Consider the following 144,179-nt stretch of genomic DNA (forward strand, 5'->3'; position numbering starts at 1 on the left):
TCATGTCGACTTCGACTTACCGGAGTTTTTGTTTAATGTACACTGGTCCAGCATATGATGGACTCTTTATCCGGTGATTCGGTCCGAGTGTATTACCTACAGACGTCATAATTAAAGTACAACCCATATATATATATAAACAAATCAATCAAATTAGTTTGTGCTCATTGAAATGAATATGATGAATTTGCAAAAAAAGGCCGAGATATACGTAACAGTCACTTAAGTCGATAGAGACAGCTCTATATCAGGAACGGCATGCGCCGCTGGATAATGATAAAAGTCATCAGTCAAACAGGCCTCCAGATCCCTCTAATTGCTGGTATCTGAATTCGATAGGGACATGATTAGTTCGTTATTGATGTCCATGCATTGTCGTTAGTTAAGCTGGTATTGACATGTCTTTTCGGATCGTAAAATTGAAGAATAATTAAAGTAGATAGACTTTCAAATTTCGTGTCTTTTATCAAAATACGAAACTAAACTATGTTTGCCTGAATGATGAAGTAGTCAGCGACCGCAAAGAATCGTTTAATAAATTGTCTGCATCTCTCGTGGAATACCCCCTTTACAGGCAGCCAGCCAGCTCATCTGTCACGTGCTGCAGAGCCTGTCCTAACGCTTGTCAATTTCACGAGCCTTGTTACGTTTTCAGGGGACGTCGGGCGAAGATAAATGATAGAACCGAAACCCGGAAAAAAAATCCGAATGATCTATAGCTGTTGAATAACCAGAATTTTCAAATACATTTGTCATGGTGTTAAACTCCATTTTGTCTTTTTAGGATTGTCATTGGATTCAGAGATGCGTAACCAGTTTAGTTTGATTTGCAAATGCATAGCGAGAAAAAACAACGACATATCTAAATAAATCAACACAATAATCTATACCTGGTTCTGACGTTGAAGGTACCAATATTCTAACGAAAATAACATTGATTTGTTAGAGACTTTTTTTATTCGTTTGATTGATAGTTTACGCCTTGAATTCGACCCAATACAAATCTATTGAAAATTGAGCGCTTCGTTAAAAACAGGACCGATAAGTATAGGCTGTCATTGAGAAACCCGACCAGGTGTAGATTTAAAGTCTTACCTCACATCTATAGTTATAGGTGTGATGTGACACACAGACAGACCATCAATCTTACTGCTACTCCATACGTAAGTGTCGTGCTTGATGCGATCTTGCTTCCCTGTTTGTATTGTAACTCCCCGGAATGGACCAATTCCGGGAGATTTGAGTCCCGACTATTTATAGCTATGGATATGGCCTTGAATCCTTACCCGTATTATTTAAATGTGTCTCTCGAAAGAACAAGTAAGGCCAGCTAAACCAATTCAGACGGTGAAGTATCAGATTTTTATCAGCAACTATCACACTTGTGTTATATGGTATATAAAGTGGTATGGTATCTTAATTCAGTAAATATCACACTCGTGTTAGGTGGTAGATAAAGTGGTGTAGTATCTTAATTCAGTAAATATCACACTCGTGTTAGGTGGTAGATAAAGTGGTGTGGTATCTTAATTCAGTAAATAACACACTCGTGTTAGGTGGTAGATAAAGTGGTGTAGTATCTTAATTCAGTAAATATCACACTCGTGTTAGGTGGTAGATAAAGTGGTGTGGTATCTTAATTCAGTAAATATCACACTCGTGTTAGGTGGTAGATAAAGTGGTGTAGTATCTTAATTCAGTAAATATCACACTCGTGTTAGGTGGTAGATAAAGTGGTGTACTATCTTAATTCAGTAAATATCACACTCGTGTTTGGTGGTAGATAAAGTGTATAGTATCTTAATTCAGTAAATATCACACTTGTGTTAGGTGGTAGATAAAGTGTAGTATCTTAATTCAGTAAATATCACACTCGTGTTAGGTGGTAGATAAAGTGGTGTAGTGTCTTAATTCAGTAAATATCACACTCGTGTTAGGTGGTAGATAAAGTGTTGTAGTATCTTAATTCAGTAAATATCACACTCGTGTTTGGTGGTAGATAAAGTGTATAGTATCTTAATTCAGTAAATATCACACTTGTGTTAGGTGGTAGATAAAGTGTAGTATCTTAATTCAGTAAATATCACACTCGTGTTAGGTGGTAGATAAAGTGGTGTAGTGTCTTAATTCAGTAAATATCACACTCGTGTTAGGTGGTAGATAAAGTGTTGTAGTATCTTAATTCAGTTAATATCACACTCGTGTTTGGTGGTAGATAAAGTGGTGTGGTATCTTAATTCAGTAAATATCACACTCATGTCTGGTGGTAGATAAAGTGTTGTAGTATCTTAATTCAGTAAATATCACACTCGTGTTTGGTGGTAGATAAAGTGGTATAGTATCTTAATTCAGTAAATATCACACTCGTGTTAGGTGGTAGATAAAGTGGTGTGGTATCTTAATTCAGTAAATATCACACTCGTGTTAGGTGGTAGATAAAGTGGTATAGTATCTTAATTCAGTAAATATCACACTCGTGTTTGGTGGTAGATAAAGTGGTATAGTATCTTAATTCAGTAAATATCACACTTGTGTTAGGTGGTAGATAAAGTGTATAGTATCTTAATTCAGCAAATATCACACTCGTGTTAGGTGGTAGATAAAGTGATGTAGTATCTTAATTCAGTAAATATCACACTCGTGTTAGGTGATAGATATAGTAGTGTGGTATCTTAATTCAGTAAATATCACACTCGTGTTAGGTGGTAGATAAAGTGGTGTGGTATCTTAATTCAGTAAATATCACACTTGTGTTAGGTGGTAGATAAAGTGTAGTATCTTAATTCAGTAAATATCACACTCGTGTTAGGTGGTAGATAAAGTGGTGTAGTATCTTAATTCAGTAAATATCACACTCGTGTTAGGTGGTAGATAAGTGGTGTAGTATCTTAATTCAGTAAATATCACACTTGTGTTAGGTGGTAGATAAAGTGTAGTATCTTAATTCAGTAAATATCACACTCGTGTTAGGTGGTAGATAAAGTGGTGTAGTATCTTAATTCAGTAAATATCACACTTGTGTTAGGTGGTAGATAAAGTGTAGTATCTTAATTCAGTAAATATCACACTCGTGTTAGGTGGTAGATAAAGTGGTGTGGTATCTTAATTCAGTAAATATCACACTCGTGTTAGGTGGTAGATAAAGTGATGTAGTATCTTAATTCAGTAAATATCACACTCGTGTTAGGTGGTAGATAAAGTGGTGTAGTATCTTAATTCAGTAAATATCACACTCGTGTTAGGTGGTAGATAAAGTGATGTAGTATCTTAATTCAGTAAATATCACACTCGTGTTAGGTGGTAGATAAAGTGGTGTAGTATCTTAATTCAGTAAATATCACACTCGTGTTAGGTGGTAGATAAAGTGGTGTAGTATCTTAATTCAGTAAATATCACACTCGTGTTAGGTGGTAGATAAAGTGGTGTAGTATCTTAATTCAGTAAATATCACACTCGTGTTAGGTGGTAGATAAAGTGGTGTAGTATCTTAATTCAGTAAATATCACACTCGTGTTAGGTGGTAGATAAAGTGGTGTAGTATCTTAATTCAGTAAATATCACACTCGTGTTAGGTGGTAGATAAAGTGGTGTAGTATCTTAATTCAGTAAATATCACACTCGTGTTAGGTGGTAGATAAAGTGGTGATAGTATCTTAATTCAGTAAATATCACACTCGTGTTAGGTGGTAGATAAAGTGTATAGTATCTTAATTCAGTAAATATCACACTCGTGTTAGGTGGTAGATAAAGTGGTGTAGTATCTTAATTCAGTAAATATCACACTCGTGTTAGGTGGTAGATAAAGTGGTGTAGTATCTTAATTCAGTAAATATCACACTCGTGTTAGGTGGTAGATAAAGTGTAGTATCTTAATTCAGTAAATATCACACTCGTGTTAGGCGGTAGATAAAGTGGTGTAGTATCTTAATTCAGTAAATATCACACTCGTGTTAGGTGGTAGATAAAGTGGTGTAGTATCTTAATTCAGTAAATATCACACTCGTGTTAGGTGGTAGATAAAGTGGTGTAGTATCTTAATTCAGTAAATATCACACTCGTGTTAGGTGGTAGATAAAGTGGTGTAGTATCTTAATTCAGTAAATATCACACTCGTGTTAGGTGGTAGATAAGTGGTGTAGTATCTTAATTCAGTAAATATCACACTCGTGTTAGGTGGTAGATAAAGTGTATAGTATCTTAATTCAGTAAATATCACACTCGTGTTAGGTGGTAGATAAAGTGGTGTAGTATCTTAATTCAGTAAATATCACACTCGTGTTAGGTGGTAGATAAAGTGGTGTATTGTATCTTAATTCAGTAAATATCACACTCGTGTTAGGTGGTAGATAAAGTGGTGTGGTATCTTAATTCAGTAAATATCACACTCGTGTTTGGTGGTAGATAAAATGTAGTATCTTAATTCAGTAAATATCACACTCGTGTTAGGCGGTAGATAAAGTGGTGTAGTATCTTAATTCAGTAAATATCACACTTGTGTTAGGTGGTAGATAAAGTGGTGTGGTATCTTAATTCAGTAAATATCACACTCGTGTTAGGTGGTAGATAAAGTGGTGTAGTATCTTAATTCAGTAAATATCACACTCGTGTTTCGTGGTAGATAAAGTGGTGTAGTATCTTAATTCAGTAATATCACACTCGTGTTAGGTGGTAGATAAAGTGTATAGTATCTTAATTCAGTAACTATCACACTCGTGTTAGGTGGTAGATAAATTGGTGTGGTATCTTAATTCAGTAAATATCACACTCGTGTTAGGTGGTAGATAAAGTGGTGTATTGTATCTTAATTCAGTAAATATCACACTCGTGTTAGGTGGTAGATAAAGTGGTGTGATATCTTAATTCAGTAAATATCACACTCGTGTTAGGTGGTAGATAAAGTGGTGTGATATCTTAATTTAGTAAATATCACACTCGTGTTAGGTGGTAGATAAAGTGGTGTGATATCTTAATTCAGTAAATATCACACTCGTGTTAGGTGGTAGATAAAGTGGTGTGATATCTTAATTCAGTAAATATCACACTCGTGTTAGGTGGTAGATAAAGTGGTGTGATATCTTAATTTAGTAAATATCACACTCGTGTTAGGTGGTAGATAAAGTGGTGTAGTATCTTAATTCAGTAACTATCACACTCGTGTTAGGTGGTAGATAAATTGGTGTGGTATCTTAATTCAGTAAATATCACACTCGTGTTAGGTGGTAGATAAATTGGTGTGGTATCTTAATTCAGTAAATATCACACTCGTGTTAGGTGGTAGATAAAGTGGTGTATTGTATCTTAATTCAGTAAATATCTCACTCGTGTTAGGTGGTAGATAAAGTGGTGTGATATCTTAATTCAGTACATATCACACTCGTGTTAGGTGGTAGATAAAGTGGTGTGATATCTTAATTTAGTAAATATCACACTCGTGTTAGGTGGTAGATAAAGTGGTGTGATATCTTAATTCAGTAAATATCACACTCGTGTTAGGTGGTAGATAAAGTGGTGTGATATCTTAATTCAGTAAATATCACACTCGTGTTAGGTGGTAGATAAAGTGGTGTGATATCTTAATTTAGTAAATATCACACTCGTGTTAGGTGGTAGATAAAGTGGTGTAGTATCTTAATTCAGTAAATATCACACTCGTGTTAGGTGGTAGATAAAGTGTATAGTATCTTAATTCAGTAAATATCACACTCGTGTTTGGCGGTAGATAAAATGGTGAAGTATCTTAATTCAGTAAATATCACACTCGTGTTAGGTGGTAGATAAAGTGATGTAGTATCTTAATTCAGTAAATATCACACTCGTGTTAGGTGGTAGATAAAGTGGTGAAGTATCTTAATTCAGTAAATATCATACTCGTGTTTGTTGGTAGATAAAGTGGTTAGTATCTTAATTCAGTAAATATCACACTCGTGTTAGGTGGTAGATAAAGTGGTGTGGTATCTTAATTCAGTAAATATCACACTCGTGTTAAGTGGTAGATAAAGTGATGTAGTGTCTTAATTCAGTAAATATCACACTCGTGTTAGATGGTAGATAAAGTGTATAGTATCTTAATTCAGTAAATATCACACTCGTGTTAGGTGGTAGATAAAGTGGTGTTGTATCTTAATTCAGTAAATATCACACTCGTGTTAGGTGGTAGATAAAGTGTTGTAGTATCTTAATTCAGTAAATATCACACTCGTGTTAGGTGGTAGATAAAGTGTTGTAGTATCTTAATTCAGTAAATATCACACTGGTGTTAGGTGGTAGATAAAGTGTATTGTATCTTAATTCAGTAAATATCACACTCGTGTTAGGTGGTAGATAAAGTGGTGTTGTATCTTAATTCAGTAAATATCACACCTGTGTTAGGTGGTAGATAAAGTGTGTAGTATCTTAATTCAGTAAATATCACACCCGTCTGTTTGTCTGTCACACTCGTGTTAGGTGGTAGATAAAGTGATGTGGTATCTTAATTCAGTAAATATCACGGTCGTGTTAGGTGGTAGATAAAGTGGTGTGGTATTTTAATTCAGTAAATATCACACTTGTGTTAGGTGGTAAATAAAGTGTTGTAGTATCTTAATTCAGTAAATATCACAGCCGTGTTAGGTGGTAGATGAAGTGATGTAGTATCTTAATTCGGTAAATATCACACCCGTGTTAGGTGGTAGATAAAGTGTATAGTATCTTAATTCAGTAAATATCACACTCGTGTTTGGTGGTAGATAAAGTGGTGTAGTATCTTAATTCAGTAAATATCACACTTGTGTTAGGTGGTAGATAAAGTGGTGTAGTATCTTAATTCAGTAAATATCACACTCGTGTTAGGTGGTAGATAAAGTGGCGTAGTATCTTAATTCAGTAAATATCACACTCGTGTTAGGTGGTAGATAAAGTGTATTGTATGTTAATTCAGTAAATATCACACTCGTGTTTGGTGGTAGATAAAGTGGTGTAGTATCTTAATTCAGTAAATATCACATTCGTGTTAGGTGGTAGATAAAGTGATGTACTATCTTAATTCAGTAAATATCACACTCGTGTTAGGTGGTAGATAAAGTGTATAGTATCTTAATTCAGTAAATATCACACTCGTGTTAGGTGGTAGATAAAGTGGTGTGGTATCTTAATTCAGTAAATATCACACTCGTGTTTGGTGGTAGATAAAGTGATGTAGTATCTTAATTCAGTAAATATCACACTCGTGTTAGGTGGTAGATAAAGTGGTGAAGTATCTTAATTCAGTAAATATCACACTCGTGTTAGGTGGTAGATAAAGTGGTGTGGTATCTTAATTCAGTAAATATCACACTCGTGTTTGGTGGTAGATAAAGTGGTGTGGTATCTTAATTCAGTAAATATCACACTCGTGTTAGGTGGTAGATAAAATGTAGTATCTTAATTCAGTAAATATCACACTCGTGTTTGGCGGTAGATAAAATGGTGTAGTATCTTAATTCAGTAAATATCACACTTGTGTTAGGTGGTAGATAAAGTGGTGTGGTATCTTAATTCAGTAAATATCACACTCGTGTTAGGTGGTAGATAAAGTGATGTAGTATCTTAATTCAGTAAATATCACACTCGTGTTAGGTGGTAGATAAAGTGGTGTGGTATCTTAATTCAGTAAATATCACACTCGTGTTAGGTGGTAGATAAAGTGGTGTGGTATCTTAATTCAGTAAATATCACACTCGTGTTAGGTGGTAGATAAAGTGGTGTAGTATCTTAATTCAGTAAATATCACACTCGTGTTTCGTGGTAGATAAAGTGGTGTAGTATCTTAATTCAGTAATATCACACTCGTGTTAGGTGGTAGATAAAGTGTATAGTATCTTAATTCAGTAACTATCACACTCGTGTTAGGTGGTAGATAAATTGGTGTGGTATCTTAATTCAGTAAATATCACACTCGTGTTAGGTGGTAGATAAAGTGGTGTATTGTATCTTAATTCAGTAAATATCACACTCGTGTTAGGTGGTAGATAAAGTGGTGTGATATCTTAATTCAGTAAATATCACACTCGTGTTAGGTGGTAGATAAAGTGGTGTGATATCTTAATTTAGTAAATATCACACTCGTGTTAGGTGGTAGATAAAGTGGTGTGATATCTTTATTCAGTAAATATCACACTCGTGTTAGGTGGTAGATAAAGTGGTGTGATATCTTAATTCAGTAAATATCACACTCGTGTTAGGTGGTAGATAAAGTGGTGTGATATCTTAATTTAGTAAATATCACACTCGTGTTAGGTGGTAGATAAAGTGGTGTAGTATCTTAATTCAGTAACTATCACACTCGTGTTAGGTGGTAGATAAAGTGGTGTTGTATCTTAATTCAGTAAATATCACACTCGTGTTAGGTGGTAGATAAAGTGTTGTAGTATCTTAATTCAGTAAATATCACACTCGTGTTAGGTGGTAGATAAAGTGGTGTAGTATCTTAATTCAGTAAATATCACACTGGTGTTAGGTGGTAGATAAAGTGTATTGTATCTTAATTCAGTAAATATCACACTCGTGTTAGGTGGTAGATAAAGTGGTGTTGTATCTTAATTCAGTAAATATCACACCTGTGTTAGGTGGTAGATAAAGTGTGTAGTATCTTAATTCAGTAAATATCACACCCGTCTGTTTGTCTGTCACACTCGTGTTAGGTGGTAGATAAAGTGATGTGGTATCTTAATTCAGTAAATATCACGGTCGTGTTAGGTGGTAGATAAAGTGGTGTGGTATCTTAATTCAGTAAATATCACACTTGTGTTAGGTGGTAGATAAAGTGTTGTAGTATCTTAATTCAGTAAATATCACAGCCGTGTTAGGTGGTAGATGAAGTGATGTAGTATCTTAATTCAGTAAATATCACACCCGTGTTAGGTGGTAGATAAAGTGTATAGTATCTTAATTCAGTAAATATCACACTCGTGTTTGGTGGTAGATAAAGTGGTGTAGTATCTTAATTCAGTAAATATCACACTTGTGTTAGGTGGTAGATAAAGTGGTGTAGTATCTTAATTCAGTAAATATCACACTCGTGTTAGGTGGTAGATAAAGTGGCGTAGTATCTTAATTCAGTAAATATCACACTCGTGTTAGGTGGTAGATAAAGTGTATTGTATGTTAATTCAGTAAATATCACACTTGTGTTAGGTGGTAGATAAAGTGGTGTAGTATCTTAATTCAGTAAATATCACACTCGTGTTAGGTGGTAGATAAAGTGATGTACTATCTTAATTCAGTAAATATCACACTCGTGTTAGGTGGTAGATAAAGTGGTGTGGTATCTTAATTCAGTAAATATCACACTCGTGTTAGGTGGTAGATAAAGTGGTGTGGTATCTTAATTCAGTAAATATCACACTCGTGTTTGGTGGTAGGTAAAGTGATGTAGTATCTTAATTCAGTAAATATCACACTCGTGTTAGGTGGTAGATAAAGTGGTGAAGTATCTTAATTCAGTAAATATCACACTCGTGTTAGGTGGTAGATAAAGTGGTGTGGTATCTTAATTCAGTAAATATCACACTCGTGTTAGGTGGTAGATAAAGTGGTGTGGTATATTAATTCAGCAAATACACACTCGTGTTAGGTGGTAGATAAAGTGATGTAGTATCTTAATTCAGTAAATATCACACTCGTGTTAAGTGGTAGATAAAGTGATGTAGTGTCTTAATTCAGTAAATATCACACTCGTGTTAGATGGTAGATAAAGTGTATAGTATCTTAATTCAGTAAATATCACACTCGTGTTAGGTGGTAGATAAAGTGGTGTTGTATCTTAATTTAGTAAATATCACACTCGTGTTAGGTGGTAGATAAAGTGGTGTAGTATCTTAATTCAGTAACTATCACACTCGTGTTAGGTGGTAGATAAAGTGGTGTTGTATCTTAATTCAGTAAATATCACACTCGTGTTAGGTGGTAGATAAAGTGTTGTAGTATCTTAATTCAGTAAATATCACACTCGTGTTAGGTGGTAGATAAAGTGGTGTAGTATCTTAATTCAGTAAATATCACACTCGTGTTAGGTGGTAGATAAAGTGTATTGTATCTTAATTCAGTAAATATCACACTCGTGTTAGGTGGTAGATAAAGTGGTGTTGTATCTTAATTCAGTAAATATCACACCTGTGTTAGGTGGTAGATAAAGTGTGTAGTATCTTAATTCAGTAAATATCACACCCGTCTGTTTGTCTGTCACACTCGTGTTAGGTGGTAGATAAAGTGATGTGGTATCTTAATTCAGTAAATATCACGGTCGTGTTAGGTGGTAGATAAAGTGGTGTGGTATCTTAATTCAGTAAATATCACACTTGTGTTAGGTGGTAGATAAAGTGTTGTAGTATCTTAATTCAGTAAATATCACAGCCGTGTTAGGTGGTAGATGAAGTGATGTAGTATCTTAATTCAGTAAATATCACACCCGTGTTAGGTGGTAGATAAAGTGTATAGTATCTTAATTCAGTAAATATCACACTCGTGTTAGGTGGTAGATAAAGTGGTGTAGTATCTTAATTCAGTAAATATCACACTTGTGTTAGGTGGTAGATAAAGTGGTGTAGTATCTTAATTCAGTAAATATCACACTCGTGTTAGGTGGTAGATAAAGTGGCGTAGTATCTTAATTCAGTAAATATCACACTCGTGTTAGGTGGTAGATAAAGTGTATTGTATGTTAATTCAGTAAATATCACACTTGTGTTAGTTGGTAGATAAAGTGGTGTAGTATCTTAATTCAGTAAATATCACACTCGTGTTAGGTGGTAGATAAAGTGATGTACTATCTTAATTCAGTAAATATCACACTCGTGTTAGGTGGTAGATAAAGTGGTGTGGTATCTTAATTCAGTAAATATCACACTCGTGTTAGGTGGTAGATAAAGTGGTGTGGTATCTTAATTCAGTAAATATCACACTCGTGTTTGGTGGTAGATAAAGTGATGTAGTATCTTAATTCAGTAAATATCACACTCGTGTTAGGTGGTAGATAAAGTGGTGAAGTATCTTAATTCAGTAAATATCACACTCGTGTTAGGTGGTAGATAAAGTGGTGTGGTATCTTAATTCAGTAAATATCACACTCGTGTTAGGTGGTAGATAAAGTGGTGTGGTATATTAATTCAGCAAATACACACTCGTGTTAGGTGGTAGATAAAGTGATGTAGTATCTTAATTCAGTAAATATCACACTCGTGTTAAGTGGTAGATAAAGTGATGTAGTGTCTTAATTCAGTAAATATCACACTCGTGTTAGATGGTAGATAAAGTGTATAGTATCTTAATTCAGTAAATATCACACTCGTGTTAGGTGGTAGATAAAGTGGTGTTGTATCTTAATTCAGTAAATATCACACTCGTGTTAGGTGGTAGATAAAGTGTTGTAGTATCTTAATTCAGTAAATATCACACTCGTGTTAGGTGGTAGATAAAGTGGTGTAGTATCTTAATTCAGTAAATATCACACTCGTGTTAGGTGGTAGATAAAGTGTATAGTATCTTAATTCAGTAAATATCACACTCGTGTTAGGTGGTAGATAAAGTGGTGTTGTATCTTAATTCAGTAAATATCACACCTGTGTTAGGTGGTAGATAAAGTGTGTAGTATCTTAATTCAGTAAATATCACACCCGTCTGTTTGTCTGTCACACTCGTGTTAGGTGGTAGATAAAGTGATGTGGTATCTTAATTCAGTAAATATCACGGTCGTGTTAGGTGGTAGATAAAGTGGTGTGGTATCTTAATTCAGTAAATATCACACTTGTGTTAGGTGGTAGATAAAGTGTTGTAGTATCTTAATTCAGTAAATATCACAGCCGTGTTAGGTGGTAGATGAAGTGATGTAGTATCTTAATTCAGTAAATATCACACCCGTGTTAGGTGGTAGATAAAGTGTATAGTATCTTAATTCAGTAAATATCACACTCGTGTTTGGTGGTAGATAAAGTGGTGTAGTATCTTAATTGAGTAAATATCACACTTGTGTTAGGTGGTAGATAAAGTGGTGTAGTATCTTAATTCAGTAAATATCACACTCGTGTTAGGTGGTAGATAAAGTGGCGTAGTATCTTAATTCAGTAAATATCACACTCGTGTTAGTTGGTAGATAAAGTGTATTGTATGTTAATTCAGTAAATATCACACTTGTGTTTGGTGGTAGATAAAGTGGTGTAGTATCTTAATTCAGTAAATATCACACTCGTGTTAGGTGGTAGATAAAGTGATGTACTATCTTAATTCAGTAAATATCACACTCGTGTTAGGTGGTAGATAAAGTGGTGTGGTATCTTAATTCAGTAAATATCACACTCGTGTTAGGTGGTAGATAAAGTGTATAGTATCTTAATTCAGTAAATATCACACTCGTGTTAGGTGGTAGATAAAGTGGTGAAGTATCTTAATTCAGTAAATAACACACTCGTGTTAGGTGGTAGATAAAGTGGTGTGGTATCTTAATTCAGTAAATATCACACTCGTGTTTGGTGGTAGATAAAGTGGTGTGGTATCTTAATTCAGTAAATATCACACTCGTGTTAGGTGGTAGATAAAATGTAGTATCTTAATTCAGTAAATATCACACTCGTGTTTGGCGGTAGATAAAATGGTGTAGTATCTTAATTCAGTAAATATCACACTTGTGTTAGGTGGTAGATAAAGTGGTGTGGTATCTTAATTCAGTAAATATCACACTCGTGTTAGGTGGTATATAAAGTGGTGTAGTATCTTAATTCAGTAAATATCACACTCGTGTTTGGTGGTAGATAAAGTGGTGTAGTATCTTAATTCAGTAAATATCACACTCGTGTTAGGTGGTAGATAAAGTGTATAGTATCTTAATTCGGTAACTATCACACTCGTGTTAGGTGGTAGATAAATTGGTGTGGTATCTTAATTCAGTAAATATCACACTCGTGTTAGGTGGTAGATAAAGTGGTGTATTGTATCTTAATTCAGTAAATATCACACTCGTGTTAGGTGGTAGATAAAGTGGTGTGATATCTTAATTCAGTAAATATCACACTCGTGTTAGGTGGTAGATAAAGTGGTGTGATATCTTAATTTAGTAAATATCACACTCGTGTTAGGTGGTAGATAAAGTGGTGTGATATCTTAATTCAGTAAATATCACACTCGTGTTAGGTGGTAGATAAAGTGGTGTGATATCTTAATTCAGTAAATATCACACTCGTGTTAGGTGGTAGATAAAGTGGTGTGATATCTTAATTTAGTAAATATCACACTCGTGTTAGGTGGTAGATAAAGTGGTGTAGTATCTTAATTCAGTAACTATCACACTCGTGTTAGGTGGTAGATAAATTGGTGTGGTATCTTAATTCAGTAAATATCACACTCGTGTTAGGTGGTAGATAAAGTGGTGTATTGTATCTTAATTCAGTAAATATCACACTCGTGTTAGGTGGTAGATAAAGTGATGTAGTATCTTAATTCAGTAAATATCACACCCGTGTTAGGTGGTAGATAAAGTGTATAGTATCTTAATTCAGTAAATATCACACTCGTGTTTGGTGGTAGATAAAGTGGTGTAGTATCTTAATTCAGTAAATATCACACTTGTGTTAGGTGGTAGATAAAGTGGTGTAGTATCTTAATTCAGTAAATATCACACTCGTGTTAGGTGGTAGATAAAGTGGTGTAGTATCTTAATTCAGTAAATATCACACTCGTGTTAGGTGGTAGATAAAGTGTATTGTATGTTAATTCAGTAAATATCACACTCGTGTTTGGTGGTAGATAAAGTGGTGTAGTATCTTAATTCAGTAAATATCACACTCGTGTTAGGTGGTAGATAAAGTGATGTACTATCTTAATTCAGTAAATATCACACTCGTTTTAGGTGGTAGATAAAGTGGTGTGGTATCTTAATTCAGTAAATATCACACTCGTGTTAGGTGGTAGATAAAGTGTTGTGGTATCTTAATTCAGTAAATATCACACTCGTGTTAGGTGGTAGATAAAGTGGTGTGGTATCTTAATTCAGTAAATATCACACTCGTGTTAGGTGGTAGATAAAGTGGTGTGGTATCTTAATTCAGTAAATATCACACTCGTGTTAGGTGGTAGATAAAGTGATGTACTATCTTAATTCAGTAAATATCACACTCGTGTTAGGTGGTAGATAAAGTGGTGTGGTATCTTAATTCAGTAAATATCACACTCGTGTTAGGTGGTAGATAAAGTGGTGTGGTATCTTAATTCAGTAAATATCACACTCGTGTTAGGTGGTAGATAAAGTGATGTAGTGTCTTAATTCAGTAAATATCACACTCGTGTTAGGTGGTAGATAAAGTGGTGTGGTATCTTAATTCAGTAAATATCACACTCGTGTTAGGTGGTAGATTAAGTGTAGTATCTTAATTCAGTAAATATCACACTTGTGTTAGGTGGTAGATAAAGTGGTGTGGTATCTTAATTCAGTAAATATCACACCCGTGTTAGGTGGTAGATAAAGTGTATTGTATCTTAATTCAGTAAATATTACACTCGTGTTAGGTGGTAGATAAAGTGGTTAGTATCTTAATTCAGTAAATATTACACTCGTGTTAGGTGGTAGATAAAGTGGTTAGTATCTTAATTCAGTAAATATCACACTCGTGTTAGGCGGTAGATAAAGTGGTGTAGTATCTTAATTCAGTAAATATCACACTCGTGTTAGGTGGTAGATAAAGTGGTGTGGTATCTTAATTCAGTAAATATCACACTCGTGTTAGGTGGTAGATAAAGTGATGTAGTATCTTAATTCAGTAAATATCACACTCGTGTTAGGTGGTAGATAAAGTGTTGTAGTATCTTAATTCAGTAAATATCACACTTGTGTTAGGTGGTAGATAAAGTGTATTGTATGTTAATTCAGTAAATATCACACTCGTGTGAGGTGGTAGATAAAGTGTAGTATCTTAATTCAGTAAATATCACACTCGTGTTAGGTAGTAGATAAAGTGGTGTAGTATCTTAATTCAGTAAATATCACACTCGGGGTAGATAAAGTGATGTAGTATCTTAATTCAGTAAATATCACACTCGTGTTAGGTGGTAGATAAAGTGTTGTAGTATCTTAATTCAGTAAATATCACACTTGTGTTAGGTGGTAGATAAAGTGTATTGTATGTTAATTCAGTAAATATCACACTCGTGTGAGGTGGTAGATAAAGTGTAGTATCTTAATTCAGTAAATATCACACTCGTGTTAGGTAGTAGATAAAGTGGTGTAGTATCTTAATTCAGTAAATATCACACCCGTCTGTCTGTCTGTCTGTCTGTCACACTCGTGTTAGGTGGTAGATAAAGTTAATAGTAACTTGATTCAGTATAATTTGTAACCTTTTAAAGTGTTTTCTCTTCTTTTTTTCTGCCGGGTGATACGAGGAATATTATATACATAACACATTAAGAAGAACAAGAGGAAACACTCACCACAAGGCTACCTTGGTCACTGCACTGGTAATTTTTATTCCCTGATGGGGGGGGGGGGGGGGACAATCTTTAGATAGCCTGGTAACCGCTCGATACTTAGAGTATCGTTCTCCTAAGAACTTACCGTATGATTTACATCAAATTTTATTGTCTGCAGACAATTGATCTTTACCACCAAATATGATTGCAGACATATAATTAGGTTATAATGGATATAAAACGTATACCTTACAACAGGCAAGCTATTTCTTAATGTTGTCTGGGGATTAAGGAAACCTATATATAGTATCGGTTATGATAATATATTCCCATAATTAACATAGTTCGACAAATAGTGCGCTTAAAATCCTCGATGTCGAAACAGCAGTGACAGGAAGATCTAGAGTGGTCACAGGACTTCAGATTTCCTTACACCAATCCTAATTCGTCATTTTGTTCATTTTTATCTTTGAAATGTAACGGTGACATGCTTTTCTTCTGTCTATCATTAAGATATGTGTTGGTAAATCTTGTGTGGCATACGTGTCTTAAAGTCAATGAATTTTTACGGGAAGTGAGTACACATGAATTGTCTGATACAGACACAAGGGATGACGCGGCGATATCACTATCTACTTTAATAGCCCCCGGTATAAGTATTCCGGTCAAACCGACCACAATCTCGACTCCAGCATTCTGACAAGTTGTCTGCTTATGAACATGCTATTCACTCTATATCGTTATGGACATGTAACATTTTGGGCGCCTGTGGTTATTGTTGAAGGTCTGTCAGACTGACGTTGAAGGTCTATCAGACTTGTGTTGAAGGTCTATCAGACTTACGTTGAAGGTCTATCGGACTTGTGTTGAAGGTCTATCAGACTTGTGTTGAAGGTCTACCAGACTTACGTTGAAGGTCTATCAGACTTGTGTTGAAGGTCTATCAGACTTACATTGAAGGTCTATCAGACTTACATTGAAGGTCTATCAGACTTGTGTTGAAGGTATATCAGACTTACATTGAAGGTCTATCAGACTTACATTGAAAGTCTATCAGACTTACATTGAAGGTCTATCAGACTTACGTTGAAGGTCTATCAGACTTACATTGAAGGTCTATCAGACTTACATTGAAGGTCTATCAGACTTACATTGAAGGTCTATCAGACTTGTGTTGAAGGTATATCAGACTTACGTTGAAGGTCTATCAGACTTACGTTGAAGGTCTATCAGACTTGTGTTGAAGGTCTACCAGACTTACGTTGAAGGTCTATCAGACTTGTGTTGAAGGTCTATCAGAATTACGTTGAAGGTCTATCAGACTTACGTTGAAGGTCTATCAGACTTACATTGAAGGTCTATCGGACTTACATTGAAGGTCTATCAGACTTACATTGAAGGTCTACCAGACTTACGTTGAAGGTCTATCAGACTTACATTGAAGGTCTATCAGACTTGTGTTGAAGGTCTATCGGACTTACATTGAAGGTCTATCAGACTTACATTGAAGGTCTGTCAGACTTACGTTGAAGGTCTATCAGACTTACATTGAAGGTCTATCAGACTTACATTGAAGGTCTATCAGACTTACATTGAAGGTCTATCAGACTTACATTGAAGGTCTATCAGACTTACATAGAAGGTCTATCAGACTTACATTGAAGGTCTATTAGACTTGTGTTGAAGGTCTATAAGACTTACATTGAAGGTCTATCAGACTTGTGTTGAAGGTCTATCAGACTTACATTGAAGGTCTATCAGACTTACATTGAAGGTCTATCAGACTTACGTTGAAGGTCTATTAGACTTGTGTTGAAGGTCTATAAGACTTACATTGAAGGTCTATCAGACTGACGTTGAAGGTCTATCAGACTTACGTTGAAGGTCTATCAGACTTACGTTGAAGGTCTATCAGACTTACATAGAAGGTCTATCAGACTTAAGTTGAAGGTCTATTAGACTTGTGTTGAAGGTCTATCAGACTTACGTTGAAGGTCTATCAGACTTGTGTTGAAGGTCTATCAGACTTGTGTTGAAGGTCTATCAGACTTGTGTTGAAGGTCTATCAGACTTACGTTGAAGGTCTATCAGACTTACGTTGAAGGTCTATCAGACTTGTGTTGAAGGTCTATCAGACTTGTGTTGAAGGTCTATCAGACTTACGTTGAAGGTCTATCAGACTTGTGTTGAAGGTCTATAAGACTTACGTTGAAGGTCTATCAGACTTACATTGAAGGTCTATCAGACTTGTGTTGAAGGTCTATCAGACTGACGTTGAAGGTCTATCAGACTTACATTGAAGGTCTGTCAGACTTACGTTGAAGGTCTATCAGACTTGTGTTGAAGGTATATCAGACTTACGTTGAAGGTCTATCAGACTTACGTTGAAGGTCTATCAGACTTGTGTTGAAGGTCTACCAGACTTACGTTGAAGGTCTATCAGACTTGTGTTGAAGGTCTATCAGACTTACGTTGAAGGTCTATCAGACTTACGTTGAAGGTCTATCAGACTTACATTGAAGGTCTATCGGACTTACATTGAAGGTCTATCAGACTTACATTGAAGGTCTACCAGACTTACGTTGAAGGTCTATCAGACTTACATTGAAGGTCTATCAGACTTGTGTTGAAGGTCTATCGGACTTACATTGAAGGTCTATCAGACGTACATTGAAGGTCTGTCAGACTTACGTTGAAGGTCTATCAGACTTACATTGAAGGTCTATCAGACTTACATTGAAGGTCTGTCAGACTTACGTTGAAGGTCTATCAGACTTACATTGAAGGTCTATCAGACTTACAATGAAGGTCTGTCAGACTTACGTTGAAGGTATATCAGACTTACGTTGAAGGTCTATCAGACTTACATTGAAGGTCTGTCAGACTTACGTTGAACGTCTATCAGACTTGTGTTGAAGGTCTATCAGACTTAGAATGTGTTTTTTTTTATCATTTTTCGTTGTATCGGGTTTTACGTCCTGATAAGAACATATGGTCTCTAAACGACGGATTATAGGGCTACCACACAGGAATGTCACATCTGGTTACGACAGCAACTAAATTAATTGCATATGTCTAATCGATTTGCTTTGAAATATTCCATGGTATCGGAAGAAGAACACGTGAATATTCGATATTTTTCAAGCATTCATATTGTACAGTTCATTTCTTACTTTACCTTTTTTTCTGTAAAACAATGAAATCGTACTAATTATTGTAATATGTCATGTTTTCAATGAAGATGACAACCAAAAATGAAAATAGCGACGATGAAGACTTATTTTCATAAGTAATCATCAGAAATAAAAGCATGCTATTGAGAATGTGACAGAAATTACTTCTCACGAAGAGAACCCACAACTTACCTCTTTACGTATATATAATACTCGTTCATTTAGAAAGAATCAAAAGTAAAACGGTGCCTCATTCATATCGTACCTCCCCGTCCAGATGTTCACATTTTTAACTTCTCCTTGTTGTTTACCTTTTAGGCACTTCCATAGTCTACGACCGCCATCTGTGATGCTATGTCAAATCCGTTTTCGATACTGTACGCACAATGTAGTTACCGGAGGAAGGGAGATAACTCCTATCGGTAGGTATCGTTGTATCATAGAGAACACAAAAACGGGCGAAACTGCTCCGAAATGCATTGAGTATTCAGTGCAAAATGTACAGAGTACAGGTCATCTTACCTCAGTGTAATAGTGTAAAGTATAGGTCATCTTACCTCAGTGTAATAGTGTAAAGTATAGGTCACCTTACTTCAGTGTAAAAGTGGAGAGTATAGGTCACCTTACTTCAGTGTAATAGTGTACAGTATAGGTCACCTTACTTCAGTGTAATAGTGTAAAGTATAGGTCATCTTACTTCAGTGTAAAAGTGGAGAGTATAGGTCACCTTACTTCAGTGTAATAGTGTACAGTATAGGTCACCTTACTTCAGTGTAATAGTGTAAAGTATAGGTCACCTTACTTCAGTGTAATAGTGGAGAGTATAGGTCACCTTACTTCAGTGTAATAGTGTACAGTATAGGTCACCTTACTTCAGTGTAATAGTGTAAAGTATAGGTCACCTTACTTCAGTGTAAAAGTGGAGAGTATAGGTCACCTTACTTCAGTGTTAAGTCGAGAGTATAGGTCACCTTACTTCAGTGTAAAGTGGAGAGTATAGGTCACCTTACTTCAGTGTAATAGTGTAAAGTATAGGTCACCTTACTTCAGTGTAATAGTGTAAAGTATAGGTCACCTTACTTCAGTGTAATAGTGTAAAGTATAGGTCACCTTACTTCGGTGTAATAGTGTACAGTATAGGTCACCTTCCTTCAGTGTAATAGTGTAAAGTATAGGTCACCTTACTTCAGTATAAAGTGGAGAGTAAAGGTCACCTTACTTCAGTAAAAGTGGAGAGTAAAGGTCACCTTACTTCAGTGTAAAGTGGAGAGTATAGGTCACCTTACTTCAGTGTAATAGTGTAAAGTATAGGTCACCTTACTTCAGTGTAATAGTGTAAAGTATAGGTCATCTTACTTCTTACTTCAGTGTAGATAGTGGAGAATATAGGTCACCTTACTTCAGTGTAAAGAGGAGAGTATAGGTCACCTTACTTCAGTGTAGATAGTGGAGAGTATAGGTCACCTTACTTCAGTGTAAAGTGGAGAGTATATGTCACCTTACTTCAGTGTAATAGTGTAAAGTATAGGTCACCTTACTTCAGTGTAAAGTAAAGGTCACATTACTTCAGTGTTAAGTCGAGAGTATAGGTCACCTTACTTCAGTGTAAAGTGGAGAGTATAGGTCACCTTACTTCGGTGTAAATTCGAGAGTATAGGTCACCTTACTTCAGTGTAAAGTCGTGAGTATAGGTCACCTTACTTCAGTGTAAAGTCGAGAGTACAGGTCACTTTACTTCAGTGTAAACGTGGAGAGTATAGGTCACCTTACTTCAGTGTAAACGTGGAGAGTATAGGTCACCTTACTTCAGTGTAAAGTGGAGAGTATAGGTCACCTTACTTCAGTGTAAAGTGGAGAGTATAGGTCACCTTACTTCAGTGTAAACGTGGAGAGTAAAGGTCACCTTACTTCGGTGTAAACGTGGAGAGTATAGGTCACCTTACTTCAGTGTAAACGTGGAGAGTATAGGTCACCTTACTTCAGTGTAAAGTGGAGAGTATAGGTCACCTTACTTCAGTGTAAAGTCGAGAGTATAGGTCACCTTACTTCAGTATAAAGTGGAGAGTATAGGTCACCTTACTTCGGTGTAAAGTCGAGAGTATAGGTCACCCTACTTCAGTGTAAAGTCGAGAGTATAGGTCACCTTACTTCAGTATAAAGTGGAGAGTATAGGTCACCTTACTTCAGTATAAAGTGGAGAGTATAGGTCACCTTACTTCAGTATAAAGTGGAGAGTATAGGTCACCCTACGTCAGTGTAAAGTGGAGAGTATAGGTCACCTTACTTCGGTGTAAAGTGGAGAGTATAGGTCACCTTACTTCAGTATAAAGTGGAGAGTATAGGTCACCTTACTTCAGTATAAAGTGGAGAGTATAGGTCACCTTACTTCAGTATAAAGTGGAGAGTATAGGTCACCTTACTTCAGTATAAAGTGGAGAGTATAGGTCACCTTACTTCAGTGTAAAGTCGAGAGTATAGGTCACCTTACTTCAGTGTAAAGTCGAGAGTATAGAGTATAAGTAATCTTTCTGGTGTTGGTCATGATAAGTTGTCCACTGAGAGAGCCAGAGGTCACTAGTTCGAGTCCCAGTGTGGACAGGATATGTTTTCTTTACTCAATATTGAGCCCTCCAGGATAATAAGAAGAGAACCGACTGCTAAAGTTATAAAAGGTCTATAGTACGATGTATCATCCCAATAGATGAATATGTTACTGCTCCATACAGCTGTTTCGTTGTTCTACAGCCCTTCAATAATGATGGGGGCGAAAACTGTTAAAATCCAGAAGAGAAATAACGGAAATTAAAATGGGCCGGAACAATCCCAACTGGTGCCAGTATTCATATAATTTAAAACGTGGCATCCTGGTAAGCGGCAAACATCTGAGACTTAAAGTTCACCAGCAGCGCTAACTACCAAGCGGCGATTTTTTTTTTCTTTCTCTCAAAAATACAAAAGGCTAGACGGAAGGAAGAATTATGACGTACGGACGAGCAAAAAAAACCACTTTTTTTCAGAAACACTGAATTAAAAGTCTAGACGAAGAAAGAACTAGGAAGAAGGACGAGGAGGGATAGACACGCACAATATTTTAGGATTATGTTTGAAACGCGTGTGTAACATGAACAGCAGTCTGACGGTAATGTTAACGTTGAGATATACTATAAGGAGATTAAATGATGAACCAATAGGTGGCTGTAATGACATCCGAGGCCGTCTCGTCACATCGGGACCAGGGGATTATATCACCCCACGGTGCGGCGCGGATTATCTTCGTACCCGAAACGTTTCATAATGTCAATCCAAATGTGGCGGTAAGAAATATTTAACAGATGAGTTTTAAAAGAGAAAAAAAAAAGTAAAGGCAAGGAAATGAGAATGAATTATACCGCTGACGGAATCATTTTTAGAGCACGTTTCAATGTGACAGCGATATCTAAGTTGTGATAGCCCGAGTTTCTTCTGGCCTTGACACCAGAGTTGGACTATCCAGAACTTCCATACACCAGACATCCATCTGTTAGATAACTCGGGCTAAGGCATTGGTAGCTGAATACAGAAGCTTTATGGAAGTCGAATGTACATTCTATTGACGACTTTACGTATACATAATGTGGTTTTTATTGAGGGGTAGCTGAGAAAAGGCATATAATTTTTGGGACTAAGTCCCCTTAAAGTGGCAAGGTGAACGGAGTATTGGAGCACGCACGTCAAGTTTACGTTTTAACCTAAAAGTGCGCGCGACATGATTAGATTTATAACTGGGATTTGGCTACACGATATGCTAAATACATTTTCTTTACTATAAATCAAATCTCCGGAGAACGTACCTGGTCCTGGTTTAGATGTAGTTCTATCAATGTCGACTATAATTCGTCTCGAGGAGTCCCCGCTATGGAATGGTTCGTCAATCATCCTTATAACATTGATCTATGGTACCGAATTCAGATACGACAGTGAAGAAATACTTAAAAATAGGTTAAAGATGTTGTATGTTTTTCTTAAAGTGACAATTTAGTCAAGTTTGTTTATTTTTTCATCATTTCACAAATTATTTCATGAAAGTATACTTTAATACTCCTTATGAACTATCCTTGGCCATATATTGATACAAGGTTCAATGCGTGTGTTAATTAATTTTAAGGGGGATCTTAATAGTATAACCATAGGATTATTATTTGTCTGATAATTGATGTGTCCTCACCATTATGACAGCTGGCTTGCTACACTCCATTGTAATAACTCTAGGTGAAAACAGACTTTAATTCCTGTTCATCAGATCACTAGCGCGTATTTTTAAAGTTTGACTTCCTCATACATGTAACAACAATTGTTTATTTTAGCAGACTACTGATGACTAAAAACCGTTTTTTGACTAAAATAAACTACAGTGTGGTGTCACCATTGTAGATAGCTTGGTATTAAACTTGCTGAATTGATTTTCAACAGCACCATCACATAATTCATCTCTCAATATAATAGTCTTTGGATATTTTGAGTATATCTTGAAACAAAAATAAATAACAATAAAGAAAAGCGCCCACCTGTGGTTTTCTCTTCACGACTATGAGTATTGAAGTATGGAGCTAAATTTAATGAATATTTGCTAACTTTTATTTCCTCTACTGAATATTTACTTATTTTTATATTTGTATTGTATAGTTTGGCTGTATAAGATACTGAGTGACTATTGTACTTATATAACAAAATATTACAATACACATTATTTATATTAGGATACTATGGTGATCTAAAGGGCTTCAAACTGCTTTTGTTTCACAAGTGTGACCTTGGACCCTTTAACCTTGAACATGACCACACAAACTTACATAAACATGTTGTTTATGATGTAATAAAAGTGGCCTTGAGCCTAGGCGATCCTATTGTACATCTACATAGAGTTATCCTAATCCAAAATCGTCATGTAATGTAAAATTAAAACAATAAAGACAATATATCATAAATTTATTCATTCATAAAAAATCAAATCTGTAATGTTACTAATGTACAGTGATAACGATAATGAGGTGATGTTTTGTAGAGGGAGACCTCACCGAGTCTTGTGATAGGAGACGTTGTGTAGAGGGAGACCTCACCGAGTCTTGTGATAGGAGACGTTTTGTAGAGGGAGACCTCACCGAGTCTTGTGATAGGAGACACGACAATTTAATGACTTTCGTGGTGAGACACTCCAGTGACAAATCTACTGAGACGCACGAAGTAAGACAGTCACATCTTATTTATAGAGAATGGAGTCAAGAAAATAACAAATTCTAGTCACTATAGATAAAATAGTTATGTTTTCATACTATGTGGAAAAATATACTGGAATCCAACTTATTTTCGAGTGCGATTAAATTGTGTAATTGCCGCAAAAAACTGTTTTGCATGAAAACGCTAAATCATGTTGCCGCCAAAATAAATTGGTTTACAGTAGCTCACGATTCAAAACGGGACAATTGTACTGTAAATGTACAGATTTTAGCAGTAATCTTATTTTAGGGGTTTTAGTGCTGAAAGCATTGTGCTATATTATTCATTATTGTGTTACAAGTTGTTACAGTTTCTGTTTATCGTTTTTACAGAAAGTACTGTGAACACAAGTCATTATCACGTTAATCTACATAAATCCATTAATGCACTGAATTTTTAGTATGATTAAGAAATAAATAACTCGCCTAGAATGAAATTCCTTGATTATCTTTAGAATGGAACACCTTGATTATTTTTTGAATGGAATTCCTTGATTATCTTTAGAATGGAACACCTTGATTATTTTAAGAATGTAATTCCATGATTATTTAAGAATGAAATTCCTTGGTTATTTTTAGAATGGAATTCCTTGATCGTCTTTCCAAATGTTTTCTTACCCAGGTACAACACTCCGCTTGATAATACACACATTACATTATATAATTTTAAAAAATTGTCATGAATTAATATTTTCCAATACTTTGTTATATGACTAAACTGGAGATTCAATCATGTTCAGGGCCCAGACGGATATCAAGATCAGTTATTCTTTTGACCAGATATTCTGTTACTAAAAATCACAAATAAACTAACAATAGGGTCACTGGCATATCATTTTGTCTCGGGGTCAATAGTCATCAATACTTATATAAAAATTGTAAATATATTATTTTAGATATGTGCTTTGTCACAAACATTTTTCAAATGTTTGAATATAAATTAATTGGTCAACATAATTACAGTGTCTTAAAAACAAAATTGTATCGACCGAACAATTCAAAGTAGTTCTGCTTCAACAAATATCCGGAATTCATCAAATCAGAATTTCACAGAAAAACTTTTTTCAATTTGAGCAAATCACTTATAAATATCTTCCAAATGTAGACTACAATGTACAAACTTTCCACAACCAGAGAAACTGTAACAAACTCTTCATTAGTAATACTGTTATGTCCACCAACTGGCCGTATCAATTTCACGATTTTTCCTCGGTGACGAGAGAAATCAATCAGGTAATGCTCGTTTGAAGTAGATTTACAACTTGTGATTATATCACTTTGCAACAACAAAACAAAAAGAACACATAAAAGAGGAATTCCATGATCCTGAGATTGTTTTGTAGTGTGTCCCTGTCAGTTGTCTGAGGAACACCAGGTGATGATGACATGTGTCTCTGTCAGTCGTCTGAGGAACACCAGGTGATGATGACACGTGTCACTGTCGGTCGTCTGAGGAACACCAGGTAATGATGACACGTGTCTGCCTGTCGGTCGTCTGAGGAACACCAGGTGATGATGACACGTGTCCCTGTCGGCCGTCTGAGGAACACCAGGTGATGATGACATGTGTCCCTGTCAGTTGTCTGAGGAACACCAGGTGATGATGACACGTGTCCCTGTCAGTCGTCTGAGGAACACCAGGTGATGATGACATGTGTCCCTGTCAGTTGTCTGAGGAACACCAGGTAATGATGACACGTGTCTGCCTGTCGGTCGTCTGAGGAACACCAGGTGATGATGACACGTGTCACTGTCGGTCGTCTGAGGAATAACGGGTGATGATGACACATGTCTTTGTCGGTCGTCTGAGGAAAAACGGGTGATGATGACATGTGTCCCTGTCAGTCATCTGAGGAACACCAGGTAATGATGACACGTGTCTGCCTGTCGGTCGTCTGAGGAACACCAGGTGATGATGACACGTGTCACTGTAAGTCGTCTGAGGAACACCAGGTGACAATGACACACGTGTCTTTGTCGGTCGTCTGAGGAACACGAGGTGATGATGACACGTGTCACTGTCGGTCGTCTGAGGAACACCAGGTGATGATGACACGTGTCACTGTCGGTCGTCTGAGGAACACCAGGTGATGATGACACGTGTCTCTGTCAGTTGTCTGAGGAACACCAGGTGATGATGACATGTGTCTCTGTCAGTTGTCTGAGGAACACCAGGTGATGATGACACGTGTCACTGTCGGTCGTCTGAGGAACACCAGGTGATGATGACACGTGTCACTGTCGGTCGTCTGAGGAACACCAGGTGATGATGACATGTCTCTGTCAGTTGTCTGAGGAACACCAGGTGATGATGACACATGTCCCTGTCAGTCGTCTGAGGAACACCAGGTGATGATGACACGTGTCCCTGTCGGTCATCTGAGGAACACCAGGTAATGATGACACGTGTCATTGTCGGTCGTCTGAGGAACACCAGGTGATGATGACACGTGTCACTGTAGGTCGTCTGAGGAACACCAGGTGATGATGACACGTGTCTTTGTCAGTCGTCTGAGGAACACTGGATGATGATGACACGTGTCTCTGTCGGTCGTCTGAGGAACACCAGGTGTTGATGACATGTCTCTGTCGGTCGTCTGAGGAACACCAGGTGATGATGACACATGTCACTGTCCGTCGTCTGAGGAACACCAGGTAATGATGACACATGTCCCTGTCGGTCGTCTGAGGAACACCAGGTAATGATGACACGTGTCCCTGTCGGTTGTCTGAGGAACACCAGGTAATGATGACACATGTCACTGTCCGTCGTCTGAGGAACACCAGGTAATGATGACACATGTCCCTGTCGGTCGTCTGAGGAACACCAGGTAATGATGACACGTGTCCCTGTCGGTTGTCTGAGGAACACCAGGTGATGATGACACGTGTCTTTGTCGGTCGTCTGAGGAACACCAGGTAATGATGACACGTGTCTGTCGGTCGTCTGAGGAACACCAGGTGTTGATGTGTATATGAAGAAGAGAAACATCAGGTGACGGAACAGAAGGACGACAGACATATTTACTTGAGATGTTTCATACAAGTGTGAAGGATATCAACACCATGGAGCTCTCGTAACCTTGATAAGTGTCTGAAATGAGAAGAAACAAGGTTTTGATTAATGCATTTAGAGGGATTTTTTCAAAATTTATAAATATCATCATCATCATCATCATCATCATCCATTGATAATTAAGTCCCTTACGGTACTTCCATTCAGGCCAACACGAGTGATGGATATATCAATCATACTGTAGACTGGATGTACCTACTTTTGAATACTTCAATTATTAGCACATTAACAAATGTTAAAAGGGAATAGAGCAATTGCCTTTTGACACATCCACAACGCTTGCTATGACACTTTAATTAGTGTTTTTATATTTTAGCAAAACACAAGAAATATAATAATCGCTGACGTATGTAAGTTTACTGTAAACCCGTTTCATCATTGTTGTAAAATGGAAGAAGTTTTTTAAAAACTGAAATATATTTAATATTGTGGCATTACCTGGAATCTCCCTGAGCCAGCTTGGCGATGAGAATGGCACAGTTCTGTTGTACTGCTGGACGTTTGCCGTCTCTCGCTAACACTAATAAGTCCTTGATAATGTCTGTTTTAGCTAATGCTGCACACACCTTGGGCACCTGGGTACAGTGACCAAGACTTAATGCTGAGTTTCCGATCAGAATTTCATCGTCTGCCTTCAGTAGTCGTATCAGCGTCCCAAGGCCTACAACAGTCACCAATCATCAGGGCGAATTTAAAATGGGGCGAATATATTTTGTGCTGCTCAAGGGCGAAAATAACCTGGGGCAAAAAATACAAGGTATACAGTATGTATGTACATTGACACATTGAAAGATGACCTATATAATTCATATTTTTATTCAATGGTTATTGGTGAGGGGATATGTCAGTTGATCCATAGGTACTCATGCCAGTAGCCTAGGTAGCAATAAGATTTTCCTGTAGCATTATATGTATCTTAACACTTCCCAACAGGACACTGGGCTTTACCTTTATGATCTACCACAAATATCCGCGCGAGTTCGTTGATCTGGGTACAGGCTGTCAGGCCCTTTAATGCATGTTTTCTGTTCTCTGCATCTTCCTCACTCTGAAATAAACAACAATCAGTAAATGATTATCTATTTATTCAGATATTTGTAATCCAGTACATCGTTATAATGTATCTGTAGTATGTTCTATTTCAGGATTTTTAAACTTGTATCCTCTCCCTCATCTGTGATCTATTTTACCTCATGCCCGTTACTTTGAAGTCATAATATCTGCCCTTACATGACATGAAACCTTTACTCCACCCTCTTAAGGTTTAACTCAACAAAACAACTCCTCTACCAACCCTTACAAGTTGAAACCTTACTGTGATGACCTCTGCCTCGCCCCCTTACATTGTCAGGACATTAGCCCTGCCCCTCTAACCCCTCTACATAACATCTCCCATCCCCCCCACCTATGTCAAGTTGAAACCCTACTGTGATGACCTCTGCCTCGCCCCCTTACCTTCACATGATACATGAGGATTTCGGCACCATTCTCCGTACACAGCCAGTCGACGGACGGTATAGATTTAGGCAGGACATGACTGAGCACGCCCAGACTGCGTGATACGATAAGTTTGTAGTGTTTAAACTTTTTACAGAACTCTAGGCACTGTTTACAGATATTGAGGGCATGTTCCTTGTGTTGTGGGGACACCGTGAATGTCAAGTTAGACAGCAGGCCGAGTAACGACTCGACAAGCTCCACACTGATTGGCTGCTCCAGACACTCTTTGTGTTGTGCCTACAAAACATAAAGATACCAAATGATGAATACCTATACTGAAAAAAGCTTTTTATTATGATTATTTTTTTTTGTAATTTCACAAAAACATTGAAACAAAACGAAGTTATAGTAACAAACAAAAATTCAATACAGACTATAGGCCTGTCTATCAACATTGTATTTTCGTTAAAATTTTACTTTATCCTCGAACAGAGCCAAACACAGTTGAGGGAGGAACTTTTTCATGAACTTCACAGCTACTGTTACATGATTGTTTTAGCAGGCTAACGATACCAGCTATAAGGTTTCCATGTAAAATCAGTCGGAAGTTCTTTATGAATTGAGTGAGGTATTTTAGTGCTTCTCTGAAAATGAATCTCAGTTAAAAGACAAAGACTGAAGATTGTATGGACATCATCATCATGTCGATTAAATGTTCCTGGACAAACGTTGTGGAGCAGGGGCAGGTGACTTGTACAATACGGTAAGATAGTTTGATGAGGGTGCTCTCTGTAATGTCAATACTATACCATAAGATCCATCACAGCCTTCCACAGGTCCTGACGTTCACACAACTTGTCTCGTATAATTGTGTCTGTTGCCAGGTTCATCATGGTCGTCACGCATGTCGGGAGAACACAGGCTTGGCCAGAACAACCGTCTTTCTGTAAATTAGAAAATCCCAGAATTTTATTATCGACATTCTACCCATACATCTAACAAACAAACATTAAAAACTTATTGGCTTTATTATTTCATCAAATGTTTTCACAAATGTGTTATTACTTTTCAAAGTAACAATTTAGACATCACTTCTTCTTCTGATGTGACTCCAGGGTCCAGTACAAAGGTATCAACAAATACAGGTATATAAATCTATCAGATAGTATCCACTTAAATCTCTTGTTTTTACCTGGTAAGGACAGACAGTTTTAAAATGTTTAGCCATTATATCTTAACCTACAACTACAATGTATTTCATCTTGAATGCCGGTGAATTCATTAGTTTAAACCATTATTATTCTCTTTGGCCAGGTGATACTCTGAAACAAGTTTGGTCACAGTACTTTCAGCAATTCTAGTTAAGTAGCCATTTAAACTTTGGATGCCACTGACATTTGGGCCAACAAGATTGATTAACATAAGTTGATACAACTTGTTTCACAATTGTAAAAGTAAATAAAGTTTATATTCAGTCAGAGGTCAGAGGTCAAGGAAAGGTGAACATTGTATGCTGTCTGTAAATATATCTCCTGATCATATAGAGGTCAGATAAAGGTGAAGCTCAAGGAAAGGTGAAGGAAACAGTATTTATTTATAGACTTACCAATAAGGATTCAAACGCAGGCAGTACATCTACATCAATCTTGTCTCTTAATTTGGATTTAAACCTTCAAAATAATATAAAAAGGATACACAGTAAATAAATACTCTTGATAATCTAAACAATTTTTAATTTTATACACCGCAATTAGTTACTCATCACATAATGAAAGAAAATCAGTTGTAGTCCAATGATTTAAAATAATTTTCATTTCTTACTAATAAGTATCTAAATATTGTTGATCTTTGTTTATTAATTCACACTTACCTAACAGTCATTTATCTAAATATAATTATAATTCATTACTAAGTTAAACTTATTATAAATATATATATGTGTGTGTAACATTATGTAAGAGAAATGAAACACATGTACCGGTATATCAATAAATTTATATACATAACAATATCTAAACATCAGAACATATTTACAGCATTTCTTTGTGGGTAATTCCTTTGGAAAAGATTTTACAGTTTGGTAGGTGTACACCAAGAGATGTTGAACAGAGAGACAAAGGTAATCAAATTGTCAGGTACTCAGTACTTCCTTTATTAGTAATATTACACTGATTACATCATACTTACATTTTATCAGGTACTCAGTACTTCCTTTATTAGTAATATTACACTGATTACATCATACTTACATTTTATCAGGTACTCAGTACTTCCTTTATTAGTAATACTAGACACTGATTACATCATACTTACATTTTATCTAGTGCCAGGTTATTAAGTACACTGCCCGCAGTAATGGCTATAGTGACATTGGTTCTTATCAGCTCAAACAGTACCGTAATTAATCTACAATAAAACAGTACCGTAATTAATCTACAATAAAACAGTACCATAATTAATCTACAATAAACAGTTCTGTAATTAATCTACAATAAACAGTACCGTAATTAATCTACAATAAACAGTTCTGTAATTAATCTACAATAAACAGTACCGTAATTAATCTACAATAAACAGTTCTGTAATTAATCTACAATAAAACAGTACCATAATTAATCTACAATAAACAGTTCTGTAATTAATCTACAATAAACAGTACCGTAATTAATCTACAATAAACAGTTCTGTAATTAATCTACAATAAACAGTACCATAATTAATCTACAATAAACAGTACCGTAATTAATCTACAATAAAACAGTACCATAATTAATCTACAATAAACAGTTCTGTAATTAATCTACAATAAACAGTAGAGTAATTAATCTACAATAAACAGTACCGTAATTAATCTACAATAAAACAGTACCATAATTAATCTACAATAAACAGTATCGTAATTAATCTACAATAAACAGTACCGTAATTAATCTACAATAAACAGTTCTGTAATTAATCTACAATAAACAGTTCTGTAATTAATCTACAATAAACAGTACCATAATTAATCTACAATAAACAGTACCGTAATTAATCTACAATAAACTGTACCGCAATTAATCTACAATAAACAGTACCGTAATTAATCTACAATAAACAGTACCATACTTAATCTACAATAAAACAGTACCATAATTAATCTACAATAAACAGTATCACAATTAATCTACAATAAACAGTACCGTAATTAATCTACAATAAACTGTACCGTAATTAATCTACAATAAAACAGTACCGTAATTAATCTACAATAAAACAGTACCGTAATTAATCTACAATAAACAGTTCTGTAATTAATCTTCAATAAACAGTAGAGTAATTAATCTACAATAAACAGTTCTGTAATTAATCTACAATAAACTGTACCATAATTAATCTACAATAAACAGTACCGTAATTAATCTACAATAAACAATTAATCTACAAGAAACAGTATCGCAAGAAATCTACAATAAACAGTACCGTAATTAATCTACAATAAAACAGTAACCACAACAAATATCTCACTACAAGCCCTGGTTGATGACTATGATGACAACTCATCTCGATAACCATTCAATGTTTGCCTTACCTTGTCAGATTGAACACACGAATCACTGTTGATCTCCCTAATTCAGACAAAGTCAGTCGATGTAATAATGTTACACAGGCAGATTTCATCAGACGACCTTGACCTTTGATTTTCACTTCCATAAATTGGAGAATGTTTTCAGAGAAATTGTTGATTCCTAATAACTGTTGCTGATTTGATTCTGAAAAATAAGAGCGATGCATAAAACAACTTCTCTTGCAATAATATCTCCAATTTTTTAGGGTATTTTCAATAGAAAATGTTCAGTATTACAGACACTGTATGAAGAATACTAATCAGTATGAAATTCCTATACTATGTCTAATTTTCTGTGAGAATGAGGTAGATGTTTGTCTACTTGATATAAAAGTATATATTAACAGCAGACTTATGTGACTAGGATCTCCCCTTTAATGTAATTTTCGCTGGAATATAATTTTGCTCTAATGTAAACTTTTGCTTTTTCATTCTAATGTAACTTTATATCTCTCCCTGACTCATGACTCTCCCTACAATATGACTCCCTCTAATGTGACTCCCTTCAATGTGACTCCCCACGATGTGACTCCCTACAGTTTGACTCCCTACGATGTGACTCCCTATGATGTGACTCCCTATAATGTTACTCCCCACGATGTGACTCCCCACGATGTGACTCCCTACGATGTGACTCCCCACGATGTGACTCCCTACGATGTGACTACCTACGATGTGACTCCCTACGATGTGACTACCTACGATGTGACTACCTACGATGTGACTACCTACGATGTGACTCCCTACGATGTGACTACCTACGATGTGACTCCCTACGATGTGACTCCCTACGGTGTGACTCCCTACGATGTGACTCCCTACGACGTGACTCCCTACGATGTGACTCCCTACGATGTGACTCCCTACGATGTGACTCCCTACGATGTGACTCCCTACGATGTGACTCCCTACGACGTGACTCCCTACGATGTGACACCCTATAATGTGACTCCCTACGATGTGACTCCCTACGATGTGACTCCCTACGATGTGACTCCCTACGACGTGACTCCCTACGATGTGACTCCCTACGATGTGACTCCTGACAATGTGACCTCACCGTTTTCTGTACATGCCATAGCCAACATCTCGATGCCTGCTGTCAGCATGGTGAGTTGTTCCTGGGACAGACTCCTAGGTTGGGAGGCTATACACCTGTAACACAATAGTACTGTTATAGGTCCAACACAATGGGCCATCAAATCAAGCAATGACATTTTGGAGTCAGAATCTTAAACTCCTTAATTTCACTCTATGTGTGTACAGTTCTATGCTTAAAGTATCAGTTTACAAACAGTTTCTGAAAATGTAAAAACTATAATCTCATAGTAATCCAAGTAAAGGCTATTCCAGTAAAATACATCTTGCGAGAGGACTCCAGAAACAAAAAAGAAAGTCTATGCATGGTGGTGCTGGAGAACTTCTATCAGTGGTCCCAGTAGGACAAACCTGGAGTCCACTTGTTGTTAATTTATTAGAATAACCCCAAGATGAAATCACCAATTATATAGTCTTAATGAATTAGAAAAGGCACACACATAATCTGATTTGACAGATTCCACACTTACCGCGAGAAACATGGATGACTAGAGAACAGATCAATGCCGCCATTTGTTCGGAATAAAGTCTTATCTTCCACTGTAAAATAAAACCGTATTTTGTATCAGACATGAACCAGGTCTGGATGTACATGCATAATATTGTAAACTTGTTAGGGAAAATGATATCATTTAATAAATGTATCTGGTCTGGATGTACATGTATAATACTGTAAACTTATTAATGAAAATGATATCATTTATAAAAGTAACTAGACAAGTGGTAACTTTCATGTAGCTTACTGAGTGTTACAGAAAAAAACATTTGTTTGTTGGTTTATCTCCCAGGATTCACATTACATTTCTCTTCCCAGGATTCACATTACATTTCTCTTCTCATGATTAACTTAATACAAATAAGAGTGAACCCCCCCCCCACTATAGAATAGAATACAAACCTGTCTGGAGTCGGCTACATATCAGAGTGAACCCCCCACTATAGAATACAAACCTGTCTGGAGTCGGCTACAGATCAGAGTGAATCCCCCGCTATAGAATACAAACCTGTTTGGAGTCGGCTACAGATCAGAGTGAACCCCCCGCTATAGAATACAAACCTGTTTGGAGTCGGCTACAGATCAGAGTGAACCCCCCGCTATAGAATACAAACCTGTCTGGAGTCGGCTACAGATCAGAGTGAACCCCCCGGCTATAGAATACAAACCTGTCTGGAGTCGGCTACAGATCAGAGTGAACCCCCCGCTATAGAATACAAACCTGTCTGGAGTCGGCTACATATCAGAGTGAACCCCCCACTATAGAATACAAACCTGTCTGGAGTCGGCTACAGATCAGAGTGAACCCCCCGGCTATAGAATACAAACCTGTCTGGAGTCGGCTACAGATCAGAGTGAACCCCCCGCTATAGAATACAAACCTGTCTGGAGTCGGCTACAGATCAGAGTGAACCCCCCGGCTATAGAATACAAACCTGTCTGGAGTCGGCTACAGATCAGAGTGAACCCCCCGCTATAGAATACAAACCTGTCTGGAGTCGGCTACAGATCAGAGTGAACCCCCCGCTATAGAATACAAACCTGTCTGGAGTCGGCTACAGATCAGAGTGAATCCCCCGCTATAGAATACAAACCTGTCTGGAGTCGGCTACAGATCAGAGTGAACCCCCCGGCTATAGAATACAAACCTGTCTGGAGTCGGCTACAGATCAGAGTGAACCCCCCGCTATAGAATACAAACCTGTCTGGAGTCGGCTACAGATCAGAGTGAATCCCCCGCTATAGAATACAAACCTGTCTGGAGTCGGCTACAGATCAGAGTGAACCCCCCGCTATAGAATACAAACCTGTCTGGAGTCGGCTACAGATCAGAGTGAACCCCCCGCTATAGAATACAAACTTGTCTGGAGTCGGCTACAGATCAGAGTGAATCCCCCGCTATAGAATACAAACCTGTCTGGAGTCGGCTACAGATCAGAGTGAACCCCCCGGCTATAGAATACAAACCTGTCTGGAGTCGGCTACAGATCAGAGTGAACCCCCCGCTATAGAATACAAACCTGTCTGGAGTCGGCTACAGATCAGAGTGAATCCCCCGCTATAGAATACAAACCTGTCTGGAGTCGGCTACAGATCAGAGTGAACCCCCCGCTATAGAATACAAACCTGTCTGGAGTCGGCTACAGATCAGAGTGAATCCCCCGCTATAGAATACAAACCTGTCTGGAGTCTGCTACAGATCAGAGTGAACCCCCCGGCTATAGAATACAAACCTGTCTGGAGTCGGCTACAGATCAGAGTGAACCCCCCGCTATAGAATACAAACCTGTTTGGAGTCGGCTACAGATCAGAGTGAACCCCCCGCTATAGAATACAAACCTGTCTGGAGTCGGCTACAGATCAGAGTGAACCCCCCGGCTATAGAATACAAACCTGTCTGGAGTCGGCTACAGATCAGAGTGAACCCCCCGGCTATAGAATACAAACCTGTCTGGAGTCGGCTACAGATCAGAGTGAACCCCCCGCTATAGAATACAAACCTGTCTGGAGTCGGCTACAGATCAGAGTGAATCCCCCGCTATAGAATACAAACCTGTCTGGAGTCGGCTACAGATCAGAGTGAATCCCCCGCTATAGAATACAAACCTGTCTGGAGTCGGCTACAGATCAGAGTGAATCCCCCGCTATAGAATACTAACCTGTCTGGAGTCGGCTACAGATCAGAGTGAATCCCCCGCTATAGAATACAAACCTGTTTGGAGTCGGCTACAGATCAGAGTGAACCCCCCGCTATAGAATACAAACCTGTTTGGAGTCGGCTACAGATCAGAGTGAACCCCCCGCTATAGAATACAAACCTGTTTGGAGTCGGCTACAGATCAGAGTGAACCCCCCGCTATAGAATACAAACCTGTTTGGAGTCGGCTACAGATCAGAGTGAATCCCCCGCTATAGAATACAAACCTGTTTGGAGTCGGCTACAGATCAGAGTGAACCCCCCGCTATAGAATACAAACCTGTTTGGAGTCGGCTACAGATCAGAGTGAACCCCCCGCTATAGAATACAAACCTGTCTGGAGTCGGCTACAGATCAGAGTGAACCCCCCGCTATAGAATACAAACCTGTCTGGAGTCGGCTACAGATCAGAGTGAACCCCCCGCTATAGAATACAAACCTGTCTGGAGTCGGCTACAGATCAGAGTGAACCCCCCAATATAGAATACAAACCTGTCTGGAGTCGGCTACAGATCAGAGTGAATCCCCCGCTATAGAATACAAACCTGTCTGGAGTCGACTACAGATCAGAGTGAACCCCTCACTATAGAATACAAACCTGTCTGGAGTCGGCTACAGATCAGAGTGAACCCCTCGCTATAGAATACAAACCTGTCTGGAGTCGCCTACAGATCAGAGTGAACCCCCCGCTATAGAATACAAACCTGTCTGGAGTCGGCTACAGATCAGAGTGAACCCCCCGCTGTAGAATACAAACCTGTCTGGAGTCGGCTACAGATCAGAGTGAACCCTCCACTGTAGAACAGAGGAAGCTGTTCTGGTTTACACACTTTCTCCAGTAACTGTACCACTGTCTGTGCACTTTCGTCTCCCGAGTCAAACAACTGCTTGGCCTGAGCTTCCTGCGTCTCCTTTTGTTCCAGACGGTCAACCTCTGACAGGTATTCTGAGGAGATTAATATGTACTGTTTAGTAATTAGTGTTACTGGTGGTGTATTAATTACCGTGTACACTGTAATCAATTTAAACTACAATTTCAGTTGAAAACAATTTTAACAGTTTAATCAAAAGACAAAATACTTCCCAGTGTAGCCTAAATGGAATTGAAATTAAATACATACTGCCATGTTGCTATGAATATTTGTATCAGATATCCTTCCCAATATAATTCATACACATTCTTTCAACAAACTTTCTTTTGTGTGTTTTTATACTGCTCTATGGTTCAATGTAGTTGACTAATGACACATTGTGATGTGTGAGTACCTTTAATCGCTGTCTCTCGTTTCGGGTCACACTCCTGAGCTTTATGGAGACACTCTCTGGCTTTCTCGTACTGACCCAGGCCCATGTGTGCCCGACCCATGTGGATATGGGCCTTTATACAGTTGGGGAATACCTACACAGAAAAAGGCAAAAGTCAAACACACACACAAGGTCATACAGAAAAGGGTCAAGGCCAACACACACAAGGTCATACAGAAATAGGTCAAGGTCAAACACACACAAGGTCATACAGAAATAGGTCAAGGTCAAACACACACAAGGTCATACAGAAATAGGTTAAGGCCAAACACACACAAGGTCATAAAAGAAAGGCCATGGTCAACAAGTATCCAAGGATTGACATAAAGGTGGTCATGCAGAAAAAGATCAAAGTCAAAAACATGCTCAAGGTCATACAGAAAAAGTTTTAAAAAAAACAACAACAGCAAATGTTATACCGAACTGGTCAAATTTGTACAGAAATATGTCAATATCAAACACAATCAAGGTTTTACATTGAATAAAATTCAATGCAACGTCACATATTATGGTAGTTTAGATAAGAAATGACAGACACTCACCCTGAGGGCCCAGTCACAGTCTGTGAGAGCCTCCTCGTACTTGTGAAGTTTGATGAGGGTCTGGGCTCTGTTTGTATATAACACTGTGTTGTCTTTAACTTTTTGTAAAGCCTGAAATTAAATATAGCTGTGATTGTAAAGGTTGAAAATTCGTGAATTCAGAAGGAAAACATTGCCTGTTTCATAAAATTGTCTATTTCATAGTGAGACACATGCATGTATACAGACAATTATATACAGAAACTTAATTACAGAATAAATATGAAGCAATTTATATTAAGTTATAAAATATCAATTATAATAAAGGATGCAGAGGTTCGTATTGTTGCAATACTGATTGGAAATATTAAAATCTGATAAATGAATCATGCTTGGTCATCTTGTGTTCAACCCAGTCTCAACCCTTAACCATGTACCCATATCCACTGTATATACATGTATACTGTAACAGAGTCCCAGAGAAACATATCTTTCCTTCGACATATCTGAGTGATGTCATCATATCTATGATACTGATAAATTGTCTTTTTTAACCGAGAAGCTGGATGCTTATTTTTGTTAAGAGACAAATGTTTTGTTATATTAACGTCCATATTACCTCTGAATAGTACTCTAATGCTTTTTCGTAGTTCCCCTGTCTAAATTCTTCATTTCCTTTCTCTTTTATTACGTTCGCTTCCTTCTGTCTTTTTTTCCGTCGTTCAGCTCTTTCATTTGCGTCAGCTTCCATTGCAGCCATGAAGGAATCTGCAAACAAAAATAAACATTGTGATGGCTTCTTCTTTTTATCTCAACAAGAAACACAAAGCTACTTAATTGTTGATTGATAATTGGCAAGACAATATATTCCTGTCATCTATGATGAAATATGAGTAAGATGACAATTCTGTTACGGTAGTGTTTTCTACCGACAACAAAAAATGACTGCATATAGTATTGACCATGTCTTGCAATTGTTGACTGTTCACTGTCCAAATAAGGAACATCACTAAATGACCTCCCTGTACAATTCATACCTTGGTTTGTACTGTCAAACTGGGGAACATTACTACCCGGCCTCTCTGTACAATCCTTACCTTGGTTTGTACTGTCAAACTGGGGAACATCAGTACCTGGCCTCTCTATACAATCCTTACCTTGGTTTGTACTGTCAAACTGGGAACATCACCACCCAGCCTCTCTATACAATCCTTACCTTGGTTTGTACTGTCAAACTGGGAACATTACTACCCAGCCTCTCTGTACAATCCTTACCTTGGTTTGTACTGTCAAACTAGGGAACATCACTACCCAGCCTCTCTGTACAGTCCTTACCTTGGTTTGTACTGTCAAACTGGGGAACATCACTACCCAGCCTCTCTATACAATCCTTACCTTGGTTTGTACTGTCAAACTGTGAACATCAGTACCTGGCCTCTCTGTACAATCTTACCTTGGTTTGTACTGTCAAACTGGGGAACATCACCACCCAGCCTCTCTGTACAATCCTTACCTTGGTTTGTACTGTCAAACTGGGGAACATCACCACCCAGCCTCTCTGTACAATTCATACCTTGGTTTGTACTGTCAAACTGGGAACATCACTACCCAGCCTCTCTATACAATCCTTACCTTGGTTTGTACTGTCAAACTGGGGAACATCACTACCCAGCCTCTCTGTACAATTCATACCTTGGTTTGTACTGTCAAACTGGGAACATTACTACCCGGCCTCTCTGTACAATCCTTACCTTGGTTTGTACTGTCAAACTGGGGAACATCACTACCCAGCATCTCTGTACAATCCTTACCTTGGTTTGTACTGTCAAACTGGGGAACATCACTACCCAGCATCTCTGTACAATTCTTACCTTGGTTTGTACTGTCAAACTGGGGAACATCACCACCCAGCCTCTCTATACAATCCTTACCTTGGTTTGTACTGTCAAACTGGGAACATCACTACCCAGCCTCTCTGTACAATCCTTACCTTGGTTTGTACTGTCAAACTGGGAACATTACTACCCAGCCTCTCTGTACAGTCCTTACCTTGGTTTGTACTGTCAAACTGGGGAACATCAGTACCTGGCCTCTCTGTACAATCCTTACCTTGGTTTGTACTGTCAAACTGGGAACATTACTATCAAGCCTCTCTGTACAATCCTTACCTTGGTTTGTACTGTCAAACTGGGGAACATCACTACCCAGCCTCTCTGTACAATCCTTACCTTGGTTTGTACTGTCAAACTGGGGAACATCACTACCCAGCCTCTCGGTACAATTCATACCTTGGTTTGTACTGTCAAACTGGGAACATTACTACCCAGCCACTCTGTACAATCCTTACCTTGGTTTGTACTGTCAAACTGGGGAACATCAGTACCTGGCCTCTCTGTACAATCCTTACCTTGGTTTGTACTGTCAAACTGGGAACATTACTACCCAGCCACTCTGTACAATCCTTACCTTGGTTTGTATTGTCAAACTGGGGAACATCACCACCCAGCATCTCTGTACAATCCTTACCTTGGTTTGTACTGTCAAACTGGGAACATTACTACCCAGCCTCTCTGTTGTACAATCCTTACCTTGGTTTGTACTGTCAAACTGGGGAACATTACCACCCAGCCTCTCTGTACAATCCTTACCTTGGTTTGTACTGTCAAACTGGGGAACATCACTACCCAGCCTCTCTGTACAATCCTTACCTTGGTTTGTACTGTCAAACTGGGAACATCACCACCCAGACTCTCTGTACAATCCTTACCTTGGTTTGTACTGTCAAACTGGGAACATCACCACCCAGACTCTCTGTACAATCCTTACCTTGGTTTGTACTGTCAAACTGGGGAACATCACTACCCAGCCTCTTTGTACAATCCTTACCTTGGTTTGTACTGTCAAACTGGGGAACATTACTACCCAGCCTCTCTGTACAATCCTTACCTTGGTTTGTACTGTCAAACTGGGGAACATCACTACCCAGCCTCTCTGTACAATCCTTACCTTGGTTTGTACTGTCAAACTGGGGACCATCACTACCCAGACTCCTGTACAATCCTTACCTTGGTTTGTACTGTCAAACTGGGAACATTACTACCCAGCATCTCTGTACAATCCTTACCTTGATTTGTACTGTCAAACTGGGGAACATCACTACCCAGCCTCTCTGTACAATCCTTACCTTGGTTTGTACTGTCAAACTGGGGAACATTACTACCCAGCCTCTCTGTACAATCTTACCTTGGTTTGTACTGTCAAACTGGGGAACATCACCACCCAGCCTCTCTGTACAATCCTTACCTTGGTTTGTACTGTCAAACTAGGGAACATCACTACCCAGCCTCTCTGTTGTACAATCCTTACCTTGGTTTGTACTGTCAAACTGGGGAACATCACTACCCAGCCTCTATGTACAATCCATACCTTGGTTTGTACTGTCAAACTGGGAACATCACTACCCATCCTCTCTGTACAATTCCTACCTTGGTTTGTACTGTCAAACTGGGGAACATCAGTACCTGGCCTCCCATTACAATTCATACCTTGGTTTGTACTGTCAAACTGGGGAACATCACCACCCAGCCTCTCTGTACAATCCTTACCTTGGTTTGTACTGTCAAACTGGGGAACATCACCACCCAGCCTCTCTGTACAGTCCTTACCTTGGTTTGTACTGTCAAACTGGGGAACATCAGTACCTGGCCTCTCTGTACAATTCATACCTTGGTTTGTACTGTCAAACTGGGGAACATTACTACCCAGCCTCTCTGTACAATCCTTACCTTGGTTTGTACTGTCAAACTGGGGCACATTACTACCCAGCCTCTCTGTACAGTCCTTACCTTGGTATGTACTGTCAAACTGGGTAACATCACCACCCAGCCTCTCTGTACAATCCTTACCTTGGTTTGTACTGTCAAACTGGGGAACATTACTACCCAGCCTCTCTGTACAATCCTTACCTTGGTTTGTACTGTCAAACTGGGGAACATTACCACCCAGACTCTCTGTACAATCCTTACCTTGGTTTGTACTGTCAAACTGGGGAACATCACCACCCAGACTCTCTATACAATTCATACCTTGGTTTGTACTGTCAAACTGGGGAACATCACTACCCAGCCTCTCTGTACAATCCTTACCTTGGTTTGTACTGTCAAACTGGGGAACATCACCACCCAGCCTCTCTGTACAGTCCCTACCTTGGTTTGTACTGTCAAACTAGGGAACATCACCACCCAGCCTCTCTGTTGTACAATCCTTACCTTGGTTTGTACTGTCAAACTGGGGAACATCACTACCCAGCCTCTCTGTACAATCATTACCTTGGTTTGTACTGTCAAACTGGGGAACATCAGTACCTGGCCTCTCTGTACAATTCATACCTTGGTTTGTACTGTCAAACTGGGGAACATCACCATCCAGCCTCTCTGTACAGTCCTTACCTAGGTTTGTACTGTCAAACTGGGGAACATCAGTACCTGGCCTCTCTGTACAATTCATACCTTGGTTTGTACTGTCAAACTGGGGAACATCACTACCCAGCCTCTCTGTACAATCCTTACCTTGGTTTGTACTGTCAAACTGGGGCACATTACTACCCAGCCTCTCTGTACAATTCATACCTTGATTTGTACTGTCAAACTGGGGCACATTACTACCCAGCCTCTCTATACAATCCTTACCTTGGTTTGTACTGTCAAACTGGGGAACATTACTACCCAGCCTCTCTGTACAATTCATACCTTGATTTGTACTGTCAAACTGGGGAACATCACTACCCAGCCTCTCTGTACAATCCTTACCTTGGTTTGTACTGTCAAACTGGGGAACATCACTACCCAGACTCTCTGTTCAATCCTTACCTTGGTTTGTTCTGTCAAACTGGGAACATTACTACCCAGCATCTCTGTACAATCCTTACCTTGGCTTGTACTGTCAAACTGGGGAACATCAGTACCTGGCCTCTCTGTACAATCATTACCTTGGTTTGTACTGTCAAACTGGGGAACATCAGTACCTGGCCTCTCTGTACAATTCATACCTTGGTTTGTACTGTCAAACTGGGAACATCACCACCCAGACTCTCTATACAATCCATACCTTGGTTTGTACTGTCAAACTGGGGAACATCACTACCCAGACTCTCTGTTCAATCCTTACCTTGGTTTGTACTGTCAAACTGGGGAACATTACTACCCAGCCTCTCTGTAAAATTCTTACCTTGGTTTGCACTGTCAAACTGGGGAACATCACCACCCAGCCTCTCTGTACAATTCATACCTTGGTTTGTACTGTCAAACTGGGGAACATCACTACCCAGCCTTTCTGTACAATCCTTACCTTGGTTTGCACTGTCAAACTGGGGAACATCAGTACCCAGCATCTCTGTACAATCCTTACCTTGGTTTGCACTGTCAAACTGGGGAACATCAGTACCTGGCCTCTCTGGATTGGAAGTTGTAGTTGGGGCTGAGTTGATCATAGTTTTACTGAAGCCTTTAAAGAAAAATGAACTAATCTTTAAGGAAAAATGAACTAATTTTAAAACAGAGTAAAATTTTGATATATAATTTTTTTTTTTTTTTTTTAAATCTTTTACTAATGTGAAATAGCCCTAAATCCCATAATGTGTGTGAAAATTAAAACCCAACTAGATAGGAACTTGTGAAAGTTTTTGGATATAACTTGATGGAACAAACTGGGTCTTGTTAGATGTAGATGTACAGTGTATACATTCTGTTATACATAAATCAGTACATATCTTTCTGTCATATATGTAATTCAGGAATCCTTTTCTGTTACTAAGGTTATACAATAGAAGAAATCTTGACTTAAACTTCCTTTCCTAAAATGGAAGAAATCAAATTTAAAGTAGAAACAAAAAGATATTGTTGATTGGGTTAGTGGAATACATACGTAAACATATACAACATTTTAGATATGAAGGCTTGGTGTAACTGACCAGTCTTTGTTTTGGGCAGATCCTCATCCCCTGGTTCCACTGGCCCCAGATCCTCAGGGAAATGACCCTTGTGGGTTTTGGCATGTGCCAGCATGGTATCTGCTTCCTGCATCGCCGTCTTGACCTGTGTGTCATCTCCATACTTAAGGGTCTTTACAATGGATTCTAGTATAAAACAAAAGCAACAGATTATATGTTTGGAAATCAGTCAGGACTGAAATAGATGATAGCAAATTAAAACCAAACTGTACTTGTCAAGAAAAAGAAAACAATCATTTTTTTTTGGTCCTTAGGCAAGACATTTTACCCTGGACCAGTTGGTGCTATTGTGGCTGTGCAAGACATTTTACCCTAATTGTACAAGATGGCATGTGATGGGCCGCCTCCTGTATGTTATTCAGTGATGCAGTCACCAACTATTACAAGGAGACTCCGCCTGAAAATGACACAGGCTGTTCAATGGGTGATAAAGCCAGCAAAAAAGTAAATAAGCACTGTGCTGCATGGATTAGCCAGTATACATGTATACAGCCCAGACCTCTGTTAATGTTATATTTGTATTGTGGTTTTGAGTGTCCCCTGGCAAACAGAACAACCCTGTTTATGATCTTTTATTGTATAACTGTACCAGGGAAATCATCTGTAAATAATATTAATTCCATTTTTATTTTTATTTAGAAAGCATGCGTGCAACTAGGCAAGTGTGTTTAAGTTATCAACAGACAGGGCATATCGGGATTCCCAAGATACATATGGGACAAACTAAAATGCATATCTTGTTGTTTTCTGATGTTTCATTAAAAATTTCATCATAACAATATATACATCTACTGACCCTATATGTATTCTCCACGCCTCTGCGTGCCACCCCCCGAAGACGAATGGATTCTGGTGATAGTTTAACGCCAACGGTCATGTGAAAACATTATGATAATGTCAACATCATGATCATGAGTAAACATGTTCTTTGCTCTTTACAGTTCATGTCATATTCTTTATCCCCGATCATGTTGGACAAAATGGGCAACCTTGTATCGTTTCACTACAATATCGAAAACATTATTTATCGTTCTGTTGAAAATCTCAAAATTCGTGCGGTATTAGCACTTAATTCTTACCAATCTGATCAACTTTGCTTAAAAAATCATCCAAATCTGGATCCGCTTTGCCTTTGGACGCCATGTTGCTTGTTGATGGCAACCTCAGAATGAGGCTACTAGAAAATTCGTCTGCAACCAGCAAATCAGTGCGCTTCTTAGTGGTAAGTGTATTCGTTATTTTCTATTATACAATCACTGGAATGTTATATAAACATATATCATAGTCTTCAACAACGACTCCATTTCATTTCTAGTTTTTTTAATGGAAAATTGTTTATAACGGAAGTCCAATGTGCTCGAATGACAGCGCCTGCGTTAAGAATCGAATCAATCGACATCGTTTAAACGTTTTGTAGTCTCGGACTTGAGAATGATTTGTACAAGCGTAGGACCACGTTGATGACATTCTTTCTAGACGAAAACCAAGACAAACTGAACTTGTGACAGCAGGTAAATAGCATCGATAGCAGTGTTGTTATGGTACCGATCATTATATTGTGACAATTTTACACATATAGTAGCAGTATCCCACAGTAGTTGTTTAATACCTACCACTTCATTAAGATAAAATACATTTAAAATTGCCAAGTACCAGTGTAGGACAGTTAATCAGAAGAAACGATTTGGTAGGATTTACACTGTAGTCGGTAGTGTAATGTAGTACTAACCGGTTTCAATCAGTGGCGGATCCAGAGGCTTAGCTGGGGGGGGGGGGGGGGGGGGGGGGGGGTCCAATTTTTTTGGAAAATGATCTATATCAGCCAACGCGAAGCCAGTAATGGAGAAATACTAGCATAAAAGACTACAAATCCAACTGACAACCTTATGTGACGTTTACAGGGTCCGTATCAGTCACTACTGATGATCCATATTGTCTAACATATAATTAGTTTTACTCGAGTCCTCAGTGCAAAAATATACAGAAATATACAGCTGACCTGGCTGTGTTTATGTAATATACATCAAGTACCAACTAGCTATACAGTTGAAATATAACACAATGATTGCTCAGTTCCTCTGAGTAATCCTACAGTAGAAATACAAATATACCTAAACAGAGAGCTATTTATATTAACAGAACGGAATAATATACTACATGAAATAATGAGTGCTCCCTGACCAAAATGAATCTTCCCTATCTGGGGTTTATTCCGGGCAATATCACATTATACAACTATGATTACTTTATATATGAGGGTAAGAGAGTTTCAACACTCATTGACCGAGTGAGCACTCACTTTGACTGAGTGCTCACTTTTACCGAGCGCTCACTTCACTGAGTACTCACTGCTACCGAGCACTCACTTCTACCGAGCACTCACTGAGTACTCACTTCTTACTGAGCACTCCCTAGCATATATTTAACGTTAGGCATGTACGTACAGTACAACACTTGGGGCTCTCAGACACTTTCTTATAAACCACGAGCAGACCCAAGGCTATTGATATTAATACACTTACAACGTATGTGATGTACCGATCACATAGACTAACTAGAGTCCCCACGGAGAAGGGAAGCCTTACTCAGGCACATCTGCCTCCGTACTCTACCGTAAGTTATTACATACACAATAAGTACTTTGATATAGGGAAGCCTTGTTCAGGCACGTCTATATCTTAACTAATACCTTTTTGTCCGGCCTTATCTCGTTCGTGTCAGACGAAGAAGTGAACAATATCTAGTTTCGACCGCCGCCTTTTATACTCTCGCGAAAGGGAAACTAGCGCCACCTATTATAAAATCAGGATCTTTAGAACGCTTCTAAACCTCCTAGGTGTATGTTACTTACAAACGTCTACCTGACGTCGAGACTAATAAACAAAGTAGAAGACGGACAGTCCGGAACGACAGGTAACATAACACACAACAGTGGTTCACCACACTTAAATGACCAAAGCTGTTGATAGCAAAACTCCTTTCTTTCTAAGTAATATGAAGTATGTATTGATGTAATAACTAGATGTACCAAAATCACATGAAGCATTCACTGTATAAGAAAGTTCATAAAAGTAAAATCTGAAAGATACATGATAATGTATTATAAAGATATAGACATATTTATATGTTATTCAACTGATGTGAAAATATCAGTTTTACTATACTCTCTGATGATGGTTTTGTATATTACATATATCATACAGAAATAATGCTTCAAGTTATTTGTGGCTTATTTAAAATATTGTGATACAAGGAATGCAGAGGCAAAAACAAAATATATGTGTATTGACTACCTAGATTTTCACTTTTATCTAAAACATTGCATTGGAAATTTCATAATATGCTATATCAATATGTATAATATCAAAAAAAAAACCATTTCCCACAAAATAAAAATCTGTCATTTCATGTAATAGGAAACAAACATATACTTTGTTTTGGCCAGATAGAATCTCAAAATTAAATCAATAAAATTAAAGACAATGTATGTTCATTTAGAATGACATCTCATCGGAGTAGTTCAACAAAATAAAGCTGATACTGTAATTATATACATGATAATCTAGGCATTAATAGGCATCCCATTTGGAAATTCAACATGCCAACATACATTTGAATATGGTATCTTCAGGATGAAGATATCTGCAAATCACTGTACTGTATAATAGAAAATGAGTTATCTATGGATATACTAGCGACAATTTCATAGAGATTTAACAGGAAACTTTCCCAAATGTGTTCCTTACCAGAGATATTAGGATGATAATATATAATCAGTGTTCATTTTAGATTTGTGAAAGGGGTGGGGTTGGGGGGGGGGGGGATGGGGGGGGGGGGGGGGGGGGGGGGGGGGGGGGGCATTGGGCCCCCTTGGGTTGAAAAACTGGGGTCATTGTCCAAAAAAGTAGGGCCAAGGTAAAAATAACATAAAAATAAGTATCCTGACCACTGTTATAAATTGTTTTGTTTTTCTTCTTCTAAATCTTCACGTGCACATCAAAAATTCAAACGTCGGGCAATATCACATCAAGAAACATTTAATAAAAGTAATTTAGCATTACCAGTATAATTTTTATTTTCTTAATCTTCAAATTCACATAAAAATTCACACTTTGTCAGTCAATTTCACATCTAGGAACAATGAACTTATCAAAAAGAGAAAGCCATTTGCTCTGAAACACTCAGCCCGATGTCGATGATTCCGTTTGGTCCACCAGCTTAGATTCAGTAACTTCAATGTCGGATTGCTCCGTATTTTTCGCTGAAGCACCGCCCGATTGCTTTGTGGAATCATTGATCATTCCGTCATTGTTAATATCTGACTGTTGACTCGCCGAAAAATTGGAGCCTAGTGTAATACGGTTTGTTTTTTACTTTTCACGGACCCGTCACACAGAGTTTTTCTTTTTCCCGAAGACATTTTTGTTATGTTTACTTCTGAAACGATCCGAACCAATCAAAATCATCGTTAGGGTACATGTCTCTATCGACCAATCAAATACATCATTGTATCACTCGAGGTGCGTTCGGCATGAAAACCAAGAAAACAACCGTGGAGATCGGTTATACGGCAGATATTTTTTACTATCGCTTAGGAATGGTCCATATTTTTTGTTGCGTCCAAGGACCCGGTGAAACATCATTTTATGTGCCTAGTGATAAAAAATAGCGCCAATAGCGTGATGGCGCGGCCTAAAATGAACACTGTATAATTAACTCTGTTATATTGGCACCCATATATAAACTTGGGAGGTATTGACAAAAACACTTGGCCATGCTCCGCAAGCATTGTTGATACCCCTGCTGGGATGAGTTATTTCCTGGATACAGTATAGACTAGATATATATAGCTTGGTATACATAGCTACTTGATACTGAGCTGACTCAACTAGGCAAAATTTCTCTAGAGGAGAGTCGCGCGTCTATATATATAAAGCTAGTAATCCGGGGATTCCTGGTTCAATCCATAGCAGAGCCATTTGACACTTTTTACCTCTGTTACAGAGAGGATTAGGTTTGTCTCTGGAGGACACTTTGAAAAAGCATATTATTATCAATTCCATATTTTGCATATATATGTTAATTCACTTTATAGTTGTCGGTTTGGTTTCAACACACTATACACTGAATCATTAAAAGGTTAGACAACAGACAGTGCCTATATAAGTCTTTTTCTGCAGTAAGTTCTTTCTCAGAATATTTTCCCAAGATAGAACCAGCTGGCAAAAAAAGTCTGCTACATCTTTGATGGAAAGACCATTTTGCTGTTGTTTTGTCTATGTACATGCTAGGTGCTTTATTTTTACAGGGCTAGTTCCTGCTACTGCAGACAGACAAGATGTCGGAGGACAAACGCCGAGGTGAAGACGTAGAAGATGGCGGACCAGGTCTTGTCTATATGCCATTTGTCATCATGGAAGAATTTCTAGACAAGCTGAGATTATTGGATTATGAAAAGGAATTTTCACGTACACTTAATATGAAACCAATATCAAGGTAAAGCAAGTTAAAAATATGAAATTCCATGTGACATTGGCAGTATCGTAGATCAAATCACCTTCTCCCTAAAATATGTCCAAATGAATATGTCTCTTCAAATCCAGAGTGTTGAAATTCATTTTAGGGAGTCAAAAACAGATATTTTTGCATGTTTTGCTGATAAGATTAACATATACACAATTGTATATGGTTGTACAGGTCCATTAGCCTGACATCTCAAGCTAAGACATTATATTTCATGTTTGAAAGTTTTCATATTCAGCATGTATCATTTACTGTGGCTAGAATTTTTTCAAAACCATTCTGACTGCTAATATGAAAGTGTACATACAGATATCACTAACTCTCGTGTCTCTCCATCATATTGAATTTTAAAGATGCGAAATCATAAAAGCTGATCATTAATATTAAATCATTATTGCATTAATTGATTCTTTTTATTCAAAGAGGTGTTAATGTTTGGTTTCAGACATTACTTTGCTATACCAACAAATCCAGGAGAGCAATTTTTCATGTTTACATCACTATCAGCTTGGTTGCTTAGAAAAGCAGGCAAGAACTTTGAGCAACCACAGGAGGTAGGTTCAGGCTACCAATGTAGTATCTCTCATTCTCATTTAAAGCATGATTTCTAAATATTCTTAAGACAATTAAATTAAAACATGATCTGAATAAAGGCCAGTCTTCTCAGCATTGTTAAGTATCATTAGAGAGTTGATGTAGATTTTATATAGTAATTATAATCAGTGTATAGCATCGACAGACTGAACAAGACCTGGGTACCTTAGGGTGTAACTTAGGTGTGGAATGTATTTAACAGTTATAAATATATTAAAAAGCCAGATTTATTGGAAAGGACCAGTATAGGCTTAGCCTGTTGTCTAATCCATTTATTTATATATATTTATGTAATTCATACATGTATTACTTGATAATAAAATATTTTGAAATGAAATATTAAAAAAGCACACAATGTCTATCATATAGTTGACATTTCTTTTTTCAGTTCCTAAATGTTTTACAAATATTTTTGATTATGAGTTTTACAATATGCTCCTAATCAGGAAAGAATATGACATTTGATAACAGATTCTAATTATGGATGAAATCTCAAGTTTACCAATGTGTTTACACAGTATGATGATCCTAATGCCACAATATCCAGCATTTTAGAAGAAGTCAGAAAACTCGTAAGTATATTAATGTAATACTGACTTGGTTCCAATTTGCAAAGTACAGAAGACTGTACATGTAGTATCTTAAAGGGTGCCATAATAAAAATAGAAAACCTCTAACTTTTAAATGGTATTGAAATAAATTCACTATTATTAAGTAACCATGATTTTGTATCATTCCATATCTTATTAGATATGTTAATAAGGAGTTAAAATATTAACCTGTAATAATCCACATCTGTCTTCAAATTGTTATCAACAAGTTTAGTGTCCACTATTATCACCTTAAAGACCTTTCAGTGGAGGAGTGTCTTCAAATAACCGTGGCAGAGTTTTGAATCATTTTGGATTAAATCCAGATCATGCCCTACCTTGCTGCAGGTCTGTCACTAGTTACAATACCCAACGATTAATTGGATTGTTATTGTTATCATTAACATACATGACATTTCTACAGGGACACCAAATTGACTTCCCTCCGTCCAAGTTGAAGCAGGGTTGTGGAGAACATGCGATATATGTCCTTACACGACTGGCAGACGAGGCTCTTAAATCTACGAATTTCAACTGGGAAAAGTGAGCTGGTCATGTTATTATCTGCTGAATGTGAACAACATGTGTGCATTATATAGCATTGAATTAAGTCTTAGAATCTAAAATAAAACAAAGAAATGTTTAACAGAAGAATGGTCAGACCAGCTCCTGAATTTAAAACCATAGTGGTCTGGTCATACTTTTTGACCAGTGGAGTGGAGCCACTGGCATTCAGCTCAACCCACCTCCAATATTTTCTTTCCTTGTTTTGTTCCAAGTCTTTGCCAGAATTGCTTTACACTTACAGTAATGAAATCAGCATTTCTTCATAAACTGGAATATTTAATAAAAAAATCTATTTGTAGACCCGAATACCCTACAGAAGAAACAGAGGAAGAAACTGTGATAGAAGATGATGCTGAGTTGACACTAGGAGAGGTGGAGAAAAACTTCTTCCAGGTAGATAAATAGTCTATGGACAATACAAAGATGCAAGCAATGTTTCCTCCGTATCTTGACCATCACCGAATGTATTGTTTTGTTATCTAGATGTTGCTAACGTCTGATTTAATTATTTGTCATTACGTTATATTGTTTACTCAGTTGTTTATTACTAACGGTTATAAAAAAATTGTCCGTAATGTACCAAATCTGTTGTATGTCCAAAAACCATTAAATGAGTAGCTATAGTCTGATCTGATGATCAGCTGTTAGATATCTCGGTCAGATGTTACTTTTGTTCGACCATCAATAATTTGTTGTTATTTAACACATCGTTACAGTACATGCAGCAATCGGTGGGTATTTAATCACAGTCTACTGTTATCCTTCCTCTAGATTTATTTATTAACCATTAAAAACATTTTTCAAGTCAAAAGTTTACAAACTGTTTACTATTTGGTGAAAACCCTAAAAAAAAGGAAAATTGTACTATTGTTTAGATTTTGTACAATATTTCCATAATTTTAATACTGATTATTTTATAGAAAAACTGTGACATTTGGAGAAGATATTAATGTTTTGAAATACTTGAGAGAGAAAGCTTTATTAGGACTTAATAGGTTTATAGGTTTATAGTTACCTCATGATATCAACCATTTTGTAGTTTAATTTTAGAATCCGATCTTACCTCAAGGAATCACAGCATTAAGAACAGACCACAATACTCCCATCCATGAGTTACAATTTTATTCTCCTTTTGTCAGGACATAATCTGATAAAATGGTTAGTCTTAACTCGTGCAGAGAAAAAAAAAGTACAAAAAAATAAAAAAAATTAGTGTATATAGATTAGTCTAGATTAAATACATTGTATGTCCTTTTATGTAAATTGAGTACAGAGTCGTATTTCAATCCAATGGTCTCATAAAAGTACTTTGATTTAAATATTACTGTCTCATAAAAATGAAAAGTTATGTTGTTGTTTTTTTCTTATTAAGAAAGTTTATCAACTATCAGTTTAATTTTTTGTTGGATCTTTATTGTATTTGAGGGTCATAATATGAAGTAAAATTCTCTTTGATAATTGAGTAGCATCAGAAATAAATGTCAGATTTATTTTTCAAGGGTTACCAAGATATCAAATATAAAATCTAGCAACCACACACCTTAACATACTAGTATCATTTACTGTGGGAGAAAAAAAACTAAAAATAGACTGTACAGCAGGTGGAAATAAATGATAAAAAACGAAAGTGTTTAAAACTAAAATAAAAAGTAGATTGATATCATGAGGTAACATGTAACATTGTGATTGAGAATCCAGTGGATATATACGTGAGAAGGGAGGGATGGTAGTTAGCCTGTAGTATATATAATATAGAGAATCCAGTGGATATATACGTGAGAAGGGAGGGATGGTAGTTAGCCTGTAGTATATATAATATAGAGAATCCAGTGGATATATACGTGAGAAGGGAGGGATGGTAGTTAGTCTGATCTGTAGTATATATAATATAGAGAATCCAGTGGATATATACATGAGAAGGGAGGGATGGTAGTTAGCCTGTAGTATATATAATTTAGAGAATCCAGTGGATATATACGTGAGAAGGGAGGGATGGTAGTTAGCCTGTAGTATATATAATATACAGAATCCAGTGGATATATACGTGAGAAGGGAGGGGTGGTAGTTAGCCTGATCTGTAGTATATATAATATACAGAATCCAGTGGATATATACGTGAGAAGGGAGGGATGGTAGTTAGCCTGTAGTATATATAATATAGAGAATCCAGTGGATATATACGTGAGAAGGGAGGGATGGTAGTTAGCCTGTAGTATATATAATATACAGAATCCAGTGGATATATACGTGAGAAGGGAGGGGTGGTAGTTAGCCTGATCTGTAGTATATATAATATACAGAATCCAGTGGATATATACGTGAGAAGGGAGGGATGGTAGTTAGCCTGATCTGTAGTATATATAATATACAGAATCCAGTGGATATATACGTGAGAAGGGAGGGATGGTAGTTAGCCTGACCTGTAGTATATATAATATACAGAATCCAGTGGATATATACGTGAGAAGGGAGGGGTGGTAGTTAGCCTGATCTGTAGTATATATAATATAGATACATTGTATTAACATCAGAATCCAGTGGATATATACGTGAGAAGGGAGGGATGGTAGTTAGCCTGATCTGTAGTATATATAATATAGATACATTGTATTAACATCAGAATCCAGTGGATATATACGTGAGAAGGGAGGGATGGTAGTTAGCCTGATCTGTAGTATATATAATATACAGAATCCAGTGGATATATACGTGAGAAGGGAGGGGTGGTAGTTAGCCTGATCTGTAGTATATATAATATACAGAATCCAGTGGATATATACGTGAGAAGGGAGGGATGGTAGTTAGCCTGATCTGTAGTATATATAATATACAGAATCCAGTGGATATATACGTGAGAAGGGAGGGATGGTAGTTAGCCTGATCTGTAGTATATATAATATACAGAATCCAGTGGATATATATGTGAGAAGGGAGGGATGGTAGTTAGCCTGTAGTATATATAATATACAGAATCCAGTGGATATATACGTGAGAAGGGAGGGATGGTAGTTAGCCTGATCTGTAGTATATATAATATACAGAATCCAGTGGATATATACGTGAGAAGGGAGGGATGGTAGTTAGCCTGATCTGTAGTATATATAATATACAGAATCCAGTGGATATATACGTGAGAAGGGAGGGATGGTAGTTAGCCTGTAGTATATATAATATACAGAATCCAGTGGATATATACGTGAGAAGGGAGGGATGGTAGTTAGCCTGATCTGTAGTATATATAATATACAGAATCCAGTAGATATATACGTGAGAAGGGAGGGATGGTAGTTAGCCTGATCTGTAGTATATATAATATACAGAATCCAGTGGATATATACGTGAGAAGGGAGGGATGGTAGTTAGCCTGATCTGTGGTATATATAATATACAGAATCCAGTGGATATATACGTGAGAAGGGAGGGATGGTAGTTAGTCTGATCTGTAGTATATATAATATACAGAATCCAGTGGATATATACTTGAGAAGGGAGGGATGGTAGTTAGCCTGATCTGTAGTATATATAATATACAGAATCCAGTGGATATATACATGAGAAGGGAGGGATGGTAGTTAGCCTGATCTGTAGTATATATAATATACAGAATCCAGTGGATATATACGTGAGAAGGGAGGGATGGTAGTTAGCCTGATCTGTAGTATATATAATATACAGAATCCAGTGGATATATACGTGAGAAGGGAGGGATGGTAGTTAGCCTGATCTGTAGTATATATAATATACAGAATCCAGTGGATATATACATGAGAAGGGAGGGATGGTAGTTAGCCTGTAGTATATATAATATACAGAATCCAGTGGATATATACGTGAGAAGGGAGGGATGGTAGTTAGCCTGATCTGTAGTATATATAATATACAGAATCCAGTGGATATATACGTGAGAAGGGAGGGATGGTAGTTAGCCTGATCTGTAGTATATATAATATACAGAATCCAGTGGATATATACGTGAGAAGGGAGGGATGGTAGTTAGCCTGATCTGTAGTATATATAATATACAGAATCCAGTGGATATATATGTGAGAAGGGAGGGATGGTAGTTAGCCTGTAGTATATATAATATACAGAATCCAGTGGATATATACGTGAGAAGGGAGGGATGGTAGTTAGCCTGATCTGTAGTATATATAATATACAGAATCCAGTGGATATATACGTGAGAAGGGAGGGATGGTAGTTAGCCTGATCTGTAGTATATATAATATACAGAATCCAGTGGATATATACGTGAGAAGGGAGGGATGGTAGTTAGCCTGTAGTATATATAATATACAGAATCCAGTGGATATATACGTGAGAAGGGAGGGATGGTAGTTAGCCTGATCTGTAGTATATATAATATACAGAATCCAGTAGATATATACGTGAGAAGGGAGGGATGGTAGTTAGCCTGATCTGTAGTATATATAATATACAGAATCCAGTGGATATATACGTGAGAAGGGAGGGATGGTAGTTAGTCTGATCTGTAGTATATATAATATACAGAATCCAGTGGATATATACGTGAGAAGGGAGGGATGGTAGTTAGCCTGATCTGTAGTATATATAATATACAGAATCCAGTGGATATATACATGAGAAGGGAGGGATGGTAGTTAGCCTGATCTGTAGTATATATAATATACAGAATCCAGTGGATATATACGTGAGAAGGGAGGGATGGTAGTTAGCCTGATCTGTAGTATATATAATATACAGAATCCAGTGGATATATACGTGAGAAGGGAGGGATGGTAGTTAGCCTGATCTGTAGTATATATAATATACAGAATCCAGTGGATATATACATGAGAAGGGAGGGATGGTAGTTAGCCTGTAGTATATATAATATACAGAATCCAGTGGATATATACGTGAGAAGGGAGGGATGGTAGTTAGCCTGATCTGTAGTATATATAATATACAGAATCCAGTGGATATATACGTGAGAAGGGAGGGATGGTAGTTAGCCTGATCTGTAGTATATATAATATACAGAATCCAGTGGATATATATGTGAGAAGGGAGGGATGGTAGTTAGCCTGTAGTATATATAATATACAGAATCCAGTGGATATATACGTGAGAAGGGAGGGATGGTAGTTAGCCTGATCTGTAGTATATATAATATACAGAATCCAGTGGATATATACGTGAGAAGGGAGGGATGGTAGTTAGTCTGATCTGTAGTATATATAATATACAGAATCCAGTGGATATATACATGAGAAGGGAGGGATGGTAGTAAGCCTGATATGTAGTATATATAATATAGATACATTGTATTAACATGAACTTTGTTCACCATTCTGTCCTATCTATATCTTTTCTTATTCCTTTTCTTTTTTTTTACAAGTTTGAGATATCAGCATTATAAATGGACTAATATTTCCCTCCAATCATACTGATCACCTGTACTTGTTTATATTTCCCAATGTATGATTATTAGCTGAATTACATACCTGTTTAGTGTTTGTGTTGTATATATATATATTGGTGTTTTTGTAATAGGTGTTATCTGGTAATGTTAAATTGGTAAAAACATATCTTTTCATTAAATACCAAAAAAATTGTGGCTTCTTTATTTGTATCAGTCCCTACAAACATTTCAGAGCACTCTTCAACCGATGGTGAATGTTGCACAAAGATATAGAACTTTTTTTTTTACGTATTAAGAAGTTTAAAGTAAAAGTAGCCTTTTTATACCAAATATATCTGTCAATCCATCTGATCAGTTAACTGATTGTGGGACATGTTTGTCTGAAAACCTTCAGTTTATACAAAACCTGTGTAACATTGTTAAGTCCCTTTATTGCATCAGTTCTTTTCAGATTGAAATAGGATAGCATGAATTAAATTAAAAATTAAAAATATTAGAATCAAAATAATTGTTTCTGTTGGCATGAATTAAATTAAAAATTAAAAATATTAGAATCAAAATAATTGTTTCTGTTAGGGACAAAATGATAGATTATAAATGTAAAATGTATTTTTCCTTGAAATCCAATAAAATGTATCCTGCATCTTTTACTATTGTCACATTAACATGTTTCTGTTGTAGTAGATAAATAATGGTAGGTTTTAGTGAAACAAGCTAACATTGTTACCAGTAATGATTAATAGTGTTCACATAGCAATGCTTTAGCAAGCTTACCATATACATTTTATAGATTTTCTCATTTTGTTTCTTTTTGATTTTTTGTTTTGTCTTTTTTATTGGTATATTTCCTCAGATTTTTCAGCACCCTAGCCGACAAAGCATCATATATCTCACCATTTTAATCAGCTATAATTTCATTTACAGATATGTTTTCTGTTAAAAAAGACCTTGGATACATAACTGGCCATATGATGCTTCAATGGAATATCAAATTATTTCTTTTTAAATATAAACAGCAGTGTTTTATTTTTCTCTAGTTTGTAAGTTAGTTAGAGCCCTATTACAGACATGGACTTGGATTACATTTTAATATTGAAATTGTACAATATTTAAATTCACAGTTTATTCATTCAGATATAAATAAGATCACATTTTAATAATAATATTATAAAATATTTAAATTAGCTGTAAATTTGTTCAGACATGAAATAAGATCACATTTTAATAATAATATTATAAAATATTTAAATTAGCTGTTAATTTGTTCAGACATGAAATAAGATCACATTTTAATAATGATATTATAAAATATTTAAATTAGCTGTTAATTTATTCATGTAGTCCATCAGTGTTTTTACCTGTACTGAGGTTTATGAACTGATGCAGTAGTAGTTCCATGGTCAGTTATCATTATAATGTTATTTATTCAGATTATGTAAATTTATATGTACTTTTCAAAACAGTTTAAGTTTTTACTGATATAGTGAATTCAGTCAAACTTTATTATCTGGAAATCTGAAATACTCGGATAAACTTGGAAGTTGATATTAAGTCCCAACAGTTCTAAATAAAATATTGTTTATATTGTAGCAACATGGTGATGATGAGGATGAGTTTGAGGAAGAAGAACAGATTATGGATTTAGAGGGTCTGAAACGTCTCGGCCAGAGTAAGGTAGAGATATATATTCACCTTCATCTTATCTGACCAATCTGTTCCAACTGATGTACATCTGTTATCGTAATATGTCCAGGATGTGTGACAGCACAAAGTCCAAACAATACCATTTTTTGAGACAGTCATGTTCCACAGTGATAGAAGTCATTAGACTTGATCATTAGAGATAATCGTCTGATAACATTTACCATACAATGTGTTGTTTAATGAATGGCCCTGAGAAAATTACTATGGGCTATTCGAGAATACCCATGTGGGAGAGGTGGCAGGCATTTGATTTGATGAGTGGTGGGGATAAATTACCATATTTAGCTCACTGGTTATGAGTAACCGAGAGCTAATGCTGTCACCTCGGCGTCGGCGTCCCACCCCAAAACTTTAAAGTTTTTGGAGTAAGTTGGGAAGCTTGTAAGTCCAAAAGTATACACCTCATGCCCTTCTAATTTGGCTTATGCATTCATTAGAGGTCTAGGAGTGATGTTATGGCAAAATCATGCAGAAAAAAATTGTGATTTTTTCGCATTTAACCATTTTGTGGACTTAACTTTTTTGGCACCAAAACTCACTTTAAAGTTTTGGGGGTAAGTCCAAAAGTATACACCTATCACTCTTCTAATTTGGTTTATACATTCATTAGAGATCCAGGAGTGATGTTATGGCAAAATCATGCAAGACAAATTTTTGATTTTTTTTCTGGCATTTTACCATTTAGTGGACTTACTTTTTTTGACACAAAAGCCACTTTTAAAGATTTTGGGGGTTAGTTTTGGAAAGCTTGTAAGTCCAAACCCTTCTTATTTGGTTTATACATCCATTAGAGGTCTAGGAGCGATATTATGTGACATACAATTTCAAAATGACATGCTTATACATACATAAAAAATGAATGCATAGTGTGATTGCTGCCGCCGGTGAGCTTTCGCAATCATTGATTGCACTTGTTCTAGTATTCTTGATGCTAAACATGTTTTAATATTTGGTTGGTGGTGGGTTCATCGCAAAACATGCCTCCCCCCTCCTGCATGGATAATTTTATTGAATATCACTAATATCATGTGTAATGATTCTGAACTTTGTGTTGTACTGAAATTACCACAGAATTTACAGAAACTATTATCATTTCTGATCTCTACAGCAAACCAGCGAGAGCACCAAACCAGATGATATTCTGGAGTCAACAACTGACGCTGCTGACTGGAAACTGGAGGTCGAACGTGTACAGCCACAACTAAAGGTCACAATAAGGACTGACAATAAGGTTCGTTTGTATGGAAAGCTACCCCAACACAATAACAGTCAATATCAGACCCCCACAGAGAATCAGGGGTAGGCGGATGGGGTGATATAGGTATGTGTTGTGTGTTTTCTCCAGGCGCTCCAGTTTCCTCCCACAGTAAGGCCCTTCCTACCCTCCCACAGTAAGATGACCCTTCCTACCCTCCCACAGTAAGACCCTTCCTACCCTCCCACAGTAAGGCCCTTCCTACCCTCCCACAGTAAGACCCTTCCTACCCTCCCACAGTAAGACCCTTCCTACACTCCCACAGTAAGGCCCTTCCTACCCTCCCACAGTAAGGCCCTTCCTACCCTCCCACAGTAAGACCCTTCCTACACTCCCACAGTAAGACCCTTCCTACACTCCCACAGTAAGACCCTTCCTACCCTCCAACAGTAAGACCCTTCCTACCCTCCCACAGTAAGACCCTTCCTACCCTCCCACAGTAAGACCCTTCCTTCCCTCCAACAGTAAGGCCCTTCCTACCCTCCCACAGTAAGGCCCTTCCTACACTCCCACAGTAAGACCCTTCCTACCCTCCCACAGTAAGACCCTTCCTACACTCCCACAGTAAGACCCTTCCTACCCTCCCACAGTAAGACCCTTCCTACCCTCCCACAGTAAGGCCCTTCCTACCCTCCCACAGTAAGACCCTTCCTACCCTCCCACAGTAAGACCCTTCCTTCCCTCCAACAGTAAGGCCCTTCCTACCCTCCCACAGTAAGGCCCTTCCTACACTCCCACAGTAAGACCCTTCCTACCCTCCCACAGTAAGACCCTTCCTACACTCCCACAGTAAGACCCTTCCTACCCTCCCACAGTAAGGCCCTTCCTACCCTCCCACAGTAAGACCCTTCCTACCCTTCCACAGTAAGACCCTTCCTACCCTCCCACAGTAAGACCCTTCCTACCCTCCCACAGTAAGACCCTTCCTACCCTCCCACAGTAAGACCCTTCCTACCCTCCCACAGTAAGACCCTTCCTACCCTCCCACAGTAAGGCCCTTCCTACACTCCCACAGTAAGATGACCCTTCCTACACTCCCACAGTAAGACCCTTCCTACCCTCACACAGTAAGACCCTTCCTACCCTCCCACAGTAAGGCCCTTCCTACCCTCCCACAGTAAGACCCTTCCTACCCTCCCACAGTAAGACCCTTCCTACACTCCCACAGTAAGACCCTTCCTACCCTCACACAGTAGGACCCTTCCTACCCTCCCACAGTAAGACCCTTCCTACCCTCCCACAGTAAGACCCTTCCTACCCTCCCACAGTAAGGCCCTTCCTACCCTTCCACAGTAAGACCCTTCCTACCCTCCCACAGTAAGACCCTTCCTACCCTTCCACAGTAAGACCCTTCCTACCCTCCCACAGTAAGACCCTTCCTACCCTCCCACAGTAAGACCCTTCCTACCCTCCCACAGTAAGACCCTTCCTACCCTCCCACAGTAAGACCCTTCCTACCCTCCCACAGTAAGACCCTTCCTACCCTCCCACAGTAAGACCCTTCCTACCCTCCCACAGTACGACTGTTCCTACACTCCCACAGTAAGACCCTTCCAACCCTCCCACAGTAAGACCCTTCCTACCCTCCCACAGTAAGACCCTTCCTACCCTCCCACAGTAAGACCCTTCCTACCCTCCCACAGTAAGACCCTTCCTACACTCCCACAGTAAGACCCTTCCTACCCTCCCACAGTAAGACCCTTCCTACACTCCCACAGTAAGACCCTTCCTACCCTCACACAGTAAGACCCTTCCTACCCTCCCACAGTAAGACCCTTCCTACCCTCACACAGTAAGACCCTTCCTACCCTCACACAGTAAGACCCTTCATACCCTCCCACAGTAAAACCCTTCCTACCCTCCCACAGTAAGACCCTTCCTACCCTCCCACAGTAAGACCCTTCCTACCCTCCCACAGTAAGACCTTTCCTACCCTCCCACAGTAAGGCCTTTCCTACCCTCCCACAATAAGACCCTTCCTACCCTCCCACAGTAGGACCCTTCCTACCCTCCCACAGTAAGACCCTTCCTACCCTCCAACAGTAAGGCCCTTCCTACCCTCCCACAGTAAGACCCTTCCTACCCTCCCACAGTAAGACCCTTCCTACCCTCCCACAGTAAGGCCCTTCCTACCCTCCCACAGTGAGACCCTTCCCACCCTCCCACAGTAAGACCCTTCCCACCCTCCCACAGTAAGACCCTTCCTACCCTCCCACAGTAAGACCCTTCCTACACTCCCACAGTAAGACCCTTCCTACCCTCCCACAGTAAGACCCTTCCTACCCTCCCACAGTAAGGCCCTTCCTACCCTCCCACAGTAAGGCCCTTCCTACACTCCCACAGTAAGACCCTTCCTACCCTCCCACAGTAAGACCCTTCCCACCCTCCCACAGTAAGACCCTTCCTACCCTCCCACAGTAAGACCCTTCCTACCCTCCCACAGTAAGACCCTTCCTACCCTCCCACAGTAAGGCCCTTCCTACCCTCCCACAGTAAGGCCCTTCCTACACTCCCACAGTAAGGCCCTTCCTACACTCCCACAGTAAGACCCTTCCCACCCTCCCACAGTAAGACCCTTCCTACCCTCCCACAGTAAGACCCTTCCTACCCTCCCACAGTAAGGCCCTTCCTACCCTCCCACAGTAAGACCCTTCCTACACTCCCACAGTAAGACCCTTCCTACCCTCCCACAGTAAGACCCTTCCTACCCTCCCACAGTAAGGCCCTTCCTACACTCCCACAGTAAGGCCCTTCCTACCCTCCCACAGTAAGACCCTTCCTACCCTCCCACAGTAAGACCCTTCCTACCCTCCCACAGTAAGACCCTTCCTACACTCCCACAGTAAGACCCTTCCTACACTCCCACAGTAAGACCCTTCCTACACTTCCACAGTAAGACCCTTCCTACCCTCCCACAGTAAGACCCTTCCTACCCTCCCACAGTAAGACCCTTCCTACCCTCCCACAGTAAGACCCTTCCTACCCTCCCACAGTAAGGCCCTTCCTACCCTCCCACAGTAAGACCCTTCCTACCCTCCCACAGGAAGACCCTTCCTACACTTCCATCTGGGGCTAACAAGCATGATTACTAAAAAAATATGACTTCTTAGTTTTTCGCACTTTTCTCAGCCATGCTTCAAGGTATGTTGGTGAAAGGTTGAGTGTGTACCGATAATTTCAGTATGAGCAGCAACAGATCAAGTTTGAGTTGCAGAGTTTGGGGTCAAGGTCACTCCTGCTATTCTTAGTAGGGCTGGTAGGGGACATATATTGCTTTAGCAATACCTAGCATAAAATAAATAAAGTTCACATATTAACGACAAAAAATAGTGTTAACATAAAGTCCATGCATGGAAAAACAACGCAGTTATTGTGACACTTGGTATTCTTGTACATTTAGAAAGATTGATCATGTATCATGTACTATCTCCAGGAACGTAACACTACAATCTCTACTCAAACCAGTTATTGTTCTGTTCTGTAGGATCAGCCTGTTCAAGGTTTGGGTTTTATTAGTCCACCATCATCAGATGATTAGATGGTGGGATATTCAAATCGCCCTGCATCCGTGGTCTGTCTGTCATCTGTCCGTCCATAAACAATCTTTGTTATTGCTATTTCTTGAAAAGTACAGGAGGGATATTTCTCAAACTTCATGTGAAGGTTTCCCTTGGCCCCTAGTAGTGCCTATCTCATTTAGATTTTTGAACAGAAAAATGAATTGCCAACAAGAAGCCATCTTGAATTTTGAGATTTGAAATTCCTTATCGCTATTTCTTGAAAAGTACTGGAGAATTAATCCTCAAACTTCATGGGGAGGTTCCCTGTGGTACCTCATTGTACCACCTGTTCTCGTTATCAGATTATTAAGAGATAAAGAAGAAAGAAGGAAATAGTAGAGAGAAGATCAGTCTGACATAGAGCCAATAGGGAACATTCAATGGTAGGCACCAAGATCCCTTTGGCATCTCTTGTTCTGTAGTACACAACTTCTGTTTTATTTGGCAGGATTGGCGAGTACATGTAGAACAGATGCACCAACACAAAGACGGTATAGAGGCATCACTGACGGAGACCAAGACCTACCTAGACAAGCTCCACGACGAAATCACCCGAACCATGGAAAAGATTGGCAGTCGAGAAAAATACATAAACAACCAGCTAGAACACCTACTGGCTCAGTTCCGGGGAGAACAAGAACAATTGTCTGAAACAAGGGAACGATACAAGCAAGCCAGTGGTGGTGTCACGGAGAGGTCAAGGTTGTTAGCAGAGGTAAGGATTGTCTCCCTTGTGATAAGTCACCCACAAGAAGGTTTGTAAAAAACGAGACAAGTGTTAGTAGTAGGAAATTTTGCTTGCCATGGTAGGAGTTGTGTCCCTTCCTTCCATAGTGACTTCCATAATCACTGTCTTCTCATTTCATTTATGCAAATTTAACAATTTATTCACATGGATTTGAATTCCTGAATAATATAAAATATGTAATCCCTTGAACAGTTACAAGATTTTGTTTGTGTGTTTGTATTATTTTATGACAGTCAACAGCTAAAGTGACTTAGGGTCATGCTTTGCAGGATAACTGTTTTACTTTGTATGTGAACTGACATCAATGATATGTTTAGAGAAGAAATTCTACATTGTGTCTGGCTGATTTTATAAACATGTATTTGTCTGTGACTTGAAGGTGTCTGAAGAGTTGGAACAGATCAAGCAGGATATGGAGGAGAGAGGCAGTAGTATGACAGATGGAGGTAAGGCTTGTCCTTTATAGGGTACACAGTAGTATAGGGTACACAGTGGTATAGGGTACACAGTGGTATAGGGTACACAGTGGTATAGGGTACACAGTGGTATAGGGTACACAGCGGTATAGGGTACACAGTGGTATAGGGTACACAGTGGTATAGGGTACACAGTGGTATAGGGTACACAGTGGTATAGGGTACACTGTGGTATAGGGTACACAGTGGTATAGGGTACACAGTGGTATAGGGTACACAGCAGTATAGGGTACACAGTGGTATAGGGTACACAGTAGTATAGGGTACACAGTGGTATAGGGTACACAGCAGTATAGGGTACACAGTAGTATAGGGTACACAGTAGTATAGGGTACACAGCAGTATAGGGTACACAGTGGTATAGGGTACACAGCAGTATAGGGTACACAGTAGTATAGGGTACACAGCAGTATAGGGTACACAGCGGTATAGGGTACACAGTGGTATATGGTACACAGTGGTATAGGGTACACGGTGGTATAGGGTACACAGCAGTATAGGGTACACAGTGGTATATGGTACACAGTGGTATAGGGTACACAGCGGTATAGGGTACACAGCAGTATAGGGTACACAGTGGTATAGGGTACACAGCAGTATAGGGTACACAGCAGTATAGGGTACACAGTAGTATAGGGTACACAGCAGTATAGGGTACACAGTGGTATATGGTACACAGTGGTATAGGGTACACGGTGGTATAGGGTACACAGCAGTATAGGGTACACAGCAGTATAGAGTACACAGCAGTATAGGTACACAGTGGTATAGGGTACACAGTGGTATAGGGTACACAGCAGTATAGGTACACAGTGGTATAGGGTACACAGTGGTATAGGGTACACAGTGGTATAGGGTACACAGTGGTATAGGGTACACAGTGGTATAGGGTACACAGTGGTATAGGGTACACAGCGGTATAGGGTACACAGCAGTATAGGGTACACAGCGGTATAGGGTACACAGTGGTATAGGGTACACAGCAGTATAGGGTACACAGTGGTATAGGGTACACAGCAGTATAGGGTACACAGTGGTATAGGGTACACAGCGGTATAGGGTACACAGCAGTATAGGGTACACAGTGGTATAGGGTACACAGCAGTATAGGGTACACAGCAGTATAGGGTACACAGTGGTATAGGGTACACAGCGGTATAGGGTACACAGCAGTATAGGGTACACGGCAGTATAGGGTACACAGCAGTATAGGGTACACAGCAGTATAGGAACACAGTGGTATAGGGTACACAGTGGTATAGGGTACACAGTGGTATAGGGTACACAGCGGTATAGGGTACACAGCGGTATAGGGTACACAGCGGTATAGGGTACACAGCAGTATAGGGTACACAGTGGTATAGGGTACACAGTGGTATAGGGTACACAGTGGTATAGGGTACACAGCGGTATAGGGTACACAGCGGTATAGGGTACACAGCAGTATAGGGTACACGGCAGTATAGGGTACACAGCAGTATAGGGTACACAGCAGTATAGGAACACAGTGGTATAGGGTACACAGCGGTATAGGGTACACAGTGGTATAGGGTACACAGCAGTATAGGGTACACAGCAGTATAGGGTACACAGCAGTATAGGGTACACAGTGGTATAGGGTACACAGTGGTATAGGGTACACAGCGGTATAGGGTACACAGCAGTATAGGGTACACAGCGGTATAGGGTACACAGTGGTATAGGGTACACAGTGGTATAGGGTACACAGTGGTATAGGGTACACAGCAGTATAGGGTACACAGTGGTATAGGGTACACAGCAGTATAGGGTACACAGCAGTATAGGGTACACAGCAGTATAGGGTACACAGCAGTATAGGGTACACAGCAGTATAGGGTACACGGCAGTATAGGGTACACAGCAGTATAGGGTACACAGCAGTATAGGGTACACAGCGGTATAGGGTACACAGCAGTATAGGGTACACAGCAGTATAGGGTACACAGTGGTATAGGGTACACAGCGGTATAGGGTACACAGCAGTATAGGGTACACAGCAGTATAGGGTACACAGCAGTATAGGGTACACAGCAGTATAGGGTACACGGCAGTATAGGGTACACAGCAGTATAGGGTACACAGCGGTATAGGGTACACAGCGGTATAGGGTACACAGCAGTATAGGGTACACAGTGGTATAGGGTACACAGCGGTATAGGGTACACAGTGGTATAGGGTACACAGTGGTATAGGGTACACAGTGGTATAGGGTACACAGCAGTATAGGGTACACAGTGGTATAGGGTACACAGCAGTATAGGGTACACAGCAGTATAGGGTACACAGTGGTATAGGGTACACAGTGGTATAGGGTACACAGCAGTATAGGGTACACAGCAGTATAGGGTACACAGCAGTATAGGGTACACAGTAGTATAGGGTACACAGTGGTATAGGGTACACAGTGGTATAGGGTACACAGCAGTATAGGGTACACAGTGGTATAGGGTACACAGCAGTATAGGGTACACAGCGGTATAGGGTACACAGCGGTATAGGGTACACAGCAGTATAGGGTACACAGCGGTATAGGGTACACAGCGGTATAGGGTACACAGTGGTATAGGGTACACAGCAGTATAGGATACACAGCAGTATAGGGTACACAGTGGTATAGGGTACACAGTGGTATAGGGTACACAGTGGTATAGGGTACACAGCAGTATAGGAACACAGCGGTATAGGGTACACAGTGGTATAGGGTACACAGTGGTATAGGATACACAGTGGTATAGGGTACACAGTGGTATAGGGTACACAGTGGTATAGGGTACACAGCAGTATAGGGTACACAGTGGTATAGGGTACACAGTGGTATAGGTTACACAGCAGTATAGGAACACAGCGGTATAGGGTACACAGCAGTATAGGGTACACAGCGGTATAGGGTACACAGCGGTATAGGGTACACAGTGGTATAGGGTACACAGTGGTATAGGGTACACAGCAGTATAGGGTACACAGTGGTATAGGGTACACAGTGGTATAGGGTACACAGTGGTATAGGGTACACAGCGGTATAGGGTACACAGCAGTATAGGGTACACAGTGGTATAGGGTACACAGTAGTATAGGGTACACAGTGGTATAGGGTACACAGTGGTATAGGGTACACAGTGGTATAGGGTACACAGTGGTATAGGGTACACAGTAGTATAGGGTACACAGTAGTATAGGGTACACAGTGGTATAGGGTACACAGTGGTATAGGGTACACAGTGGTATAGGGTACACAGTAGTATAGGGTACACAGTGGTATAGGGTACACAGTGGTATAGGGTACACAGTGGTATAGAGTACACAGCGGTATAGGGTACACAGCGGTATAGGGTACACAGTAGTATAGGGTACACAGTGGTATAGGGTACACAGTGGTATAGGGTACACAGTGGTATAGGGTACACAGTGGTATAGGGTACACAGTGGTATAGGGTACACAGTGGTATAGGGTACACAGTGGTATAGGGTACACAGCGGTATAGGGTACACAGTGGTATAGGGTACACAGTGGTATAGGGTACACAGCGGTATAGGGTACACAGCAGTATAGGGTACACAGTGGTATAGGGTACACAGCGGTATAGGGTACACAGTAGTATAGGGTACACAGCAGTATAGGGTACACAGTGGTATAGGGTACACAGCGGTATAGGGTACACAGTGGTATAGGGTACACAGCAGTATAGGGTACACAGCGGTATAGGGTACACAGTGGTATAGGGTACACAGTGGTATAGGGTACACAGTGGTATAGAGTACACAGCAGTATAGGGTACACAGTGGTATAGGGTACACAGTGGTATAGGGTACACAGCGGTATAGGGTACACAGCAGTATAGGGTACACAGCATTATTAGGTCAAATTTATGTATTTCTGAACTGTATGACATCATGAAGCAATGTTGGTCAGAATCAAACAATAATCACATGTTCAAAGACGAAAGTATTAAAAAATGGGATCAGTTGTTAAAATCAAATTTTTTGTCAATTAATCTTAAAACGTTCTATGATATTTGTGAAGAAAAGTTGGTCAAAATTTGGCGGTATATCATCAGATCAAAGGACAGAGCCATTAAACTTGTTAGAAATTGTCTTTTTGATTTATAACTCCAACATTGAAATACTCATTATAAAGGTCAGACACATAGTGGAGGCAGTGATTACTTGTAATGAGGGCTCCGGGTGGCAGGTCCCCTATAATAATCCTGGTGTCTGTCTGTCTGTCCATCTGTCTGTCTGTCCATCTGTCTGTCTGTCCATCAATACCTTCCTTTATGGAGATTATCTCATAATCAGTAGGGCCAACATTTCTGAAATTTCACGTTAAACTGTGATTTGAGGATGTACAATATAGGTTTAAAAACTTTCTGGGAGTATTGTCAAGGTCAAAGTTACTGTTACTGAAGATAGAACAAGAAATAATCCATCATAATCACATCGTCTTTCAGAGGGCCAAACATGATGATTCACTGTGAAATGCATATTTGCAAAACAAGTTTTTAAAGTTCCTGAGGTCAAGGTCAAGCTGTTACTAAAAATGAGATGAGGAATATACTGTCAAACCACAACAGTTTCCTTTCAAGAGGTTATCTTAAAATCCAGAAGGCCAAACAATCTGAAACTTCTCATGTTGTTCCACAGTGATGTACAATGTGCTATAGGTGTTTAAAAAGTTTCCTCATGTCAGGGTAACAGATTTCTGAAATTTCACATGATGATAACACTGTGAGATGTAAAATAAGAGTTTATAATTTCTTAGGGAAGATCATCTACTAAAAATAGAACCTAGTGTATATTGTCAAAACTACATCATGTAAAGCCTTTTCAGAAGGTCAAAGTTTTTGAATATGCATGATCGGTTATTTTGATTCAGTTGAGTTGGGTATTTTATAAAGTTAAAAAACAAGGTCTCACTTTACTACTTGTGAAATAAACAAATTTTTGTACAAGATACCGCATGAACCCCTTAATCGATTTAGTTCACCATAGTTTCATGATATCGAATACTATTTATGTTTTAATGTTTAAACCATATAAGTAGTAATTCTGTATCGATGTAACCCTTAGGATTAAACTCAGCTTTAGAGATTATCCACTGGGTCTTTGATGTGTTATTAATCTTGTTGATGTAGGAATTAAATTTACAGTTAAAATGTGTCGTTTTGTTTGACAGCTCCCCTTGTTAAGATCAAACAGGCCATTCAACAGCTGAAGAAGGAGAACATGCAGATGGAGATCAGGATAGGAGTGGTGGAACATGTCTTATTAAACGCCAAACTCAAGGACAAGGCCTCACAGAACAAACAGGTCCATAGCAACGCCACAGCCAATCAGGACAAGTTTGACTACAGCACCTACTAACCAATCAGGACATTTGTTACATCTGAGAGATTGTTATTATTGTAATGTTGCTGCAGACACTTGACACAGCTAATGATAAGTTCAGACAGGGATAAACCAGTAGTGTGTGATGATGAGGAAAAGATTCACATTAGCATTTGTGTATTGTTATAAAAGATTCGCATTAGCATTTGTGTATTGTTATAAAACCAACTCTTCAGATATACTCCATATAAGCAGCTGTTGTCGAGAAGGGTCTGAATTTACAACAGAACATTCATAAAATTTCTGAAGAAATGTCACTCTAAAATTGTTAAACCTCTGTCAAAGTATACAGTTTTCAATTGGTTTATAGAATCATATAGGAATTCAGTTGTCTGTAGTAACTAAGGCTTACTGTACAGACTGCAGTAGCAGTTCCTATCCTTGTTTTGTGAGGAATGGATGGTACTTTGGAGATTGTATGTGACACAGGGACTTGTTAGAAATTCTCCCATGGTCTGTATGTGTAATGATAGTATCTAACAGACCGTAGGGGTCAAGAATTTGTACCCAGTTCCTGTGGTATGTGACAGATATATGTGAAGAGAGAGAATGTGTATCAAATCTGTAAATGTACATAATGAGCACTGTGATAATAATGCTCGTGAATCCGTCCAACATTCCAGTGTATGGTTGTCATATTGTAACAGCATTTTGTCTGTATGTATCGGGTATGAATCTTTTTATGTCCACTAGGGGGTGTAGTGCTACTAGTACTACCCATGTCCGTCCGGTCCTGTAGCAACATCTTTTCTAGGGATTTTTATCAAACGTTAAAACCTTATTAGTTTGTGTTTCTAGGTGAATGTCATCTTTTCTATTCATGGAAGATTGATTCCTGTCGTCACTCCAGTGAATTAATTGGTTTAGTAATTGTTTACCTATGCCAGTCCCTTCCTCTAGTGTTTCTGTAAGGTTTTTATCAAAATCTATACAAGTTTGATTCACATAAAGATTTATGATGAGCGGCAGGCTAATGACCATATCAATGTTAAACAGCTTTTTAAAACCACAATCCATTACTTCTAGTTGTACATTCAGAAAATATCAAACTAAACTTTTTTTCCTTCACAAATCCCTAATGGGTATTGACCTACTACTAGCTTTCAGAATTTCATGGTTAAAGTCACCATTTCTACTTATAAAACATACTAATGCCATCACTCCACTGAATTAATTACTTTTGGATATTTTCCATTAAACTTGATGCAAAAAACATGTAACCAGTAAATATTTAAAGACATACCAGTTTTAAGGTCAAATTGATTGTTACTATTTATAGAAAAATGTCAAAAACTAATTTGCTTGGAAACTGGGGCATCCATGTCTTACAGATTCTAGTTTTCTAATAAGATGCTAATGAGATGCTAATGAGATGTTAATGAGATGCTTATGAGGTTCAGTAAAAAAGGATCAAGTCATAGAAATAAATGGGGATCCTGCATTATTTTGACGTGAATCGTAAATTTCCTGTGACATGGTTTATCAGCAGACTTTATACCTACCAGTAATAGGTGACACATGAACATGATAATTATAAGTATTCAAGGGGAGTAACTCTTCTACAAATCACTGATATGTGCAAGATAGCATATATCCTTAACTTTGAAAATTGTCTATATAGTTTATTTATTGAATTTAATGTATTTTTTGAAATTGTCTATTTTATCTCATCAAATGATCTGTACATATCTTTCAATAAATTGAAGGATGGAACTGAGAAAGTCTTGTTTGTATTTTATGTGGACAATTGTTATAGTTTATGTGGACAATTGTTATAGTTTATGTGGACAATTGTTACAGTTTATGTGGACAATTGGGGCATCATGAAAACCCTTTAGTAATCATATTGCCCTCGAATCTTCTATTAGTTTCTTTCTGAGGGTTATCTCAGAATTGATATGTCTAGACTTTCTTTAACTTTACTTTACTTGGTGTAAGACTATACTGGGTGTACAACTATGTCAGGAGGATTTGCAATTCTGGTTAAAAACTTCCAGGTTACTGTTACTAAAAATAGAACTGACTACATACTGTCAAACTTACACCATATAAGGACCTGACTTACTTAACTTTCTGAGATTTGATATGGTGATACACTGAAATTCAGATGCATAATATAGATTAAAAAAATTATGGACAAAGTCAAGGTCGTTACTAAGGACAAAGTTAAGGTCGTTACTATAAGGACAAAGTCGAGGTCGTTACTAAGGACAAAGTTAAGGTCGTTGTTACTAGGTCAAGGTCGTTGTTACTAAGTACAATGTACAGTCAAGGTAGTTGTTACTAAGGACAGAGTCAATGTCGTTGTTACTAGGTCGAGGTCGTTGTTACTAAGGACAAACTCAATGTCGTTGTTACTAGGGCGAGGTCGAGGTCGTTGTTACTAAGGACAAAGTCAAGGTCGTTGTTACTAGGTCGAGGTCGTTGTTACTAAGGACAAAGTCGAGGTCGTTGTTACTAGGGCGAGGTCGAGGTCGTTGTTACTAAGGACAAACTCAATGTCGTTGTTACTAAGGACAGAGGCAGGACTATACATCCAGATTCCTTACAGGAGGCCATTTTTTCTGAAATTTTACATGATGATACACTGGTATGCAAATGTGTAGTCGGGGTTTAAACATCCCTGAGGTCACGGTCGCATTTATCAAACTTGGGTGGGCATCCTAAAAGTTTTAATTATCAAAGGTCATGCATGATCTGAAATAAAAAAAAAATCATCGTGAACTCCTCCATAGATTTTCTTTGCCATAGTCTGACTTGGGTATCAAAATAATATAAATGTTGTATAAGTTCAGATGTAGGAGCAGACGCATTGTGGGCTGTCGGGTCTCTGGGGTTACAGTTGTATCATTGTCTTCAAGGTGTATAGGATTGAATTCTATAAAACTTCATAAATGATGTCTTATCACAGCTATCATAATACAGCTGCCGTAGTGGCCCCCACCTCCAAAACCTGGCACGTCCTTAAATGACCCTGGCTGTTAATAGGACGTTAAACAAAATAAACCAAAACCAAGCTTTTCTCCAATATAATGTTATATAATCACTGAGTGTACGATTTATTAGTCATGATGATGAAATACTTTGCATTGAAACTGTAAATGCGGGAATTTATGCTAAATACGGGAAGGCCATTCGGCCACGATAATTTCCCCCAGTATGATTACTGATTTCTGCTATTTCGTTGTTTCGTTTTGTCCCCTGACAGGACGATTACCGTTGTCCTTTCGCCCCCGCTTATTATCGTCAATTTGCAACTACATTGCGGAAAGCGCCATGACTCAACGGAAATAACGAAAACGTAGTCGCTAATTTGCCAGGCGAATTGATTCGTGGTATTGTTGCATGTATATGTAACACAGGTCGGGGAAGTACCACAGGGATTGGCACGATTTTATAAATGATAGTCCATATATATATATATATATTATGTCACTATAATAAGTATATATGCGGACTATCTTTTATAAAATCGTGCCAAGCCCCTGTACCAAGTATAATGGCCTCCGTGACATAGGATCATGTGATCACATTTACAACCACTTCACTATACAGCAGCGCGTGCAAAACGCATTTCGAAGTTTAACTTGATATAAATAACATGTACAATTCGTCAGAAGTTGACAGAAGAGTTAATTACCAATTTCGAACAGAGATGTCGTTCCTTATAATAGTAATACTACTAGTATATATTATGCAGTATATAATATAAATTGCCACTGTCTTCACCATATTGGGTTGGTCGTAACAATTCAACATGATTTGAAATAGATTCATACGTTAATTACTAGCATATACAACAAAGGTACTATCTTTGTGCGTGGCCATCTTTGGGAAGAGCTGACATTGTGTGGACCTCTACAAAAAGGCGACATCCTGAATTAGATATAGTCAGCGATGAGCAACTTGTTTTGTTATTTACTAGTATCATAAAACTTCAAGTTTTAGCGAAATGGGAGAAGATCTGCAAAGGACGTTCGTAAGATACGTCAGACTCGAGCTTCTCATCCTTTTTCCTACGAAACACTCTACTGGAGAAAACACCACCACCCCACCCTCCCCAACACTCACACACACATATCCCTGAGTGAAACACCAGACCATTCCACTGTAGATTCTCTGTGAGACTTTAACAACTCATTTTCAATATTATACTCGAAAGTAATCAACCACGCGACAACAAGTTAACCAATAACACATACTTCACGAATGAAGTATATTTACACAAACACTTGCTTTATGCAGTTTTGGATTCAATAGCGATGTATCTGACATACACAAGGTTTTTTTTTTTTTATAAATCTACCACTAAAGGGTTTCCTAAACACTGGAAATCCAGCAGAACAGCGTTTCCTTCTGGGACGTTCCAGGGAACTGTCCAAAATATTACGGGACATATCGAGGCTAGGTGGGCTGCATATCCGGCTAGGATTGACGATGACACGGGTAAACTGGACAGTTTGTTACGAATAGCCTTGGTTTCTTATATAAAGGGATATCCCGTCGTTTGAATAAAGAGTGTATCGCCAAAATGAAACTTGTTGGAAATATGTATTTTCCCCAAGTAGTAAACGTTATAATCTTTAAATTAATACGGCAGTTTTATTCTCAAGGGAAACCAAAGTGCTTCAAGTATTAAATCATGAAATTCTCAATTCGACCCATACTAATAACCGCAAAGGCAGGTGGTATTTGTGAACAAACTGTCATTTGTCTGTACATTTCGGCGTTACTTTCATTACTGGTAGGCATACAAACTCATATAATTAGATTAATATAATACATGTAAACAGGACTAAGGGTCGTTTATTCTCGACATTTTCTGTCTAGGTAAGCTTCCTCTCAAGTACCATTGTTCTTAATGAGTTAGTTATTTATATATAAAATCCTTGGACATTTCTATTTTCACAATAAGGTTGTTATTTCATTTTTTTAGAGAGAAACATTACCCATTTTCAGAAAACTTTGCCTTTTACGAAGCTGGCGTTCGGATTATTATAAGGGTATCGTCTAGGCGGGGCAGAAATGTGCATACCTTCAAAATCAAATTACATTCCAACAAAATCGTAAAGGCTTCTTATGAAGGAAGTCTCTTTTTTCAATTTCTGTCATTTTTACTCTTTTTAGCCCCGCCAAGCGGTCCATTGGGGTCCGACGGGGCCGATATGTGCAGCTAATTATACCCAAGTTGGAATTATTTCCAAAGAAAATAGACGAATTGTGCTTGAAAATGTGATTTCCCTATATAGACTATAGTTAAGTCTTCCGCATTCCAAGGGGCAAACCTCAGGGTTGTGAATTAACAATTCTGATAGAAGTACCTTAAGTAACTTTTCTGATCCGTGTCTACCCGCGGTTGGAATATAGTTGACTACCTCGCATTCTGAATAACAACATCTCACATGTAAAGTGCGCAAGGCCGAACTTACGTTCCCCTATACAATCTGACAGATGGAGTACATAATTGTTGGTTGCCGCAAAGTGCACATGCTTTCAGAGCATCGGCCAAAGTTCTCAACTTCCACTATGCGTCGGCCAGTGCGCCATGAAGTGTCCTCTTGTTCTACATTGCCATAAATTGGAGATGTGCTAACCTCTTCCTGACTTGATATAAATTGTCTTCGCCGAGACTGTGTAACTAAGTCTACATTGTATATGGTCGTCACACATTGGCACATTATGTGATACATCGGCGCTGTCCTTGTTTTCAATGGACCATCTTTATGTTCTCACTTCTTTGAAAGCATCAGCCTTACCTAGTCTTTCAGTTTTACAAAACTGTCCCCCTTTACCTCTTGACCGCATCCTGCTGTAGGCCTAAACATTTATCTCCCAGCTGACTTGAAAATTAAACCAGATGTAACTATTCGTGAATATAATCAAGGGCCCGGATCGCCGGACGCCGGATCGCCGGACTCATGTCTGTGACGTCACTGAAGGGTAGGTCTACTTTTGATACTTAAGATTTGATACTATAATTGGATTTTGAGAAGATGCTTTTGAAATTTTCGTTAATTTTAAAAAGGGTGCCACATTTGATCGTAAATGTATTAAAATGGGTGCCATATTTTGTCTTAAGTGTATTAAAAAGGGTGCAAAATTTTATTGTAAGTGTATTAAAAATTACGCCACATTTTATCGTAAGTGTCAAGGATGTAATCAAGACTACTAGAAACGGTTTGTATCCTTAAACTTTTACCTTTGTATGTAAGTACATTAAGATACAGACCGTTTCTAGATGTCTTGATTACAACAAAATTACACCATGTTTTTGTGTGAAAACATTGGTTAATATTCTTGAGTAGTTCAGGGTACAGCGAAACAACTGTCAACAATTACAACGAATTAGTTCAGTCGATTTGTTTAATTCTAAATTCTGTTTAAATGTACAAGGCAGCCGTTATGTATGTAAAATGTATTTAAGTTAGGAGAAGGCTAACTAAGTTGTAAAAACTTACCTAATCCTTTTTGTTGTTTTAAGACAATAAAACTGTGTTTAAACCGAGGATGCCACATTTAATCGTATTTGTATTACAAATGGTGGCCCATTTTATTGTCAGTGTATCGCAAAGGGTGCCACATTTTATCGTTAGTGAATTACCAAGGGTGCCAAATTTAATCTTTATTGTGTTAGAAAGGATGCCACGTCAAATGCTAAATGGTACTTCTCTATAACTAACCCTGTTAAATGGTACTTCTCTATAACTAACCCTGGTAAATGGTACTTCTCTATAACTAACCCTGGTAAATGGTACTTCTCTATAACTAACCCTGTTAAATGAGTACTCTTTATAAATAACCCTGGTAATGAGTACTTCTCTGTAACTACCCGGTAAATGGTACTTCTCTGTAACTAACCCTGGTAAATGGGTACTTCTCTATAACTAACCTGGTAAATGGTACGTCTCTCTAACTAACCGACTGAGTAAATGGTACTTCTCTATACTAACCCTGGTAAATGGTACGTCCTCTGTAACTAACCCTGGTAAATGGTACTTCTCTATAACTGACCCTGGTAAATGGTACTTCTCTATAACTAACCCTGGTAAATGGTACTTCTCTATAACTAACCCTGGTAAATGGTACTTCTCTATAACTAACCCTGGTAAATGGTACTTCTCTATAACTAACCCTGGTAAATGGTACTTCTCTGTAACTAACCCTGGTAAATGGTACTTCTCTGTAACTAACACTGGTAAATGGTACTTCTCTATAACTAACCCTGGTGAATGGTACTTCTCTATAACTGACCCTGGTAAATGGTACTTCTCTATAACTAACCCTGGTAAATGACACTTCTCTGTAACTAACCCTGGTAAATGGTACTTCTCTATAACCCTGGTAAATGGTATTTCTCTATAACTAACCCTGGTAAATGGTATTTCTCTATAACTAACCCTGGTGAATGACACTTCTCTTTAATTAATGTCGTAAATGGTACTTTTCTTTTTAGCTTGAACGGTTGATCAGAAGAATGGTAAGCCGGTAGTCACGTGTTATATGGATAGCGGATGCCTTGGTTCCGTTTCCCGAAAAATAATTGCAATTACTCAATAATTTACCAGGGCGTTTTCCTCGGCATACGTCCAACACTAATACAGCACTGAATCTACGTAAATACTGTAATCAAGCGAATTCACGTATAAAACTTGGTTGACAATAGAGTGTTGAACAACGGTATGTACATGTACCGAATAGCATACTTTGGTCAAAATCCGGGACGCAGTTTATAGCATGGGCGAGCCCAAGGTGTTAATTATGTAGCGGATGACTGGTGTGACCTGATAGGTAGGACCCACCTGGTCATGTGTGATATACCATACGTCAATGGCGACTTATTAACACGTGTCCACGGGTACAAATGTTACTGTTAGTGATTTGATTGGTATCTTTATTAGAAACATGTAGATTTACCATAGAAAAGATTTAACTTTTGTTTGATACGAGGTGTTTTTATGTTTGCTTATCAAACTAAGAAAAGAAGTAACTTTTGATATATTTTTAGTAACATAGGAATCATTCACAAAAAGAAAATCTATAAATATATAAGGAAATTTGAAAAAAAAACGCAGTTTTTCATATTTCATGGTTTTGATTTTGGTGGGGATTGAAAAACGACGGTCAATCTATTTCAGTATTTTAGGTGAGGGGATTTCAAAGAGCTAAAGTTGAGTTAGTGATTTACTTATTTACTGCCGAAATGGCGCCTATTGCTAGGTCTCGTCTACTACAGGTATACGTGTACTTATGGTGGGGCTCGTGGGTGTTGATAGGGGACAGAGACTTGTGTGGGTGATGATAGGGGACAGAGACTTGTGTTGGTGATGATAGGGGACAGAGACTTGTGTGGGTGAAGATAGGGACCAGCAACTTATATGGGTGATGATAGGGGACAGAGACTTGTGTGTGTGATGATAGGGGATAAGAAACTTGTGTGGGTGTTGATAGGGACAGAAACTTGTGTGGGTGTTGATAGGGGACAGAGACTTGTGTGTGTGATGATAGGGGATAAGAAACTTGTGTGGGTGTTGATAGGGGACAGAAACTTGTGTGGGTGTTGATAGGGGACAGATACTTGTGTGTGTGATGATAGGGGATAAGAAACTTGTGTGGGTGTTGATAGGGGATAAGAAACTTGTGTGTGTGTGATGATAGGGGAAAGAAACTCGTGGGTGTTGATAGGGGACAGAGAGTTGTGTGGGTGTTGATAGGGGACAGATACTTGTGTGGGTGTTGATAGGGGCCAGAAACTTGTGTGGGTGTTGATAGGGGACAGAGACTTGTGTGGGTGTTGATAGAAGACAGAGACGTGTGTGGGTGTTGATAGGGGACAGAGACCTGTGTGGGTGTTGATAGGGGACAGAAACTTGTGTTGGTGTTGAAAGGGGACAGAGACTTGTGTTGGTGTTGATAGGGGACAGAGACTTGTGTGGGTGTTGATAGGGGACAGAGACTTGTGAGGGTGTTGATAGGGGACAGACTTGTGTGGGTGATGATAGGGGACAGAGACTTGTGTGGGTGTTAATAGAAGACAGATACGTGTGTGGGTGTTGATAGGGGACAGACTTGTGTGGGTGATGATAGGGGACAGAGACTTGTGTGGGTGTTGATAGAAGACAGATACGTGTGTGGGTGTTGATAGGGGACAGAGACTTGTGTGGGTGTTGATAGGGACCAGAAACTTGTGTGGGTGTTGATAGAAGACAGATACTTGTGTGGGTGTTGATAGGGGACAGAGACTTGTGTGGGTGTTGATAGGGGACAGAAACTTGTGTGGGTGTTGATAGGGGACAGACTTGTGTGGGTGATGATAGGGGACAGAGACTTGTGTGGGTGTTAATAGAAGACAGAGACTTGTGTGGGTGTTAATAGAAGACAGATACTTGTGTGGGTGTTGATAGGCGACAGAGACTTGTGTGGGTGTTGATAGGGGACAGAGACTTGTGTGGGTGTTGATAGGGGACAGAAACTTGTGTGGGTGTTGATAGGGGACAGAGACTTGTGTGGGTGTTGATAGGGGACAGAGACTTGTGTGGGTGTTGATAGGGGACAGAGACTTGTGTGGGTGTTGATAGGGGACAGAGACTTATGTGGGTGTTGATAGGGGACAGAGACTCGTGTGGGTGGTGAAAGAGACTGGGAGTGTAGGTGGTGATGAGAACAGAAAGTGCGAGTGTTGGAAAAGGTCAACACAAAGCTGGACATGTTTGTAAGACCAAGTAGTTGTCCATTAGTGCTACTGTGCTGTACGAGAACACACGTCACTGGTCAGCGGCGGGATTATACCAGTCTTTGTAACCAGAACCACTACAACAGAACGGTGAAGTTAATATAATTGTTCTGGTGAGTAAAAACATTAATCCTCTTAATTCCAGGAACAAAATTCTATTTTTGTTTATTTCATCGTTTTTGTTAGTTTGGTTTTGATATCAATCTTTACCGTACCGATTATATTGTACATGTGTCAGGATCGTATGAATCACCTCCAATATCCCATATCATTAATAGGATAACTATCATATATTATGTACTCGATATACCAGGGAGATGAACTATGGAATAAGATACTGTTTTAATGTTTTGGGCCAAAGAAGTGCGAGACCAGTCTCTGTGAATTACATTCAATTCACCACTTACAATTTCATTGTGTTTTGCGTTGTATTGTATAACGTATTATCAGTAGCTAAGACCGGTTGGTTTGTACATACACTAGACATACACTAGACATTTTTTAACATGATTTTACTTCTATTCAATACAGTTAAAGTTTACACCAGTTTGGACTATCTGCATGGTGTCCATCTATTCGACAAGCTAAGTCTAGAAGGTCGCAATTACAAATACTGTGGCCCAGTCTATAATGTATTTCTAGTGTGTAATAAACATGACGATATGATCGAATTAATTACAGAAATGGATACGTTAAAAGTCTCAGGCACTCTGCCATTCAGCTACGAGCTTTTAAAGCAATGACAATTACAAAACATTTCAAGTACGTCACTTAATCAATATAGGATACGTGAACAAAACTTAAAGTAAAATGCATGTTTATGTATTTTAAGATAAAAACAAATCCAGAATATTGTTATCGCTATTTCTGAGAAAGTACTGAAGGGATCTTTCTCAAATTTCATATGTAGGCTCCCCTTGGTGTCTAGTTATGCATATTGCATTTTGAGACCAATCAGAAAACAACATGGCCGACAGACAGCCATCTTGAATTTTGACAATTGAAGTTTGTTATCGCTATTTCTGAAAAAGTACTGAAGGGATATTTCTCAAATTTCATATGTAGGTTCCCTTTGGTGCCTAGTTATGCATATTGCATTTTGAGACCTATCAGAAAACAACATGGCCGACAGACAGCCATCTTAGATTTTGACAATTGAAGTTTGTTATCGCTATTTCTCAGAAAGTACTGAAGGGATCTTTCTCAAATTTCATATATAGGTTCCCCTTGGTGCCTAGTTATGCATATTACATTTTGAGACCTATCGGAAAACAACATGGCCGACAGGCAGCCATCTTGCATTTTGACAATTGAAGTTTGTTATCGCTATTTTACAGAAGGTACTGAAGGGATCTTTCTGAAATTTCATATGTAGGTTCCCCTTGGTCCCTGGTGTTGCATTTTGGGACCAATCCGAAAACAACAGACAGCCATTATCGCTAAATCTTAAATTTTATATATAGGTTCCCCTTGTTTGAAAAGTACTAGAGGGCTGTTTCTGAATTTACACAGATTAGTAAGACTTAGAGGAAGGGAAAAGTAGAGAAAAGATCAATCTGACATGGAACCTATAAAGATCATTCAATGGTGGGCGCCAAGATCCCTCTGGGATCTCTTGTTAAGAATAGGATTTTAGCTGTCTTTTGGTACATAGACTAAATAGGACATTGTAAAAGTTGGTTTTCCGATGCGCTCTATGTCAAAAAATGATATAAATGCGGGAAAACCCCCCTTGAAAGTTGCAAATAGCCCGATGATTCAACTTTACGGTCATTTAATGAAATATCCATTGCAATGAACAAACAATTTTTTTCGCAAATAAGAAATTTTATATGTTATAGATTTAAAGTTTGTATTCAAAAACTAAGTTTTTAATAATATATTTTTTTTTATTTTGAAAACGGTCACCATTAGGTCGAAACAGGCCAATATGCGCCATACCTCTTTGAAAATCTATAATTCGATATATCATCAATATAACAATACCAACTGATATTTTCACGTTAGACAATTGTAATAAATACAGGTTATGATAAGGGACAATAATTTACTTTAACTGGAACTTTACAAATACAAATACTGAACGACTCCCTCTCTGTCTTCATTAATATGTAATATTATCTGAAAGAAACCCAGGTGATATTACAGTTTGACCAGTACATCAGATCACTAAACAGTGATTTTCTTACCCTAATTATACAGGGGCCTGTACCTTTACAATTGGGAAAATATAGCCATATCTTTTTAATTTCGGCAAAAATGTACTTTCTTCCAAGCTCAAAAATAATCAAGTCAATGGTTTAATATCATTTTGAATAAGCATAATATAGCTATGATCAATCAATTATAGCATTGGCTTGTGAAAACATTATGTGAAATGTTACATGATCAACATTTCTTCATATTTATTAACAAACAAGGGAAAATATGAACTAAAAATTGGGAAAATACAGCAAATTTTCTTTAGGGGAAGGGGCCTGTATTCGGCCCCAAATCCATGCCAAAAAAATCACTGCTAAACAACCAATCAAAGTACTGGATATTCCAATGACTTATATCACTAGACTTCTCAATGACTTATAAATCACTAACCTTCACACCAAAGTATCAGCTTAATATACAATTAACTTAATCTATAAATAAGTAAAAAACTGAAATAACAAAAAATAATATTTAACCGTTAATATCTGATGTATAAAATATTTCTCTCATATCTCGCCATGTTGGATAGAGTTTGCCCATGTAAGATAGCTATGTGAGATAAATCTATCTTACATAGCATTTCACGCGCGCGGAGTAATCTGCGTTCAAGGGGGACAACTCTTACAACGTCGTCTGCTTGTGTTTACATCCGACAGTCCTTATCGTCGATGTCGGTTTTGAAACGTTGGACTTAACTATAAAATACATACTTTCTGAGATAAGTTAACTATATATCATATCAGCAATAAACCAATAGGGCTACACGGTTAAACGATTAGACATTTCATCTGAGCGAGCATATAACTCCGTTACTGTAGACTATGCCTACAGGCCTGTTGTAACAGTTACAGTACAGTACTGTACAGACTGGCCTACCCGACAGGTTTGTCATTAAAAAAAGTGTAAACACAAACAATCACCTGGCAATGACAGGAAGTAAAATAAAACCCACACATAAAAAAAAATCTAAAAAAGAAAATACCGATGAAATGGTTCCGTTTGCGTCAGCACGTGGCCTGGAATTTGTTTACTCTACTGTACTGTCAGTAACTGTTAGGCCTACTCAGTAACCTGTGTATTTGGAAGTTGGGAATTGGCTCTTAAAAGAACGAACATTCGGTAAAAATGATACCCCTCGATGTTCATATAAAAATATTTATTTTAATTGTAACTCGGTGTCTATATTTGTATAGAGTAACCAGGAAAACTGTCATCCTAGCCTTTCAATATGATCATCGTTATCGACGGACCTACCTTCGTCATTCCATCAAGAAAACCGGTTAAACACATATAATCCTATGTCACAGAAAAGATCGAATACTCGTATCGAGTCACTGTTCGCTGGTTCACACATGAAGTTGCCAAAATCACAATGAATTTAAAATTACCAGCCACGAAACATCGCCGCGTCATGGCGATCGATATCGACATCACTCTAAATAGCCTTGAACTATGAATGGAATTCCAATGACAGTCGTGACGTCATGCAGTGACATAGTATTTTATGAAAAACAAGAGATCCCAGAGGGATCTTGGCGCCCACCATTGAATGTTCTTCATAGGTTCCATGTCAGATTGATCTTTCTCTACTTTTCTCTTCTTCTAAGTCTTACTAATCTGTGTAAACTCAGAAGAAACCTCTAGTACTTTTCAAACAAGGGAAACCTATATATAAAATTTAAGATTTAGGCACCAAGGGGAACCTATATATATGGAATTTGAGAAAGATTCCTTCAGTGCTTTCTGAGAAATAGTGATAACAAACTTCAATTGTCAAAATCCAAGATGGCTGCTTGTCGGCCATGTTGTTTTCCGATTGGTCTCAAAATGCAATATGCATAACTAGGCACCTGGGGGAACCTACATATGAAATTTCAGGAAGATCCCTTCATTAGTTTCTTAGTAATAGTGTTAACCAGTTTCAATTTTCGAAATCCAAGATGGCTGCCTGTCGGCCATGTTGTTTTCTGATCGGTCCCAAAATGCAATATGCATAACTAGGCACCAAGGGGAACCTACATATGAAATTGGAGAAAGATCCAATCAAAACTTTCTCAGAAATAGCGATAACAAACTTCTATGGTCAAAATCCAAGATGGCTGCCTGTCGGCCATGTTGTTTTCCGATTGGTCTCAAAATGCTATATGCATAACTAAGCACCAAGGGGAACCTACATAACAAATATGAAAAAGATCCCTTTAGTACTTTCACAGAAATAGCGATAACAAACTTCAATTGTCAAAATCCAAGATGGCTGCCTGTCGGCCATGTTGTTTTCAGATCGGTCTCAAAATGCAATATGCATAACTAGGCACTAAGGGGAACCTACATATGAAATTTGAGAAAGATCCCTTCAGTGCTTTCTTAGAAATAGCGATAACAAACTTCAATTGTCAAAATCCAAGATGGCTGCCCGTCGGCCATGTTGTTTTCCGATCGGTCCCAAAATGCAATATGCATAACTAGGCACCAAGGGAAACCCACATATCAAATTTGAGAAAGATCCCTTCAGTACTTTCTTAGAAATAGCGATAACAAACTTCAATTGTCAAAATCCAAGATGGCTGCCTGTCGGCCATGTTGTTTTCCGATCGGTCCCAAAATGCAATATGCATAACTAGGCACCAAGGGAAACTAACATATGAAATTTGAGAAAGATCCCTTCAGCTCTTTCTCAGAAATAGCGATAACAAACTTCAATGGTCAAAATCCAAGATGGCTGCCTGTCGGCCATGTTGTTTTCCGATCGGTCCCAAAATACAATATGCATAACTAGGCACCAAGGGGAACCTACATATGAAATTTGAGAAAGATCCCTTGAGTACTTTCTGAGGATTAGCGATAACAAGAATTGTTTACGGACGGACGGACGGACGGACGGACGGAGGGAGGGAGGGAGGGAGGGACGGACGGACGGACGACGGACCACGGACGCAGGGCGATTTGAATAGCCCACCATCTGATGATGGTGGGCTAAAAATGTGACTTGGCATTAAAAAGTACAGTGTGTTCCGTGAAATGATTAAATATGTCGAGATTCAAATCAAATTATATGCAAAATTAGAAAACTCATTTCAGCGTTGGCTTTCAGTATTGTTGATAGAACTCCTTTTTCTCGGACGTTGACAATTTGATCACGGCCACGTAAAAGTCGGTCACGTTACGGCAAATTTTATCGGCGAATTGTTCATTCGTTCATCACTTAACCACAAAATGAATGAAATTTGTGTGCAAACTTAGTTTGCCTAAATCGGGTATGATCTTCAGAATATCACAAGTATTTTTAGTAAAAACATCAAATAATGAAATTAAAAAATTGAAGAAAATGGATGGCTGAGGGACACTTTCGCCAGAAATTTGGTAATGATATGAGAAAAAGACTCTTTCATTATGTGTGTATGTAGGATAGGGATATTCCACCCGAGGGGTCACAAAATGTGGTATAACCCGAGGCTTGAAAGAAAGGGTTTCACCACATTTTGTGACCCCTCGGGTGGAATATCCCTATCCTCCATATACACATATGAAAGAGTCTTATAATCTACGAGGATATACTCAAACTTTGCGACTTTATATTCAGACAGCGAATCCAGTCAAATAACTCAGTGGGTTTTAATTATATTAAGATAATGGACTTTTAAATACCAGTATAACACCTCTTCCACAAAGAGTCTCCGCTCTCTTGTAAACAATCAACTTTAAGGTATGTATACCAGTAAAAATCCTTAATGACTATCACTAGACATCTATTAAGATAAAAATTAATAGTAATTCAGCCACACAATAAAATAATTACCCCAGTACCACACCTCTTCCACATAGAGTATATTTCACTCTTGTAGGTAACTAGCTTCTAGTTTGTGTACAAGCATAAAGATCCACAGAGTATATCAACGATTAGACTATTGGTATTATATAGATTATGTACTCTATATAGGCTTAAATACTACTATTCCATCACTTCTGTATATAATTGTAAAAATAATCCGCTGTGTGATAAGTACGCACGAGTTATCGCCCCTATCTATACTAACATTGTATCTATTCTGACGTCTGGCGATACGAGTATGGATGTACATCCAATGCCGACGGGCCAGCACTGACGAAATGCATGGCTTGCCGCCCTTTTATAGACTTCGGTCCTCGTCCCGTGAGGACTTCCTCGTCAGATGAGGACAATTCCTCAGCTCACGAGGAATATCACCATATTAAGAGTTCGAAACCTACGTGGTACTGGTGCCAGGTACTGACCATAGGTCTGTGGTTTTTCCCAGGGTATTACGGCTTTTCTCCACCTCCAAACCTGGCGAGTCCTGTAAATAGGACGTTAAAAAAACTAAACCTAAACGGTGAACGGTCATATTTACTTCAACCGAATCACTATATCTAGATGATTCCTTCCGCGAAATAATATGGAAATAATTGGTAAATATACAGGTTTTGAATAATTACTAGACATGTGAAATGTAATAACAACCTTCCTTAATACAAGCCAAGGTTAACTTGCGTTTACAGACCACAGGTAATAAAACTATCACATCGTACATTACCCATCACTTCCCTGGTTTTATACAGAGGCACCATTTATGCAAAATATGTTCCCCTTCCGCCAAGGATGTTTCTTGAATTTCTTTGAGTTTCTTTGAATCCCCGCCCCATGACCATGCTACCATACAAATGTGAGTGCTATCCATTGCTTAGTTTCAGGGAAGAAGTTGTTTTTATCAATTTAACCAAATTGACCCATTTTGGCCCCGCCCCTCAGCCCCCAGGGGGTCGGCCCCGTCATTTGTACCATTTTGAATCCTTAACACAAGGGAATGCTACTAGTCAAATATGAGCAATATCTATTGCTTGGTTTCAGAGGAGAAGTGGTTCATATCAATTTAGCCAAATTAAAAAAGTTATGTCAAATTAAAAAAGTTATGTAACTTTATCAAAAGAATCAATTTCGTATTTTCCCCTGAATAGATATTTTAATTCAAATATAAGTTTACATCTTTATGATACTTTCATCCCTCTGTATATCCACGCATGTTTACCAAATGTCATATTATTGTAAATTTACATGTATTGCAATATCTATTGCTTGGTTTCAGAGGAGAAGTGGTTCATATCAATTTAGCCAAATGGACCTCTCTCGGCCCCGCCCCTCCGGGGGTCCAAACCGAACCTCCGGGGGTCAGCCCCACCATTTGTACAATTTTGAATCCCCCACCCCATAGTGATACTACCAGGCAAATATAAGTAATATCCATTGCTCGGTTTCAGAGAAGAAGTCTCTTATATCAATATAGCCAAATTGACCACATTTGGCCCCGCCCTTCAGGCCCCTGGGAGGTCAGCTCCATCATTTGTACAATTTTGAATCCCTACCCAATAGTGATGCTACCAGGCAAATATGAGCGATATCCATTGCTCGGTTTCAGAGAAGAAGTCGTTAATATCAATATAGTTATACTGGCCCATTTTGGCCCCGACCCTCAGGCCCCTGGGGGATCAGCCCCACCATTTGTACAATTTAGAGTCCCCATCCCATAGTGATGCTTCTGAACAAATTTGGTTAAATTCTGATCTGTGGTTATGAAGAAGAAGTCAATTGTTGACGGACGGACGGATGGACGACACGGTATGGCATAAGCTCACCTGGTCCGAAATGAACTAACCGGGAAGTGAAAACAGACCAATTTTGTTTACATTTCTTTCGTTTTTGTGTACACTATAAATATTAATAAAGTCTAGAAAGTTCCGTAACACGACCTCGATGGAGGTATTGTGGTATAGAATATTTGTAGCAAGTTTCATATAAATGTGTTGATAAATAAAGGTATGAGAGTGCTAACAAAGAATTGTTAATAAATAATTAGCTTTATCTGAGCAAATATGCGATGACGTTATGCCAATAGTCGGAACACGAGCCAAAAAAACGCAATACAAATGTATATGTTAAACATAAATGCTTCTAGTTGTATTCTGCAAAATATTGGAGAAATTGAATAAAAAATATAAAAAAAAATCTTGCATTTTCCACACAATGACCATATTTGGCAATGAAAGGGCGTAACTCTGCTAAAAAATAATCGCGAAATTCTGTAACACGAACTCGTTCGAGCTAATTTGCTCCTTTCCTGAAGTGCAGCTTCGTTTCTTTATCAATTCTTCAACGAAACCAAAGGAAGTCTTCGTCACTCGTCAGATCTTTCACTGAACTAGAAATCGATGGTAGCCATATTTATTTACACTTCAGCCTCTCACAGTCTAATTAAAATCTAGATGGTCATTCTCACTACGTTACATGAACAGCTAGTTCATGTAACGTAGTGAGAATGACCATCTAGATTTTAATTAGATTGAGCCTCTCATAGCCTCGTTTTCGATATCTCTTTCATTGCATGAAGATGTTATTAAGAACAGTTTGTTGTGCCATAGAATATTTGTAGCAAATTTCATAAAAATCCATTGATAAATAAATGGTAGAGAACGCTAACAAGGAAAAAAATTACTATTATACCAAAATACGATCCGTCATTGACGGGCGTATAAAAGTGATTTACATTTCTACAATTATGCAACTGACACGAATGATCACGAGAAGACAACATATGTAGGTATAGAGAACTGGTGTATAGTGGCGAATATACGAATAACGATTTCCACCGAACCGACATCCCTAATACAATGTCGTGTTTATGTAGGTCATTGGACCAGTTAAACGTATTTAAACAATATTACAATGAATTCACACACAGTGTATACTACTATTAACGAGGAGCTGGGGGTTAAAGAATATTGCTTTCTTGCTGCGATAAGACGATGATCGTCGCTCTGTTGCCCCTTGGGGCGAATACGATCATTCTCGTCACCCCAGGACCCCGGCACATACCAGTCACCGAACTAATTTGAATACATTGTACTTACAAATATATGATAAATATTTTGTGAAAATATTCAATATTTTATGAAATTATGTTCATTGATTTGATAAATCGCAGTGTTTGTCACGTGATACATGTCACGTGATAGAGTAATTTTCCAAAACAGAAGAGTGAGTGGGGGTACGGGCTACACAAAATCATCTCTTTGAAACTGAATATTATCGATTCCAAAAGTAAAAAAAACATAAAACAAAAAAACCCCAGCCAATTCTATCGGCATGGTAAGACGAAAAACTTGAATTGTGGTAGTCACTGAGGACAAAATGAAAATAATCACAAAAACTCGGACTCAATAATTGGAATCGGGCTCGGCTTGTGATACACAAAATGACCCCCATCGTTTACCCAGGAACACGTTTAGCCGCGTGTAATGACCGTGCGTTTAAAGTCACGCATGCAGATAGGCGTCGAGATATTGTATCGATTCAGTCACTCCATTTTTTACAATCACTCATATGAATCGCGGAAGTATTTGTTTAAGATGTACGTTTTTTAGAAATTATAATAGACAATAAGTATATGTTATGAATAATGATTGGTCCCATCCAAATGCGTTTCCGTATACGTAAACCTCTGATTTTAAATACCCCTATTAAAACATTTCCCCATCGCTATGGAATGAATATAATAATAATAACGCCAAACAACAAAAAGCAATGCGTACATTTGCTATTGAAAATTGATTTATGAGGACAAGATAGTCGTTCCCACAAACATAAAGCCGGAAACTACTCGTAATCAGGCCATAACTTAAACCCAAATCGTGATTAATTTCCTATTCTGTCAATTAAAATGACTGTATCTTGTTATTAGACTTTTTATTTCACAACGTACATGTAACTGCATGATGATTACGACAATACATGACGATGGTCAAATATATTTTTTGAACAAAATGAATAATTTTACTTTTTTTTACTTTGCAATTAGTCTCCATGCACATCTATTTTTGTTTATGTAGTTTGAATTATGGTTTCGCTATTACGTCACACAAAACCACCAACCAGAATATCATGAGTTGGCTCCCGGACGCCAGTTCTGGTTCGGTTTGGTCCTACCAATAGCTATGGTCATTAGAGGATGGTCTTTCGGGGAGTACATTGAGTGCAAGTTGCAGTGTAGCGTAGGTAGACAGTTTGGGGTCTGGTTTGATTTTGTTTAACGTCCTATTAACAGCTGAAGTCATTAAAGGACGACCTCCCGTGTTTGTGATATGCATGGGTGTGGTGAGTGCGTATGTGTGTTTTGGGAGGCTGCGGTATGTACGTGGCGAGGGTCGACAGTTGAGGTCATTTAGAGCCAAAACACTAGAAAAGGACGTTCACAAAAATAATTACACCAAACTAGACACAACATATAAATGGTTAAAAATCGTATCAGTAAACAAAAATACAACCCATACCATTAAACATATATAAAAGTATTGGTATTTCTTTAAATAGCGTAGCGAAGTGTCTGTCCCCAGTGGCGAGAGGCTTTTGTTTACTACACTATTGTGATTGGTTGTCAGTTAACATGGTAACTGGTTTTGTTTTGTTTATTGTCCTATCACCGGCTATTGTCATTTAAGGACGACTTACCATGTACGCTAGATTCATACAGTGTGTGTGTGTGTGTCGGTCACCGATATGACGGCGAATTGAAACAGATTAAATCCAACTAAAATGTCAGGAGGACTGTATGTTTGGTTTGGTTTGGCTTATTTTGTTTAACGTCCTATTAACAGCTAAGGTCATTTAAGGAAGGTCTCCCGTGCGTGCGACGTGCATGCGTGTGGTGAGTGCGTATGTGTGTTTTGGGAGGCTGCGGTATGTTCGTGTTAAGTCTCCTTGTGATAGGCCGGAACTTTTGCCGATTTATAGTGCTACCTCACTGAAGCTTACTGCCGAAGACACCCAGCAGCACACCCCACCCGGTCACACTATACTGACAATGGGCGAACCAGTCGTTCCACTCCTAATATGCTGAGCGCTAAGCAGGAGCAGCAACTACCATTTTTAAAAAGCTACACAGACATACCATTAATAACATCTGCCAGTTTTCAACCAAAAATGTTGATGAACTAACTAGTAAATAATCGTGTTTACATGAACGAGAGAGATAATAAAGTTGATAACATAAACGTTAAACAACCAATTACTAACTTCTAAATTAATTTTATGTTGCAGTCGCCACACAGAAATCATGGATAACCTGAACAACACGTCATTCAAGTTCTCGACAACAAAGGCAGTGGATTTAAAAACTTTCCTGATGCCGTTAGGTGCCTTAGTTATAGTCATCAACGCCTTCTCGGCTGCTGCATTACTACGGTGTAAACACATGGAGGCCAAACTTCGACAGTTCGCTGTGTGTTTGACAGCCATTGATACATGTGTTGGATTTAATCTGTTGTTTATGGTTCTGACTTACGCCAGCAATGTTGCCCAGAACACTGTCCCATGTTACATAGTTCTAATGATGCCCCGGTTCACAGCATATGTAGGCATTTTCACCACGACTGCCTTTGCGATAGACAGATTCGCCAGTATATACCGCTGGCATAGTTCATTTATCACCAAAGAGAAAACGAAGGCTTTTTGTGTTGTAGTTTGGATTTTTTCGTTTATTTTAACACCGGTGTCATTCCACGGAAAAAACTATACATGCGTCTCACAGGATCAGATAGATTATGATCGTGAAACGCACGCGCTCTTCATGATAATTCCAATGTTGGTATGTTTTGTCACGATCTCTGTGTGTTATATCGCCATCTACATCAATATTAGGAAACATCTAAGGAAAACAAAAGACTTAGGAGTGAGTATGAAGGAATACGCATTAACTATGTTCCAGTCGACTCTTGTGATTGGGGTTGTCATCTTTGCATACCTTCTGTGCTATGGACCAATCAGCATTCTAAAGATATATAATTTCGTTTACCCGGATACCATTTTGCCCACGCGCACAATCAGGAACGTGACTCAGGTAATTTTTGTTACCAACAGCTTAATCAACCCTATCATTTACTCCGTGCGATTCAAAGAATGCCGTCTTGAGTTAAAAAACATATTTTGCTATTTCAATAAAGATATGAGAAATAGCATTTTACAAAGGAAGAAAATGCTTCAAGCACCGTTTCTTGAAAATGGACGTAGTGGGTCCTCGGTTAACTCAGCTGGTTATGTGCATGATCACTATCCGTCCAACAAAATAGCAATACCTACAACAACGTCATGCGCCAGTCTCTATGGTAAACAAATATCCAAACAGCCTGCTGTACCTCCCGCTGAAGATGAACACATACCTCCCTGTAAAAGGAAATCCCCAGTCGAAGAACATAGTGCGGAAGCTAAAATTTGTTCACACTCCGGCACCTGTTCATACAATGAACAAATATGCAGCCTTTCTTCTGACCATTCCAATCTTCAAATTGGTCCTTCTCCTTCTCAAGGCGGTGCCGAAAGTGTTTGGGATACCGATATTTCAACTCCTGACGATACCGTTTCCGCATGTTCTGCAGTCGAGGAAATCTTTCTGGATTCCCTTGTCTGATACAAGTTCAAGGCTCCAGTCACCAAAGCAATCAACATGCTATCACCGTGCCGCCAGATCTTGCCTATTTTCCACTCCTTTAAGATTGGCGCAACCAAACCAACCTTTTTATGCATTAAGAGTCGACAAATCGCCAGATACTATACGCGGGACATCTACCATGAAATGAATTGGAACTCCCAGGTTGTCCTTTGAAGTTGGACGTTTTCGGTAGTGCGATACCTTTTGGGGAATTGGACTGTGGATGAAATTACAACGAAACATTGAAAGCAAGAGGCCCAGAGGGTCTGCATTGCTCACCTGGATATTTCAGTAATCATGGCAAATTGCTTTGAGTTATATTTTAATCATTTTTCCTTTGTTTTCGTGCACCTCCCGCTTTGGTTTAAAAAACCAAAGGTGGACCAAATCCTGTCATTCTTCAAGGATATTTTAATTGTTTGTTTTTGCAATACTTCCCCAATTAATATTTCCTCTCCCCGTCCAAAAATGAGCCACATCCTTCATTTATACAACATGTGCTCAATAATGCTCCAGAACCAAATTTCATCGAAATCCATTCAATCGTTCAGGACAAGTAGCGAGTTAAAGGAAATGTTTACGGACGACGGACGTTGCGCCATGGCATAAGCCCTTCGGGCTAGATTGGCTAAAAATTGTAATGACAAACCAGATTCCTTTGTAACATCGGGATGGGTTAAGCAGAAAAGCTACCAGCATTTCTTTTCCCAACAAGACTATTCAGCGAAATACAGCCCCCCCCCCCCCCCCCCCCCCCAACAAATATGCCAAGAATGGCAGATGACAAATACATCCGATGGATATTTACTGATAAGTGATGTCTTTTGACCGTGAAAATAGATCTGGTGACAGCAATTATTTGGTTGCATTTGGTAGTATGAAGTTGAGTTATATCACTATATAAAGATTCGGATGTGAAAACGAAAATAAAACGTGCTTGTTTAAACTGATAACATAACTTATTGGCTATAAATACCTTGAGATCTGTTTGCTGCTTGTAACATGCATCTTATAACTAAATTATTTTGTGATGTCGTATGTTTTAAATATCATAACTCCTTTTCGATGCGTGCTCTATTTTAAATATATGTCCTTTCATGTTGTATTTTCAGTTTCTGCTATATTTTATATCAACATAATTATTACTAATTGCATTGTCCATCTGTATAATATAGAAAAGTAGAACAATTTGTCGGGAAGCAGTTGTCCTATTGCGTTTGTGTATTGGTCATACATACATTCCCCCTAGCTGTATCTTACGAAAGGAAGACCGTGCCTTTTGTCATGTCTCCGACCAACCTTTCACTGTGAAGTATTTTATGATCGAGTGATCCGATTTAAAACAGACGCACGAGGCCTTTAATAATGTTGTGTCTATTGGATGATTGATCTGTTTCTAAATCGCTTATACTTAATTATTTGCATGCAATAAAACTACAAAATAACAAATGATGGCTCTGCCAGCAATATATATCAGTATTTGTTTTAGTCTTTTACCTTTTAACATTTGAGCTTGGTATGTCCTATTTCTGTAAATGTCCTTCTAATCTAGTGTTGTCCCTAAATAATTCAAAATAATGCAATATAATATGTGTGTACCTGTATTTGATGTTTGTCTAGTGAAATAACGCGCGTATGGGTAGTGTTAGGAATGTAAGTATGTATGTATGCATGTGCACGTGCGGCACGGACCAATTGACCAAATATCAGTTACCTGCGGCTCCCTACCTCACTCTCACCTATTCCCTCCCTCGACGGTTCCAGAGCACGATCCAGTCACTATCTACTTTACTCTGGATATACCTGGTAAGCATTTTTTGTTATATGAAATATTGTAATTTTAATTGTTATCATTCGTTAATTCGGATCATTATATGTGTATTATACTATGGAACGATTGATGTGTGGGTGATTATATGCGTCTGTTTACTTCATATGTTTTCGGGTCAGCGACCATGATTAAATACGCATCCAAACTACTGAACAGCGTCTGTGGTATTTACACCGCAGCCTCCCAAAACACACATACGCACTCACCCCACGCATGCATGTCGCACACACGGGAGGCCGTCCTTAAATGACCTTAGCTGTTAATAGGACGTTAAACAAAATAAGCCAAACCAAACCAAACTGTGGTATTTAGAACCTACGCTACAATACTATTTATTTATTTGTCACAATTTAAATGCTGCTAATGCATTTCATATATGTTTTCTTTTGTCTCGGCTTTTGGTGCAGTATGTGTTTGTTTGTTTGTACCTTACCAGCATTATTTATTGCAGATATTATAGTTAAAAGCAAGTTTTAAAGCAAGATATTGAATTGTTGTAAATTGCTCAAGTCCTTTAAATGTTTTCATCGGTTGTAAAGCCATTGGTTTGAGTTTACTGTGATATATATCTACCGGTGAAAAATAAAAACTACTGGACTTACATCAACTTCAAACATATTTCCCGGACAAGGCCGTTTCAAAATCGGCATCATAACTAGTTTTATTCTTCTTCCCCGGCCCCTTCGGAGCCGTACATGCCAGAAGTGAAAAGGTCAACATTCTAAATGACACAGGAATATCAAATGGATGGTTGTTTAGTATTGTTTAACGTCCCAAGGTCATTCAAGGACGATCTCCATGCGTGTAGTGGCTGTGTATGTGTTTTGGGAAGCTGCAGTATGTTAATCTTTTGGAAGCAGATGGTAGAGCTTTTATTATTTTGATTAGTTTAAAAAATCTGTTTCCCTTCCATTAAGATGTTTCTGATCAAATTTGGTTAAAATCTATTCACTTCGTTATGACAAAGTAGCGATTTAAAGGACTTGCCTCTATACGATTTAAAGGACTTACCTCTATAAACTCTATACGGCCCCCATCCCCCTAGGGCCAGTGGGGTCAGTCACCATTCAAAATCTGATACTCTTTTTTCAATGATGTTTTTGACCGAATTGGGTTCAAATCCATCAATTACTTTATGACTAGTAGCGATTTAAAGGGATTAGATTACCTCTATTTCCCCTATTGGGGCCCGCCCCTCTGGCCCCTCGGGGGTCAGTCACCATTAATGCAAAATGCGTTCCCCTTCCCCCAGGATGTTTATGACCAAATTGAGATGAAATCCATCAATAACGCTATGACTAGTAGCGATTTTAAGAAATTAACTATATTTCCCCTATTTGACCCCCGGCCCCCCTGGCCCCTGGGGGGTCAGAATCGTCATTAATGCAAAATCTGTTTCCCTTCTCCCAAGGATTTTTCTGATCAAATTTGGTTAAAATCCAGTTGACGGACGATCGACGGACGCCGCCCTATCATTTGTACAATTAGTCCCCACCCCATACGGATGCTTCTGACAATATTTGGTCATATTTCGATCTGCGGTTATGAAGAAAAAGTTTGTGGACGGACGCAACTGTATGGTATAAGCTCACCATGTGAGCTAACAATAGGTAAATTGAAATTAAAATAATTCGGTGGAAGTGCAAGACGCTTTAGCGGCGTGATCTGCTTTTTAATTTGGTTTTATTTGTTTTACGTCCCATCAACAGCTAAGGTCATTTAAGGACGGCCTCCCGTGCGTGATATGAATGTGTGTTGTGAGTGCGTTTGTATGTTGTGGGAGGCTGTGGTATGTTTGTGTTAAGTCTCCTTATGATAGTCCGGAACTTTATAGATTGATAGTGCTACCTCACTGAAGCATACTGCCGAAGACACCCAGCAGGAAACCCTGCCCTGTCACGTTATACTGACAACGGCAAAGTAGTCGTCCCTCACCCAAAATGCTGAGCTTTAAGCAGGAGTAACGACTTCCATCTTTAAAGACTCTGGTATGTCTTGGCCAGGGGACAGAACCCGAAACCTCCTTCACACGCTAAATGGGCGACCGCTCAACTAAATGCCAAAATTGAGGCAGGGTCAAAGGAGACATTAGGAAGAATAAAGTTGTTAAGAGAAAAGATAAGATCTCAAAAAATATAGTCGCCTCTTACGATTTCTTACGCATTACCTGCAGGACAGAAGATACATTTTCGTTAACAGACCAAATGTCATCAAACTCCATTCAGGCGTTCAGGATGAGTATTTATGAAAAAAAAGAAAGAAAAAAAAAAAGAAAAGAAAAGATTTATGTCTATTTTACGTTCCCTTTTTTGAAATATTAAAACAAAAATACATGACATGAAAAAGCTTCCTTTTACATAACTATGGTTCGATAAATGGACAAATGTACCATTTGAAAAGTCGCATGTTAGAGGTCTCGTCAGCGATGTTAGGGACCAGAAGAGAAACCCTAATGCGCGATGATCGAGACCAAAACTTGTGTGGATGTTGATAGAGACCACAAACCTGTGAGGGTGATTATAGAGACTAGGAGTGTGGTTGCTTGTTCTTACGCAACACAAAGCTGGGCATGTTTATAAGACCAAGTAGTTGACGATTAGTGCTAACTGTGCTGTATGAGAACACACGTCACTGGTCGTCGGCCGGATTATATCATACAGTCTACTTTGTAATCTTAGCCACTACAACAGAACGGTGGAGTTAATACTATTATTTTGGTGAGTAAAAAGTGCGATTCTTTTAATTCCAGGAACAAAATTGACAAAATAATATTTTTGTAAATTTACCGTTTTTTAAGTGGCGAGTACAAACATAAATTTACCTAATTTGATAACATTGGATTTTTTGACAGAACTATTATTGGTGTCTTTTTTGCCATCAATGTGTACTGTGTATAACAGTATATCGCACATGTGTAAGGATCGAAGCTTTCCATTAAGACACCTCCGATAGTCAATACTATGAAAATATCAAATTTTAAATATAGATGTTTTTGCCCAACGAAGCATGGGTCCAGTCTCTGTGAATTACATTCATTATACAACTTGCAGCTCATTGTGCTTTGCTTTATGATTCACGTGCTATTTTGACGTTTAATTGTATTTCTATTCGATACAGTTAAAGTTTACACAAGTTTGGAATTTACGCATGCTGTCGATCTGTTCGACAAAATATGTAGATAGAAAGTCCGAATTATAAATATTGTGGCCCCGTCCATAGATCATGCATTTCTAGTGTGTAATAAACATGGCGATATAATCGAATTAACTGCAGAAATGGATACGTTGAAAGTCTCAGCCACCTCTGTTAATCAAACACTGCCTAGATTTGAGTAACCATAGCTACCTTTTAAATTTTGGACTAATTGTGTGTACCTATATATGCTTATATATTTACAAATGTTTCGTTATTTGATGTCGTTTCTTCTTTTGCCCATTTTTTCTTATAATTTTACCGACCATGTTTTTGCCCAAGTAACAGTTAAGGTGTTGATGGGCCGTTAAGCTAACACACTAATAACTAACGAAAAGAAAAGGAATGTCAAATATAATGGCAATTTTCGATTAACAACTGTTTCAAGGACTGGGTTGTCAGTATAAATGTCCGGACGCTGACCTCATGTTCGTCCAGTGCAAGTATTTTCTGCAGTACGCTTCAGCGAGGTAGCACTATAAAGTCGACATCAGATTAGGGTTATTACAAGGAAACAAACACAAATATACTGCAGCCTCCCAAAACACAAACATACACCTCATGAAACGACTCTGTGTAGATAAAACATTTAACAATATCAACCACCAAACCGAGCATAAAATAGCTATCCACTAAAAATAATTCTCTTAGATGAAAAAATCTATACACACCACTCTATACCCCAGTATAAACCAGAAATTACCCCCTTAATGTTTTTATCTGACCATTTCGAAATCCCGAAGCTTATTTCCATTTTTTTCAGTAAGCATGTTTCGTATTGTCTAGCCAATCATAAATTATACCTCCCTTACCCCGCTCCATGTCGTTCAAAAATACAAGTAAAATAACAGCTAAAATGAGCTGCTGCTCCTGCTCAGCATTTGCCAGTCGTCAGTATAATGTGACCGGGTGGGATGTCCTGCTGGGTGTCTTCGGCAGTATGCTTCAGTGAGGTAGCACTATAAATCGACAAAAACCCCGTACTATCACAAGGAGACTTATCACAGGAATACGCACTCACCGCTCTCATGCCTTAGCTGTTGATAAGAGGTTAAAAAAATAATAAACAAAACCTAACGGAATCCCTATAAGCTAGTATTTATGATGACAAGAGATCCCAGAGGGATATTTGCGCCATCCATTGAATGCTCTTTATAGGTTCCATGTCAGATTGATCTTCTCTCTATTTCCCCCTTTCTCTCTTACTAATCTGTGTCACTTGAGAAAAATCCCCCAGTACTTTTTAAACAAAGGGAACCTATATATGAAATGTGAGATTTAGCGATAATGGCTGTCTTTAGGCCATGTTTTCAAATTGGTCCCAGAATCCAATACGAGGGACCAAGGGGAACCTTCATATGGAATTTGAGAAAGATCCCTTCAGTACCTTCTGTAAAAGAGCGATAACAAACTTCTAATGTCAAAGTCCAAGATGGGTTCCTGTCGGCCACGTTGTTTTCTGATCAATCCCAAATGCAAAATGCACAACTTGGGATCAAGGGGAACATACATATGAAATTTCAGAAAGATCCCTTCAGTTCTTTCTGAGAGAAAGCGGTAACAAACTTCAATTGTCAAAATCCAAGATGGCTGCCTGTCGGCCATGTTGTTTTTCGATTGGTCCCAAAATACCAATACCAAAATATCAATACGTAGATCAAACGCAAGTAAAATACATGTTTTATTTTATTGATTGAACAATAATTAGCTGATTTTTTTTGTATTGAATAAATGTGCAATGCTATGAAAGTGATAGTGAGAATGGAAGTGTGGGTGTTAATATAAATGAAGGTCGCGTGTAAGAATGAATGAAAGAATGTCTGAGTCGAAAATAAAAGTATATGATATCACAAAATAGTAATGTGTAATGCGTATTATTTTGTTACTTGTCAACAGCAACCCCCCCCCCCCCCCCCCCCCCCAAGGCTGCAATATAATGTGGAACACGTGGGAGTTATTATGCTTTATGAATAGTAATTTTATTCACACAATGATATAGATAAAACTCGTACGTGTCTACCTTGTGGCATGCAGGGCGTCAGACCATACCATGTAAACTCGCTGAATCGAGGACCTCCTAAACCAATTAGTAAACGTTATACGTTTATACATACAGTGTATTTAGAGGTTACACAACGAATGGTTGTTGTATATGTTATTTCCGTCACTCGAGTTAGTTATTTTTTCAACAGTTACAAAAACACGATCTTTACTATTATACATACAGTAGACACTATAATTCATACAGTGGACACTATTAAGGTGGGTTGTGACTCGTGACAAATACACAATTTGTATATGTAAATGCCCGCCTACTGTAATACATACAGTGGACACTATTATTAATGAGGGTTGAGGCAAGGATATATCTAAGTGTCCGCCTACATTCAGTATAGACTACTATTAAAAAGGGATGTGATGAGGCTAAGTGCTCACCTACTTTTATACATATAGTATGCACTTTTAAGAAAGGTTGTGATGAGGATATGTCAAAGTCTCAGCCTACTTTTATAAATACAGTGACACTATTATTAAGGAGGGATGGTGCAACGGTATATCTAAATATCCGCCTACTTTTATACACACAGTGTACACTGAAATTAAGGTGGGTTGTGACGAGGGTATATGTAAATGTCCGCCTACTTTGTTTCATCTTTATAGTAGACTTATTTGTGGACACGTCTTTATGATTTTGGTTGCAATACGTTATTTCTTTTAAAGGCGACTAAATTTGGGATCTTATCGTTTCTCTTCTTTCTGAACAACTATCTTCTTCCTAATGTATCCATTGACAATATCCCACTTTTGGCCTTTAGTTGAGCGTTCGCCGCTGCGAGGAAGGCTTTGGGTTCTGTCCCCTAGCCTAGACATACCAGAGTCTTTAAAAATGGTAGTTGATGCTCCTGCTTAGCGCTCAGCATACAAGGAGTTGGACGACTGGTTCGCCTGTTGTCAGTATAATGTGACCGGGTGGGGTGTGTTGTTGGGTGTCTTCGACAGTATGCTTCAGTGAGGTAGCACTATAAATCGGCAAAAGGTCCGGCCTATCACAAGGAGACTTAACACTAACATACCGCAGCCTCTCAAAACTCACATACGCACTCGTCACACGCATGCATGTCACACGCACGGGAGGCCGTCCTTACATGACCTTAGCTGTTAATAGGACGTTAAACAAAATAAACCAAACCAAACCATCTTTTAAAACCTTTCCCTTTCACTTTGGATAATTTGGCCGTAATGTCTTTCTCTGTGTTGTTGAGCCGTTCATAATCCAATGATAATAATGTTACACAACAAAAAGAAAACAATGCAGTGTGTTTTCTCTCAGTGATTACTCAACATTAACGACTACAAATTGTTTATGATGACAAAATTGTCGTTCCCGCAAACAGCAGTCGGAAACCACCAGGACTTGGGCCATTGCTTCAAGCCAAATCGTGATTTATTCTCCATTCTGTCAATTAAATTGACGTACATGTAACTGCATACATATTACCAGAGTACTTTGGTTTTATCTGTTTAACGTTCTATAGACATGGTCGTGCGACATGGCAGGTACAATTCTTACGCCCTGGGTATACTTACATTTTTTTTTTATTAAAGTAGTATATATTTCTTGAGCACCTTTTTACATCTTAAAATTTATTTCAGATTTATGGGTATATTGGGCGGTATAATATTTTTCTCTCAGTTTAAAGTTTCATTTTTTTTCTGATAAATTGGTAAATGGTAGTTTTTATACTCTCTTAAACAATTGATAGGAATGCTAAATTTTTCTCAAAATTCATCAAAAGTGTACATAGATTTATCTGCTTTCATGATGTTATGAATAAAGTATATACCTTTTTTTAACGATGTATTATTGAAAATTGTCTTTTTATCTATTTTGATTTCACTATTATACCATATTGGATTTTCGAGAATGTTTGTTTTACATATATTGCTTGCATTAAGAGTCTTACACCAGGCATCTAAAACTTCTTTCCAAAATGTATTCTTACAATATCAATTTTTTGATTCCTTCTTTAAATATTCAATTCCAAAATTTGCTAATTTCAGTTTATCTAATAATGATTCTAGAACAATATCCCCATTTCCTACTTTATTATATATACGTCTGACCCAAGTTGCTTTAAGAGCGGTTATGAATGATTTTAAATGAAGCATCTTGAGCCCCATTTCTTCGATTTTTTTGATTTTTTTTTTATAATTATGTCCCTTTTTACTGGATCAGGTTTACCATTCCACAAAAAATCATAAAACATATTGTTAATTTCCTTAATATATAGTTCATTGGGATTTGGAAGTGAAATAAATAGATGATTAAATTGTGATATTAGTAGTTTTGATTACAACTTTTTTACCTATTAGTGTAAGCACTCTCTTGTTCCAATTTGATATTAAAGACTTAAGTTTTGCGAGTTTTTTTGTCAAAATTATGTTTAGTAATTCTGTGTAAGTCAACATTATATTCTATACCTAATAGGGTGAAGCGCGTACTTCCTCATTTTAAGTCAAAATTTGAAGCAAAAATGTGTTCACTATATTTTTTACTGCCAATCTATACTACCTGGGTCTTGGAAAAGTTCGGTTTCAGTCCAGAGATACTAGCGAAGAAGTTTAGATATTTGAGTGTTTCATCTAAAGATTTTCTAGAACCATCTTAAATTACAGATGTGTCATCAGCAAATTGTGATAAAGTATTTCGTTTCCTCTGATTAATATACCTTTAATATTTTTATTGGTTCTTAAAATTATTGGAAGATTTGGTTTGGTTTGGTTTATTTTGTTTAACGTCCTATTAACAGCTAAGGTCATTTAATGACGGCCTCCCGTGCGTGCGACATGCATGCGTATTGCGAGTGCATATGTGTGTTTTGGGAGGCTGCGGTATGTTCGTGTGAAGTCTCCTTGTGATAGGTCGGAACTTTTGCCGATTTATATTGCTACCTTACTGAAGCATACTGCCAAAGACACCCAGCAACACACCCCTCCCGGTCACATTATACTGACAACGGGCGAACCAGTTGTCCCACTCCTAATATGCTGAGCGCTAAGCAGGAGTAGCAACTACCATTTTTAATGACTCTGGTAGGTCTCGGCCAGGGGACAGAACCCAAAGCCTTCCTCACAGGGGCGAAAGCCCAACTAAAGGCCAAAAGTGAGGCATTGTCATGGGAGACATTAGGAAGAAGTAAGTTGTTAAGAGAAAAGATAATATCCCAAATTTAGTCGCCTCTTATGATCATGCAATGGGGGCAGCAGGTACAATTCTTACGCCCTACCTGCAAGGACATTATTGAAAGAATTTCTGCAGATAAAATGAAAATGTAAGAGGACACTGTATCGCCTTGGCGCAGCCCCGTTCGATATGAAAGAAGTTAGACAGATTCCCCCTATATTAACAGCTGAGTGTATATTATTCTGAAAAAGGTCTATCCATTTAATAATGTTAGGGCCAAAGTTAAAGTATTTCAAAGTTTTACTAATAAAATTTCAGGAAACGGAGTCGAAAGCTTCTTCAAAATCAATTAAAAGTAGGAGTCCAGGGCCCATATTCATAAAAAATCTTAGTTAAATACTTAAGTTTGACTTAAGTTTTACTTAACTATAAATATTTTACTTAGTTAAATAAAACTTAAGTTTGAACTTAAGTACTATTCATAAACGACTTAAGTATTTACTTAGTACATACTTAGCTAAGTATAAATATTTAAGTATTTCATGTAGTTGCTATGTTGTTGCTAAGTAGCTGCGTGATGTTTTTCGTAAAACGTGAAATTTGGCACCGGCGTTCCTGGCATTCCAAGACGATCAGAATCCGGAAATGGCAACAGCAAAAAAAGACGAGATGACCAAACTGGACTAAGGACGAATGCCTTGCGATGGTGAGGCTAGTACATGTTTACAAGTGAAAGAAAACATGTCATACGTGGATGATTTAAGGACGGAATGTCGGCATCTGCAAATAGGCAAGCCTGGGTTCAGGTTGCCGGCAGATTAAACAGTTCAGATGCATTAATCAGGAGAGAGTCGGAAGAATGCACTAACCTCGTCGTTCAGGCCAAAAATGCACATAGCGTGTTCATCGTAGAGTCAAGGAGAACAAGTACGTTTTAGTTAATTTCCACTAAACCAAACATCAGTTGAAATGTACATATCAAACCCCTAGTTACATTGTACGATCTGTAAAATCCCACCCCCAAACACGCTAGAACTGTCACAGCAATCAACTGTTATTTAAAACTTTCATTTCGTTATCAAAGCAGGGGAGTACTAAATACATGACAGGGCCGGAATGCACATGAACGGGTTCAAGTTAAAGTACAAGTAACCTCAGTGTTTTTTTAATATACAGGTAAGAACTCTATATATATACATTTTTTTAATTAGTGAATAAAAGATACGATAAAACTTTGAGGCAGTATTTCTGGTTTGTCAAAGTCAGGAAGAGAAACAAAAATGAAGTTTTTATCTAAATAGAATTTGATTGGTATGTGGGTATGTTCCTTATAAACTACAATTGCTCCGTGTCGTTGTAGTATTGACTTCGTAATGGGCCTTAAAGACAGTGAGATTGACTCCCCCATCTTCGATTCAAACCTTTACATCTTGTTTTAAATGATTGAATACAACAAAATCTGAAGTTAATGATTTTTTTTCTTAAAAAGAAGTTGATTTCTGTAGATTACATCTTTCTTCTGAGTTGTTAAGTATTTACTTAAGTATTTTTAAAGGAAGTTAAACATCCTCATGACGTTACTTAACTTTAAGTAAAAACTTAAGTAATACTTAAGCTTAAGTAGTTTTATGAATACAACTTAAGATAAAACCTTGAATTAAGTAAATACTTAAGTTTATTTTAGTACTTAAGTACAAATGTCCTACTTAAGTATTTACTTAAGTGAAATATTTAACCTAAGTTTTTTTTATGAATATGGGCCCTGGTATATTGTTATCTTCTGTGTACTGCATGATATCATAAATTAAGCATGTGTTTTCACCTATGTATCGACCAGGGATAAATCCAGTTTGATTATTGCTAATTAATTTACTTATAACAGTTTTGAATCTTTCTGCTATTACTCCAGATGCTAATTTATAGATATTGTTTAAAAGTGTTATCGGTCTCCAATTACTTAATTTGTTACGAGGTTTGTTACCTTTTGGAATGCATATTATAATTCCCTGTTTTTGTGTCACTAAAAGTTCTGAAATACTTTAACTATAATTTAGAGATCTTAAAATGAATGGTCCTAATTGTTTCCAAAATAATTTCTAAAAAACTCAACGGTAAAACCATCCAAGCCAGGGCTTAGATTGTTTTTCATTTGAAGAAGTGTACTTGTTAATTCATCAATGGTAATGTGTTGTTCGATATTTATTTAAGGAGACTAAACACGAACATACCGCAGCCTCCCAAAACACACATACGCACTCACAACACCACACAACACAACACGCTTGCATGTCGCACGCACGGGCGGCCGTCCTTAAATGACCTTAGCTGTTAATAGGACTTAAAACAAAATCAACCGTACCAAACCTAATCGATGCGCGATATCGATGTAACTGTTTTTGATATCTAACTGCAATTAGTTTGGTAGCAGTGTGTGGACTTTTTCACATGTGTTTTCTACTTTTTCTTCACGGTTATCTTCTAATCCGAATATACGAACACTGGATTTTCTGATATATTGCTCGAGCTCGTTCACTCCATATTCGGCCTTCACTGAAGTATAGCCGACCTCACTAATATATTCTTCCATTTTGTTCATCTTCTTTCCATGATGCAACTTTCTTCCTCAGATCGTCGTTGGTGGTTTCTCAATCAAACACTCGACTTTCAAGAATGCCAAGTTTCTCATTGAGTTTACCGACTATTTCAGATGTTACATTGGCTAGGTATGACTTTGTAGCTATTTTGCTGAACTTCTCAACAAGCTTTCAACAGTTATCATTCCGGAGAGTTTTTGGTCAACACAACATAATTTAGTTTGTAAACCGGCTATTGCCTTCATCATACCTTCTCCAATGTTTTTCAATTGTATATTATCCATTTTGAAAGCAGTGAGAGTGGATTGATTTGTACTCATTGTTTTCAGCTTTCTTCACTATCTTTTTACCACTTTTCTTTGGTGCGTCGATATCATGAAAACTAAGATCAGAACTTTAAATAGATATGCTTTTTCTTTTATCAGACATGATAAGGTCGCAATATAACGACGTATTGAGGCGGTGAAAAGTTCAGGTGAGCGTGCCGTATACAGGTGTAGTACGCATAGTGAGTACTGTTCCGTAGGAGATTGAAATGCCCAAAAAATGTCTATTGACTCACATTTAGGTGGGTCTCGGTTCCGTATTTCTACATGTATGGACTCGCATCACGATGTTGATGAAGTGCGACAAATATGTAATTCGATAATCAAAAAAAAAAAAGAAAATGCTGATAAAAGGAACATCATTGACGAGCGATATCAACTACGTCCACCTGACCACGTGACGTTCCTTCAAAACTTCAAAATTTCTTAACAGAATGATCATTACGGAAAATCTGGACTTGACTTTTGTCTTATGACCTGGGTAGTACTTTTCAAGAAACAACGATAACAAACTGCAAATGTCAAAAATCAAAGATAACTGTATTAGGGCCATTTTGTTTTCTAAAGTTCAAATGGGCACAACTAGTGCCAAGGGGAACCTATTCGTAAAGTTGAGGGAAATCCTATCAGTATTTCACGATAAATAGCGAAAACAAAGATTGTCTTCGGACGGATGGACTGACGACGGACCACAAATTTGAATATCCAGTAGTTAGGGTTATGCTTATCCTTCAATACTTAATATACCAAAATCGATCTGAATCAACAGGAACCACGATATCTCCTTTTCTTTCCTGGTCAAGTATTCATTATTCTCCTTGTCATTAGTACATTGTACAAATTAGCTGGTGTACAAATTAGCTGGTGAATTCTGCTGGTGGTCGGGTGGCAACTCACTCGCCGCCTTTCATCCAGGAGAATAGGTACGAAGGCCACTTAACTGAACTTGTGGGTCTGCTTTCTTTCCGAGTACTCCGATTTCCTCCTACGATACAAGTAAAAGTTGTTGCGCAATTATTGTTAAATAAAAAAGTGTATATTATAAACGTTAATCAAGCAATTACTAAGTACTACTTAATATTTTGTGTTACAGTCGCCACACAGAAATCATGGATAACCTGAATAACACGTCATTCAAGTTCTCGACAACAAAGGCAGTGAACTTAAAAACTTTCCTGGTGCCACTAGGTGCCTTAGTAATAGTCATCAACGCCTTCTCGGCTGCTGCATTACTACGGTGTAAACACATGGAGGCCAAGCTTCGACAGTTCGCTGTGTGTTTGACAGCCATTGATATATGTGTTGGATTTAATCTGTTGTTCATGGTTCTGACTTACGCCAGCAATGCTGCCCAGAACGTTGTCCCATGTTACATAGTTCTAATGATGCCCCGGTTCACATCATATGTAGGCATGTTCACCACGACTGCCTTCGCGATAGACAGATTCGCCAGTATATACCGCTGGCATAGTTCATTTATCACCAAGGAGAAAACGAAGGCTTTCTGTGTTACAGTTTGGATTTTTTCGTTTATTTTAACACCTGTGTCGTTCCACGGACAAAACTATACATGCGACTCACAGGATCAGATAGATTATGATCGTGAAACGCACACACTCTTCATGATCGTTCCAATGTTGTTATGTTTTGTTGTGATCTCCGTGTGTTATATCGCCGTCTACATCACTATAAGGAAACATCTAAGTAAAACAAAAGACTTAGGAGTGAGTATGAAGGAATACGCATTAACCATGTTCCAGTCGACTCTTGTGATCGGGGCTGTAATCTTTGCATACCTTCTGTGTTATGGACCCATCAGCATTCTAAAGATATATAACTTCGTTTACCCGGATACCATTTTGCCAACGCGCACACTCAGGAACGTGACTCAGGTAATTTTTGTCGCCAACAGTTTAATCAATCCTATCATCTACTCCGTACGATTAAAAGAATGCCGGCTTGAGCTAAAAAACATGTTTTGCTTTTTCAATAAAGCTATCAGAAATAACATCTTACAAAAGAAAAAGATACTGAAAGCACCGTTTCTTGAAAATAGGCGTATTGGGTCTTCGAGTACCTCAGCTATTTATGTTACTGGACAACATCTGTCCAACGACATATCAATAACTACAACAACGCCATGCGGCAGTCTCTATGGTAACTTAATATCCCAACAGTCTGCGATAACTTCTACTGAAGATGGACACGCTTCTCTCTCTATAACGAAATCCCCAGTCGAAGAACATAGTGCGGAAGCTCAAATTTGTTCACACTCCGGCACCTGTTCCTACAATGAACAAAAATGCAGCTTTTCTTCAGACCATTCCAATCTTCAAATTGGTCAGCAACGATATCTCGATCTCGCGGATGTCGTCAGGACATGTAACACATATAGTGACGCTTCCTGTGAAGACATTGCCGAAAGTGTTCGTGATACCGATATTTCAATTTCCAATTAATCTGTTTCCGCATGTTCTGAAGTTCAGGAAATCTTTCTGGATTCCCTGGCCTAATACTTCAAGCATACAGTTATCAAAACAATCAGCATGCTATCACCGTATCATAATATCTTGCCGAAAAAAAACCCCACTTTATTCTTTATGAATTAGTAGATAGATGTACATTGCCCGCGGGCTACCAGATACGAAATTAATTGGAACCCAAAATGTTCTTTTAAACTGCCATTTTTGGATATTATGAATAAATGCAGGAGGGTATTTAAAAACTGTATTGCTCTTTTACCGATTTCAAGAAGGTTTCTATAGAAGAAATTGTAATGACAAATGTCCTTTGTAACATCGGAGTGCGTCAAGGAAAAAATCTATCGATATTTCTTTCCTCTATTATCCTTTTTTGCATGAAATAAAATGTCTTCAAGATTTAGCTGGGCTATTCTCGAAAAATATTATTGTGTTTCAGCATCATGGTGACATACAATGCTAAAGTAGAGTAATGCTTCAGCATAGGTTGAATTATCTCCAATTAATCTTCAATAAATAATTTTCGTTAAAGGTGGGGTCAACATTTGGTCCCCACATCAATTTCTTTCATATTTTCCTCATATGTAGATAAATGAAAATAAACCATAACCCCATAAAGGATTAATTATTATCACAACGGATAGTCATACTGGACATCCTTGCATCAAACCAGATTGAGTGACGGGAGTACTCTCACAAAACGCTTGATATTTGACACAGGTGAATGTTAATTTTCAAATCATTGTATAGTGTATAAATGTACAATTATTGTGATACCAAATATGTTATATTGGTATACAGGAAGTAAGCAAAGTGACACCTTTAACTAGTGGGATGACACTTGAAGGATGTCACAGAAAGAATGAAACGTAGTGAGGGGCGATAACTCTGTTTCAGCAGTTTTCATCAAAACCACTCAATATCTAAATTTCAACCAATGAGAAGACTATGTGTTGCTAAACACTTTATCACTTGCCCTCCACCTCAGGGTTGCGAGTTCGAAACCGACGTGGGGCAGTTGCCTTGTACTGACCGTAGGTCGGTGGTTTTTCTCCGGGTACTCCGGCTTTCCTCCACCTCCAAAACCAGGCACACCCTTTAATGACCCAGGCTGTTAATAGGACATTAAACCAAATACACTTAGTTTATTAATATTACATATATAGAAGAAGTATACAAAGGTTTTCAACAATTGTCCTGCAGAAGACTTCGGCAGTATGCTTCAGTGATATAGCACTATAAATCGGCAAAAGTTCCGGCCTAGGTAGCACACTACAGTAGGACAGCCTGGCCATGGGCATTTTTTTTGTTAAGCAAATAACTCCTGTATTATGATATGCATAAAAAATGAAAAAATAAATGTACACTATAATTGTTGTATATTCAGTCTTCAGGCTTCACATTTGTTAAAACAAAAATTAATAAATTGGTTCCGGATTTTCCGCAAGTGTGTTTACACAGGAAATTTAGTTTTGCCTACAGCGAAAAATGGATGCCCACAGTAAAGGTGAGATAGCGGAAAAACTTAATTTACAACATATGTCAAAACAAGATTAATTCTGTCTTTGGGATAGAGATATTTGATTTTATATAGGTCTCAGCAAAAATATTGTGAATTGTCATTTTGGGTCAAATATAATATTTTGCAATTTTTGAGCATTTTTTAAGCTGTTACCATGGTATTCACAGCTCTAAAAATCACAGAAAATATCAGTTAACTTATCCTTCAGAGCTGTATTAAAATTGCAAATGTTGTACAGATTACATATATATATACTTTATTAGGGTTTATATGTAGGGCTAACTGGCAATGTTTACATATCTAAGACATGTGTCATATTTTTCAAAATTGGGCATTTTTACTGTACACTGCTACCCTATTACAAGGAGACTTAACACGTACATTCCGCAGCCTCCCAAAACACACCAACGCACTCACAACACGCATGCATGTTGCACGCACGGGAGGCCGCCCTTAAATGACCTTAGTTGTTAATAGAGTTATCAGAAATAAGCCGCTAACGTATACGCATACGTATATTGGGACGTATATGTAAGGGAGCATTCATTACTTTGAATATGTTTTACCATTTTATGGGTTTTAAATGTAGAAAAGAAAACACTGATGAAATGTCGCTTTGGAAGGCTAATCCAGGTATTAACCTAGCTTACAGGTGTTTATAGACCTTGTTACAGCCGGTCTGACGAAAAACGCACTGCATACGGGTGTACAAATAAGGTATAGAGGCATTGACAGTGATAGTATTTTTTTCTTTCTTTTTTAAAAGTTTGATGCAAACATCATCGTCTCTAGCAACCCCATGTACAGACCAGGGTTCTCTACGCTATACGCATATAAAGAAAACGTAGATAAACTGACACAGTGACCCGATGGGCGCTTCGCATTTATAATCGGGTTTAGCTCCGCCCCTCTCGTTGTGATGACCGACATATTCGCTCGTGTCTATGGCATAACCATTGCTATTAACATGGAGTATTGAGCCTTGCGGGCCGAAAACAACTGCCGTTCATATAGCAGTACGTCTTTTTGATAAAAAAGAAATACACTTTGTATACAGATCAAAACTTTATTATTTATTCAATAAATCTAATCGGTGTCACTGTCGGTACTTGAAGACGTTTCTGATTCAAGCGCCTCTTGTTTTAAGTAAAATGTAAGTACTTTGTTCTTCATTTTTTCGTTTTCACGCATAAAATCTCTTGTTGATCTATGTTTATTGGCTTTGGTTTTCTTTTTCTTATGTTTCCTTTATTTAGTGCTTTGCTTAGTGCTGCCTTGGGGCTATTTCAATCCTGACATCGCCTTCCTCGTCTTTTTCATCCGAACTGTCATCTGAGGCTGGCGGTTGGTCTGCATTCGAGATATGCTGAGCTCCAGATGTTTGTTTGGAGGAATTTGAAGTACATACCACCGTTGTCTTTCAATTTCCAACATGGCATCCAGTTCTTTTCTAAATGACGAAAAAACATAACCAAAGTGATCATTAAGATTTGTAATCAAACATGAAGTGGAAAATATAACTAGAACTTATACTTATACAGCATGATATCTATGACTTGTATATTTTTTTGGCTGTTTAACTGATGATTATTAGTGTTGATATCATCTTTGAAAATATATTGCGCAGTCAATTTGTTATTCACAATTACATCACATTTTATATTCATGACACCAGGACACCAGGACATGAACGTTGTATCCGCCTAGTAGCAAATCAAGGAGGATAACAGCACTTGCATTTGTTGAACTATTTGGTCTATCGGGCTTAACATCATATCAACAGTAACCATTTGAGATAAAGCGTACATGACTTTGGTTCAAACTTTTCCTTTCCTTTGTCGTTTGTCAATCGGCCAAACTTTTCACGTACTCTCTGGATCAGTTTTTCCCCGATAATGTTGAGTACACGGATTGCACTGCTCTCAGATGTAAAGACAAATTGCCTTTAATTTCTTCTACGATGTCTCCAAACAAACCGGGATGTACTTGATAGGATCGTAGAATAAGTAGAATTTCTGCTTTTTCAAAACGTGTCCCGAGAACTACCTAAAGTGTGAGAATGAAATATATATAAATAAAAAGATAAAAGATACGGAATTGTGAAATGATATATCTTTTTATTCACTTATTGTTTCATATGTTGTTTTCATAACAGTTGTATCAAGCGATAATTTAAGTACGTACATGTGTATGTTAACGCTAACACGCGTAGCAAAGTCCAAGTACATTTGTACACGTGTATACGTGCGTGTGAAGGTGACGATATATGTATTTGTTGAAAAAGTATATTAGGAAACTGGCTCAACATTTACATATTAGATATGGATATGGTGAGTAATATACACTGTGCTTTTTAATGCAATTATAATGCAAATTATTAGACGGACAAAGAAAAAGAGAAATCTTATATTTACCTTTCTCTGACGCAATCTTCAACTGATCGTTGTAAACAGCCTCGCCGCTTTTAATACGGAAGCCACAGGAGAAACAAGAGGCCCATGGGCCTTAACGGTCACCTGAGTTTTGATATATTTTACGATATTTGGGCCCTGTGACCTTGAATGAAGATCAAGGTCACCAATTTAAGCAAATTGTGTAGCCCTTCATCCCAGCTTGCTACATACCTAATATTGGGTCTCTGTGCCTTTTGGTTATCAAGTCGTTTAAAGATTTTAGCAAATTTGACCCCTGTGACCTTGAATGAAGGTCAAGGTCATCCATTTGAACACACTTGGTAGCCTTTCATCACAGCATGCTACAGACTTACATTGGGTCTCTGGGCCATTTTGGTTATCAAGAAGTTGTTTAAAGATTTTAGCTTATTTGTTTCCCGTGACCTTGAATGAAGGTCAAGATCATCCGTTTCAACAAATTTGGTAGCCCTTCATCTTTCCATGCTACAGACCTAATATTTGGTTTCTGGGCATTTTGGTTATCAAGAAGTCGTTAAAATTTTAGCATATTTGACCCCTGCGACCTTAAATGAAGGTCAAGGTGTTCCATTTGAACACACTTGGTAGCTCTTAATTCCAGCATGCTACAGACCTAATTTTAAGTCTCTGGTCGTTTTGGGTATCAATAAGTCATTTAAATATTTACGTACATTTGACCCCAGTGACCTTGAATGAAGGTCAAGGCCATCCATTTCAACAAACTGGGTTGCCCTTAATCCCAGCATACTACAGACCTAATGCTAGGTCTCTGGGCCTTTGAGAAGTCATTTAAATATTTAAGCACATTTGACTCCGAAATAGGAGAAGTGGTCCCAGATTTGACTCACAAGATAACAGAACTAGTAATAGTTTAAACTGGAACCAAAATCAGGGTTCAAGGTCAAATGTCACACCAAGGTCAAACTTCCCCACTTACACTCCAACTACTCAGTCCAACGGTAGTAACTTACAGTCACCCCCGGAAAACTATTAGATACTGACTTCGAGGGTCGGAATTCATTAGAAAAGGTGGAGAGACCCACAGATATTGAAGTGAGCAGCATAAACAATGATGATCACACTGGTTTGTTTGTTTGTGCACAAATTGAGGACTTAGTGCTTCCGCTACTTGTGGATGGACACAGGTGCAACTGTAACCATTCTAAGCAATAACTGCTTCCAGAAATTGGGTATAGAAAACTCTAAAGTAGAACCTGTCAAATTAAATTTGATAACCGCTACAGGAGATAAGACCCCTTTTATTGGGACATGTAAGCTCGATATTGCCTTAGGAAAACATAAGTTGATGCAGGAGGCCCTTATAGCTGACATTAAACAACAGGGGATCATAGGTTTAGATTTTCTGACCAACACTCTATTGATATTTTATTGAACAAGAATTGCTTAAAAATAGGAGACCAGATTCAATGTTTCCGCTGCCCTGCAGGTAGGGCGTAAGAATTGTACCTGCTGCCCCCATTGCATGATCGTAAGAGGCGACTAAATTTGGGATCTTATCTTTTCTCTTCTTTCTTGATAACTTTCTTCTTCCTAATGTCTCCCTTGACAATGCCTCACTTTTGGCCTTTAGTTGAGCGTTCGCCCCTGTGAGCAAGGCTTTGGGTTCTGTCCCCTAGCCGAGACATACCAGAGTCTTTAAAAATGGTAGTTGCTACTCCTGCTTAGCGCTCAGCATATTTGGAGTGGGACGACTGGTTCGCCCGTTGTCAGTATGTGACCGGGTGTGGTGTGCTGCTGGGTGTCTTCGGCAGTATGCTTCAGTGAGGTAGCACTATAAATCGGCAAAAGTTCCGGCCTATCACAAGGAGACTTAACACGAAAATACCGCAGCCTCCCAAAACACACATACGCACTCACCACACGCATGCATGTCGCACGCCAGGAGGCCGTCCTTAAATGACCTTAGCTGTTAATAGGACATTAAACAAAATAAACCAAACCAAACCAAATCAATGTTTCCGATACCAGTCTGATGCAAAACCAGCTTGTTGTAGTCTCTTTATCAGAGGATATTATTATACCTCCTAATTGTGAGATGATATTTCCAGGTAAATTTGTTGATCCAATTTGTAGACAAAATACAGCTGTGGTAGAGCCCTCACCAGGTTTCATGCAAAAGCATGAGGTGTTAGTGGCAAAAGCTGTTGTCAACCCAGGTATGGGTATTGTTCATTTACGAATTTTGAACTTTAGCTATAATGAACGTAAAGTATATAAGAATTCAGTTGTGGCAACTATGGATATTATAGATGAAATAGTGGATCAAAAGCACAAGAATGTGCAAGTTAATGAAGTCACTGTGGGCCAAACACATGTTATACCGGAACATTTGAAGTCCCTTTATGAGCAATCTTGTGAACATTTGAATGAGCATGAAACTGGTCAATTAAAAGAATTACTTATTAAATACAAAGATACTTTCTCAAAGTCATCACATGACTTGGGTATGACAGACTTAGCTGAACACAAAATTAACACTGGTTCCACTCCACCTATCCGACAACCGCCTCGGCGGTTTCCTCTATCATGTATAAAAGAGGTTGAGAAGGAGATATAAGAAATGGCACAAAAAGAGGTAATTGAACCTTCTAATAAACCCTGGAGAACTCCAGTGGTCTTAATACGAAAAAAGGATTCAAGTCTGAGATTTTGTCTACAGGGAATTGAATGACGTAACTATCAAAGATAGTCATCCGATTCCTCGGATTGATAGTACCCTTGATTCACTTTCAGGTCATTGCTGGTTTTCAACCATTGACCTCAAGAGTGGCTATTGGCAGGTCAAAGTAGCACCTGAAGAAATGCACAAAACAGCATTTTCCTTACCTGGAGGACTGTGGCAGTTTGTATCTATGTCATTTGGTCTGTGCAATGCCCCTGCTACCTTTGAAAGGTTAATGGAAAAAGTACTGATCCATTTATCCCATGATATATGTATGGTGTACTTGGACGACATAATATTACTGGCTAAGTCTTTTGAGGAGCACATGAAAAACCTAAACAAAGTGTTTGAGAGACTGCAAGAGGCTAATTTTGGGCCACATTGTAAGTGAAAATGGAATTTCTACCGATCCAGAAAAGATCGAGGCAGTCAAAAATTTGCAAGTCCCTAATTCTGTTAAAGAGGTGAGACAATTCCTAGGGCTATGTTCCTATTACAGAAAGTTTGTCCAAGGATTTGCTACCATAGCTAGACCACTACACAAGTTGACAGAGCAGTACCAAAGATTTACCTGGTCCTTGGATTGCCAGAGTGCATTCGATACTCTAAAAAGGGCGTTGACAAGCTCCCCAGGACTGGCATATCCAAGGTCTGATGGTCAGTTTATAATGGATACTGATGCTTCCAACTCAGGTCTAGGTGCAGTTCTCTCTCAACTACAAGATGGGAAAGAACAGGTCATATGTTACTATAGCAAAATGTTCAGTAGGTCTGAAAGAAAATATTGTGTGACACGTAGAGAGTTACTGGCAATAGTAAGCTCCATCAAACAGAATGTCTTGGTCAGGAGTGACCATGGTGCCCTGACTTGGTTGCTCAATTTTAAAAACCCCGAAGGACAAATGGCTAGATGGTTTGAGTTTTTATCAGCCTACCAATTTAAAATTGAGTAAAGAGCAGGGAAAGCGCATGGCAATGCTGATGCCTTATCTAGGAGACCTTGTTTAGAGAAAAATTGTAGTCATTGTACAAAAGCAGAAAAAAGGTATGATAACTCAACCTGTTCTGCTAAGACTACAGACAATGAAGATATTTTAAGGGTTACCACAAGATCTCATAAAACAAACCATGCCAATGACTTGGGTGAAGATATTCCCCAAATGTCAAAATCCACGGGTTCTGGTCAAATCCAAGTTAAGTTAGATATTCAAAAGGCAACAGCTAAGGGTTCCAAACCGGTTAAACCGGATGTACCTAACACAGAAGATGAGAGTATTACACTCATGTCAATAAAAGAAAGTCAGAAAATTGATCCAGTCCTCAGAATTGTATGGAACTGGGTAAAACGAGGTGAAAGACCAAAATGGCCTGATATAGGCCTATCTGATGAAAGCACCAAATTTTATTGGATGCGATTTGAATCACTCACTATAAGAGATGAGATACTATGTCACAAATGGGCAACCCCCGATACAAATGGTTTGGTTTGGTTTATTTTGTTTAACGTCCTATTAACATCTAAGGTCATTTAAGGACGGCCTCCCGTGCGTGCGACATGCATGAGTGTGGCGAGTGCGTATGTGTGTTTTGGGAGGCTGCGGTATGTTCGTGTTAAGTCTCCTTGTGATAGGCCGGAACTTTTGCCGATTTAAAGTGCTATCTCACTGAAGCATACTGCCGAAGACACCCAGCAGCACACCCCACCCGCTCACATTATACTGACAACGGGCCAACCAGTCGTTCCACTCCAAATATGCTGAGCGCTAAGCAGGAGTAGCAACTACAATTTTTAAAGACTCTGGTATGTCTCGGCTAGGGGACAGAACCCAAAACCTTCCTCACAGCGGCGAACGCTCAACTAAACTAAAAGCCAAAAGTGAGGCATTGTCAAGGGAGACATTAGGAAGAAGAAAGTTATCAAGAAAGAAGAGAAAAGATAAGATCCCAAGTTTAGTCGCCTCTTACGATCATGCACTGGGGGCAGCAGGTACAATTCTTACGCCCTACCTGCAGGGCAGATAAATGGTTATACCAAAATCCCTGAAAGAATTTGTGATGAAACAATTACATGATAGTTTGACTGGTGATCACTTAAGGAGTAAGAAACCACTCTCTAAAATAAGGGAAAGATACTTCTGGGATAAAATGTCCAGAGATGTAAAACAATGGGTGAAAAGCTGTGACAAATGTGCAGCTCGGAAATCACCATGTAAATGGCCAAAAGCTCCATTACACACTTACAGTGATGGTCTTTTAATTGAGAGATGGGCCATAGATGTATTAGGACCGTTACCTTTGAGTAACAAAGGAAATTCATATCTCCTAGTAGTGGCAGATTATTTCACTAAATGGGTTGATGCAATACCCATACGTAATCAAAAAGCTACTACAGTTGCACAGAAATCATACACACATACGCACTCACCACACTCATACATGTCGCACGCACGGGGGCCGTCCTTAAATGACCTTAGATGTTAATAGGACGTTAAACAAAATAAACCAAACCAAACCAAATCATTGATAGAATTGTAACCATTTTGGTGTACCTATGCAACTTCACTCTGATCAAGGTACCAAATTTGAATCAGATGTATTCCAAGAAATGTGTAGAATCTTGGGAATAGACAAAACTCGGACCACACCATACAGGCCACAGTCTTATGGCATGGTTGAACGAGCCAACAGAACAATAGAAAACATGTTCTCCGCATTTAAAAGCATATGAAGGCAATAACCCACCAACTTGGTTGAAGGATTAGATATTCCATAATTATGTACATATTCATTTATTCATGTTTCTTACCAAGATCCTATTTGTTATGTTACAGACGGCAGATGTCAGATACCAGTGTATCCTCTGCGAGGCCGACTTCGGGAAACGGTCTTTTTGCTAGAGGCACTTGTTGTCAGTTCACAGTGGCTTCGTGTTCCAGTGCACAACCTGCAAGATAATTATATCTCGTATGGATGCCAAACATCCTAACTGTGACAGTAGACTCACATCAATTGTTAAAAGGAATACAATGACGTATACCTTTGAGGAGAAAAAGGAATATGAGGAACTCATGAGGAAGAGGGCAAGGAAAGTGAAAGTCATAAGGAATGAAATCAATTCAGAGAACAAAGAAAATGGAATGATGGAAAAGAAAGAGTTGGATACAACTTAGAGGAAGGTCACTACCCTAGGGTATGAGGCCGTACAACAACAAGAAGGAGATGAAAGATAGTAGAGAAAAGGAGTTAGGAAGAGGTGAGAATGAAAAGGATAGTAGAGAAATGGAGATAGGTAATGAAGAGAAGGAAACGAGCAAAAGACGACAGAGCTTGGAGCAAGATCTAGAAATTTTATCTGAGGAGTCATCTGTTTCGGCAGTGGCAGAAGCTCATGTTAACGACTGCATCACCATACAATCTCAATACGATGTTGACACCATCAAAGATGCTGCTATCTACAAACCAACGTATAGGAATATGTTAGTGGAGAAAATGATTGAACCCACCAGAGTTAAATTAGAAGGACTGTATGAAGCACAAGGGAAACGCGTCCTGATAAATGTGGGAGGGGGAAAATTTGAGTGTTCTACTGTTACTTTGACACAGGATCCATCAAGTGTACTAGCCAAAATGATAAAGAAGGACTCCTCTATGAGATCGTATGATGCGAGATATTTGTACACTTACTTTATAGATCGTGACAGGAAGCACTTTAGAACCATTTTGAATTATTTAAGAAGTGGTGCTGAGGGTTCTTTCGGTAAAGTTCTGCCAACAAGTCACGTGGACCTTCAGGAACTATTAATGGAGGCAACATTTTATGAACTGGACGGCTTGGTCCAGATGATTTTAGGAAGGATCTGAACAGTAATACAGTAATAGAGTAAACCTTACAAAGTGGTTCAAGATTTGAACAGTAATACAGTAATAGAGTAAACCTTACAAAGTGGTTTAAGAAGTAGTAAAGTTAATCCTACAAAGTGGTTTAGTATGTAAAAATATATTACTATTGGACTTAATTATTGATTATTAAGCATTGTTGTGTTGATATTACTTATTGTTTACTACAATGTAGAATAATAGTCTGAGAAGGGAGAACATTGATCAGTTATATCTATTCTATAAATGTAGATATTGTTACTTGTATTAATATATATATATATTACTATTGGAAATTTAATTGTGTTGATATGACATACTAGTAATATATAAACCATGAAATTCGAATTTTAATTCTTTATTTTTAGCATAAAAATGGAATATGAGACTAAACAATGGCTGGAGATACCTGTTGACAAATTGTTTGAAACTTACCTAACAATGGTTTGTTGATGAAACCCCGGATGTCGATTGGTTAAAACACCAAGGTGCATGCAGTGCACGAGCTCCGTTCCAGTTGAGTATATGCATAGCTTTCAAAAATTCCTAAAAAATAAATATTCGCAAAATTAAATACCACAAACTCCTATATTACATTCGGGACGAATGTTTTTAAGAAGGAGGGGGTAGTGTTACGAGCCTCAAAATCGAATATCTATAGAGTAGTGAAAGCTGTATGGCGATATCTTATCTCCAGTCAGATTAACGGAGGGATAGCTCCGACCTGATGAAATGCATATAAAACTCAACTGTCCTCAATGCGATATGCGTAATCGAGATGCAGAGAAACATATAGATATTTATCATTAATATTATTTAAGTTCATTGAGAGTGTAGTTCGTTATAAATGGTTGTTTGTTTGATTATAAATCGCCAACTGACCAACGGTTTGAATATGGCCGCCAAAACACGAGTCAAGGTTGAGACTCGAGTAATGGCCAAAATAACACAAAGTATTGATGTTTATAGCAAGAAACATATATAATTACGTCAGGTTGGGTTTAAAGGAGTTATTCGAGTAATGTTGTTACGATGATTGACCAGGAACTGTCATATTTTAGCGGATGTTTCTCCGTGTATTTCGCCATTTGTTGATGCTGGAATTCGCGGCATCCGCACGCGCTATGTAACAAGCAATTTGATTGGATAACGACTGTCCGGTTGGCAACGATGCTGCGTATATAAGAACGTCCGAAGCAGACGGACAACAAATCTCTTCTGACCACACACCTGTCCCGACTATCGGAACAAGATGGTAAGCGATCATAGTTGTCAAAACCAAATGACCTATTAGTGGTTCATAGTTTCCATTTTGGAACGTTAACGATCCAAGGGAAACAACTCTTACGATAAAGTTGTCATAACCTTGGGATATGAATGTCCAGTAGTGGGAACGGAGAAACGTCTCCGAATGTGGAAAACGGAGAACAGTCTCCATATATGGAAAACGGAGAACCGTCTCCGTATATGGACAAGCCAAGTTATGAATAGTAAATTAGTAGTTTAGTATTTACTAGAAATAGTTTTAAATATCTATTTATATTATTCAGAAATGTGTACTTAAAAGAGCTAGAATTAATTCTAGATCAGTTTTCAATGTTCTGCTAGCTATTTATAAACCTCAGTGGATGTTTAATAAATCCAGTCTCTGTATCCAGCATCTGATGAAGTAGTCTATTTTTATTGTATGGAAAAGTGCTAGGCTGGAACCGAATCCCAATATTTGGAGATTGCTGAAATATGCAACCCAAATAATAACTTTCATAAGCCACATCTTCTGTGTTACGGCTAGCTTGGTGACGAAAAGGAAAGTTAGTCATCCATTTGAACAAATTTTGTAGCCCTTGGACCAGGGATGCTTCAGACCTAATATTGGGTCTCTGGGCCTTTTGGTTAACAAGAAGTTGTTTAAAGATATTAGCATTTTTGACCCCTGTGACATTGAATTATGCCGCAATTACAAAACATGTTTGCCAACAACCTACAAACAATGGTTCAAGGATGGCGATATGTGTATCATTGACCGTGGCTTTCGGGATTCCGTTTTTTTCTCTCGAGGAGAACGGTTATCGTGTTGAAATGCCACAATATTTTAAAAGGGGAGCAAAGCAACACACAGCACAAGACACGCGTCTTATTTGATAGAACACCGGTTTGGTTTATTTTGTTTAACGTCCTTTTAACAGCTAAGGTCATTTAAGGACGGCCTCCCGTGAGTGCGTATGTGTGTTTTTGTAGGCAGCGGTATGTTCGTGTTAAGTCTCCTTGTGATAGGCCGGAACTTTTGCCGATTTATAGTGCTACCTCACTGAAGCATACTGCCGGAGACACCCAGCAGCACACCCCACCCGGTCACATTATACTGACAACGGGCCAACCAAGTTCGCCACGAGGCAAGTTATATGGGAAATCATTTTACCAGTAATCTCTACAATTTTGATGCCAAAATAATTATATCAAATTAATCATTTATTATCCTATATTTACATTCTGTGTGACGTTGGTTTGGTTTATTTTGTTTAACGTCCTATTAACAGCTAAGGTCATTTAAGGACGGCCTCCCGTGCGTTCGACATGCATGCGTGTGCTGAGTGCGTATGTGTGTTTTGGGAGGCTGCGGTATGGTCGTGTTACGTCTTCTTTTGATAGGCCGGAACTTTTGCCGATGTATAGTGCTACCTCACTATAGCATACTGCCGAAGACACCCAGCAGCACACCCAACCCGGTCACATTATACTGACAACGGGCGAACCAGTCGTCCCACTCCAAATATGCTTAGCGCTAAGCAGGAGTAGCAACTACCATTTTTAAAGACTCTGGTATGTCTCGGCTAGGGGACAGAACCCAAAGCCTTTTTCACAGCGGCGAACGCTCAACTAAAGGCCAAAAGTGAGGCATTGTCAAGGCAGCAGGTACAATTCTTTAGCACTACATGCAGGGACTAATCACCATGCGTGAATATCGAAAATAGTAACATTGGGCTGTGTAAACTTCATCTTGTGACAAAGCAGAAGTGTAAATATTACTGTGTAATGTGTATGCAGACAAAATGATGTACTTACTGTAGATAATTGTCTATACAAATATTGTTCATGATATTACATCTACACGTTGAAGCTTTTTTTTCTAGAATATAATCAGGCGGGCACTTTTCCAATGCAATCAGAATGATGCTGCCAGTCTTGTGAAGTGTATGAGCTTTGCTCACCACTCCTTTACCAACTGGTGCAACCAAGTTCGCCAGGAGGCATGTTATATGGGAAATCATTTTACCAGAAATCTCTACAATTTTGATGACAAAATAATTACAATTTTGATGACAAAATAATTACAATTTTGATGACAAAATAATTATATAAAATTAATTATTTATTATCCAATATTTACATTCTGTGTGACATTGGTTCGGTTTATTTTGTTTAACGTCCTTTTAACAGCTAATGTCATTTAAGGACGGCCTCCCGTGCGTGCGACATGCATGCGTGTGGTGAGTGCGTATGTGTGTTTTGGGAGGCTGCGGTATGTTCGTGTTAAATCTCCTTGTGATAGGGCGGAACTTTTGCCGATTGATACTGCTACCTCACTGAAGCATACTGCCGAAGACACCAGCAGTACACCCCACCCGGCCACATTATACAAATCTGTTCCCCTTCCCCCAAGAATGTTTCTGACCAAATTTGGTTAAAATCCACGGAGTATTTTATGACTAGTAGCGATTTAATGCAAATGTTGACGGACGGACGACGGACGCCGCGCCATGCCATAAGCTCACAGGACCTTTGGTCCAGGTGAGCTAATAAAAAATTAATGCCTCGAATGAAGTTAGTTTCATTTAGTTCATCAAAACAGGCGAAAATTAGGACAAAAAGTTAAAAAAATATTAGAATCTTAACTAAACTATTGATTGCTAAATTTTTATTTACTGAAGGGAAGGGAATTGATAAAGAAAGCAAAGTTATCTTGTACATTTAAAGAATAAATTTTATATTTTTTTTACAGCTTGTTACTAGTGGCAAGAATGTCGCAAGCTTGCCACTTGCTGACTTCTGTCCTGCAGGTAGGGCGTAAGAATTGTACCTGGTGCCCCCATTGCATGATCGTAAGAGGCGACTAAATTTGGGATCTTCTCTTTTCTCTTTTTTCTGAACAACTTTCTTCATTCTAATGTTTCCCTTGACAATGCCTCACTTTTGGCATTTAGCTAAGCGTTCGCCGCTCTGAGGAAGGCTTTGGGTGCTGTCCCCTAGCCGAGACATACAAGAGTCTTGTAAAAATGGTAGTTGCTGCTCCTGCTTAGCGCTCAGTATATTAGGAGTGGGACGACTGGTTCGCCCGTTGTCCGTATAATGTGACAGGGTGGGGTGTGTTGCTGGGTGTCTTCGGCAGTATGCTTCATAAAGGTAAATGTTGTTTAAGCTATATAAACCTGTCAGAATATGTATAACCGACAGAGAATGGTACTGAATAAACATTCAACCATTAGTATTGTTTTATGTCGTCGTGTTTTATATCTTTTAATTTAAGAGTACTCGGATAACAACAAGAACAGTCATTGGTCCACCAATGAAACATCGATGCCGTGGTTATATGATACTGGAATTCAAAAAATTAAGTCATATCGCAATGAGTACGACAGAAACATGCTACTGTATTCGTTGTCAATCATATGGCGGCACACTAGTGTCACGACCGACAGTTTTGCAACATATTGCACAGATGTTGAGGAATGGCCACCGAATCAAAGACAACCCTTGGATGCAGAAATATTCTGGCGAATTGTCATCTTATGAAAAGGTAAGAAGTTGTATATTTTGTATCAATTAACCCCTCCCCAAACAACAATTACTCAAAGTATGTATTAATATTTTGTTTATTTGTCTCATCAATGGAATGTACATAAAAGCACAATATTCTCATCTATCATTTTCATTAATAAAATCATCAGACCATCATATCAATCAACAATCGAATGTCGATACAACTACTCATAAAATGTAAAAACAATTACAACACTACTGTATATCAGCCTGCTTGTTTTATTTACAATCAATCCTGTATGCTTCAAAGTATACAGTACTTAGTAATATTCATGTAAAAACGTCCAATTTGAAATTATAATGACATAGTATGAGTAATGGGATACTACTTATACTGATTACAGTTATTGATGTGCTTCAATGTATTTATCTCTGTGGCATCCACCTCACAAATGTCATCAATTTTTGGCCATACATAAATCTGTTCTGAAACTTTCTTTAGGAATTTGACACTGATTTTCTCCAAATCCAAAATCTGAAAATATAAAAACAATGCTATTAACATAATACAAAGAAGTAATGAAAAACCTCTCTTTCACAATATAAACACAATTCTCTCGGTAAAATACGAAGATATCCGATGAATAATTGCAGAATTTGGTGCAAAATCTTTAAAATGTGTTGCATCAATGCCATGTAATAGGGAAACTCTACACTCTAATTCCAAAAATATAATTGATGAATAACAAATGTATTGTCCCTAATGTTAGCCTTTGTACATTTATCTGCTATATAAGTAAAATGCTATACTTATTTATTCGTTTTTTGTTGTTTTGTTTTTATCAATTTTACACATCCCAATACCACAATGCTCTTTGGACTCATAGCAGGTATGGGGATTATGTCAAATCAGTCATGAAAGTACAATGTACTAATGAACTACATTTATGACATCAATATTATCACTTCAATGATATATCACAAAGAAAGAAATTGTCATTAAAAATGAAAGGGAGTAAATGTAAAGGGAATGTAGTGGATGTGGTTTGGATTGCTTGCAGGTCTGACATATAGGTCATCGCTGATATGTTTAATTTAGCACTTTCTGCTGTGTGCAGATTTTTAAGGTGCTGTGAAACAGCAACCTTAAGCGGTCATCGCCAAATTTCGCAAGAACAAATTCATTCGGAACCCTCAGGGGAATTAAAATATCGCTTATTTCAATGATAAATCCTGATGAGTTCAGGACGAGACTGGAAATAATTATTAAAAAAAAAAATATGAACAACACAATTGACAATCTTACCATCTCCTGCGAAGTATTTGTTTGTGATTAAGTAATATGATTCACGCTTTTATATGTTTGAAGAAATTTGTTTACCGATAATTTAAATAAATTGTAGAAAAACAGCTTAAATATGTACATAATGACCTGGGTTTTTTTACGCTCACTTCCTGGTTTATGTGAGGGGAGATAATTAAATTACTTAAAATGACATAGGATAATCATCAGTATTTAAAAACATTCAGGAGAGCACTTAAAAAACAATGAAAATTACATTTTATTACACGTCATTTTTAATTCATATAATATTTGATTTTCTCCTGTATTTCAATCCCTCATGCACAGCACCTATGAGTGGCCTTTTCACTTTGAATTTTCTCCATAATCAATGCATAAAGCAGATTTCAGCCAGATTTAGTTCGAAATATCATAATCAATATGAAATGACTTTGTTTGGCTCCTGTACATTAAGGAAGTGAAATCATTACATGGTTTTAATTTTCATTAACTATTAAATCCAGGCCCCCATGCTCCAAAGTGCATCAACATCTACAATGAGGTGCTGGTGGACGGGCTCTTAGAACTTGACAGAGGTATACCCATCTTCAACTCATGGACACAACAGTCAAGTGTTCTCCGTGCCAGAATCCTTTTTACGGTGTGCGATGTTCCTGGAAATGCTCAGGAGCAAAATAGAGTCCAGCAAAATGCTAAAGCAGCCTGTTGCCACTGTCACCTAAAGGGTATGTAAAATAACAACTCATGCATATATATATTTATATAAGTCCATTTTAATGGGGAATAATTTAACATTTTTACATATTGAATAATTGATACAGTGGCAGTAGATGGAAATAAAATTTACTAATTTGATGGGAGGTGGTGAGCTATGCTGTTTAGATATTCATTAGATATATAAGTCAAATATATAGCGTTTTATATTGGCATTTTATTCCTGTCAAAATTTGACTGGCATGGTCCTGTCCTGTTGGAATAAATATTGTTTTTACACAATTGAACTCTTTATTAGACTTAACTATTGCGTTTTTAATAACAGCTTTTTTGTTCAAGAGTTTTTGCATATTTCCCTTTCTTTCAGTATTTGAATCTTGAATTTTACTCCTGAAATTTTGAAGGGTTTTGATAATACATATTACATAGTTGCAGATTTTCATGGACCATACTATGATTTGCCATTTTTTTGCAAATATAATGTTAAATACACAAAAAACTTGTTAAGAGTTATTATTATGAAGGTGCATAGGATATAAAAAGTTTATTCTGTATCTTATGGTTTCATATTTCTTAAAAATGTCTGCTATTTCTTATCCTCTGATTGGTTGAAATTTGAAAATTGTCTGAATTGTGTAAATTTTAAGTGTATTTTAACAATATATTTCACAACTGAAGGATGAGTATGCGAGGCATATATCATGATGTCCATTACGATAAGCAGTTACTGTTTCTTAACTTGGTAATATATTATCACTTTAACAGGGGCACATTCCAAGATTTTGGATAAAACTGTTTATCCAGGAGGACGGACATTTCTGCCAGCTGACCATCTCCTGAGGCAGGACACATCTTTTCCAACAAGAGCCATTGAGGAGGCATCTTTTGTCAGTCGCACCAAGCACGATGAAGTCAGGATAGGGCTCTTTTGTGATAAGTTGGAGCATGAAGCCCGGAATGAAGGGTATGTTACGAAGCCAGTTCATGCTATGATGCTTTATAAAGAAATGTTATGTAGTGAAAAAGGTTTAAATGCATACCCATTACATATTTTGATAGCGAGTTATCGTTTTTGGTGAAAAGTTTGGTCAATATTTGTCAACATTATATAATCATTATAACTTCGCTCTGTCGCTCATCAGTTTAGTGTGAAGACTGGTCAATACATGTAAATATATATGTAATGTTTCGTTGAAGACTGGTCAATACATGTAAATATATATGTAATGTTTCGTTATGTCACTTGTAATTTGGTGTAGTTTTGCCGATATACAGTCACGATAAAGTTTCTTTCACTCAGTCACTTCAATAACGATCTGATGTGCAAGTCATGTTTGCAAAAGGTAAATGATTAAATGGAATTCGACAAAATAACAAGTTATTAATGTCAAAACAAATAACCGTTTAAGTTTAGCACAGATTGCATACAAAACGTAACAGAACCATTACCTTTTATTGGACATACATAAAATACTGTTTGATCGGCCTACTTACTTTTTATTGATAACCACGCCATTTCCATATGACCTTAGCTGTTAATAGGACGTTAAACAAAATAAACCAAACCAAACCAAATCCATGTGTATTAGCACCGGAAGTTGGGCTGCGCATGTGCGTGTAAAATGTTACTGTAACTGAGTTGGCGTTTTATCCGATTTAATAGACAACACTGACCTTAACAGTTGTACTCTGAACACCTCGGCAGTAATTACGCTATTGTTTCAGCAGTTTAAAGATTTAATAGGTGCCGGTGACTGTGTCATTTCTACACCTGTAAAAACATCAGCCGGGTAGATATACCGGTGTGTCAGAGATTAGTTCCGCTTGAGCGAACGGGTAGATGAGTTGTTGACTATCGTGTGTACTGATATCGGCGACCGCCTTGGGAAATTACCTGATGTAAGTTAAGCAGTACTTTTTATCACCAAGACTTGTTATAAGATTAGTAGTGCCGATATGTTCAGTATTACAAACGGAATTTAGCTCTTAAAAAATGTCGGCGTTTGCCACCGATCGAGTTATTCGAACATTTCAAGTAGGATTTTTTATTGTTGGGACCAAATTTTTACTTCGTATTATCCGAGTTTTTCGAGTTATCCGAATTCGAATTTACCGAGGTTTTTTTTTACTAAGATAAAGAGAGAATTCGGCCGGGACCGGCGAGGTACTTCGAATTAAGCGGGGTATTCGAGTTATCAGAGTTCGAGTTAACGAAGTTCCACTGTAATGTATTGCTTAATTTCAGGGCAAACAACAAGAATCGCTTTCAAGCTGTTGCCCAGGAACACGGTCGATACGGCAGTTCCCAGTGGTTCCGGCTTCCTTACCTTGACATGCACCAAAGACATTCTCCAGTTGAACCTATGCATGCTGTGAAGGTATAGTAGCCTAACACAAATAATGATAGGCATAAATGATTAACATGGTTTCTCCCGCAGGACACATTCACTGCCTGCTGATACATCTTAAACCATTTCGAACTTTATAAATTAAAGTGATTAAATATCCTTTCCCTGTAGCAAATCAATTACAATTTAATTTGGTATTTGCATATTAAGACAATAGAAATTAATTTCTTAAAATTTCTTAATTGGTGCCAAGTCTGGGCCTGGATCAACATATATTTATAAACTGCTTCACAGATTGTGCTAACAAGAAGTAATGAATCCATTGCTGTTTTAGGTTGTAGCTGAGCATGTTACCAAACTCCTCAATGGTGATGAAGATGGTCCGAAAGTGAGAGCTCAGGAGAGATCTATGAACCGCTTTGTGGAATGCTGTCCAGACCAGATTTATACTTTATACGTGAAAGAGGTAAGAAACAATGGATTTCAATGAGTCAAGTAAGAAATGTATGTTTGGTTTGGTTTATTTTGTTTAACGTCCTATTAACAGCCAAGGTCATTTAAGGACGCCCCCCCCCCCCCCCCCCCCCCCCCCCCCCGTGCGAGCGACATGCATGCGTGTGGTGAGTGCGTATGCGTGTTTTGGGAGGCTGCGGTATGTTCGTGTTAAGTCTCCTTGTGATAGGCCGGAACTTTTGCCGATTTATAGTGCTACCTCACTGAAGCATACTGCCGAGGACACCCAGCAGCACACCTCACCCGGTCACATTATACTGACAACGGGCCAACCAGTCGTCCCCCTCCAATTATGCTGAGCGCTAAGCAGGAGTAGCAACTACCATTTTTAAAGACTCTGGTATGTCTCTGCTAGGGGACCGAACCCAAAACCTTCCTCACAGCGGCGAACGCTCAACTAAAGGCCATAAGTGAGGCATTGTCAAGGGAGACATTAGGAAGAAGAAAGTTATCGAGAAAGAAGAGAAAAGATAAGATCCCAAGTTTAGTCGCCTCTTACGATCATGCAATGGGGGCAGCAGGTACAATTCTTACGCCCTACCTGCAGGGCAGAGAAATGTATGTAAAGGTAATGTGGGCCAAAATGCTCACTCATATATGTATATTACATCTCATCTGTATATTAGGATTTTATATTTCGTATTTGGTTAGTTTACCAGGAATTGTTTAATTTCTATGTATTGTTTTTTCATCTCACATTGTTGAATATCAATCAGTTTTCATATTCTGATCTCAAAACACCTTTTATATAAACATGCCTTTATAAATATTTTTTCCACACAATTTCTTGTCTACAATTTATTGCATATAAATTCCAGTGACTTATGAAAAAGAATTTTTTTTTCTGTGTGTATATTAGTTTGACTATGCATATTTAAAAGAAAAAGAACAAGAGAATGTCTGCAGTCTTTATATATCCAAATGCACCACCAGTGATCTAATATTATGTATTTGTATTTCAGAAAAAGTCTTTGGGTCAGAATAGAAGAAGACCAAATGGCCATTTAAGGTCAGTATAAAAAAAGGCAAAATTGTGAAAGATAATGATTGGACTACAGTGTATTTTATCTTAGGTAATATTTGTTAGATAAGGGACCAACCAACCAATTGTTTTTCCATAGACTTTAGTGTTAAAATTTTGGAGTATTTCATTCAAATATTGAATTCCATATGACAATTATGGTTTATAACAAAAGTTAATGGTTTCAGATAACACATAATCAGAAAAAAAAAAAAAAAAAAAAAAATTTCGGTCCTTCAGCTCAAATTTTCTCCAGGGTAGCCATTTTGAAAATGGGTGAATTTCGCAGAAAAACTTTTCAAAAATCTGAAATGTTTACCTGTTAATTATTATTACCTGAAGTTTCAATCGGATTCACAAAATTTATATCAACATTTCTTATGGATAGTTACCTATCGAGCTACATATCTATTTTTTTTACTTCATAACATACTGGCCAATCAGTGGCTGCCAGACATATATCCTTGGCTCAACTTTTAATACACGGGATGTTTCAAAAACCTTTTTTTTTATTTTAAATTGGTTGGTTGTTTATAAGATGCATGATGTGGATTTCAACATTTTCATTGTATAACAATTATCGTCATAAATGTAATATAGGATTCTACATATGTTGACAAATATTTGTTTTTGAAAATTTGAGATTAAAAACTAGTACATGTATATTTTTACCATGAGATAAAAGTAGAGGAACAACACTTATGATTCAAATGGTATTTTGTTAAACAACATTGCAGTGTTCAGCATTTTAGGTGATCTATTGCCAGATAGCCATTAATAATGATAGTACATTGTATTTACTAAAGCACTACCATTGATGAAAATGTAATTTCTTAAGTAGGAATAAATTTGTGAGATGTAAATATCGATGATTGTTTCCAAATGAAATGAAATGGTATAATAAAAAATAAAGATACAAAACTACTCAAAGCTTTAGTATAAAATCAAAATGGCCACAAACCGATGAATTTCATCCGATCATCGATGTTGAAATCTCCCATCACTATGTCTAGATATGAAACATAAACACTTATTATTTTCTTGCAGTGAAGGTGAACCAACAGTAGATCTGGAGATGAGGTAAATATTGGGATAATATTGTTTGTACTTAAAATCCAGCTATTTGACTTCTGAATATAACTTGCATTATCAAAAAGCCAAAATATTCTGAAAACTTATGTTCTTAGTTCTTTGTTATCATTTTAGTCCCCTAAAGATAAAACACAACAAAAGGAATATAGTTTTCCTATCCATTGACTGTTTCTAATGTACATAACAGCAACTGTTGCTTATTCCTTGAACGATTTTGATCAAGCGTAAATTTCAGGGTTGTTAGTTTAAGATCATTGTTGCTTTTCATAATAGTCAGTGCTCTACCAGCTTCATTCCTGTCAGGTATTGTGATAATATTTTACACAATTCCAATGGACAATTATTTTCTTAGACAAGTTTTTGTGTTAATGGGGCAAGGTTATGTTACATGATTAGAAAAAAGTTTTTTATACTAGTCTTTAAAGTGTAATTGCAGGGGAAGAGGGGAAGGGGGAGGGGGGATTGCTAATAGGGGACTTGATTTACTATCATTTGTATATAGCCTTTAAATGGATGGAAACATTTACGTTAACTAAGCAATTGTATTCATTTGCAGATGCCCCGAAGGAAAACTTCCCCCAGCTCCGTTTACACTGACAGATGTGCAAAAGAAGATAGCCGACAGCCGCCTATCATCTTTAAAAGTTCCCCCCAAATTTTGGTGAAGTGCCAGACACACTTTTTACTAGAATTTGTGGGGGAATTAAATCACACACATGGCAACAGGTAAGGATGAAAGAATCTAGGACTGAAACTATTGAAATCATATCCTAAGGAAATTTTGCTGGTTTTTTAAACATTTCTTTAACAGGTAAAAATAGAATAACAAAAAACAAACACAGGCTCTTGTGTGATATCAGGCTTTCCATTAATAGCAAAATCTGTGATGTTGAACGCATTAATCTAAATTCGTACAGTATGCCATGGTTTATAGTAAACTGTTTAGAAACTGAGACACTTACATTTGTTGTGCCTTTTGTAGTTGTACACCAGCGGAGCCCTACGTTATTGCCTCCGAGGAATGCTTGGGGAAGCGCAAAGAACCACCTTGTGCAATTTTCTAGTTGGGCTGGAAACCCTTTTCAAATCACCAACGGATATGGCAACAATTAACACCACTGAACAGACATGGCATGTTACCTTGTGTGAGATGGAAAGGGACTTTCCCCTGTCAGTCCAGGTCAGTACTAGAAATTGGACACAAGTTAGGGAAATGAAAAAAGATAATGTAATCACTTAGCAAAATCGATAATTGATAGAGATTCTCATATCTAAATTTCTAAGTTCTGTAATATTTTTTTTTTATTATTTGAAGATGTTTTTTGTTCATTTTTTTCACATTACAATACACTACATATCACAGTATATCACAGGACAATTATCGATAACATTCACAATCTATACATCACCAAAAAAAAATTTTTAAAAAAAATGGAGGACCAGAATCTGGACTATATTATAAATGAAGCATGTATGTATATATGCATTTGGTTTTGTTTTAATTGAAAATTTCTGTGTGAAGTAAATATTTATGTATAAATTATTTAGCTTTATTAGCCCACTGTCATCAGATTTAGAGTATTACTGTGTAGGTTCCCTTTGGTGCCTAGTATTGCCGTTTGAGTTTAGATTTTTGATCAGAAAAACAAAATGGCGGACAGATGGCCATCTTGGATAAGAATTGAAGTTTGTTTCGCTATTTTTCGAACAGTAATGCAGAAATATTCCTCAAACTTTATGCGTTGGTTCCCCTTCGTCACTAGTTGTGCCATTTGAATTTAGAATTTTGATCAGAAGAACAAAATGGCCAACAGGAAAACATCTTGGATTTTGAGAATTGAAGATTATTATCAGGTTTTCTTCAAAATAACTGGAGGGATTTTTTTTCAAACTTCACATGTAGGTTCATTGTGTGCATTTCATAGTAATAGCAAATTTGAATTTCAAATACTGCAAAGCAGACATACATTTTCCAAAGTCTAATGAATATATTTCTTAAACAGCATACATGTAATATTAATTGCGGTATTAACACTACCTAGTAACCCAAATAACACTGAAACTAGTGATAGACAGTATCAAAAGGAGTTTATCCTTGATACATTGTTCTAAGTCATGTCAGATTTTACTTATGTACAAAAGTACATATGGCTGAGTCTACAATCTTAATTCTGTAGAAAAATATTTCTTGGCAATATACAGTACAGCAGTCTATACTGCAGCCACTGTAGTTTTGTGTCTTTAGAAATCTTAAAGTGAGATATATTCATTTTCCTCCAACATTCATCATCATTCTCAAAACATATTTCCCTATGGTCAATTTTAAAATATGTTTTGTATATATTTGGACTAATTTGTATTATTTTGTTTTCAGAGCTTTGTGATGCATTTGATGCATCATCTTCCACAATACATCAAGCAGTATGGCCCTCCTAACAACTTTTGGATGTATCCTTATGAGCGTTTCAATAAGACTCTCTCGGAATCAATTACCAATTCTAGATACCCGGAACTAAGCGCAGTAAAAAAGATGGAGGTATGAAAACAGGAATGATTTAGAGTTTAAATTTAAGATGAATGGTAAATCATCATCATTCCTCCCTAAAATTGGGATTTTGAAAATTTACATTAAATTTATGAGATCTATGTAATCCTAGATAGTATTTAACACAGATATAATATTTTCCAATATGGTCTTTTTTCTCAATATGCTCCCCATGCATTGTGCGAATATTTAAAGATGGTGCTGCTTATGTTCTTCGTGTTGCATTAGATATATAATACCTGTCATTACCATTCACAGGTCCATTGGTTAGTGACCATGTTGGAGAGTGCTGGGTTTTTGGGGCCACTTCGGAGTAGAGCAGTGCCGAAAACATCAGATCTTCATTATATGCACTCAGGCCGCTTTAAACCAGAAGTTCGCAAGACAACCCAGCAGGAGAAAGAGGCCCTGGCGCAACTTTACCACTCCAGATCAACGGCCAATGAGGATATTCAAATTTTTCACTATGCGAAGAGGACCAACGGATCGACAGAAGTGGTTTTGAGATATTCTTGTGTGGATGATCCCAGTCAGCGTGAGAAAGCAAGTCTAGTTGCTTGTCATCTTCCCCAGGGTCAGTTTGTCGGACAAGTGCAATACTTTTTTACACATCAAACTGGCCTGGATGTAAATGAACTTTCTTATGTTGACTGGATAGGAAAGCCAGTAAAATGTTCTGATTCCCTGTTTTTCATGGTTCGCAGGACTCCAGATCCCGCCCCCCCCCCCCCCCCCCGTGATTTGGGTGTCTCAACTTTCCTCGCCATTGATACACGCATGGGAAGACGATGTTCTTTGGATACCCAAATTTGAGTGGACATTCCATACTGTTTTAGGTCTAACGATGAACTTTGTTTATATGTTTTTTTTATTTCATTTGAAAGGAAGCAGAATCTTTGGTTCCATTGTGGCACTTAGTATCAAGTTGACCGAGCCAAAGTTCTCTGCATATCCTATTTTTTGTACATATCTTTATAAATATTTTAATTTTGTATATATCAATATTCTTTTTATAATCAATTTCATTTGAAAGGAAGCAGTCTTTGGTTCCATTGTGGCACTTGGTATCAAGTTGACCGAGCCAAAGTTCTCTGTATATCCATATTTTTGTACATATCTTTATAAATATTTCAATTTTGTAGATAAAAATATTAACTTTAAATCAATAATTTTGTTTGAAAGGAAATAGAGTCTTTGGTTCCATTGCGGCACTTGGTATCAAGTTGACCGAGCCAAAGTTCTCTACGTGAACTTTGTACATTATTTTTTGAGAGTATATCAGCATTATTTATATTATTTATGAGATGATGAAGGTATCCTTTATTAAATTTTGGTGGGAAATGGAAGTTTGTGAACCTTCTGTCGTAACATGTATTTCGGCGACAGTCCGAAATTATAATATCTGATCATCACAGATTTATATCTTAGTTGGAAAATCACCACCTTCTTTGACTTATGAAACATCATCCGGTTCTATTTTAAAAGATAAAATGAGTCTCTTAAATCTAATAAAGTAGAAAGTGATGCAATGCTGGGGGACATGATCAACTGTTGTATTACAGTCGGTGACTTCGAGACACAAGTCGCGCCAAAATGATGTACCGTATTGTATTTAGTAACTTCTGGAGTACATGTATATAAAATTGGGAATTCGCACTTTGATGACTCTGAAAATTGACCATTTGAAAATTACAGACCCGTGTACGTTCGCAGTTCCGATTTAAGCGTAGCGTTTCCGTAGCATTACCGTACCATTTCCGTAGCATAACCGTACCATTTCCGTACCGTTTGCATCCACTCACCGTAGCATTTGCGTTTACCTATTTTCACTCACAGACCGTCTCATAACCGTTCGGTAGAAAATTTTGCGGAATGTATTTTTTATCGAAACGAAATTTAGTTAAATATACTTACCGAACGTCAAAAAAGAAATGTAGCGACAGCAAATAATTTTATACATGTTAGGAGGTGAGAATTACATAGATACGGCTATAAATCTGTCTGTATCTTTGTATAGAAAAAATAACACTCTCACAAAAAACAAGTCAAATCACATGGTCCATCGATCTTAGTGTAATAAAAAATGGCGGATCCTAGTAGTAGTCGACGCATTACGATGGAAACCAAGATGAAGATCGTGTTAAATAAACAATATTACCTTTACTGTGGTATAGTCTAACCTTTAAAACAGTTACATATAATATGCACTGGTCAGGCTACATGTATAGGGTACAAATGCTCCAGACAGTATCACACAGGTAAACTAGGGTAGTTAGACTTAATTGTCAGCAATGATACAAACACAGCATGTTGTATACAGGTAAACTAAAGGTAAGGTATTTTGTGGACCAAGTGATATAGGTGTGAAAGGTAGAACAATAAGAGATAATTATAGCCTACAGGTAAGGCTATAGACCGATTCATAAAACGTACAACTTTAATGAGAATGTCATCGTGATCTATGGAGTTATTCGTTATTTATTTCAATTTTAAAACCCAAAGGTCTAATCACAGAATTGATAACAAATTGATAAAATCAGAGACGTATATATTACATGTGTGATATATATATATATGTCTCTGATAAAGTATAACAAGAGTAAATTAATTACATAGTAAGAGCAAATACGGTATATAAAGTGCATACATATGTGAAATAGAACTGATGTCCTAAATAGAAATCATCCAGACAATCAAGTAAGTCTTGTTATGAACAGTAAACAAGAGACCTAATTCTGAAAACAAATCTTCGTCCGACATAAATCTCTCAAGTGAAACGTTAAAAAACTGTCGGGAACATGAGGAAGGTAGTTAACATTAATTAGGACTCTTTTAAGAACATTACAATTTCTTACAATAATCCAGCATTTACAGGGATAAAGCAAGATTGAGCTACTCGACCTAGTAAAAAAAAAGATGTGGAACTAAAAAGTTAACTTATCCTGTAAAAGTTCGATCAAGCAGGCTATGTACAGATTTGAATAAAAAATATATGTATTAATACCTTCATACCAGACTAGGTAAGTTGAATTGTGTACAAATTTACATGTAATATAGAATATTATCGTTTAATTTTGATTTAAAACATAGAAATAAAAAAAATAGAAAATAAAAAATAAAACCTGTACAACTTCAATCTCGTGTACGAGTGTTTCTTGCTATGGTGACCATATTTCAGAGCAGTAATCTTAACTGACTGCACTAATGTACAGAGAGCGAATAACATTTTGAAAATCCAAATATGTAGATTGGCATGACCTTACCAACCACTTATCTAACATGAAATAAAAAGTTAAGATTCGGAGTGACCCATACACCCAAGTCTTTAGCATGTGTTTCTTTCTTTAGAGATTCCTCACCCAAGCTGTCGGGATACTCAGTTGTATATCTTTTGTTGCTAAACATTATATAACAATATTTTTTTTATATAAAACGTACATTTTAAAGTTTTACACCCGTCGTAGACTCTGTCAATATCGGATAGGAGTCTTAAATATAACGTGCTGCTTTACAAAATTTACCATCATCGGCAAAAAGGAAAGTTTTGAAAAAAAAATGTAAAAGAGAGGGTGAATCATTTGAGTCATCATTTTATAAGTCATATTCAATTTGACATTTTTATATTTTCTCTCATGAAAGTAAGAACAGGCTACTGCTATAGTTTAAACTCACTCAGGTGTAAAATTTGACATGTTGGCCTAGTAATACAGGTAAATTTCTATATGTTGGCTCAGTGAGAATGAGCCATAATAGGACCCCGGGGGGTTAATTGGGGACAGGTCACCTGGCCAGGTATACCATGTGACAGACACAAAAGAGCTAGACTGATCAGCATCTTACAGGTAGGGTTGCATATTGCGCCCAGTTGGCCATTGGCAACAGGCCTTTCCCAGATGTTTGGCTTCAATGTAATGTACATGTAGCCTGGACATGTACATTTATTTGTACAGGTCTCAAGATCTGTCGACAGAACATACAATGTATAAATCATATAGATGACATGTACTGTAAAAGAAACTTTCAAGTTTCGAATAACAATGTAAAAGCCAAAACTTTAGTGAATTAACATTCAATAAAAATTTAAAATATTAATATTTTGTCCGACAAAATATTTACATGAAGTACATGTACACCTGAGTCAGCCATTATTAGGCCTCTGACACAAACAGATGTGTTGTAATAGAAGCATGTAAATGATTAAAATGATCGCATACAACATCAAAATTAATTTCAAAGGTATATTCTTCACTCTACACTGTTGAAGTCTTTATATATTGAAACAATGTATTACCTGGTTATGTTCTTTGTGACAATAAGTTAAAAAAAAAAAAACAACAGTTGTGAACTAATTATCGTGCACTCCTCACTTCTCCTTGGGTGCAAAGGTTAACTGATTGTCACTCAACTGAAGGTTAGATCACAAAACAAGTCCATTAATAAAGATTTTCAGAGTGTTATCCATTATCACGTAAACACACAGAGTCCGCTCCATTGCAGACGTGTGATATACACGTATCTGATTGCATATGTACATTGTATATTCTTGAGTATATAATTATTGATGTCTTGTTTTTAGTTTTTATCCCTCCCCTGCCAGAGTTTCCTCTGATCCGACACCAGACTTTTAAACAAATCGTCAATGCATACACACCAGTAATATGTACCAGTGATTGTTATATATAGACTTGCCAGACATGTACATGTACTTGACTTAATTGTCCCCCTAACTTGTTGCCATGGGTACTAATCCCCCCCCTCCCCACCACCATCAACTTCACCTGATGGCCATTGATATACACTTGATTAGGAGTCATCGGGCTCAGTAGTGTAAGTCATCACCACACCTGGTCAGTTTCTCCTTTTTACAATTAGCCCTATAGGGGGTCTATTCATAGCCTAGTCAAACTGTGTTCAGAAATCTTGATCTATTTACCTGTACCTAAATTAACACTTTGATACAAGTTTTTCAATTCAATTAGTTGATTTCTTAAACCTTACGGTTTATCAGTACAAATGCAGTGAATAAATGCAGTGAAAATATAGATAAATACATAAACAAGAGATCCCAGAGGGATCTTGGCGCCCACCATTGAATGATCTTCATAGGTTCCATGTCAGATTGATCTTTTCTCTACTTTTCCCTTCCTCTAAGTCTTACTAATCTGTGTAAATTCAGAAACAGCCCTCTATAGCTAGTACTTTTCAAATAAGGGGAAGCTATATATAAAATTTAAGATTTAGCGATAATGGCTGTCTGTCGACCATGTTGTTTTTGGATTGGTCCCAATATGCAAAACTAGGCACTGAGGGGAACATACATATGAAATTTGAGAAAGATCCCTTGAGTGCTTTCTGAGAAATAGCGATAACAAACTTCAATTGTCAAAATCCAAGATGGCTGCCTGTCGGCCATGTTGTTTTCTGATTAGTTTCAAAATGCAATATGCATAACTAGGCACCAAAGGGAACCTACATATGAAATTTGAGAAAGATCCCTTCAGTACTTTCTGAGAAATAGCGATAACAAACTTAATTGTCAAAATCCAAGATGGCTGCCTGTCGGCCAGGTTGTTTTCCGATTGGTCTCAAAATGCAATATGCATAACAAGGCACCAAGAGGGAACCTACATATGAAATTTGAGAAAGATCCCTTCAGTGCTTTCTGAGAAATAGCGATAACAAACTTCAATTGTCAAAATCCAAGATGGCTGCATGTCGGCCATGTTGTTTTCCGATTGGTCTCAAAATGCAATATGCATAACTAGGCACCAAGGGGAACCTACATATGAAATTTGAGAAAGATCCCTTCAGTACTTTCTGAGAAATAGCGATAACAAACTTCAATTGTCAAAATCCAAGATGGCTGCCTGTCGGCCATGTTGTTTTCGGATTGGTCTCAAAATGCAATATGCATAACTAGGCACCAAGGGGAACCTACATATGAAATTTGAGAAAGATCCCTTCAGTACTTTCTGAGAAATAGAGATAACAAACTTCAATTGTCAAAATCCAAGATGGCTGCCTGTCGGCCATGTCGTTTTCTGATTAGTTTCAAAATGCAATATGCATAACTAGGCACCAAAGGGAACCTACATATGAAATTTGAGAAAGATCCCTTCAGTACTTTCTGAGAAATAGCGATAACAAACTTCAATTGTCAAAATCCAAGATGGCTGCCTGTCGGCCAGGTTGTTTTCCGATTGGTCTCAAAATGCAATATGCATAACTAGGCAACAAGAAGAACCTACGTATGAAATTTGAGAAAGATCCCTTCAGTACTTTCTGAGAAATAGCGATAACAAACTTCAATTGTCAAAATCCAAGATGGCTGCCTGTCGGCCATGTTGTTTTCCGATTGGTCTCAAAATGCAATATGCATAACAAGGCACCAAGAGGAACCTACATATGAAATTTGAGAAAGATCCCTTCAGTGCTTTCTGAGAAATAGCGATAACAAACTTCAATTGTCAAAATCCAAGATGGCTGCATGTCGGCCATGTTGTTTTCCGATTGGTCTCAAAATGCAATATGCATAACTAGGCACCAAGGGGAACCTACATATGAAATTTGAGAAAGATCCCTTCAGTACTTTCTGAGAAATAGCGATAACAAACTTCAATTGTCAAAATCCAAGATGGCTGCATGTCGGCCATGTTGTTTTCGGATTGGTCTCAAAATGCAATATGCATAACTAGGCACCAAGGGGAACCTACATATGAAATTTGAGAAAGATCCCTTCAGTACTTTCTGAGAAATAGAGATAACAAACTTCAATTGTCAAAATCCAAGATGGCTGCCTGTCGGCCATGTTGTTTTCCGATTGGACTCAAAATGCAATATGCATAACTAGGCACCAAGTGGAACCTACATATGAAATTTGAGAAAGATCCCTTCGGTGCTTTCTGAGAAATAGTGATAACAAACTTCAATTGTCAAAATCCAAGATGGCTGCCTGTCGGCCATATTGTTTTCTGATTGGTCTCAAAATGCAATATGTATAACTAGGTACCAAGTGGAACCTAAATATGAAATTTGAGAAAGATCCCTTCAGTACTTTCTGAGAAATAGCGATAACAAACTTCAATTGTCAAAATCCAAGATGGCTGCATGTCGGCCATGTTGTTTTCCGATTGGTCTCAAAATGCAATATGCATAACTAGGCACCAAGGGGAACCTACATATGAAATTTGAGAAAGATCCCTTCAGTACTTTCTGAGGATTAGCGATAACAAGAATTGTTTACGGACGGACGGACGGAGGGACGGACGACGGACCACGGACGCAGGGCGATTTGAATAGCCCACCATCTGATGATGGTGGGCTAAAAACAAAACAATAAAGTTCGGACACACAGAGACAACACATACGCGACCGCAGCGCTAGTGTAGAGAGTGATTTTATTTTAAAATTAAATGCTATCGTCTTTTGTTGTCGAGAATAATACATTTTCCTAAATTTGAAAGATCCTTATATGACCTTAATATTTCCGGTTTCTAAAAGTTGTACAGTTTTTTGCATACGGAGGTTTTCTATAGTACAATTTGATAAAACGTTCTTCCACTTCCCGATACAACATTCACTCCATCAAACACCATTGCACTGTCGTTTCTACGTGTTCGCTTCGTCTAGGATCCGCTTTTTATAAGAACCAGATAATTTATTCAGAAACGGTCGATTATTTGCGAGCGTCAACCGTAGCATTTCCGTAGCATTACAGTAGCATTTTCGTAGCACTTCCGTAGCATTACCGTACCATTTGCGTACCATTTCCGTAGCATTACCGTAGCACTTCCGTAGCATTACCGTACCATTTCCGTAGCGTTTGCGTTTAAGACGGAACAGCGAACGTACACGGGTCTGTAATATTGGTTCTGTAATTGCCGCCTTTCAAAAAGTGGGCTTGGGTTTCAATAATTGCCAGATAGCAAGGTTTAGTCAAAAAGTGTACTGATAATTGAAATGTAATGTTGTAAATTACTCCTACAGAGATGACGGATGTCTCTAAAATATAATGTTTCTTTAATGAAAACGGTCGATGTTCTGGCGGCGTGCATATTATTACTTAATCACGATAGACTATGGTTACCCGAATGGCCCAAGTTTTGTTCGATAGACCGATACTCTATCACTTCCTAATATTGTGTGTGTGCTACTTGTGCACTAAAAAGAAAATGGTGTTGTTGATGGCATTTGAGGCAAGCCAATTTACGTCAGTCGCTTCTGAGGGGTTTCATTCCTACGTAAATGAGGAACTGTCGTGGGAGGACGACCTAAAGGGGCCAATCTATATATATTTTACAAATGTGTTTAATAATCAAAAATTTCAAAATTATTGCGCGTGTTTATGTTCATGTGGGTGGTAAAAAAAGTATATTGGTCCATTTTATATTCAGCTGTGGACATGGGGAAACAAAAGAAAAATCACACCTGTCGAAACAAAGTGGCAGCCGTGTTATAATTAGTCGTTATGTCGGCACGGACAATTGAATGATTCAAACATCCTGTCAAAACAAACAAACGGGGCATTTATTTGCCGACACGCCGAGAGTTTTCACAACATAAGCTCATATATCGATTTCACTCAATATGTCAGAAACTACTCAATATCTATAAAAAAGAAATCGCTCGACCTCGTAATTTCATTCAAAATGAATACGTTTCAGTCGAGCATGCGCCGTTATCTGTCCGACGACAAAGACAAAGCCTGCATCATCGGCCACAGTTTCATCCGTCGTCTCGTAAACAGATGGCAGAGAGAAGATATTCCACTACCGGACTTTTCCTTTGACGCATTTGGTACCGGCGGGCTGAAATTATCAACCCTCCTAGAGATCGTTTCTTCCAACGACTTCTCCGAATACAGAGTTGTATTTATCCAGGCGGGGGAGAATGCTATTATGGATGGGACCATGGCCAACAACAAACGCCACCTGATCCAGATGTACGATGAGCTAAAGACACAGGGAGTTGGCGAAGTTGCCTTTGGGGAAATGTTTCCACGGCACTATCGACAATATAACAGGCGAGCATCATTATTGAACCGAGTCCTTATCAAGGTCCATCCGGAGAAAGTTTGGAAACACGGTGCAGAACTGGCCACTACAGACGCTATTCGTCAAAGCGACGGAACACACCTGACTGCGGCGATGGAGGTTGCCTTCTCCCAGATTATAGAGAATGCAGTCATGACGATGAGGCGGAGATAGGCGATCCTAAATGGTACTTTTAAGTGCCAACCTTTTCTAAACGGCCCTTTTTAGGGCCACCCAGCTTTCTCAAAAAGCATCGTGGTATTCCTCGAAAAAAACCGCATATGACCGATTCCATTATCTTCAGTCGCATGTCCAACTCATGTCAGTTCACATGCCCCAAGTATTTCCAATGTCATTCCCGAATTATTTACTTTTTCATACGGAACTGTATCGATATTTTTAATCTACAAATATACTTACCATCACGTAAATTGTACGTAGATTTTCTTAATTCTCAGATCTATGGTAATGAAAAGAAACACCATAAACAGTTTATCTGTATATATTTAGCTTTTCTACACAGCTGAATGGCATTGACAGTAGATCTGTATAGCTATATTCGATGATGGGAAAATAATAACAACAAACGCCGTTAGACATTTTGGTGATCTGTTTAATGATTTTGACACAAGCTTATATTTTTAATCTACAAATATACTAACCATCACGTAAATTGTATGTAGATTATTTTCTTAGTTCTTAGATTTATGGAAATGAAAAGATTTAATCATTAGCTTTTGTACACAGCTGACTGGGATTTACAATGTCGTGAGCACGCTCTCGCTGCATGCATGGCGTTCGGCACACCTCGGCAGATACCACTACCCTATATAATCTACCAAGGTGTGCCGAATGCATGCATAGTACACCATGGTACACAGCCGTGCCATGATTCATCGGGGTCCTGTGTGATTTTTACCGGGCCACTGTGATGTTTACCGACGTTATGTGATTTTTAGCGAACCTATGTGAATTGTGAAAATTTGTGTGATTTTTAGCGAACGTGTGTGAATAAAAAAGAACGTGTGTGATTTATAGCGGAATGTGTTCAAAATCTACACTGGGGCGAGGAAAATTACACATTTCTAATCCCTAGTGACGCGTGTAGCTCCATAAATCGTACATAGCCATTAACACATAGACATGCAAACTCCAAAACAATCGGGCCAAAATGAACTTGATATTAATTTATAATTGGATCATTACAGTTAGTTATTATTAAGGCATTCTGTTACTACTGATGTACAAACAGTATAATTTATATCTTGACTATGGAGAAATATTGGACAAAACGAAGACGGATTTTGAGCAGTGTTGAAAGTCATATCTTCGATATTGAAACTGAGGTAGTTGAGGGCAATGATGTTTTTGATACTGAATCCACAAGTACAAATGCAAGCTTTGGGTCAGACACAAATCAACATCAATCTACTAGTCATGTAGATATTGACACTGAAACTGACCAGGTTTCCCATGATTCAATATCTGTCAAGAACAGTATATCTGATGATGATCAGGGTTTCCATGTTGATTCAACAGCTGTCAATGAACATGAGACACCGATACATGATTTAGATACAGAATTGGAAAAGATAATGTCACAGCAAGTGGAAAGTGATGATGATTCGAATTCGGTCTCATCAGATGATGCAGACTCTTGTGATATCAAAGAAAAACTGTCCGAGTGGGCAGTTCATTTTTAAATTCCCCATCAGGCTATCTCAGGCCTTTTAGAAATTTTAAGACAAAACTTTGAAAATATCCCAAAAGACCCTCGAACACTTCTAAAAACTCGTAGTAATTACATTTTGAAAGACATCACAAATGGTCAATATTATCACTTTGGAGTCGCTGAGGGAATAAAAAATGAATTTGAACATGGAATGAAACTCGTCGACAACAAAATACTTTTGCAAATAAATATAGATGGTTTACCACTTTTCAATAGCACAAACCATCAGTTTTGGCCAATTCTTGGAAAAATTGAAAACATTCCCTGTTCAAAATCATTCATAATTGGGTTGTTTTATGGCCTGGGTAAACCAGGTAATGTCGATGAATACCTCCATGACTTTGTTGAGGAATTGATACAGCTTACAGCAGTAGGTTTTGATTATTGTGAGGAATATTTTGAAATAGCAGTGTCAGCTGTGATATGTGATGCTCCTGCACGGGCTTTTGTTAAAGTAACAAAGCAGTACTCAGGATACCATGGCTGTGGTAAATGTGTTCAAAGTGGGGAGTGGTTTAATAAAGTCACTTATCCAGAAGTGGATTCAACCCTTAGAACTGATGTTTCTTTTTCACAAATGCTGGATGAAGATCATCACAAAGGGAGGTCTCCTTTGTTAAGATGCAATATTGGAATGGTATCCCAATTTCCATATGACTATATGCATCTTGTGTGTTTGGGTGTGGTAAAACGCCTCCTTCTCATGTGGATCAGAGGTCCTCTAAGGTGTAGAATAGGTGCTAACGCCATTGGAATGATTTCTGAAAGGTTAGTTCATCTACATACACACATTCCACGTGAATTTTCCCGCAAGCCTAGGTCATTAAATGAACTTGATAGATGGAAGGCTACAAAATTCCGCCAGTTTCTACTCTACACTGGCCCACTGGTGTTACTGAATGTAGTAGACAAAGCAATTTACCAACAATTTCATGTTGCTTTCAGCTGCTGTTCACATTCTTCTGAATTCTTATCTTTCATGTGCATATAATGATTATGCTCATAAGCTTCTGGTGACTTTTGTTTGGTTTGGTTTATTTTGTTTAACGTCCTATTAACATCTAAGGTCATTTAAGGACGGCCTCCCGTGCGTGCGACATGCATGCGTGTGGTGAGTGCGTATGTGTGTTTTCGGAGGCTGCGTTATGTTCGTGTTACGTCTCCTTGTGATAGGCCGGAACTTTTGCCG

At 38.0% G+C, this 144,179-nt stretch overlaps 6 protein-coding genes across 10 annotated transcripts; 5 read left to right on the forward strand and 1 right to left on the reverse strand.

Moving 5' to 3' along the window:
- Positions 1-23,529: 23,529 nt before the first annotated feature.
- LOC117340167 (tetratricopeptide repeat protein 12-like) lies at positions 23,530-44,791 on the reverse strand. 4 transcript variants are annotated; one of them, XR_004535380.1, is made up of 18 exons: positions 44,660-44,791; positions 43,542-43,706; positions 42,980-43,075; positions 38,193-38,341; positions 37,595-37,705; positions 37,014-37,146; positions 36,505-36,693; positions 33,525-33,594; positions 33,017-33,111; positions 31,921-32,101; positions 30,663-30,755; positions 29,956-30,019; positions 29,159-29,293; positions 28,365-28,646; positions 27,858-27,957; positions 27,348-27,570; positions 23,715-26,927; positions 23,530-23,630 (listed from the first exon to the last, which is right to left on the reverse strand). XR_004535380.1 is itself a non-coding variant. In XM_033901926.1 (17 exons), the coding sequence occupies exons 1-17, from the start codon at positions 44,721-44,723 to the stop codon at positions 26,858-26,860; spliced, it is 2,220 nt and encodes a 739-aa protein (XP_033757817.1). In that variant the 5' UTR covers positions 44,724-44,791; the 3' UTR covers positions 23,530-26,857. The 4 variants fall into 4 exon arrangements, 1 of the variants encoding a protein (XP_033757817.1); XR_004535378.1 differs by having other exon boundaries at positions 23,530-23,672; XR_004535377.1 differs by having other exon boundaries at positions 23,673-26,927.
- A 181-nt stretch (positions 44,792-44,972) lies between these two features.
- On the forward strand, positions 44,973-71,110 carry LOC117340168 (intraflagellar transport protein 57 homolog). 2 transcript variants are annotated; one of them, XM_033901927.1, is made up of 12 exons: positions 44,973-45,091; positions 48,889-49,076; positions 49,549-49,657; positions 50,216-50,269; positions 50,712-50,830; positions 51,154-51,247; positions 51,571-51,585; positions 57,831-57,914; positions 59,053-59,175; positions 63,208-63,474; positions 63,887-63,953; positions 69,178-71,110. In XM_033901927.1, the coding sequence occupies exons 2-12, from the start codon at positions 48,919-48,921 to the stop codon at positions 69,363-69,365; spliced, it is 1,278 nt and encodes a 425-aa protein (XP_033757818.1). In that variant the 5' UTR covers positions 44,973-45,091; positions 48,889-48,918; the 3' UTR covers positions 69,366-71,110. The 2 variants fall into 2 exon arrangements, with proteins under 2 accessions (XP_033757818.1, XP_033757819.1); XM_033901928.1 differs by lacking the exon at positions 51,571-51,585.
- A 7,690-nt stretch (positions 71,111-78,800) lies between these two features.
- LOC117341557 (adenosine receptor A2a-like) lies at positions 78,801-92,546 on the forward strand. Its single transcript, XM_033903421.1, has 2 exons — positions 78,801-79,232; positions 90,425-92,546. The coding sequence occupies exon 2, from the start codon at positions 90,441-90,443 to the stop codon at positions 91,788-91,790; it is 1,350 nt and encodes a 449-aa protein (XP_033759312.1). The 5' UTR covers positions 78,801-79,232; positions 90,425-90,440; the 3' UTR covers positions 91,791-92,546.
- A 3,473-nt stretch (positions 92,547-96,019) lies between these two features.
- Positions 96,020-107,802, forward strand: LOC117340228 (adenosine receptor A2a-like). Its single transcript, XM_033901980.1, has 2 exons — positions 96,020-96,359; positions 106,033-107,802. Exon 2 carries the CDS (start codon positions 106,049-106,051, stop codon positions 107,396-107,398), a length of 1,350 nt encoding a protein of 449 aa, XP_033757871.1. The 5' UTR covers positions 96,020-96,359; positions 106,033-106,048; the 3' UTR covers positions 107,399-107,802.
- Positions 107,803-117,248: 9,446 nt separating this feature from the next.
- LOC117340390 lies at positions 117,249-117,917 on the forward strand. The gene has a single exon (XM_033902152.1). The coding sequence runs from the start codon at positions 117,249-117,251 to the stop codon at positions 117,915-117,917; it is 669 nt and encodes a 222-aa protein (XP_033758043.1).
- Positions 117,918-129,634: 11,717 nt separating this feature from the next.
- Positions 129,635-133,039, forward strand: LOC117340391. The gene is made up of 5 exons (XM_033902153.1): positions 129,635-129,669; positions 130,238-130,407; positions 130,664-130,861; positions 132,056-132,217; positions 132,485-133,039. Exons 3-5 carry the CDS (start codon positions 130,703-130,705, stop codon positions 133,037-133,039), a joined length of 876 nt encoding a protein of 291 aa, XP_033758044.1. The 5' UTR covers positions 129,635-129,669; positions 130,238-130,407; positions 130,664-130,702.
- Positions 133,040-144,179: the final 11,140 nt, after the last annotated feature.

This window comes from Pecten maximus, chromosome 13 (genome assembly GCF_902652985.1).
Source record: "Pecten maximus chromosome 13, xPecMax1.1, whole genome shotgun sequence".
Lineage (NCBI taxonomy): Eukaryota > Metazoa > Mollusca > Bivalvia > Pectinida > Pectinidae > Pecten > Pecten maximus.

What these genes read in the sequence shown, in the direction of transcription:
- LOC117341557 (XM_033903421.1), top strand. Translation starts at nt 90,441, where the DNA reads ATGGATAACCTGAACAACACGTCATTCAAGTTCTCGACAACAAAGGCA.
- LOC117340228 (XM_033901980.1), top strand. Translation starts at nt 106,049, where the DNA reads ATGGATAACCTGAATAACACGTCATTCAAGTTCTCGACAACAAAGGCA.
- LOC117340390 (XM_033902152.1), top strand. Translation starts at nt 117,249, where the DNA reads ATGAGGCCGTACAACAACAAGAAGGAGATGAAAGATAGTAGAGAAAAG.
- LOC117340391 (XM_033902153.1), top strand. Translation starts at nt 130,703, where the DNA reads ATGCTTGGGGAAGCGCAAAGAACCACCTTGTGCAATTTTCTAGTTGGG. An exon ending in ACTTTCCCCTGTCAGTCCAG is followed by an intron (nt 130,862 to 132,055) that starts GTCAGTACTAGA and finishes TTTTGTTTTCAG; the next exon opens with AGCTTTGTGATGCATTTGAT. An exon ending in GCGCAGTAAAAAAGATGGAG is followed by an intron (nt 132,218 to 132,484) that starts GTATGAAAACAG and finishes TACCATTCACAG; the next exon opens with GTCCATTGGTTAGTGACCAT.
- LOC117340167 (XM_033901926.1), bottom strand. Translation starts at nt 44,723, where the DNA reads ATGGCGTCCAAAGGCAAAGCGGATCCAGATTTGGATGATTTTTTAAGC. An exon ending in AGTCATCCATGTTTCTCGCG is followed by an intron (nt 33,112 to 33,524) that starts GTAAGTGTGGAA and finishes ATTGTGTTACAG; the next exon opens with GTGTATAGCCTCCCAACCTA. An exon ending in AGGCTGTGATGGATCTTATG is followed by an intron (nt 28,647 to 29,158) that starts GTATAGTATTGA and finishes TATGTTTTGTAG; the next exon opens with GCACAACACAAAGAGTGTCT.
- LOC117340168 (XM_033901927.1), top strand. Translation starts at nt 48,919, where the DNA reads ATGTCGGAGGACAAACGCCGAGGTGAAGACGTAGAAGATGGCGGACCA. An exon ending in AATATGAAACCAATATCAAG is followed by an intron (nt 49,077 to 49,548) that starts GTAAAGCAAGTT and finishes GTTTGGTTTCAG; the next exon opens with ACATTACTTTGCTATACCAA. An exon ending in ACGAATTTCAACTGGGAAAA is followed by an intron (nt 50,831 to 51,153) that starts GTGAGCTGGTCA and finishes ATCTATTTGTAG; the next exon opens with ACCCGAATACCCTACAGAAG.